General features: G+C 49.9%; 2 protein-coding genes across 4 annotated transcripts in view; both read left to right on the forward strand.

The window, feature by feature from the left end:
* Positions 1 to 20,069: 20,069 nt before the first annotated feature.
* mecp2 (methyl CpG binding protein 2) lies at positions 20,070 to 77,722 on the forward strand. Its single transcript, XM_060822451.1, has 3 exons — positions 20,070 to 20,147; positions 71,767 to 72,105; positions 74,804 to 77,722. The coding sequence occupies exons 1-3, from the start codon at positions 20,116 to 20,118 to the stop codon at positions 75,870 to 75,872; spliced, it is 1,440 nt and encodes a 479-aa protein (XP_060678434.1). The 5' UTR covers positions 20,070 to 20,115; the 3' UTR covers positions 75,873 to 77,722.
* A 56,452-nt stretch (positions 77,723 to 134,174) lies between these two features.
* irak1 (interleukin-1 receptor-associated kinase 1) overlaps positions 134,175 to 144,179 on the forward strand; it is a 42,428-nt gene continuing 32,423 nt past the window's right edge. For 2 of the 3 annotated variants that reach the window (XM_060822444.1, XM_060822446.1), the window contains exon 1: positions 134,175 to 134,384. In XM_060822444.1, the coding sequence (XP_060678427.1) occupies positions 134,273 to 134,384 (112 nt within the window). In that variant the 5' untranslated portion in view covers positions 134,175 to 134,272. The remainder of the gene's footprint in view (positions 134,385 to 144,179) is intronic. The other variant, XM_060822445.1, reaches the window with a different exon arrangement.

Genomic DNA, 144,179 nt, shown 5'->3' on the forward strand with positions numbered 1-144,179 from the left:
CTAATGTTGGAGCAAATTATTGCAGATGCTGGAATCTGTACTGAAAACAAAAAGCGCTGTAGATCACAGCATGTCAGGCAGCATCCATGGGGAGAGAGCAAGCTAATGTTTTGTGTCTAGATGACTCTTCATTAGAGCTGAAGTGAAATGTGAAGGGGACAGTATCTATGCGATAGTTAGTGGCAGGTGGGGGGGGGTGTAGAGTGCTGGGGGAGAAAGGATGTTGATAATTCAGATTAAGCAATTGGAATGTAAGAATGGCAGACTCTGTGTAACTGCTAGACTGGAAAGGACAGACAGTCCCATTGGGTGGGGAAGGGGAGAGAAGGTGACAGAGAATGTAAAAAGTAAAGTTAAAAGAAAGGAAAAGAATGGGAGTTGGTTCACAATTTGAAGGTGAATATTAGATCCAGGAGATTGTAAAGTGCCTAGTCTGAAAATGAGATAGTGTTCCTCCAGTCTGTGCTGTGATTCAATGGAGTGCTGCAGAATGCTGAGGACAGACAAGTCACGAGAAGGTCAGGGTTATGCTTGTGCACAATCCGGAGGTGTCCTGCAAAGCAGTCGCCCAGTCTGCGTTTAGTTTCTCCAATATAGCCCAGGTCACATTGGGTGCAGTGAGTACAATACCCAAGGTCGGAGGATGTACAGATGAAATGCTGCTTCACCTGGAAAGACTGTTTAGGCCCTTGAATGGTGAGCAGGGAGGAGGTGAAGGGGCAGTGATGCACCTTCTATGGTTACATGGGAAGGTACCATGGGAAGGAGGGGTGGTGTTGGTGATCAATAAATGGACTTGGGTGACCCAGAGGGAGTGCCTTGTACAGTTCTAATGAGATTTCCCTACTATGCCATTCCCCCTTGCAAAGAGATCCATATTCCCATTTCAATGAGATCACCTTTCATTCTTCTAAAGTCCCAACCATTCCTCAGAAGATAAACTCCTTCAGCCCTGGAATCAGCCAGGTGAACCTTTTCTGAACTTCCTCTAATTCTCCCATCCTGTGAGCTCTGGAAAAGATCCGGGTCTGAAACTTCTTAAACTTGGCTGGATTATCCTGGATATCTAGAACTGTAAAATTCAGCTTCTGCCTCTGGTCTGTCGCTTGTTTTCACTCCGTGGGCTCTAGGACCTAGAAATACTTTGAACCTGGACCTTCTTGAGATTTGCCTTTCAAATCCCATGCTGGTTCACAGGACTACTCTGGTTGACTTAGCTTCAATCTCTGGCCTGGGCTCCACTGTCATATTTCGATCAGTTCACAGCCTTTCTGTCTCTCTACTACGTTAACTGAGAGACTTCAGTTTTCTGCTGAGACCCAACATTATACTAGTGATTCATCTTCTGTCTGTGTTCTCCTGCAGAGACTAACTTGCAAATCATAATGGCTTTTGAGTCTCATGGTGACTTCCAGCTTTATCATTGACTAGCTACCCTGCTGCTGGACACTACTTGGTCCTTCACTTCTTCCATCAGTGTGCCTTCTGGGACCACTCTAACCCCAAATAGCTGCTGGAGTTCACTGCACACCTGTCTCCAAATCCATTGATGTTCCTTGATGACTCTGCCTGGCCTAAACCACCATTCTTCCACCACGGGACAGTTGGACAACCCACCCAATCCCTATTGTCTTCACACCATTTATTGAGGAATGTGTCCTGTTGTAAATTGCTCTTGCCTTCAACATCTGACAGGAGCAAGTCCTCACCACCAGATGGTAGCAGAATGAGACTTTTTAAAAAAATAAGCATGGCATTTTTATATTGCAACGTTGGACACGACAATAACAGATGGTCGCAGTAAATCTACAGATGTAGAAGTGGATTGTTATATTGCATTTTGGCTTCATTATAACTCATTAATTCATTAACAGATTAATATCAGAAAACTTGGTTATGTTGAGTCATTTTCCCTTGTGTGGGAATCTAGAATGAGGGGGCACAGTTTTGGGACAAGGAGTCTTCCAACAAATATGAGAGGGCCATTTGACCCATTGAACCTAGGCCAGCCTATGAACAATGTATGGCTCTCCAGTTGTTTACAGCTTGTGATGGCATATAGAAAGCTCACTTGAATCTTTGCTTAGTCTGGAGATAAACGAATCATCGGACGATACGGCACAGAATGGGGACCTTTCAGCATATCACGCCTCTACAATGCAGCGCTCCCTCAGTATTGACCCTCCAATAGTGCAGAACTCCTTTACCACAGCCCTCCAATAGTACTGTGCTCCTTCAGTACTGACCCTTTGCTGCACAGTGTAGCACTCCCTCAGTACTGATCCTCCCAGAGTGCTGCATCCCTTTGGTATTGACCCTCCACTGTACAATGCGTACAGTCTGCTGTTCCCTTAGTAACTGGGCCAGAAAATAAACTTAGACCTGAGCCAAAGAATCGGAAAGGCTTCAACATTCATGTAAGCAGATATGATAGGGGTGTTTAAGGGGCTGTTAGATAAGCACATAAATGTACTAGGAGAAAGTGAGGACTGCAGATGCTGGAAATCAGAGCTGAAAATGTGTTGCTGGAAAAGCGCAGCCATTCCTGAAGAAGGGCTCATGCCCGAAACGTTGATTCTCCTGCTTCTTGGATGCTGCCTGACCTGCTGCGCTTTTCCAGCAACACATTTTAAACACATGAATATGCAAGGAATGAAGGGAATAGGGACCAAGGGCAAGCAGAAGACATTACTTGAATTTGGTGTCACGTTCAGCTTAACACCATGGGCCAAAGAGTCAGCTCCTGTGCTGTACTGTTCCACTTAAAACAGTATTACAGAAATACAATATTAAAAAGACCGACAAATAAATTAATTGAATAATTGTTGTGACATGTACTGAGATACAGTGAAAAGTGTTGTTTATGCGCTTCACGGGCAGATCGTACTGTACAAAGTTCATCAGAATACAATGTTACAGCTGCAGAGAAGGTGCAGTGAGAGATAGGAAAGGATTAACATTCAAGAGGTCCATTCAAAGTCCAATAACTTGTTCTTGAATCTATTCGTATGTGCATTCAAACTTTTATATCTTCTGCCTGACAAAAGAGGATGGAAGAGAGTATAACCAGGGTGGGAGGGGTCATTGAATATGTTGGTTATTTTGTCGAGGCACTGGGAAGTATAGGTGGAGTCAATGGATGGGAGGCTGGTTTGCGTGATGGACTGGGCTGTGTTCACAACTCTGTGTAGTTTTTGGAGATCTTGGGAAGAATATTTGCTATACCACGCTGTGATGCATCGGGATAGGATGTTTCTATGGTACATCTATAAAAATTGGTAAGAATCCTTGTGGACACACTGAATTTCTTTAGCCTCTTAGGAGGTAGAGATGTTAAAAACTGAAAGAACTGTGGATGCTGTAAATCAGAAATAAAAACAGAAGTTGTTGAAAAAGCTCAGCAGGTTTGGCAGCATTTGTCAAGAAAAATCACAGTTAAGATTTCAGGTCCGGTGATCCTTTGTCAGATGTTGTTGAGCTTTCTTGACCACCACGTTGATGTGGTGATTGTTGGTGATTATCGTTCCCAGGAACTTGATGCTCTTGACCATCTCCACCTCAGTACTACTGTTGCAGACATGGGCATGCCCTCTGCATCCTGAAGTCAATGGCCAGCTCCTTCATTTTACTGACATTGACAGAGAGATTGTTATCTTAACACTATGCCACTAAGCACTCAATCTCTTTCCTCTATTCTGCCCATTCATTGTTTGAGATCAGACCTACAATGGCGGTCATCACCAAATTTGTAAATGGAGTTGAGGCAGAATTTGGCCACAGAATTGTGGGGGTCTCAGGAATATAGTAAGGGGCTGAGTACATAGCCTTGTGGGGTTCGGGTATTGAGGAATATGGTGGAGGAGGTGTTGTCACTGTCTTTTACTGATTGTGGTCTCTGGGTCAGGAAGTCAAGAATCCAGTTACAAAGGGGGGAGCCAAGACCTATGTCTCAGAGTTTGGAGATGAGTTTGTTTGGTATTAGGACGTTGAAGGTGGAACTATAGTCAATAAATCGGAGCTTGACGTAGGTATCATCGAACATAACAGCGCAGTACAGGTTCTTCAGCCCTCCATGATACGCCAACCTGTGAAACCAATCTGAAGCCCATCTAATCTACACTATTCCATTATCATTCATATGTTTACCCAATGACCATTTAAATGCCTTTAATGTTGGCAAATCTACGACTGCTGCAGGTAGGGTGTTCCATGCCCTTACTACTCTCTGAATAAAGAACCTATCTCTGACATTTGTCCTTTATCTATCACCCCTCAATTATAAAGCTATGTCCCTTGTGTTAGCCATCACCATCCGAGAAAAAAGGCTCTCACTGTCCACCCTATCTAATCCTCTGATCATCTTGTATGTCTCTATTAAGTCACCTCTCAGCCTTCTTCTCCTAACAAAAACAGCCTCAAGTCCATCAGCCTTTCTTCATACTAGGCAACATCCTGGTAAATCTCCTCTACACCTTTTCCAATGCTTCCACATCCTTCCTATAATGCGGCGACCAGAACTGTATACAATACTCCAAGTATGGCCACACCAGAGTTTTGTACAGCTGCAACATGACCTCATTGGTCTGAAACTCAATCCCTCTACCAATAAAAGCTAACACACCATACACCTTCTTAATAACCCTATCGACCTGGGTGGCAACTTTCAGGGATCTATGTACGTGGACACTGTGATCTCTCTCTGCACATCCACACTACCAAAAATCTAACCAATAGCCCAGTACTCTGTATTCCTGTTACTCCTTCCAAAGTAAATCACGTCACACTTTTCAGCATTAAACTCCATTTGCCACCTCTCAGCCCAGCTCTGTAGCTTATCTATGTCCCTCTGCAACATTCTTCCGCAATGTTCACAACTCCACCGACCTTAATATCATTCGCAAATGTTCTAACCCATCCTTCTAAGCCCTCATCCAGGTCATTCATAAAAATGACAAACAGCAGTGGCTCGAAAATAGATACTTGCGGAACACCTCTAGTTACTGAACTCCAGGATGAACATTTCCCATCAGCCACAACCCTCTGTCTTCTTACAACTAGCCAATTTCTGATCCAAACCGTTAAATCACCCTTAACCCCATACCTCTGTATTTTCTGCAATAGCCTACAGTGGGGAACCTTATTCAAACACTTACTGAAATGTTGCAAGGATGAGTGTTGGGCCAGGGAGATGGCATCTGCTTGGATCTGTTGCGCCAATAGACTTATTGCAAAGGATCAAGGTGATTTGGTAGGCTGGAATTGATAAGAGCCATGACTAAGTTCTCAAAGCATTTCATAATTATAGAGATCAGAGCCACCTGCATTGGTCATTGAGGCACACTGTATGATTTTTCTTTGGCACTGAGATGGTGTGCACTTCTTGAAGCATATGGGGACTTCAGAACATAGTAAGGAGAGGTTAAAGATATCTGCAAATACACCTGGTCCCACATAGGATCTGAGCACATAGCCGGGGACTCCATCTGGGCCAGTCGTTTTCCATGGGTTCACACTCAAGAAGGCCAATCTAATGTCTACAGATATGACTGTGGATCCAGATGCATCCAAAGCTGTTAGGATAGGTGACATCGTTTCACCACCCTTCTGTTCAAAGCAAGTGTAGAATGCATTGAACTCATTGGGTAGGGATGTACTTTGCCTGCCATTCTATTCTATTTCACTTTGTAGTTGGCCATGTTGTATAAGCCTTGCCACAAATTGCAGATGTCCATGTGGTTGGTCTGGGTCTCAGGCTTAGTTTGATATTGCCTTTGGCATCCATGATGGCTGTATCTGGAATTCCTGTATCGGTAGGGTTGCCAAACTGATATGCCTCAGACCTGGACTTCAATAGGGCATAGATCTCTTGGTTCATCCATGGTTTCTGGTTGGGGAACATTAGGATTAACTTCATTGACATGCAGTCTTCGACACACTTACTAATGAAATCTGTGCCAATGATGGAATACTCATTTAGGCTGGCTGCTAAATTCTTGAAAATAGCCCACTTCCACCAACTCTAAGCAAGCCTGTAGAAACCCTTCCATTGCCTCAGACCAATACTGCACTACTTTCTGTACTAGGTGTTCACACTTCAATTTCTGCTTGTAAGCTGGGAGGATGAGCACAACGTTGCAAAAGGAAATACTCAATATTTTGCTGGTGCAAAGAACAGTGCAGTGGAACAATGAGGCCTCGCAGATGTCTGGTCATCACCAAGGATTGCAAAACTATAAATTAATGCTTGAAGATGCGCAGATGTAATATATGGTTTCAGAATAGTGCAAGTACTGGTGGTAACGCACGCAAAGAGGACTACATAGTACAGCATTCAACACCATTGGAAAACATTTAACAAGATACCTCCATTGGAGGAATTCCGGGGGAAACTAGCTAATCTAGAAAAGACAAAACTGTCTATTGGATCAATGGATAACCTGTTGACTTTATGCTTTGTACAGAAGCAGTTGTAAGTTTTTTTATAAAATCAGTTCCAGAATGAAGGGTACAAGTTACAGCTTTCAGAGATATAACAACATGTACATGTGAAATGATTGTCAGAAACATATGTGAAGAATGGTTATGATATATTCTTATTATTTTACGTGTATTCTAAAATGGGGATAAATTGATTTTATATTGTGTTCTGTAAATCTCTGGTGTTTTAATTTTGTAAATGTCATAAAGTCTAGGGTATTTGCTGACTTGAGTTCTACTCTGAGAAAGAGAGAGAGACAGAGAGAGAAAATTAGTAAGAAGAAAACTCCAGAGGCAGAAAGCTGTGGAGGTTTCAGAGACAAAGACATGCCACAAAGCTGTTGAAGACATGAATTTAGGGAACTAGCGGAGGTGGGTACAATTACATATTTAAAAGGCATCTGGATGGGTACATGAATAGGAAGGGTCTAGAAGGATATGGGCCAAGTGCTGGCAAATGGGACTAGGTCAGATTGGGATGTCTGGTCGGATGGAAGAGTTGGACCAAAAGGTCTGTTTCCATGCTGTATGATTCCAACACTATGAGGAGTGAATTTACAGCTGCGTCAACTGAGCTTGGAGATTGAGCTGACTCTTCATTGGTCTTTGACTGACTTTAAGGTGATTGATATGGTAAAAGAGATTTATTTTACCTTCTGATATTTGTGATGTGATCATTCCAATAGCTGTAGTTTTGCATGATATAGTAATTTTCTTGTGCGTAATAAACTTGAATGTTCTTTCATTAAAAATACATTGGCAGCCCTTTGTGAATAAATTCACTGACTGACCTCCACAGCAAACAAAATAAAAATAAAACTTATGGTTTATCAAACCAGGTACCAATCTGGGATCATAATAATAGAAATATGAAAATCTACGGCACAACACAACAGGTATAAGAGTTGAAAATGTGTACATTGCTTGCAATCAATCAACTTTTCTTTTGTGCTTGCATGCATGTGTCAATTTCAACTTCATCAGAAGACTTGGAGGGGTTGAGCAACTTTCCAGAGAACAACTGGACCAGAACCAAATAGTTGTCCAAACACTGGTCCAGGAACAAATTATTATTAAATCAACTGGTAACCAGTAGAAGATTTCATTGGGTTTCCCAGACTCATGGACTTCCTACAACCCAAACAGATTAAACAATCCATTGACATCATTTACACTGGCATCAAACTGCTGTTTGACATTGTCAACATAGAGGACATCATGGTCATCACAGATCTATTCTCTTGAACATAACAGTCAATACAAGTGACAGCGATGTTGATGAAAGAACAGTGATCTCTAGTGACATGACTGAAAATATGAAAACTTTTAATCCACCAGCCAAACATCTATAAGAGGTACGTGACGATGTCCAGCCTGATCAACACAAGACAACTGAGCTACATCTAATTTCATGAGAGTCAGAGCAATGTCTACAAATGCAGACTTGGTCAAAAAGAAGAAACTACCAGGTCTAATCATCCAAGTCACTGCAAATAAAAAGCTACCTTTTCCAATTAGAAAATGATCACATGATCCAGAAATCCAGGATAATGCAAAGAACAACATTCAGGAGATTATGGATGCTGTAGATAAAGATGACCATCAACAGCATCTACAAAGAACAATGTCCTTAAAATCACAGAATTGTTACAATACAGAAAGAGACAGTTTGGTCCATCCCCTTCAAATGAACATCAATATCTAATGTCAATCTCCTGCCTTTCATCACACCCTTCCACACTATTTCTATCCAAATGTTCACCTCTATGAAGGCTATCTGAGAGATAAAAGGTCCTCCAGCAGAGAAATGGTCACAGGTCAGAACCAAAGTCAACAGTCATCAAGCAAGAGATCTACCATTCTTTTATATCTGAGACAGTGTTCAGAGAAAAGAGTGAAAAACCTAGAACAATTGAAGGTAGAGAGACTTGGGAGCAGATGAGATAGTGTTGATGTAACAAAGTTATTTACATGAGTTCGCTATTTTAAAGGAAGTTTTTTTTTAAACTGTATTTTTGATTATGGACTGAAATGGGAAAAGGGACTATTTTAAAAACCAAGGACTGTGGAAAGAATTGCTGCACTTTTAAAAAATAGATTACTTGATACTTATTGCAAGCGCTGTTTATACAAGCAGAGGGGAGAGGTTACTACAGACAAGCTGGATGCAGGGGTGGGTATGAAGGGAGATGCGCCCGGCAACAAGCAGCTGATTGACATAAACAATTGATCATCATTCCACTGACCAAAGACCTCTTGCCTGCCACCAACCATGCAGTTGGCTCCCGGGTAAATGGGCAGCTTATGGAGATGAATGTTTGGTTAGCTGTCATCAGACCATTGAACAGGAAGGAGCTGTCCTATTGTCTGCATTAGAAACACCTCAAATCTGAAAAAAGCCAGTCTATCTCTTCCCATCAGTTCTGTAAATTCTGGCTCTTAATCAATAGGTCAGACACTTTATGAGTGTGAACCAGTCACCCTGTGGTAGTTGTACAAGCAAGTGAAAGTATTTGGAGAAGTTTGAGTTTGATTTATTGTTGTCACGTACCGAGATACACGTGAAAAGTGAAGATATGCATGCTCCACAGGCAGATGGGACCATACAAAGCGCATCAGGGTGGTAGAACAGAGTGCAGAATATGGTGTTATAGTGTCTAAGAAGATACAGAGAGAAAGAGAGAGAGAGAGAGAGAGAGAGATCAGAATTAACATTTGGGAGATACATTCAAAGGTCTTGTAAATGCAGGGAAAAAGCTGTTCTTGAATCTGTTTGGACATGTATTCAAATTTCTACATCCTCTCTGTCTTCTGCATGATGTAAGAGGTTGGAAGTCAGTATAACCGGAGTGGGAATGGTCTTTGATTATGTTGGTTGCTTTCCTGAAGCAGCAGGAAGTACAGATGGAGTCGATGGATGGAACACTGGTTTGCACAACGTTGCAACAAGGGGTAATCCCTTCTGCTTAATTTAAAACCAGCAACACGGAAAAGATTTATCCTGTGTAGTAATTTATAAAAATTCAAGTGGCCAAGGACTATTTAAAGTAAAATTAAAAACTTTACTTCTTAAAGTATAACATAGAATAATTAACTATCCAGTATTTACAGTTTCTTTCCCTAACCTATCTTCTACTTTTCCTTCTATAATACTTGTCCAACAAAACTCCCAGTTAAGATTTACAAAACAACACTCCTTATCTCAAAACCAGGCAGCTGTAGTTTCTTGTCTTCGGTTCTTCTTGTGTCTTCTTTTCACCTTTTTAGGAATTTCTGCATTACAGGTTATTGATCGAAAAGATACTTTTAAGAGAGCTGTTTTTTCAAGCAGTGTGGTGCATGCTAAGAATGGCAGTTTTCCTCTCAATCATTCAATTCCTTCCCCCCTCCACCGGTCTTATACCCCAGAGCATCAGATTGTGTCATTGGCTTTTAAGATTCTCGATATACTCAATTCAAATCTTTTAAAACACATAACTCTAACATACAGAAAACTTTTATTAAAGTTCACCTTACCTTTTTCCCATATACCTGTATATGCATAACATTATATAAAGACAAATCTCATTTAAACTTCATCCGGTAAATCTGTGATAACGCATATGCGATTACATTCTTCCGACCTGCAACATGTATGATTTTTAAATTAACATAAGGCTCCAACGAAATAGTCTCATATTTTTATCTTTGAAACGTCCTAAGAATGTAATCGGATTGTGGTCATTGTACACAACCATCTCCGACACATTGTTCGTGACATACGCATTAAAATGCAGTAAGGCCAGTACCGAACTCAATAGTTCCTTTTTGATTATGGAGTATTTCCTTTCGTGGATGTTGATCTTCTTTGAAAAGTAACCAACTGGCAGTTATCCTCTCAATTGTTCAATTTTCCCCAGTCATTTACCACAGATCATCGGATTGTATCATTGGCTTTTAAGATTGTCTATATACTCAATTCAAACTTGATTGTAAATTAGTGTTCTTCGAGGTATAATTTAAACTGATTGGCCAAATTCAAATTTGTTTTTGCTCCAGGCAACAAGCTAATTGAATTGTTTGACCAAGTGTTACCTTGTTACCTTCTTGAGAAGACTTGGTGCAGTGTCTGGTAGTTCTGCTGTTTTTAACTCTCTTAAAGGTACACCCACATCTTCATAACAACGATGGACCGGTAGATGCCTTACCATGCTGTGATGCATCCAGATAGGATGCTTTCTAAGGTGCATCCATAAAAATTAGTAAGACTCCTTGTGGACATACCAAATTTACTTAGCCTCCTGAGGAAAGTCAAAAGGCCAATCTCAGCAAACCCGGTGTGCAGAGACCATTGAACTGCCATCATTATCCTTCCTTCCACTTCTTTTTTGTCTCTACATGTAGAATGAGGAGCCTTGTTTATCTATGGTGAGAATATATTTATTTGCAATTGTGATTCTTGTTAAGTACAGAAATCTGGTCTGTGCTTTCTGTTAACTTGGATCTTTAACTTTTGTAGCAACTCTGGGAATAGAAGGGCTTGCTTTCCAGCGCATTACTCCAGGAGGTGACAAAACCATGGTGTTACATAAGGTAATGGCTCCATTACACTGGTTTTATGACTCTACCCATAGTGTCACACACTGTGTGAGTGGAGTTAAGGAGTTCTTGTCTAACTTTCAGAGAGAGATGTATGGTACTAGTTCTCTAAGAAATAGTAATTTATACCTGACTCAATGTAGTTAAAATTGCATTTATCATGCGATAAACTTTCCTATTATCTAAGATCAGTACTTCTTCTATAGATTCTCTATAGTGGTCTAGCCTTTACCACTAATCATTAGATAGGTCCAAGACAAATCAAAGACAATGCAGGATTGGTGGCAGTATACTATGTCAAACAACTTTTACCCAATATCACGTAGAAACGGCAAATATCACAAGGTGGCAGGAGTGGTCATCAGGAAAATACCACACTTTGCAACACCAATTTTCTTTCTCAATACGCAGTGAAATAACTCCAGGAAGGCTTGTATCAGTCAACAAGTCACCCTTTATTTACACATGCACAGTTCATGGCCTCTGATGAGCTTGCTCAGAGCCTGTCCCTAGAATGAGGAGACTCTCTGAATCTCTTGTTTATACCTGAGAGGGCATCCTGATTGGTCCAGATTAACAGCCCCAAACAGGTATCTCAAGCTCAATGAGATCCATATGGCCTGCATTCCAATCACTCTATGCCTTCTATTCTAAGTCCAAGCATGTCAGCCTGTTTTTTTTCTTGTAGCTTCTCCTGGGACGTTTTCTCCCCAGGTCTGATTCTTTCGACTCTTCCTTGGACACGGGCAGCTTGTATTGGACCGTACCCAGTCCCTTGCACCTGGAGCATCTCAGGAGAGATTCATCCTCTACTTCAGGCATTAACAATATTGAGGCCACATCCATCTCAAACTCTGAAGTTTCTTTGACATTAGATGGAAGGGCAGAACAACGGTTTCTGACAGTCTTTCTGGCTGTTCTGAGGGGCCGGGTATGTTTTGCTCTTGCACTGTTTGCAAGGTACCAGCTTTCATGTGATCCACATATTTGTTCAGGACCATCCCATGTACCCAGTCATTGTATGTCATGGGACCTGACCTTGTGTTGACCTCGACTCGAACCCATGCAAGGCCAATTCCATGGTTCGACACCAAACTTCATCACCTGAAGTAAACAATCTCTCGCTTAGAGGAGGATGTGGCTGGTGTTGGTGTTCCTGCTGCTGTTTAATCCATTCCCCCAGGTCCAGGAGTATCGGGTTTGCCTGGTACGGAGTCTTCTCCCCATCAACAATTTTGCTGAAGCTATCCTTACAGCTTCATGGAAGTTGATCCTATAATTGAACAGGAACCGGGACAGTTTGGGATCAAGTGAAGCTGTAGACTATTTCTTTAAGCCTGCCTTCAAAGTTTGGACTGCTCTTTCTGCTAGACCATTGAACAATAGATGGTATGGAGCTGGCCGAGCATATTGAGTACCATTCACTTTAGGAAATAATCAAAATCTCTGCTGGCAAATGACATTCTATTCTCCGTGACCAATCGTTTGGGAAGTCTGTGTATTGTGAATGATGCTCGCAGCTTTTCAAACATCAATGTGAGTTTGTTGAAAAATCTCTGTGTGCACTTTGAACAGGCATCCACAATGAGGACGAACGTTGAGCCCATGAAAGGACTGGCTTAGTCGAGTGTAACTGAGTTCCGGATTTCTTGATTGGCCCAGGTTCCTGATGAAGGGCTTATGCCCGAAATGTCGATTCGCCTGCTCCTTGGATGGTGCCCGACCTGTTGTGCTTTTCTAGCACCACACTTTTTGACTCTGATCTCCAGTATTTGCAGTTCTCACTTTCACCTTTTCACCTCAGGTTAACATCCCCAATCACGGACCTCATTCTCAGTGAGATCCACCTGGCCCTTGTTTACAATCACTACAATAGTTTCTTTACATCATCTAGTCTCTGGTTGCACACAGGGAAAGGCCTGCACAGTATTTTGTAGGCTGTTACATGGCGACGCAACCCCGAGTTTGAAAAGAACATTGTAATCACCCCCTGTGCTCACTGATTTACACATGTTCCTGGTCCAGCAACACCTCCATTTTTAAATTCTGATCCTTACGTTCAAATGTCACAATGGGCTCCTTACATTTCACTTCCTACCACTTCCCTCACCACCACTTTCCCAAGACCATGCTCCCTCTCACACTCTCCTTTTCATATGACCCTGCTACTCTCCCATGACCAACCCCTGCTCCCATCGTCCTCTCCATAGGTCAAACCCATCTTCCAAAATTGTTTCTGCTCCTCTCTCAAGAGCACCCACTTCCTCTCCAATCACCTCCCCTGGCTCCTCTGCTCTTCCAAGACCCTGCACCCCTTTCTCTTCTATGTCCCTGCCCCTCTGCTCTCTGTTACCACATCATTCTGCTAGACCAAGCCCCCATCCCCTCTCAAAACTCTGCCCTCTCAGCCAAAACCCTGTCCCCTCTCCCAAGTCCTATCCCCTCTCCTACGACTGCCCCCGAGCAACCATCACCGTGACCACGTTTCCTTCTGCTCTCCCAGAGCCACAACCTTCTAATTTCCCAAGACAACATCACTCCACAATGTCCACACACCCCCCAACCCCCACACCTCTAGACCTGGTTACCCAGCCAAGATCCCACACCCTCTGATCCCACAATAAGACTCAGAGTCATAGAGATGTACAGCACGGAAACAGACCCTTCGGTTGAACTTGGTTTGAAGGCCGAGGTGGGGCAATTCTTGATGAGTGAGCAAACAAATCGTCCTTTGGGAAAGAGTCATTCAGATGTACAGCACGGAAACAGACCCTTCGGTCCAAATCGTCCATGGTGACCAGATATCCCAACCCAATCTAGTCCCACCTGCCAGCATCTGGTCCATATCCCTCCAAACCCTTCCTATTCATATACCCATCCAAAGGCCTTTTAAATATTGCAATTGTACTAGCCTCCACCACTTCCTCTGGCAGCTCATTCCATACATGTGTGAAAATGTTGCCCCTTAGGTCTCTTTTATATCTTTCCCCTCACACCCTAAACCTATGCCCCTCTAGTTCTGGACTCTCCCACTCCAGCACCAATCCTTGTGGCACTCCACTGGTCACAGGCCTCCAGTCTGAAAAACCCTCTGTCTTCTACTTTGAGCCAGTTCTGTATCCAAATGGCCAATTCTCCCAGTATTCCATGAGATCTAATCTTGCTCATCAGTCTCCCGTGGGGAATCTTGTCAAACACTTTATTGAAGTCCATATAGATCACATCTACCGCTCTGTCCTCATCAAGCCTCTTGTTACTTCTTCAAAAAACTCAATCAAGTTTGTGAGACCTGATTTCCCATGCGCAAAGCCATGTTGACTATCCCTAATCAGTCCTTTCCTTTCCAAATACATGTACATCCTGTCTCTCAGAATTCCCTCCAATAAAATGCCCACCACCAATGTCAGGCTCACTGATCTATAATTCCCTGGCTTGTCCTTACCACCTCTCTTAAACAGTGGCACCATGTTAGCCAACCTCCAGTCTTCCGGCACTTCACCTGTAATTATTGATGATACAAATATCTCAGTAAGAGGCCCAGCAATCACTTCTCTAGCTTCTCACAGAGTTCTAGGGTACACCTGATCAGGTCCTGGGGATTTATTCACTCGTATGTGTTTCAAGACATCCAGCACTTGTTCCTCTGTAATATGAACATTCCCTCACACAGTGTCCACGTTCCCTCACACTGGAAGCCCACCTCTTTCCCAGGGCCCATGGCCCCTTGCACTGGGAACACGCACACCCTCACCATAGGTGGACACACCTCACCTCATTCAGGAACAGTGCCTCCTCATCCTTAGACCCCCACCCTCTGGACCGTCCCCCCAGAGCCCAAATCCCCAACCCCCTCACACTGGGACACCACCCCTCACACTGGGACTACACACTCTTTCTGTGGGTGCACGCTCCTTGCTCAGGAACCAGTTCCCCCCCCTCCCCCCCTGTCTGGTAGAGGGGACCTCACTTCCACACATTGCGACCCACCCCACCCCCAACCACCACTCCCACACCCCCATCACCCCCGCCACCACCCACCCACACACCCACCACCACCGCCACCACCCACCCACCCACCACACCCCCATCACACCCCCCCCCCCCCCACCCATCACGCCCCCATCACACCCCCCAACCACCCACCCACCACCCATCACCCCCCCATCACCCCCCAACCACCCACCACCCACCCACCACCCCCCCACCACCCACCCACAACCCCCCCACCACCCCCCACCCACAACCCCCCACCACCCCCCACCCACAACCCCCCACCCCCCCCACCCACAACCCCCCCACCACCCCCCACCCCCCCCACCCACAACCCCCCCACCCCCCCCACCCACAACCCCCCCACCACCCACATCACCCCCCCACCACCCACCACAACCTCCCCACCACCCACCCACAACCTCCCCACCACCCACCCACAACCCCCCCACCACCCACCCACAACCCCATCACACCCCCCACCACCCACCCACAACCCCCCATCACACCCCCCACCACCCACCCACAACCCCCCATCACACCCCCCACCACCCACCCACAACCCCCCCACCACCCACCCACAACCCCCCCACCACCCACCCACAACCTCCCCACCACCCACCCACAACCCCCCCACCACCCACCCACAACCTCCCCACCACCCACCCACAACCCCCCCACCACCCACCCACAACCCCCCCATCACACCCCCCAACACCCACCCACAACCCACCCACAACCCCCCCATCACACCCCCCACCACCCACCCACAACCCCCATCACACCCCCCACCACCCACCCACAACCCCCCTCACACCCCCCACCACCCACCCACAACCCACCCACAACCCCCCCATCACACCCCCCACCACCCACCCACAACCCCCCCATCACACCCCCCACCACCCACAACCCCCCCATCACACCCCCCACCACCCACCCACAACCCCCCATCACACCCCCCACCACCCACCCACAACCCACCCACCACACCCCCCACCACCCACCCACAACCCCCCCATCACACCCCCCAACACCCACCCACAACCCACCCACAACCCCCCCATCACACCCCCCAACACCCACCCACAACCCACCCACAACCCCCCCATCACACCCCCCAACACCCACCCACAACCCACCCACAACCCCCCCATCACACCCCCCAACACCCACCCACAACCCACCCACAACCCCCCCATCACACCCCCCACCACCCACCCACAACCCCCCCATCACACCCCCCACCACCCACCCACAACCCCCCCTCACACCCCCCACCACCCACCCACAACCCCCCCTCACACCCCCCACCACCCACCCACAACCCCCCCTCACACCCCCCACCACCCACCCACAACCCCCCCTCACACCCCCCACCACCCACCCACAACCCCCCCATCACACCCCCCACCACCCACAACCCCCCCATCACACCCCCCACCACCCACACACAACCCCCCATCACACCCCCCACCACCCACCCACAACCCACCCACCACACCCCCCACCACCCACCCACAACCCACCCACAACCCCCCCATCACACCCCCCAACACCCACCCACAACCCACCCACAACCCCCCCATCACACCCCCCAACACCCACCCACAACCCACCCACAACCCCCCCATCACACCCCCCACCACCCACCCACAACCCCCCCATCACACCCCCCACCACCCACCCACAACCCCCCATCACACCCCCCACCACCCACCCACAACCCCCCCTCACACCCCCCACCACCCACCCACAACCCCCCCTCACACCCCCCACCACCCACCCACAACCCCCCGTCACACCCCCCACCACCCACCCACAACCCCCCCATCACACCCCCCACCACCCACAACCCCCCCATCACACCCCCCACCACCCACAACCCCCCCATCACACCCCCCACCACCCACCCACAACCCCCCATCACACCCCCCACAACCTCCCCATCACACCCCCCACCACACCCCCCACCACCCCCCACCCCCCACCCACAACCCCCCCATCACACCCCCCACCACCCACAACCCCCCATCACACCCCCCACCACCCACCCACAACCCCCCCATCACACCCCCCACCACCCCCCCATCACACCCCCCACCACCCACCCACAACCCCCCCACCACCCCCCATCACCCCCCCACCACCCCCCCACCACCCACAACCCCCCCACCACCCACCCACAACCCCTCCACCACCCACCCACAACCCCCCCATCACACCCCCCATCACACCCCCCACCACACCCCCACCACCCACCCACAACCCCCCCATCACACCCCCCACCACCCACAACCCCCCCATCACACCCCCCACCACCCACCCACAACCCCCCCATCACACCCCCCACCACCCACCCACAACCCACCACCCACCCACAACCCACAACCCACCCACCACACCCCCCACCACCCACCCACAACCCACCCACCACACCCCCCACCACCCACCCACAACCCACCCACAACCCCCCCATCACACCCCCCCACAACCCACCCACAACCCCCCATCACACCCCCCACCACCCACCCACAACCCCCCCATCACACCCCCCACCACCCCATCACACCCCCCACCACCCACCCACAACCCCCCTCACACCCCCCACCACCCACCCACAACCCCCCCATCACACCCCCCACCACCCACAACCCCCCCATCACACCCCCCACCACCCACCCACAACCCCCCATCACACCCCCCACCACCACCCACAACCCCCCCATCACACCCCCCACCACCCACCCACAACCCCCCCACCACACCCCCCACCACCCACCCACCACACCCCCCACCACCCACCCACCACACCCCCCACCACCCACCCACAACCCACCCACAACCCCCCATCACACCCCCCAACACCCACCCACAACCCACCCACAACCCCCCCATCACACCCCCCACCACCCACCCACACCCCCCCATCACACCCCCCACCACCCCCCCATCACCCACCCACACCCCCCCATCACACCCCCCACCACCCCCCCATCACACCCCCCACCACCCACCCACAACCCCCCCACCACCCACCCACAACCCCCCATCACCCACCCACAACCCCCCATCACCCACCCACAACCCCCATCACACCCCCCACCACCCACCCACCACCCCCCATCACCCCCCCACCACCCCCCCACAACCCCTCCACCACCCACCCACAACCCCCCCATCACACCCCCCACAACCCCCCATCACACCCCCCACCACCCCCCCATCACACCCCCACCACCCACCCACAACCCACCCATCACACCCCCCACCACCCACAACCCCCCATCACACCCCCCACCACCCATCCACAACCCCCCCATCACACCCCCCACCACCCACCCACCACACCCCCCACCACCCACCCACAACCCACCCACCACACCCCCCCCCACCCACCCACAACCCACCCACCACACCCCCCACCACCCACCCACAACCCACCCACAACCCCCCCATCACACCCCCCAACACCCACCCACAACCCACCCACAACCCCCCCATCACACCCCCCACCACCCACCCACAACCCCCACCACCCACCCACAACCCCCCCATCACACCCCCCACCACCCACCCACAACCCCCCATCACACCCCCCACCACCCCATCACACCCCCCACCACCCACCCACAACCCCCCCCTCACACCCCCCACCACCCACCCACAACCCCCCCATCACACCCCCCACCACCCACAACCTCCCCATCACACCCCCCACCACCCACCCACAACCCCCCATCACACCCCCCACCACCCACCCACAACCCACCCACCACACCCCCCACCACCCACCCACAACCCACCCACAACCCCCCCATCACACCCCCCAACACCCACCCACAACCCACCCACAACCCCCCCATCACACCCCCCACCACCCACCCACAACCCCCCATCACACCCCCCACCACCCACCCACAACCCCCCCATCACACCCCCCACCACCCACCCACAACCCCCCATCACACCCCCCACCACCCACCCACAACCCACCACCCACCCACAACCCCCCCATCACACCCCCCACCACCCACAACCCCCCCATCACACCCCCCACCACCCACCCACAACCCCCATCACACCCCCCACCCACAACCCACCCACCACACCCCCCACAACCCACCCACAACCCCCCCATCACACCCCCCAACACCCACCCACAACCCACCCATCACACCCCCCACCACCCACCCACAACCCCCCATCACACCCCCCACAACCCCCCCATCACACCCCCCACCACTCCCCCATCACACCCCCCACCACACCCCCACCACCCACCCACAACCCCCCCATCACACCCCCCACCACCCACAACCCCCCCATCACACCCCCCACCACCCACCCACAACCCCCCCATCACCCCCCCACAACCCCCCATCACCCCCCCACCACCCCCCCATCACATCCCCCATCACCCCCCCATCACATCCCCCATCACCCCCCCATCACATCCCCCACCACCCCCCCATCACATCCCCCACCACCCCCCCACCACCCACCCACAACCCCCCCATCACCCCCCCACCACCGACCCACGACCCCCCCATCACCACCCACCCCCCCATCACACCCCCCACCACTCACCCACGACCCCCCATCACACCCCCCACCACTCACCCACGACCCCCCATCACACCACCCACAATCCCCCATCACACCCTCCACCACCCACCCACAACCCTCCAATCAGCCCCACCACCACCCACAATCCTCCAATCACCCACATCACCCCCCCCCAGCCATCACCACTGCCACACTAGGACCACGCCCCTTCACTGGGACCCACACCCTCCATCTTGGACCCAACCCCTCGCACTGGGACACGCCCCCACCACCCCGCTCGCGCCCAGTGACAGCTCCCCGCCCTCGCCCAGAAACCCCGCCTCCTTTCCCTCCCTCCCTCCCTCTCTCTCTCTCTCTCTCCACCCCCTTTTTCTCATTCCACCACACCCCCCCCAGCCCCCCCCCCCTCCAAAAAAAAACCCTCACCCCGCAGCCTCGCGAGATCTCGGCCGGTCGGGGCCGCCCGCCCTGCCGGTGTGACGCGCTGGAAATAATTTGAAAATGGCCGCCGCGCCGAGCGGAGGAGAGAGGCTGTGAGTACTCAAGAGGGGGAGGCGGCGGCGGCGGCGGAGGAGGAGCGGGCTTGGGGAGTAGGGCTGGCTGGGATTAGGGAGGCCGGGCCGGAACCGGGTCCCGCAGATCGATTCCACACACCCCCCCCCCCTCCCCTCACTTCGGGGCAGAGCGGGTTGGGGGGAAAACATATGCCGGCGAATGAACGGAGGGAGGGCGGGCTGGGTGAGAAGTTAAGAGAGAGGGCGGAGGTAGGCCCGGCCTCTTTCTCGAGCTGTGGCGGTCCGGATAATAAGCGGAATGCTTCCCCCCACATAGACACACAAAACCTCTCGGGTCTAGTGACAATAAACGTTATTTTTCTTTTAAAAAAAATAAAATAAAATCCAAGAGTTCAAAGACATGAGGGAGAGAGAGAGGATGGAAACCGGGTGAGGCCTACCTCCACAGGGCGGGGTGGACGGACGGTCGGAGGTCGACGCTCGGCTCCTGGGCGCTGAGAGCCCGCGGGGCCGTTGGAGAGGGCGCGAGCGCGGGCTAACGGCCGGGCCCGCGCGAGCGCGGAGTCATGGCAACCTCCTGCATGAGCCCCCCTCCCCCCGAGCATCACCGGGGCGACGCCATGGCAACCAGCCGCACGAGCGGGGTAGCTGGGAGAGGGGGGGGGGGGGGAGGCAACCTCCCGTCCAGCCCCCCCTCAACTGTCAATCAAATCTCCCCCCCCCCCAACACAGCACCCACATCTCCCTCTCTCTCTTCTCCCCAACACCCAAAAAAAAAGACCCCCCCCCCCCCCATTCCATGGAGCAGGGAGAGGTAATGTTCAGGTGGGTGGGATGTGTGAGAGAGTTGAGGGGTGGCGGTGCTGGGTTCAGAAATGCTCATCCCATTGAATCACAATCTTCCCACAACCTCTTACCCCTCAATGCTTCATCACGCCTTGCCCCTCGTTCCCCCGGTTTGCCACCTTCCTGGTGCCAGGGTCTGCCCATTTCCCCGCTCCGACATTCCCTCTGATGTTGCCCCGTTTTCCCTCTGTTCCCCACTTTCCCTCCGACGTTCCCCTCTGACGTTCTCCCCGCCTTTCCCCTGCGACGTTCTCCCCGCGTTTCCCCTGCGACGTTCTCCACATCTCCCCTTCGACATTCTCCCCGCGTTTCCCCTGCGACGTTCTCCCCGCGTTTCCCCTGCGACGTACTCCCCAAGTCTCCCCTTGGACGTTCTCCCCGCGTTTCCCCTGCGTCGTACTCCCCGAGTCACCCCTCGGACGTTCTCCCCATATTTCCCTTCCGACGTACTCTCCACATCTCCCCTCGGACGTTCTCCCCGAGTCTCCCCTCGGACGTTCTCCCCGAGTCTCCCCTCGGACGTTCTCCCCGAGTCTCCCCTCGGACGTTCTCCCCGAGTCTCCCCTCGGACGTTCTCCCCGAGTCTCCCCTCGGACGTTCTCCCCGAGTCTCCCCTCGGACGTTCTCCCCGAGTCTCCCCTCGGACGTTCTCCCCGAGTCTCCCCTCGGACGTTCTCCCCGAGTCTCCCCTCGGACGTTCTCCCCGAGTCTCCCCTCGGACGTTCTCCCCGTGTTTCCCCTCGGACGTTCTCCCCGCGTTTCCCCTCCGATGTACTCCCCGATTCTCCCCGAGTCTCCACTCGGACGTTCTCCCCGCGTTTCCCCTGCGACGTTCTCCCCGCATTTCCCCTGCGACGTTCTCCCCGAGTCTCCCCTGCGACGTTCTCCCCGCGTTTCCCCTGCGACGTTCTCCCCGCCTTTCCCCTGCGACGTTCTCCCCGCCTTTCCCCTGCGACGTTCTCCCCGCCTTTCCCCTCGGACGTTCTCCCCGCCTTTCCCCTCGGACGTTCTCCCCGCCTTTCCCCTGCGACGTTCTCCCCGCCTTTCCCCTCGGACGTTCTCCCCGCCTTTCCCCTCGGACGTTCTCCCCGCCTTTCCCCTGCGACGTTCTCCCCGCCTTTCCCCTGCGACGTTCTCCCCGCCTTTCCCCTGCGACGTTCTCCCCGCCTTTCCCCTGCGACGTTCTCCCCGCCTTTCCCCTGCGACGTTCTCCCCGCCTTTCCCCTGCGACGTTCTCCCCGCCTTTCCCCTGCGACGTTCTCCCCGCCTTTCCCCTCGGACGTTCTCCCCGCCTTTCCCCTCGGACGTTCTCCCCGCCTTTCCCCTGCGACGTTCTCCCCGCCTTTCCCCTCGGACGTTCTCCCCGCCTTTCCCCTGCGACGTTCTCCCGGCCTTTCCCCTCGGACGTTCTCCCCGCCTTTCCCCTGCGACGTTCTCCCCGCCTTTCCCCTCGGACGTTCTCCCCGCCTTTCCCCTGCGACGTTCTCCCGGCCTTTCCCCTCGGACGTTCTCCCCGCCTTTCCCCTGCGGCGTTCTCCCCGCCTTTCCCCTGCGACGTTCTCCCCGCGTTTCCCCTGCGACGTTCTCCCCGCCTTTCCCCTCGGACGTTCTCCCCGCCTTTCCCCTGCGACGTTCTCCCGGCCTTTCCCCTCGGACGTTCTCCCGGCCTTTCCCCTGCGACGTTCTCCCCGCCTTTCCCCTCGGACGTTCTCCCTGCATTTCCCCAGCGACGTTCTCCCCGCCTTTCCCCTGCGACGTTCTCCCCAAGTCTCCCCTCGGACGTTCTCCCCGCCTTTCCCCTCGGACGTTCTCCCCGCCTTTCCCCTGCGACGTTCTCCCGGCCTTTCCCCTCGGACGTTCTCCCCGCCTTTCCCCTCGGACGTTCTCCCCGCGTTTCCCCTGCGACGTTCTCCCCGCCTTTCCCCTGCGACGTTCTCCCCGCCTTTCCCCTCGGACGTTCTCCCCGCCTTTCCCCTCGGACGTTCTCCCCGCCTTTCCCCTGCGACGTTCTCCCCGCCTTTCCCCTCGGACGTTCTCCCCGCCTTTCCCCTCGGACGTTCTCCCCGCCTTTCCCCTGCGACGTTCTCCCGGCCTTTCCCCTCGGACGTTCTCCCCGCCTTTCCCCTGCGACATTCATCCCGCCTTTCCCCTCGGACGTTCTCCCCGCCTTTCCCCTGCGACGTTCTCCCGGCCTTTCCCCTCGGACGTTCTCCCCGCCTTTCCCCTGCGGCGTTCTCCCCGCGTTTCCCCTGCGACGTTCTCCCCGCGTTTCCCCTGCGACGTTCTCCCCGCGTTTCCCCTGCGACGTTCTCCCCGCCTTTCCCCTCGGACGTTCTCCCCGCCTTTCCCCTGCGACGTTCTCCCGGCCTTTCCCCTCGGACGTTCTCCCGGCCTTTCCCCTGCGACGTTCTCCCCGCCTTTCCCCTCGGACGTTCTCCCTGCATTTCCCCAGCGACGTTCTCCCCGCCTTTCCCCTGCGACGTTCTCCCCAAGTCTCCCCTCGGACGTTCTCCCCGCCTTTCCCCTCGGACGTTCTCCCCGCCTTTCCCCTCGGACGTTCTCCCCGCCTTTCCCCTGCGACGTTCTCCCGGCCTTTCCCCTCGGACGTTCTCCCCGCCTTTCCCCTCGGACGTTCTCCCCGCGTTTCCCCTGCGACGTTCTCCCCGCCTTTCCCCTCGGACGTTCTCCCCGCCTTTCCCCTCGGACGTTCTCCCCGCCTTTCCCCTGCGACGTTCTCCCCGCCTTTCCCCTGCGACGTTCTCCCCGCCTTTCCCCTGCGACGTTCTCCCCGCCTTTCCCCTGCGACGTTCTCCCCGCCTTTCCCCTGCGACGTTCTCCCCGCCTTTCCCCTGCGACGTTCTCCCCGCCTTTCCCCTGCGACGTTCTCCCCGCCTTTCCCCTGCGACGTTCTCCCCGCCTTTCCCCTGCGACGTTCTCCCCGCCTTTCCCCTGCGACGTTCTCCCCGCCTTTCCCCTCGGACGTTCTCCCCGCCTTTCCCCTCGACGTTCTCCCCGCCTTTCCCCTCGGACGTTCTCCCCGCCTTTCCCCATGGACGTTCTCCCCGCCTTTCCCCATGGACGTTCTCCCCGCCTTTCCCCTCGGACGTTCTCCCCGCCTTTCCCCTCGGACGTTCTCCCCGCCTTTCCCCTCGGACGTTCTCCCCGCCTTTCCCCTCGGACGTTCTCCCCGCCTTTCCCCTCGGACGTTCTCCCGGCCTTTCCCCTGCGACGTTCTCCCCGCCTTTCCCCTCGGACGTTCTCCCCGCCTTTCCCCTCGGACGTTCTCCCCGCCTTTCCCCTCCGACGATCTCCCCGCGTCTGCCCTCCGACGATCTCCCCGCGTCTGCCCTCTGACATACCCCTTCTGACGTACTCCCGATTTTCCGCGTCTCTAAAACCCTCCGCGTCTCCCATCCTGCATCTGTCCTCTGGGATTCTCTCCGTGTCTCCCCTCGGCATTCTTCCCCCGTATCCTCTCCGATATTCTCCCTGTGTCCCCCCGTGTTCCTCACTGATGTTCTTCTTCTCGCCTGGTGTTCGCCCGTTTCCTCTCTATTCCCCCCTTTTCCCCATTCTCCCTCTTCCCCATCTGACGTTTCCCAGTTTGTCATCAGCTGTCCTCACCCCCCCCCTCCAATTTCTCCTCTGCCTTTCCCCCTCTGCCATTCCCCCTCTTTCCCCTCCAACTGCGCCCAGCAGTATCCCCCCTCTTCTCTACCTGGGACATTCCCACTCTTTGCCCCACTTTCCCCCAACTCCATCCTCACCTCTCCACTTCTCTTGTGCCCCTCCTTTCCACCAAGTGCGCCTGATTCCTGAGAGCGAAGATTATTTTAGTCCCATTTATAACTCCACTTTTTTGTTTGGTAATTCTTGTGACTGCATCATTCTACACGTTGTACATGTTAATTATTTTATTTGTGCAATTGCATGAATCCTCCCCTTGTGATCTGTATGTGTGTGTGTGTATCATTTCGCATATTGCATGTGTTGATTAATTTATGCATCATTTTATGAATTGCTTTGCAATTTTTGTATGTACCATTTTGCACGTGTATACGTATAATTGCATAAATCTGTCATTGTGATTTTTGATTTGCATTTTGCACTTTTTATATATATTTCCTGAATCTGCTTCTACCAGTTCCTGTGTATATTTTGCATATTGTGTGTTTTGTTTTATGGAGCATTTTATGAATGCTTTTGCAATACCTGCATAAATGTCACTTTGCACCTCATACATATTACAGTATTTTATAGTTTTGCAGGAATCTGCCTCCTATGAGGCATTTTTCATGTATGTCTTTGTATATGTGGTTTCATATTTTCTAACCTTTCCTGGTTCCTAAATATATTTTGTTACATTGTGTTAATTATTTTAAGCGGGTCATGTTTGCTTTTCTTGTGTGTATAAATCATTTTGCGCAAATGCATTAACTTTATACATATTTCGTATTTCTTCTCGCAATTCATGTACATGCATATATCATTTTGGACATTATATGCATTATTTTGTATGTATGTTGCATGAATTCTCTTGCCATTCAGTTGCACGATTTGCTCTCACAAATCTTTTATCGTTTGTCATGATTCCTCTTCTCTCTGCAATCATATATAAATGTCATGTTGCATACTTTCTCCTCGGTTCTTGTGTATCAGAATGCCTGATCCCTTTACACTACTTCTAGTTAGTATTTATTGTTGATTTCTGGGGGGAATGTGTGATATTTCAGTCACCTGAGGCTGTGTTGAGTTGTCGGTTTCTGTCTTTTTTTTTGTTCGCATGGAAGTGTGCGGGATGTTCAACCGTTCGTCATGACTGAGGTTAAATCCAAGCTGCTAGCAGTTGCCTTGTGCATCGCAGGCCCAGCTATGGAGTGGCAGGCTCTGTTTTAGTTATATTGCGAGGCTACTGGTGACCAAATAGCATAGGTTTTAGGGTGTTTGGGAAGGATGCAGGGAGTGGGGAAAAAGAGGAGAGGAAGCTTCAGGGTGTGTTGTTGCATTCCCTTCTGCAGTAAGTTATGATCTGGAACCCGTGATCTGAAAGGCCGGTGGAAGCATATCTAATAGGAACTTTGAAAAGGGGAAAACCAATAAACATTCAATCGAAAAGGAAAGGTGTGGCAGACTGGTCTAAGATTTTGCTAATTAAATAGCACTTTCAAAGTGTTAGCACAGACACCAGGGCCTAATGGCCTCCTCTCGTGCTATATAACTAAATTATTTATTTTTGTATATGTGGTTGTGTATTTTGATGTATCATGTTAACTTGGTTTTTTTTAAATTTTCGCATAATGGTATTTCGTATCAAAGTTATATTGTGATTATGCTGGTCGTACTTTTTGACATGTCCGTCTGTGTCTTGACATTGCACAAGGTAGTTTATATAACTTTAATAAAGATCTTCAGGTTGTGTTTATTTGAATTTCTTCCGTTACTGCTTCCTGCCTCTTCCCCTTCCCATTCACTGTACAATTAGAATTTTTGACAAGTAAAATCTCATCTTTGTTTTAGTTTCTCTGTACGTTGTACTGTTATGGAAATTCAGTGTCTTTCTAACCTGGTTGGAAGACGAAAAGGTGGCTTGGTGCTGAGAAGCAACTTTATTTTATTTTAGAAAATAAAAACATGAGAACGTGACGGGCTTTACTTTTGAAACCTAGCTGTGGTTAATCAGAAAAAGTACAATATTTTTTGTTTCAAAGCGCGGTTGGATTAGTAAAGCAGCCTCAATTGTATTTAGATATTCCTTGTTGTGTTCTTTGCACAGGAATGTCACAAAGTTCTGAGCCACATCAGGGGATGTTAGAAGCAGACAGAGATGGGGGTTTTGAGGAGGTAAAGCAGTGAAATTTAGAATAGGAATTCCAGGTCAAAGGGACCTGAGGCACCTAGAGGCACCACTGCCAATGCTGAACTCAGACAACAGTGCAAGGTTTATAATTAAGGCACAGCTCGACCAAGAGTTGGTGCAGGATACGAGCATGGGATCGATGGGTGAACAGAACTTGGTGCGTTTGGACGTGGGCCGCTGAGTGATGGATGACGGCCAGATTGTGGAGGGTAGAATGTGGGAAGCCAGCCTTGGGAGGGGAGACTATGACCCATGGGCACATCCTTCGAATTGGAGGGGATGAGTTTAGAATGTAAATGAGGAGACATTTCTTCAGCCAGAGTGTGATGGGTTTGTGGAATTCATTGCCACTGATTACAGGGAGGCCGGGGCGTTAAATGTCTTCAAGGCAGAGATTGAGAAATTCTTGATCTTCCAAGGCATTAAGGGCTACGGGGAGAGTGCGGGTAAGTGGAGTTGAAATGTCCATTAGCCATGATCTTATGGTAACAAAGGCATTTTGGCAGCTTTCACAGTCAGACAATCTCAGCTGGAAATTGGTGGCCTTAGGGAGTGCTTGAAATGAATGAGTCACAATAAACTGTTCAAGAGCCACATTTTCACAGTGCTTTTCATGCTGAAAATGGTTGGCCTAGCTGTCTGCTAAAGGAGATATGGAGGAATGACAACCTCTGACCATGCCGGTTTGGCACTGAAGAAGAGGAATATACGTATGACCCTGTTATCGTGCTCAAATATACTATCCATTGCTGAAGGTTTGTGGAGGGTAGAATGTGGAAAACCAGTCTAGAGAGTGTTGAGTCCAGAGGCCGTTAGGCGGGGAGACTAGGAGATGAACATACTACCAATTATGTAAAGACTGTTGGTAAAAGAGCATAACTAATTTAGCAAACCCACCTCTATCTTTATTCTTTGTCCGATTTTGTGAGCATGAACTAGCTATATTCCCATCGGTGGTTCATAACTGAACTTGTTCCTGTTCTTGGAAAAACACAGCTGATCAGGCAGTATCCGAGGAGCAGGAGAGTCAACGTTTCGAACATAACCTTATTCCTGATGAAGAGCTTATGCTCGAAATGTTGACTCCCCTGCTCTTCGGATACTGCCTGACTGGCTGTGCTTTTCCAGAGCCACACTTTTTAACTCTGATCTCCAGCATCTGCAGTCCTTGCTTTCTCCTTATTCCTGTTCTTGTCAACTATCCAAAAATATAGGCTTGCATTATTTGGAGATATCCAGTCACTAACCTGATATCTCAGCACCAAAATGCGTACTCCTTATTCATATGTCCCTCTTCCATCTGCAGTAAAATAACTGCTTCGAGCACAAGGGTATTCTGCATTTGGCTTCAATGAATATTGGAAAGAATTTGAGACATTTTGGTCGCATGGATTCTCACTCTTGAGTGCTATGTTTTCCTTGCAGGAAACTGTGTCTGTCTGTGTGTGTGTGTGTGTCTGTGTGTGTGTGTGTGTGTCTGTGTGTGTGTGTGTACCTGTTTGAAGAGGGGTGGAGGCTATGACCCAGTCTGCTTGCCATACTCAAATTCATCTTTCCATTTGAGTCCGGTGGGCTCTTAAATTCTGTTGTTAAGTGAGAAGTTGCCACCTTGGAAGGGGAGTTCGGTCAGCAGATTTTTGAAAAGATCAGAATCTGGCTTCCTTTGAAGTAATTGTTAATTTTTTTTAGTTTTATTTTATTGATGTGGGGACGTAAAGCCTTGGCTTTAGTGTACACGAGTCTCTCCCGCTGTGGTCAGAAATCTGGGCTCTCTGGTGTCTAGCAAAGTTGAATTTTCAGTTTTCATTGCTAATTTGAGAAAGAGTGTCTGAGTACTTTCTTAGTGGAATTTACTGGGGAATATTTCCGCCGTTTTAATTCTCCCCATACTGTTCTGCATGTGTTATCTCTTAATGATTGGCTTTTTCCAGTGTGAAGTATTGTGTTCGAATACCTTGGATGTGTGTGGAAGGAAAAGATGAATGTTTTTCACTTCTGAAGTGTGTAAAGCCTTTTGTTTTGTTTCTCCCCACTCCCATTCAGACCTGAATGTCTTGGCCTCTTGCTGTGGGATACCCTTGTTTTCGCTTTGGCCTCTTCTTGAGCTGTGCAATTCTCTGTGCAATGAACTTTAATGGTGCTGTTAATCATTGTCAGGGCAAAGAGGTGGCTAACAGTCAGGGTGGGGTTTTCATGATTAGGTGGGAAGCAGAGGCTTCCATGCTGAAGGATTTGTGATTTGGCTGCATTATAGTACGCATTTTAATCAACTTGTAACTAATTAGTCGCAGGCTTTGTAATACGGCATTTGTGCATGCGGGTTTCAGAAAGAGTCGCTGAGCACATCTTGAGCCTGTCTAGAGTTTTCAGTGTCCCCAACTCTCATCACTGTGATGCTAAAGCTAATTCTAGTGTCCAAAGTGCTAATTTGGTTTTGGCTTGTTGTTCATGGACTGTGTGGATTCACAGGATAGCTTTGTCTTGCTGGTGAATCCCTGAGCCCCATTCTGTTCTGAAAGTAGCTTGGCTGAACGACTCAGTTACTGTGTGACTTGATAGCTTCAGCATCCACATGAATGAATTGGACATTGAAGATTTTGTTTTGGTGAGGCAGTTGGTAAAATTTACCATTGATTGGAATATCAGCTGACTCAGGGTCACCCTTTATTAAGGAAGGAGGACATTACATTTTGAGTCCCCTGCTTCTGATTAGTCAATGGATATGGTCAAGGATCACAAACATGAGGTCTCAATTTGAAATCTTTCTGTAGTCCAGTAAACCAGACATCAGAGCAGTGCTTGGGCAGAATCTTAGAATGTAGCAAACCGTGAAACAAACTCTGTTAGGCTACCGAGCCTTCAGGAAAGGAGGTGTGCAATAAATTTTTGAGGCGTATTTGAATCAGCGGAATTTAGTGTGTGGAGTTTGTGTAAGCTGTCCTTGCAGTCTTGCCCAGAACTTGGTGCATTGTGGTTCTAGTGATGCGTTTCAATTTGACTTTTGTTTATAAGTATTGATGATTTTTCAAATTAATCCTAAGAGGTGCAGCCACCTGCAGTATAACTATGGTTTGCAATGAAGTGGCTCTGGGCTATATTCTGAGCCAAGTGCGATGTTGCAATTGGGGCAGAGAGGTGAGTGACATTCAGAATCTTGTTAAGTTCCTTGATAAGCAGGAAGCACCTTTGCACCCTGAACATATCCAGGTTTTCATGATAAAATGTAGGTGTGAAGCAGGCCTGAAGAATGACTGAAGAATTTACTCAAAAATCACACCACACCAGGTTATAGTCCACCAGGTTTATTTGGCAGTACTAGCTTTCAGACAACTGCTGCTGTTTCAGGTAGCTGTGGAGCAGGATCTTAAACCACAGAAATTATAGCAAAAGATCGCAGTGTCATGCAACTGAAAAACGTTTCAGTTCATATGGTTTCAGTTACATGACACTCAGATCTTTTGCTATAAATTCTGTCTCTTATGATCCTGTTCCGAAATGTTCAGAAAGCTAGTGCTTCCAAAGAAACCTATTGTACTGTAATCTGGTGTTCTGCGATTTTTAACTTTGTCCACCTCAGCCCAACACTGGCACCTCCACATCATGAAGAACTTGTAGTTTCATTGTACATAAATGCCCACTTTTGATTCCCTCATTCTTTTTTCAGTAGTTTTGTTAATTTGTGTCGAACGCTCATTGTGGAAGCATTTCGCTGTAGCCACCCAACAAAAAGCCCATAAGCATGGCATGCAGATGGGTGCTGATGAATACCCACATCCTGCCAGTTTGTACTATGGCTCAGTGAATCTTTGGCATGCTGTGCCCTTGCATGGTCTGTCATCACCTATTTCTTAAATGCTCCTTATTTGTGGTTCTACATGCATTAAAGGTCTATAACTTGAAGCAATATTTGCTCTGCCTTCATTTGTGTTCGGTCATGCACCATTATCTGACTACAAAAGCTAGCCCTTTGTAGACCATTGTTTTTTGATACGAGAAAGCCGTCCTGGCTAACTTTTTAAAAAAAAATCTGGCAGACTATACTGCTGTGAAAAATTCCTGTTTGGTCACACCCTTCACTTAATTATGCTCTGCATCTTGTGCATGGTACACGGTCCATGCCAACCTGCTGTGTTCCTGCTGCTGCTGCCTGGGTGAACATCATTGGTAGAGGTATGCTGTTTTCCCATGCCTGTTTTCTAGAATACTGACTTGATATTTGGCCATTATTTTCTGAGTCAGATTCAGCCTTCCCAGTGTGTATACTGCTGCATTCTTTGCAGCAAGCTGTCAGGCAGCGATTAGGAACTCAAGAATGATACTTTTGACTCTTGCCCAAGTGCTGTTCGGGTGAATTTTTTTTTAACCACCATTTGAGTTTTAAAAATAAGATTGTTTGAGGGCTTCGCTGACGACATTGGCATTTTTTGCTGTGGGAAGGTAATGGTAGAATGAACTGTTTTTCTTAGCAGTTAAGAATCAGTCCTCATTAGCTTGCATCGGAAATCTAGGCTAAGGGCAGCAGATTTCCTTTTTGGAAGGGGTCAGGGTGTTGGGTATTTGACAAACTGACAATGTTGCAATCACTTTTTGCTGATTTTTAATTTCCAAGATTTATTTAAAAAATGAATTCACATGGTTTAGGTTGAATTTGCATTCTCTGAATTGTTAGTTTGGACCCTGGATTGTTCACTATTGCTGCCAATATACGGAAAACTAATTCCACAAAGGTTCAGAGCCTATTGATGAAATGCAGCTCCATTCAGTGCCTTTTATTTACAAAGCTTGCCTTTAGTCCTCCTTGACTCAGCAATTTAATTTTGGCACTTGCTAGGCTGGCATTTGTTTTCCATCCCTAATTGCCCATTGAAAAGGCAGTAGTGAGTCGTTGCCATGAAAATGCAGTCTGTGTACTATAGGGGCAGCCATCGTGCTGGCCAGCCCAACGGGTTGTGTGAAGAGCCAGGCATTCAAACTGGCACCACTCAATGTTGCCTTGTGAAGGTTTTTATTCTCTGAAGGTGAAACCTGAGCTCCGTTTTCTTTCTGTAACCCAGGTGCTAGTTGAAGGGGCCTGCCACATCTGAGGCCCTCTAAATTAACACCAAACAGGTGTGGACCTAGTGTCATTTCAAATGTGATATTAATAAACCAGTAATGTACAGCAGGCTGGTCGCCAAGCACAGATGTAATGAGATTTCAGAAAGCATATGAGACAACTTTGACCCTCCATTCCTTAGCTTTGTCAATATTTTGGGGAATATTAAAATATTTCTGCACAGTAAACTATCTGAAATCTATGCAACTAGACCATGAGGTTTGCTCATTGGAAGCTTGTGCGTTTCTGAGATGAGATATTCAGTGATAGCGGGGAAATGTGATGTTTACCTCAAAGCGGTTTGTGACGTTTCAGCCGTTGTACAGAGAAATAATTTGACTAAATACTGAAAAGTCTGGTCAGTATCACATCACCCAACACAGAACAAGTGTTATGAATTTACCCAGTGATCTCTAAAGGGTCGAGATTGCTCAGTGTGATACTGAGTAATGTTGAAAGAGAGTCCCAGGTACAGCTTCCTCTGGCAGGGCAGGAATAAAGTAATTGCAGTCAGTCTCAGCAACTCCAAGTTATGGGTGGAGGAACATTTACTATCATTTCCGCTCATGCTTGCTATCTGGTGACCTTTACTCAAAGATACATGTGCGTAGGCACAACTGTCATAAGCTGTGATTCCTTTTATGGTCAAGGCCACTTGTCACAGATTAAATAATTTTTTGTGGCTTTGGGAGAGGCTAGGAGGGAAAATAACAAGTCTACTCCCAACTTCAACTTTAGAATACCCTTCCTCAAACTTTCAGCTTTAAGAATCTACTTAAAACCCACCTCTTTGACCAAACTTTTCTTTTAACCCTACCCTGGCATCTCAATTGACTTCAGGATTTTTAAAAAAAAAGTATCACCCCTTCAGTTCTAATTTAATATAAAAGTTATTGCAAGCGCACATTTTGCTGGAGAGCAGTTAGTTGTAAAGGTGCCGAGCACCTTCCTGTCCCCACCTAAGTAACTGTTTTTGTTTGTGAATCAGAACAGGAGTGTCAGCACCTTGTTCGATTCCCATAAGGCTTTTGCAGCTTGGTCAGGCAGAGATGGTCCTTGCTTATGCACAATGCCAACTCCGGATGCTGGGAAGCAATCAGCGGTAAGACTACTTACTTCTCCCTTCCCTAATCTGAAACGGTATGAGCAACATGACAGACTTGATACCACTACTATCTACAATGAGATGTTTTCATACAGGGTCTGTATGACTCACTCATTGAACCATCGTGGGAGCCCCTGGCAAATTATTTATAAAGTGAAAATATTTCAGCTTTCAGTAACTAAATCTGTAGCAATGTTTACTTTTTTTTCTTTGATGTTACGGAAATTTGCCCGAGGTGTTCCTCACCAGAGGCTGGCCCCTTACAGATGATGTTTGAAGATTTTAAAAATAAATTCCAAGTAGCTATTTCCACACGTATTGCAAAAACCGTGAATTGATAATGTGGGAAGAACAAGGAAGTTTCCCTGCAAGATAGCAGTTAGGTTGTTCTGCTATAATGCATGTTTTGTGAATGCAAATCCACTGTAACATGATTGACGAATTGGGGACACTGTTTCTGAAGTGAAAACTTTTAAAATGTGTGTTGGCTGTGATGCGATTACACGGCCAACACTTTAAGCACTGTTTCTAAAGTGCGATTTTCTACAATGCGTGATTCCACAAGAATGCAACCATCACATTATGGAAGAACTACCTGTGTTCATAAATTCCCATAAAATTTCTCCTACCCTCCATCACCTTCAAATGGGCAGCTAAAATTAGAGTTGGGGTGGGTCTGAATTTGAACTTTGTCTTGACTATACAGGTCGTTCTGCTATAAAATTCGTTTCATTAATGCAAATTTACTGTAACACAGTTGACAAATTGGGGGCACTATTTGTGAAGCATGCATTGGTTATAATAGGAGTCCAGCCCCATTAGTTTAAATGGTGCTGTTGTTACATGCTTTCCTTATAACATGAGATTGCATAAGAAAGGAACTACCGCATTTTGGCAGAACTGACTGTACCATGCTGCGGAACACGTGTTCAGTGTGTAGATTATGTGATTGTGAAGGATTGAAAGAGTCTTGTCTGTTTTTCAGGATGGAAATGGTCATGGGGAATCCTTTGTAGAAAACAAAAGATGAGTGTTAACTTTAGGATGAGCTGCAGGACAGTTTTACAGTTTCCAGTGCATATGTTAGAGGTTTGCATTTATTTGTTAACCACTTGCTTTAATTTGGTTTGAATGTAAACAAAAAGTTACTTGATTCTCTTGAAATTTGTATGCTTGTCCTCTCTGTGGAGGTCCTTGTCACTCCATTCCGGATTTGCATGAACTGAATTTTAGCTGATTGACAAGAGTAATTTGAACCTTTTGAATACTTTGTAGTGAAGAATGAAAAGTGATGGAATAGAGATGTGTGCAAATCTAAGAGTGCTCAAAAAGGGTGAGATGGCAAAAGGCTGTTTCCACAGACTAGAACAAGGTGGCCGATGTCCAGTTATAACAAGTCAGTGATTTAGGACCTAGAGGAAAAATATTTTCACTATGGGTGGTAAATGTGTGGATTCTCTATCTCCAGAAGTCTATTATCAAGCAGGTTCAAATCTGAGTTTCGGAAATGGAGGGATATGGAGATCAGGTAGAAAAGTGACATTCACATAAAAGATCAGAATACAAACTTATTGAACAGGTGAGAAAATCGTAGAGGGATCAAATAATCTAGTCCTGTTACGAGAGCCAGAGTAATGGCTGATTTCTGCCCTGATGATGATGTTAGGTTTACTTATATTCTGTCTACTGTTCTGCAGAAGCTGGACTTTACATGTTCTGGGTGTATCAGTCTGATTGTGACAATTGGAATGTGTAATTTCAACAGTTAAAATCAGAAAGAGAAACTGTACTGCATCCTACACCATGAACTACCATCTTCAGTGTCACCTGGAGACCAGACTCTCTCCACGGAGAAGGGGAGGTGGAAGGAAAAAACATTGCTCAGCAAGAATTGTATTGCTGGAATCTCTGAATGATTTGCTTTGTGAATGGTACTTTGTGATCCAGTATCAGAAGAAAATAAGAAGGAAAAGCAGAAATGTTTGGAAAAGCTCAGCAGGTCTGGCAGCATCTGTGCAGAGAAATCAACTGAGGAAGGGTCACCGGCCCCAAAACTTTAACTCTGATTTCACTTTGCAGATGCTGCCAAATCTCCTGAGCTTTGCCAACAATTTCTGTTTTTGCTTCTGATTTACAATATCTGATTCACAATACCCATAGTTCTTTTGGTTTTGATTCAGAAGAAAATAAGGTTGATTCCCTATCTACTGTTTCTTAAAATATATGCATAAGTTTAACTGGGGATATAAAGCTATTTTTAGTGGAAAAATAACCATAAATTTATTCTAAACAGAAATAGAAAGTGCTGGAGAAACCAGCAGGCCTGGCAGCATCTGTGGAGAGAGAAGCAGAAGTTAATGTTTGAGTCCTCTTCAAAATGTAGTCTGTTCTAATTGAGTAGCATGTCTCTTTTGTTTTTTTTTCAAATTTTTATACACAGTGGTAAAGAGCTCATTATAACTTGTATATGAAACTAAAATCGTCGCAAGCAGACCTCAAAACTAAAATCCCCAGTCTGCTCCAGAAGCGTACATTTCCGTAGCTTTCTGTGGGACAAGTATGACTGACTGGTTAGGTGGAGTCGAGATTAAAATTCTAGTGAAGTGAAAGAAATAGTCAGTGCAGGCAAAGAGCAGGTCGGCTACTGCAAGGAAAAGGTCGGTTATCATTCCAGATGGTTCCCCCATAAGTGTCCTATTCACAATGTTTGTCTTCCTCTTTAAGCTGCTAACTATATGCGGCCAGTATTTTTGTTTCATTTTATAACTGATGTCATATCCTACTGTGCTCTTTAGAATGTGTACTTGCTGTAAAATGAGCTGTAATTTTTTTTCCTCTTCCACCCCAAGCATCTGCCTCGCATGTTTAAAAATCTCTGCATCAGATGAATAAGTGCGACTCCCACAGTTGCAAGTCATAAGCAGCTGAGGACCAGTGCAGTCTGCACACAGGATTTTGAGCCTGAATTTTCAAACACTTTGACGGCAGCCTTGAGGTTTTCTGCATCTCTGTGGTGCCTCATTGCGTTTTGTCACAGATTTTGAGGTTCAGAATACACCTGAGCTATTTTGAAGTGCACTGACTTGGGCAAGCATATTCAGCAGCCATTTTAAAGCAGCAAGTTTCCACAAACAAGTGAAATGAATGACTGATTCCTTTGTTTTACTGGCACAGATTATTTGAGAGGGAATTGCTGGCCAGGGCACAGCCAACTTGGTGCCTGTCAGAAAGTATTGTCACAACGTATTTATTAAAAATCTACCTGAGCAGGCAAATACCGTTTTGAATGAATATCTACCTGAGCATGTTCTGGAGTATCTGCCCACATGTTATGTTCCTAATGTGGGGCTTCAGTTCATGGCTTCTGGCTTTGCGACGACCCACAATAGCTTCCCACCACAGATTTGCCAGTTGCAAGCTACACACAAGAGAGCAGTGATATTCCCCTCTGGTAGAAACTGATTTAGCTTTGTAAGTGTCGTGCCTCAGTGATCATGGACAGTGAAAGCGCACTCAGTCCCTCTTACTTTGTACTTTTGTGTGGTAATGCAACTAGATACTGTGATTAGCTAATGTCCCCGTTTTTCATTGTTTGGGTAACTATCTCTAGTGCTCCGCTAAGTCTGTAGAAAGAAAGCTGAAGGCTGATTCTTCCTGGCACGTTGCCTCGTGGTGGTAGCCTTCCAGCACCTCACCCAGTGACTTTACGCATCTTAATTAGGGTTAGTGTGAAGTCACTGATCATTGAAATATTTAACTCCACTCTTTCTTGTTCCAATTCCACGTGCTTGAACCTTCCAGTAGGGGTGCTCACAGCATACCTTTGCTTTCCCCAGTCGTAGCTGAGGTCAGTCAACTAGCTACAGAAATAAAAAGCTGAAAAAACTCAGAGAAAACAGTTAACATTTTGAGTCCAATATGTCTCTTGTTCAGAAGTGAAAGCTGATGTCTTTTATGCTTTTGGTAGAGGGCAAGAAGGAGCAAGTGAAATAGATGCTGAGGCTGTCCAGGGTGCTAGCCGTTGTTGAAGAGAAGTATAGATAATGAGTAGGTGTTAATGGTAGTGTTCATAGCAGAAGGTAGATCACCTCTGCCTAGAGCAAGCAAGATATTCGAGGATGTGTAATCAGAATGGAGACTGTGATTTTTTTTTAAAATTGCTGAACTCAGTGTTGAGTCCTAAAGGCTGTAAAGTGCCTAAGCATGAAATTAGATATTGTTCTTCCAAGTTGTGTTGGGCTTCACTGAAATACAGCAACAGACCTCGGACAGAAGCGTTAGCATGTCAGCAAGAATGTGTATGGAAATTGTAAGTGACAGGAAGGTCCTGGTAGTTCTTACCAACAGAGCGGAAATGTTCCTCTTAGCAGTCATCCAAGCTTCATTTAGTCTCACTGATGTAGTGGAGACTGCATTGTGAGCAGAGAAATGTAGAATTCTAGATTGAAAGAAGTACAAACATTTGAACAAGGGACAAAAGCACACCACGCAGCCCTTTTGAGGCTGCTCCGGCATTCAATATAAGCATGACCATCTGATTTTAACCTCAACTCTACGTTCCTGCATGTCCCTGACGTTCTTTCATCAAGAAAGAATCTACCTACCTCTGCCTTAAGCCAGGTACCAATTTCTGTTGGGTGGAATGTGTTTGTGCCTTGGACAGTGAGAAGGTAACAAAGACAAGTGTTACACCTTCTACATGGGAAAGTGTCATAGAGGATTGTAATGGATGAGGAAGTATTAGGTGTGATGGAGGAGTTGGCCAAGTTGTCATGGCGGGAATAGTCATTGTGGAGTGCTGACAAGGAAAGGAAAGATGTGCTTCTTTGTGGTATCCTGCTGAAGATTGCAGAAATGGTGGAGGATGAGTCTTTGACTGATGGGGTGGAAAGTGACGATAATGGGAGAAAGGATGGGATGGAGAGAAAAGAATGGGGGCAGAAGTACAGGAGATGGGTCAGACATGGCTGAGTGCCCTGTATAACTTGGAGAGTCCTTGGTTGAGAAATGAGGATATGTCAGAAGCACCCATGTAGGTCGGTGCCGTCATTGGAACAGATGCGACAAGAGATGGAGATATAGGGAGAATGCTAGTATTCTCACAGAAAGCAGGGTGTGAGGCAATGCAGTTATGGTAACTGCAGGGGTTAGTGCGTTTGTAATGGATATTGGTGGGTAGCCTACTGCCAGAAATGGAAACTGAGGACATAAGGAAGGGGAGGGTAAAGTCTGATGTGGACCAGGTGAAAGTTGAGACAAGGATCGAAGTCAGAATCAAAATGTTGGCATTTTTCCAATTCTGGATGAGAGCAGGAAGTAACTGCGATTACATCGTTGAAGTACTGGGGAGGGAACCCAAGTAGGACTGGAACAAAGAATGTTCCACATACTCAGTAAATACATAACTGGGACCTGTGGGTGAACTAGAGCTACCACTTTCACTTAGAGAAAATGAGATGAGTTTTAAAAAAATTGTTCAAGGTGAGAACAAGAGAAGCCAGGTGAAAGTGGGTAATGTTGGATGGAGACTCCTTTCAGTGAAGAAGCAGAAAGCTCTCAGTCTATCCTATTTGAGGAATGGACATATCAGAATTGCATGTCCATGATGAACAGACTGGGGCCCGGGAAATGAAAATTGTGAAACTGACATAGAGCATTAGAAGGATCACAAAATTTAGTCAGAAGAGATTGAAAGGAGGGAGCACAAAATAAAGTCAAGATAAGAAAGAATATGTTCAGATGGGCAGGAACATGCTGAAATGATGGCTCTTTAAAGGATGTACACATCTGCTTTGGCTTACGAGCATTCAGCTATTCTCATTCTGTATTCCAGCACTTGAGGATTCTATACCACTTCAATTCGAAGTACTTGTTAAATGTTGTGATGGTTCCCTTCCAGCCAGAGAATATCGGGTACTCCCCTCCCTCTAGGTGAAATAATGCTATCTTAAATCTCTCTACCCTACATTGTGCCTCCTGCTTATTGATCCAGCTACCAAATGGAAACGCTGCTTCCTAATTATGACCCTCAATTTTGTAGACTTGAGTCAGGTCCTCCCTCTGCCCGTCTGTTCTAAGGAAAATACCCCAGCCTATTTAGTCTCTCTCCACAGCTGACTTGTGCATTCCATCATAACCTTCATGTTTTTTATTTCTGTGCTTTGACTGTTAAAGGCAAGTATTTCATCTACCTTTGTTATCCACTTTATCCACTTGTCCTGTTGGCTCCAAAGATCTATGGGCATGCACACCAAGGTCCCTCTGATCTTCTCTTTTTCTTAGGGTCCATTTCTTGTGTACTTTCTTTCCTCATTAGTCCTCCAGAAATGCATTACCTCAGTTTTCAGGATTAAGATTAGACTAGATTCTCTACAGTGTGGAAACAGGCCCTTCGGCTCAACAAGTCCACACCGGCCCACCGAAGACTGGCCCTCCGAAGAGTAACCCACCTAACACCATGGGCAATTTAGCATGGCCAATTCACCTGACCCGCACATCTTTGGACTGTGGGAGGAAACCGGAGCACCCAGAGGAATCCCACACAGACACTGGGCGAATGTGCAAACTCCACACCGACAGTTGCCCGAGGCCAGAATGGAACCTGGGACCCTGGTGCTGTGAGGCAGCAGTGCTAAACGCTGAGCCACCATGCTGCCCCGTGATGAAGGGCTGATGCCCGAAATGTCAATTCTCCTGCTCCATTTGAAAGTGTTCTGCCCATCTGACTGAGCTTGTCGATATCGTCCTATGTCCGAGTTAAGTTCTTTTCTCGGAAGAGATGAAGTCATTGGACTTGAAACATTATTCTGTGTTCTTCCTACAGATTCGGCCTGATCTGCTGAGTTTCTCCAGAAATTTCTGTCTTTGTTTCAAGATCTCTAGCATCTGTAGTTTATTGTTTTATTTTAACTGCCTTTCTGCCCATCTGACCAACCCGATCTACATTGTCTTGTAGTCTATCACGTTCCTCCTTCGTACTTAGACAACTGCAAATTTTCGTGTCATTGAAAATATGCTGATCATACCTCCTACATTCACATCTAAATTATTGGCGTACTACAAACAGCAAGGGACTCTGCACCAGCATTCCCTCTAAAGATTTCAGTTGAGTGGAACTCTGAGGTCTGTGTGTGGCAGCAAATTCCAAAACTGGATGGCAATGATTTGCGTCAGCAAGCTGTTCACCATGCATGGACCTTTGTTGCAGCTGTGCGCGTGTGCATACACAGCAGCTCACCTTAGAGGAAATAGGCAAGCAGGCAGTTAGAAGAGCACAGCAAGCTGTGCAGCATCAGGAAGTGGAGAAGTCAACATTTTGGGTATAACCCGGAGTGCTGCCCTGCACCAAATCCCACCACTGGCCTCCGGTGACAAAAACAATCACTGGCCATCACCCTCTGCCTCCTGCAACTAAGCCAATTTTAGATACAGTTTGCAAAATTATCCTGGATCACATGGACTTTATTGAACCATCCCCCAAGTGAGGCTTGCATTCCACTGCACTACCCTCATCCAAACATCTAGTCAGGTTTGATTGAAATTTTGAAGGGGCTGTCAGACATGATCAATGCTGACCATCCTTGATTAATTCCTGCCTTACCAAGTGGAGATTAATTCTGTCCCTCAGAATTTCTCATAAATGCAGCCCCTGGGTTGCCAACAGGTTCTGTTCTTGAGTCCGTTCACAAATTGATTTGTGCACGAGTTGGAGTATGATGCAGGACAATATAAAATACTCAGGCGTGCATGCAGAGGTATTTGTATGTCGGATCTTTAAAATCACATCCATATCTGGGATTGCTTTTGTAACTCCAAGTGTCGCTAAACCAGATGTTTGTAAATCGGAGTCACCCTGTTGTCTGAGTCACTGGCCTGTAGTTCCCTAGTTTATCCCTACCACCCTTCTTGAATAATAGCACCATGTCACCTTTACTGTGTCCAGAGAGGATTTGAAAATTAATGTCTCCAACAGCAGCCCGGGATGCATCTCATCTGGGCATAGGGACTTGTGCAATTTTTAAGCCTACTAAAACTGATGATATTTTCTCTCCCTCAATTGTAATTTGTTTATATCACAGTTATCTTCCCTAATTTCTATACCTATATCATTTTTCTCTTTAATGAATACAGATATAATATATTAAGTATAAAATACAGCCCTGATGGTAGATTTTGGGAAGAGGTAGAATCAGGTTCTGCAAGGTTGAGTTGGGAAGCTGTAGATCTCCAGAGTAGATGAGGTTAATGATGATCCTAGAATTGACAGTTTGATGTTCAGTGGTGGGTCCTGCTCATGGTGCAGTAGGAAATGCAGGAGTGTTTGTGCTCAGCCTTTGTGAGGTCGAGTTTGGCGCTGGAGAGAAAGCCTTTCTCAGCATCTCAGATGCTCCCTGACAGCAAGCTGCTGAAAGGTGCAGATGAGGTTTAGTTCCTGATACCTGATCTTAGTCAGGATATAGCAAATAAATGCTGCAAATCTGAAAACAGAACAAAGGGAAGCTGGAAAAACTCAGTGTTGACAGAGGGAATCGAGTTAGGTTGATGACCTTTCATTGGGACTCCAAATGTAAGCTTTCTTAAGCTGGGAAGCAAGTTTTTAACTTCTAATTCCTTTCTGGTCACTCCAGTCAGAAACGTGAATGCATGGATAGATTTCCAGTGGGGATACATTTGTGCTGGGCTGTACTATGTGGTGACAAAGCTCCATGATGTACGCTATCTGAACTCAGAAGGGCAAGTTGCAACAGAAACCTCTCCAAAAGAGCTAAACAAATAGTCACTATTTTTGGGAGTAGAATTGGATGAGACTTGAAATGAACTGGACCTCCCCCTCAATCTTTGTAAACTAATGATGTGGAGGTGCCGTTGTTGGACTGGGGTGGACAAGGGTAAAAATCACACAACACCAGGTAAGGTGCAGCGCTCCGAAAGCTAATGCTTCCAAATAAACCTGTTGGACTGTAACCTGGTGGTGTCTGATTTTTACTTTACTAAATCAAAGAGTGGCAAAGCTTGGAATTTACTGCAGTTTCATTTTTGCATCTGTTTCCTGTGTGTTTGCATGTACTTTTGAAATGTGTAAATATTGATGTATTTTGTGCTAATGACATTTTGTTTTGTTATTGGTTGGTGTTGTTACCAAGACTGTCATTGCCACTGAGCTAATTAACATTGACAATACTTGTCAATCCAGGGCTGTTTCAGGAGTGGCGCCGTTTAAAGTTAGTTCTCAGTTTTTAAAGAGCAAGTCAGGGGAGTGAATTCCATGAAATGATTGCAGTGTCTGGCAAGATTCCCTCATCAACATCAGCTTTTATCGCCCCCATTTTCTGTTTACACCATGAATATTCAGAAGCATTCCTTCCAACTCTTCCAAACGTTGGCCATCTTCAATAAATCACGTCATCACTGGTGAGCATTCCCTATTCTGTTTTTGCTTAGTTCCTCCCCTTCCTGATATGCCAGGTTAAGTTTCAGGCCAGTGACCCAGTATGTGCCTTGTCGGAACCTCTTGCTCTCCTGACGCTCTCCTCTCCACTACAATTACCACCACGCACCCCACTCCCAAAAGACATTTGGCTATTCCTCTCTGTGTAGTACTGAGTGTTTGTGCTGCCAATTGCTATGTTTCTTTAAGGAACTGGTCCTTTTAAATATCAACATGCTCTCATGATTTTAGAAAGATGGTACCAACTGTGCAGTACTGCTCAATAGGTTACCGTTTATCGGTTTTAAAATGTAAAAAATCCAAGGGTTGTGGATCACTATTTGAAAATGTGTGCGCTAAGAGGTCCGTGTTGGAATTTACTTTTTTGGTGGAGGGTGGGTGGGGCGGTAATGATGAATGGGTGATGATTAAATTAGATGATTAGATTCCCTACAATGTGAAAGCAGGCCCAACCAGTCCACAGCGACCCTCCGAAGAGTAACCCACCCAGACCCACTTCCCTCTAACTAATGCACCTAACACTATGGGCAATTTAGCATGGCCAATTCACCTGGCCTGCACATCTTTCGACTGTGGGAGGAAACCGGAGCACCCGGAGGAAACCCATGCAGACACTGGGAGAGCGTGCAAACTCCACACAGACAATCGCTCAGTGCTGGAGTCGAACCCGGGTCCCTGGTGCTGTGAGGCACAGCGCTAACCACTGTGCCATCGTGAATTGCAGACCTTGTGATCTATGAAATCCTACACCAGCCAGGTTATGATGATCAGTACACATTGGCAATTTAATCGAAATGAAGTAAATATTTCTAAGTTACAAGAACTCACTGGGTGAAGGGTGCAGGTAGATGGAGTTGCTGATTTAAGTTAACCAAGCTTTGACAGCATGAAAGAGTTCAATTAATGTTCCACACTTGAAGGAAAGGACTCCCTTCCCCCGGGGTTAATGACTCGACTGCTGCGAACACTGCTGTTTGTTTCCTCACACCATTGGACTCAGCAACTTGCCTCAGCCATTTTACTTTGATAATGTCACAAGTGCTTACTGTGTCAAAGCAAATACCAAACTGGCAATGTGGAGGGATGAGGAAAATCTTTGGAAGCTAATGATCCTTAGTAATTGCTTTATCTTCCTTTTTATTTGTGAGACACATCTAAAGGGGTCCTGTTAGTGAAGCTGACATGTTAATCGAAGCATCGTTGTCATGGTTTGCTTGTAACCACACTCGTGTCTATTCTGAAGCTCGGTTCGTGCATCACCATGCACCTATGATGTAATGTGGTACCAAGGTTCGTTTTGTGATTCCATGCTATCTCTGAATGCTGGCTTTTATCCTGTTAATTCCTGTGGCAGTTTGACAGGTGCTGTTCTTCCTCTTTGGGAGGAAATGACGGCCACTGTTCACTTTCATAGCACTTTTGTGGATTTAACAAGCTGCACTGTCTGGGATGCCTGATCAAGTTCTGCTGTCTCTTTGGAGGTTGGTTTCTTTACCTTTGGTTCACCTTAACCCCTACCACCAGTGCACAAGCAATTTCAGTTCCTTTTTGGAGCTCACCTGTAGAGTGTTGGATGCACTCCCTTTACAACAGACCCACAATTGGTTGCAGATTTGAGGAGGGGTTGCAGAGTCAAGGAGTAATGGCACTGTCCTGCTCTATAGTGCTTGGAACCCAAGTCCCTGTTTTGCTCAGGTCTGTTTTTGGACAGTCAGTGTTGTCGTGCACGGTGAGGGCATTGCAACCGATCCTCATTGGATCCCCATTTCCAACAGTTACACTGGGTAGAAGCAGAAAGAACTGTGTACACTGAACAACAGAAACAAAACAGAAGGGCTCAGCAGATCTGGCAGCATCTGTGGAGAGAAATCAGAGTTAATGTTTTTCAGTGACCCTTTCTCAACTGGATGGCACCAGTTGTGTGAATTGACACTGGATAGTGCAAGAACACTGGTTGCATCGTGACTTACTTAACTCTGTGTGGCACTGAGCCCACGTGTAGTTGTTGCTCTGGATGCAAATGCTTTTTTGTGTATCTTTTTCAATTTACACATTTTGCCTCCCAATTATTCCACATGTCTGGAAATGTTTCCTGCCTTACGTTTGGTCTTCCTGCTCACATGCTAGACATGAAAAGCTCTTGGTAAGTGTCTGACGCACGTCTTGGGATACACACATTTTACTCATTCGATCTCTCTCCTCTCTCTTGCTCTCTCTGTCTTGCTGTCTCCCTCTTATTCTCTTGCTCGCTTGCTGTCACTTTCTCTCGTGCTCTCTCTCCCTCTTATTCTCTCACTCACTCGTTGTCTCTCTTGTTCGCACTCTCTTGCTGTCTCTCTCTCTTGGCCTTTTGGTCTTGAGGTTATGGTGTCCATTGAATTGGAATTTAGTCGATGGGGGCAAACCTTCAGTTATGTCCATGCATTGGCCAGAGATCCTGGTTCACGAACAAAGCCTGTCTAACAAACCCCATCACTGGTAGAATTCTTTCTGCTGTCTTGGGAGTATGGGTATTTTAACTGCACAAGCATAAGGAAGCTTAGTGCCTGCTGTGGGTGGTTTTGCTGGTGAAACTGGGTTGTGGCGGAGGGGTGGGGAACACGCCAGGCGTGTCTAGAGTCCTGGCAGATTTGACAGAGGGCTTTCCCTCAGACTTGGTGTGAAGGCTTTCTACTCCAGGCGATTTCCCCATATGTCAGATGCATGAGCAAGCTCAGCAAAGCCTTTTGGTATTAATAAGTAAACGAGCTTCTAGCTCTCACATTTATGTCAGAGCAGTGACGGTAAATTGCTGGTGTTCATTCTATCTATTTTGTGATACAGCTGACTGGTACCTGGAGCTTTCCACCTTATTTAAATCCTTCACCATGTGCTCCACAGGATAAGACAAATAAAAAGCCAGAGAGGGAACTGCTCCAAAATTCTGGTCAACTAATGCTTTTTTTAATTTTCATTTTGATATCTGTTTATTTTGGGAAATTATTCCACAGATCCCAGGAATTTTGTGGTCTTTTGATCCATGCCTGATAATATGTTATTAGAGCAGTTTAATTAAACTGGTGAACTTTGAACTGTTGCATTCCTTTGTGTGTATTAACACCCACAGTGCCATTAGTTAGGGAGTCCCAGGATTTTGACCCAACAGCATTGAAGGAGCTGCCAATAAAATTTCAAGTTAAAAATCACACAACACCAGGTTATAGTCCAACAGGTTTAATTGGAAGCGCACTAGCTTTCAGAACGACGCTCTTTCATCAGGTGGTAGTAGAGGGCTCAATCCTAACACACAGAATTTATAGCAAAAACTTACAGTGTGATGTAACTGAAATTATACATTGAAAAATTGATTGTCTGTTAAACCCTATAGGGACCCATAGGGAGGGCCTCAACCGGGACCTTGGGTTCATGTCACACTACAGGTGACCACCATTGCACTATACAAACACAGATACTCCTACACACACACACACACACACGCGCGCACACACATATGGACACACAGACACCCACACACACTCTTACCGACATGCACATTCCCACACTCGCACTTGCACCCCCTCACAGACGTAATACACTCTGCACTCACTATACACACACACACACACACACACACACACACACACGTACTTTTCTCACGCTCACAACCCCCACCCCAGACAGACACAGACACACACACACACACACACACACACACACACATAGACAGACAAAGACCCACATGCACCCATATATTTTGTGGGGTGAATTTGTACTTGCAGGGGTTACATTGTACTTTGCTCAAAAACTGCATGCATTCATGTCGAACTGAGTTCAAAAACTGCGTGAATTTATGTAAAACTTCGTTATCTCACTTTTTAGATTAGAATCAATCTAAACATCATGGCATAGACAGAGAACACAGGGGGCTAACACCTTCATCATATTGTCTAGCTATCACCATTGTTAACAGCTAACCCAAGAATGCAACTTTTTAAAAAAAAGTTTTGTGATTTACACATGAAAGAAGTGAAACTATCATGGTATTCTAACAGATGAAAGGTTTAACAATCAATTTTTCAATGTATAATTTCAGTTACATCACACTAAGTTTTTGCTGTAAATTCTGTGTGTTAGGATTGAGCCCTCCACTACCACCTGATGAAGGAGCGACGGTCCGAAAGCTAGTGTGCTTCCAATTAAACCTGTTGGACTATAACCTGATGTTGTGTGATTTTTAACTTTGTACACCCCAGTCCAACACCGGCATCTCCAAATCATGAATAAAATTCCAAATCATGAATAAAATTCCAAGTCAGGATGGAAGGAAACTTGCAAATGCTGGAGTTCCCGTGTGTCTATTGCTCTTGCCCTTCCAGGTGGAACAGGCTGTAAGTATGGGAGGTACATGCAGTGCCTCTCATAGACAGGACACACTGCAGCTGCTGTCAGTGGCAGAGTCGCAGGTCTGGAAAGTGCTGTCTAAGGTGCGCTGAGAATCGCTGCAGATAGTTATCAATGTTGCCCCTGAGCACAGGTAGTGAAGCAGCTGAAGGTGTACCCATCAAACAAGGCCATTTTGTCCTGGATGATGTTGAACTTGTTGAGTATTGTTGGAGTGCAGCTCCAACAATAGGAAGATGGAGAGTATTCCATCACTCCCTGACTTCTGCTTTCAATGGTGGACTGACTTTTGAGAGATAGGAGGAAAGTTATTTGTTGTAGAATTCCCCAATTTCTGACCTGCTCTTGTAGCCACAATCCTTAAATGGCTGGCCCAATTTAGTTTATGGTCACTGGTAACCTCCAGAATATTGTTAGAGGATTCAACAACAGTAATGCCATTGAGTTCCTGGGGAGATGGCTGCATTTTCTCTCTCATTGGAAATGATCACTTGTGTAGCATAAATATTACTTGTCACTTCTCAGCCCAAGCCTGAGTGTTGTTCAGCTTCTGCTGCATGAGGGATAGGCCTATTCCAGTAGCTCAGCATTTGATCTAAAATCTGATTCCTGTTAATGTCATTACCTTGAGCGAGAGCAATACGGTGTATGTTTTTATTTACAAATATCATCTAATAACATGTGGCTTCTGATTTGAAATGCTGAGCACAGATTTATTTTTATTCTGTGGTGACATGTCAAGGAGGCAGGCGAGTACTATAAGGCTGTTGTTGTTGCAGTGGTAAGTTTATTGTGGAGGCAGAGAGCTTGGCGTGCACTTCATGGAGGTGTGTAAGACAGGGCACAAAGGTCTTTTGCTGTGTATCCAGTTTCGACTGGATGATGGAGCAGAGGAGCTTGTGTCTGGCATAGAAACAGAACATCAGTTGAAAGGTTCTCTCCGTTGAATATGCATTTGGCCAGCAGAAACAACCAGAAGTAAATAAGTCATTGATATTCATTTGCTGTGATTTTCTTTCCCCCCCCTCCTAAATTTGAGGCCTGAAGGGATTTATGTGTGAATTGTGTTGTGTGTTCCAGCCTTGTTATCTACTCCGCATATGATCAGACCAAACTCATTCAGACTGCAGCTTCTCAGTCAGCAGTTAATAGCCTCCAGACACGTGATAGGCTAGAGACTTACGCAACTGGGTTTGAGTGGAGAGAAAAGCAATCTTTCTGACCTTTCTAGTTGTTTTGCGGAAGCTTTCCAGCTGCAGTTTTCAGTGGCCAGGCCTCTGCCATTCACAGATTAACTGATAAGAATCCTGTTTGAATTATAGGCGGCTGACTTGCTCTCTTGCTGGTTCATAGGTTAGAGGCCTATGTGCGACTGCATGGTGTAGTGTGTCCACTAACAACACCAGCTTCTACTGACTGTGTACGCTCTCAATGTGATACTTCAACCAGAGCGTGAGAAGTGAATCCATAGTGCAGCTTGCAGTTGGAACATGAGAGTTGCACAATGGGCTCTAAATTCAAACAGGTGCACGACAGATGTTAGGAGCCTATTGTGAAAATCTTTGAACCGAGTGGTCAGGACGCAGCAGCAAGGTCTGTTAACCTGTTTCTATCTCAAAAATGTTTGAATTGTGGCAGAAGGTGGACTACCAGAGGAGAGGGGTAAAGGGGTAGGGTGTTGAGAAGTGCCTTGGCAATGTGGTCCCGATTTGCTGCAGACAAGATGGGCTCTATTAGGGCATCCACACACTGTGTGTGTGTGTGTGTGTGTGTGTGTGTGTGTGTGTGTGTGTGTGTGTGGCTTCTACCCCTATAAAGTAGAACCTCGATTATCTGAACAGGACGGGCGGTGAGTATTCTGTTCTGATAATTGTTCAGCTAATCAATCTGATCATAAACAAGTGATAGTTTGAATGCCGGTTATTTGAACATTACTCGGCTATCTGGCAATGCACACCATAATGCCGATTAACCATAACTGATCTATCATAAACAAGTGGTATTTTGAATACCGGCTATCGAACATTTCTCAGTTATCCAGCAATGCACACCATAATGCCCTTTCACTGATAACTATGCTGAGTTGTCTAATGCCATTTTTACAGGACTTTGAGGTCTTGCTCAGATAATCCAAAATTCAAATAATTGATGTTCAGATGATCAAAGTTGTGCTGTACATTGTCAGGCGTGGTCCCCAAAACAATGTTTCTAATCTTTCCTGTGAGCTGTACCCCAGTCAAGAAGGAAGAAATAACCTGGTACTTGGATAGCTCCTAATAATGGATTGTTTATTCTCATTGTTGGTTTGGAGCTGAGAATTATGTAATAATGAGGGCCTACAGAGAACCTGCAGTGAGGGCATATTCTTAAAACCCCGTGTGACACAGTGTGCACATATGTGTGTACTCCAGCCATCAGAGTTGGACTATGGCTCATCTTTTATGAAGATTACATTAAGCACACATTAAAGGAATGGCCATTCACTGAACCCGTTTCAGTATTTTTGTTCTTGTGAGCCATGTCCCATCCTGTCATTTCTAATTCTATCACCAGAAGCCTCTACTCTCTCCTTCCTTATGGTTCTCCAGCATCAATGCTGTTCACTTCCTGTGATCCCTGTGGCAGTGACTTTTCCACACTCCCCCTACACTCTGAGTAAGGAATTCTTTCTTGCATCCCCTGTTTGTTTTGAGACCATGAGAAATAGGGACAGGAGTAGGCCATTCAGTCCCTTGAGCCTGCTCCACCATTCATTAGGATTTTGGCTGAACTGACATTGCTCGTGTCCACTTTTCCACATTTTTCCCAGAACTCTCGATCCCCCTACTGTTCAAGAACCTATCTCAGCCTTAAATATACACAAGGATTCTGCTCACAACTGTCTGAGGCTAGAAGTTCCAAAGACACCTTGGATGGATCTTTGGGTTGGCATGGACCAGTTTGCGCCTTTGTGCTGTGGGAGTCTATGACACTCAACCCTCCAAGACAAAAAAGTTCTTGGTGACTCTTTTGTGCTGTAGATCTCATCTTGTCGAAACTTGTTTCTCTGTCTGTTTCATCTTTAAATTTCTGCAAGGTTTAAATAGATTGTGGGTGGATTATCCTGTGACCTTCTCTTAAAAAGCAAAAAGATGCACCGTATTCATCCAGGTGGCTATAATCTTGCATTGCTGGTCTAATCCTCCTACATCTGATTTGATTCCTCTTAAGTGTCACTATGACGAGAACTATCCTGCTTTTCAATTCTAAATGCTTTGTGTCTGTTTTCTTTCAGGAGACTTGGCAAACTGTGGTGCTACTTTTCAGGGTTTTGTATACCCAGATTCCTGGGTTCCTCTATTCCACGTAGACTGTTCTTTACGCAATCTTCCATTCTCTAATTTCCCCTCACAAGCCTAAGTAATATTTTGAGCAGCCCACAGATGTCTCCTCATCGCCCTGGGATCTCCCTGACCCACAGCCAGTATATCAGCCCATTGTGTTGCGAAGCGGCTGTTGGTTTGCCGGTGTGTTGAGAATCACTCCCCTTCGTGTCTCTTTCCCCCCTCCCCCCAAAGAAATGCGCACACAGGCACACACACACAAGTTTGTTTTCTGCTTCCCTGGCCTTTTCCCCAACCGAGCTTGCTGGAAACCCTCTGCCAGCCTGCCAGTGATGATGCCAGCTGGCCTTTTGACAAAGCAGAGGTGGAAGAGGAGATCCCCACTGCAGGGAGAGAATTGAACTGCGCCATCAGAATAATCAAAGCCGCACTGCTCTCTCCCAGTGACGTGCATTCAGTGACAGTTTCCCAGATGGCGTGTGTCTAAACACACGCGTTGACATGAGCTGCAGTGCTGTGATATTACTCTTCTCGTGCTGCAGTAATAAACCCATTTTTATTTAGTGAATGTGGCATGACATGACACGGCTGTGTATCAAATTAGATTAACTCTCAAACAAAAGCCCATGCCTTGATTGGCGCAAAACACTCAGTTTACTCATTCAGCTCTTTGCTCCTCCTCCTCCTCCTCCTCTTCCACTACTAATGTGTTGGCTCGTAATTTTAAGTTATGGTTGATTGCAAAATAAGGAGTAAAAACACCTTGTAGAATGTTTAAAAACAAATCTTTGGGCTAATCTTGCGTGTTTTTAGGGGAATACTTATTTGGTCTCACTTTCTGGTATTCCCTTTGGGTATGATCCACGTTTCACATTGAAGTAATCTAACTGGTCTTGTGATCAGCGTTTTAATACGCTGTTTTAGTTCATCTTGGTCAGGAAGAAGGGTAACACAAAAGATTAGATTAGATTACTTACAGTGTGGAAACAGGCCCTTCGGCCCAACAAGTCCACACTGCCCCGCTGAAGCGCAACCCACCCATACCCCTACATTTACCCCTTCACCTAACACTACGGGCAATTTAGCATGGCTAAATTCACCTGACCCGCACATCTATGGACTGTGGGAGGAAACCGGAGCACCCGGAGGAAACCCACGCAGACACGGGGAGAATGTGCAAACTCCACACAGTCAGTCGCCTGAGTCAGGAATTGAACCCGGGTCTCAGACGCTGTGAGGCAGCAGTGCTAACCACTGTGCCACCATGCCGCCCTATGAAGATTGAACCTTCATAGGCTAGCAATGGAAATGCAAGGATCGTAAGTTGGTCAGTGCTGTGGCTGGCACAATCTTCCCCACAGACAATAATAGATCTGTTTTTTCCAAATGACAATGTTGATAGCTTTCATAGTTTCTTTCCTCTCTCTTTGCCTCCAACACAGCCCAGCTTTGTCAAATTCAGTTTGCTGGCGTCACACTGACATAGCTGCATTCATTCTTTGTAGCATCGGTGGTTTGCATGGTACACATGTCCTTGTGTTACGGTGGAAAGAGTTTTCCCAAAATTGGTCTTCAAAAAGTTCTGCTGAAGCTGGAGAGCCGCGTTACATTGGGGAGTGAGAAAGGTGAGGGACATAGGCATGAGGGAGGGCTATTCAGCTCCTCGAGACTTCTCTGTCAGTCTTTTAAATCAAGGCTGATCAGTTTCCTGAACACCACTTTCTCTGCCCGATCTCCCCAAAACAGCATGGGCACAGACCTTTCGGTCCAACTCGTCCATGCTGACCAGGTTTTCCAAACTAAACTCGACCAATATGCCTGCATTTGGCCCATATTGCTCTAAATCTTTCCTATCCAAATGTCTTGTAACTGTACCTGCATCCACCATTTCCTCTGGTAGATTATTCCACATACGGACCACCCTCTGTGCCCCTCAGGCCCCTTTTAAATCTTTCTCCTCTCACTTTAAAATCATGTCCCCTAGTTTTGAACTCCCCCACCATAAGGAAAAGACCTTTGCTGTTTAGCTTTCTATGCCCTCGTGACTGTTAAAAACCTCTGTAAGGTCATTTCTCGACCTCTTATACTCCAGTGAAACAAGTCCCAGCCTGTCCTTACACCTCAAACCCTTCCATCCCAGCATCATTTTGGTAAATCTTTTCTAAGCACTCTGTAATTTTATATAACATGCTTCCTCCCACAGGGCAACCAGAAATGCGTAGAGTACTCCAAAAGTAGCCTCACTAACGTTCTGTCCAACCTCAGCATGATATTCCAACTCCTATACTGAATGGTCTGAGCAATGAAGGCAAGCATGCTAAACATTTGCTTAACCACCCTACCTCTAATGCAGCTCTCTGTGTTCTACAATACTCCCCAGGGCTCTGCCATTAACTGTGTAAGTCTTTGTTGTTTGTTTTACTAAAATATAATACTTTGCATTTATCTAAATTAAACTCCATTTGCCACTGCTCAGCCCATTGGCCCAATTGATCAAGATTCCTTTGTGATCTTAGATAACCTTCTTCACTGTCGACTATATCACCAATAAACTTACGAACTGTGCCTCCTAAATTCTTATAACTTCTGGAAATGATGAACACAAGTGGACCCAGCACCAATTCCTGTGGAACACCACTAGTTACAGAATTCCAGTCTGAGAAGCAATCTTCCACCAACACCACCACCTTGTCTCCTACTGTCAAGCCAATCTTGTATCCAGTTGACAAGTTCTCCCTGAATCCCATGTGATCTAATGTTCCTAATTAGTCTACCATGCGGAGCCTCGTCAAACACTTTATTAATGTCCATGCAGATAATGTCTACAGCTCTGCTCTCATTAATCTTTTTGGTTAAGTTCTCAAAAAAGCTCAATTAAGTTTGTGAGAAACTATTTCCCATGCACACAGCCATGCTGACTATCCATAGTCACTCCTTGCCTCTTCAAAAGCATATAGATCCTGTTTGTTGGAGTCCCCTCCAACCACATACCCAGCACTGATGTCAGACTCACAGGTCTAAAGTTCCCAGGCTTCTCCTGACAACCATTTTTAAAATAAAGGCACAACATTAACCACCCTCCAACCTTCCGGCATCTCACTCGTGGCTGTAGCTGATACAAATAACTCTGTTGGGGGCCCTGCAATTTCTTGAGATTACATTCCCTACAGTGTGGAAACAGGCCCTTTGGCCCAACCAGTCCACACTGACCCTCCGAAGAGTAACCCACCCAAGACCTAATTCCCTCTGACTAATGTACCTATCGCTATGGGCAATTTAGCATGGCCAATACACCTGACTTGCACATCTTTGGACTGTGGGAGGAAACCCACGCAGACACTGGGAGAATGTGCAAACTCCACACAGACAGTTTCCCAAGGCTGCTAACCACTGAGCCACCGTACTGCCCATGGCTTAACTTCCCGCAATATCCTGGGGTGCACTTGATCAAGAGATTTATCCATCTTTTTGTTTCTTAAGGCTTTCAACACTTCCTTTTCTGTAATGTGGACTGTTTTCAAGACATCAGTATTCATTTCCCTGAGCTCTCTAGCCTACATTTCTTTCTCCACGCTAAAAACTAACGTGAAATATTCATTTAGTATCTCTCCCATCTCCTGTGGTTCCACATATTGATGACTTTGTTGATCTTTAAGAGGCCCTATTTTCTTCCATAGTTTCTTTTTTGCTCCTCATGTATTTGTAAAATCTTTCTGGCTTTTCCTTAATCTTATCTGCCAAAATTTTCTGATGTCTCATTTTTGCCTTCCTGATTTCCCTCTTAAGAGTGCCCCTACACCCCAATACTCTTCTTGAGATTCACTTGATCTCATGAGTTTCCCAAAATTATTGCTTTCTGGCATGAACCTGCTCAATGATTGTTCTTCCACAGCCCTCGAGGGTGGGAATTCTAAAGATTCATCACACTCTGAGTGAAGAAATTCCTGCTTATTTTAGTCCTAAATGCTTCAATCACCAGTGCCTGTCACCCCTTGGTTCTAAACTCAGCAGCTAGGAGAGACATCCCTTTCTTCTGCGGATGGTGTCCTTGAAACTGAAACCACTGAAATCTGATTAACACATTACCCCTCCCATAGAAAGTTTCTAAGTTAATGTTAAATTTTCCAAGTTTACACCCAGGTCTAAAGCAGCTATACATCAATCGAAAAATGTCAGGCACTTCAGTGAACCTGTGATGGTGTTTCTGTGAAAACATTATTTTTCAGATTTACTCAAGACATCAAGTGCACGGCATGCTCAGCGTTTGAAATGAAGAAACTACCAGGCCTTTAAAAAGGTCTCTGGTATATATAAGCAATAGCTGTGAATTTAAATGCTCCTGGTGGATGTGTTTTCTGTACCCAGGGTGGGTTTGAACGTGGATGGCACCCAAACCTGGCTGACTCATGGCCTTCCCATTCAGCCCCTGAGCTCCCCCTTCCCCTGTAATATTGGAGGCAGGCTTCAAAACTGGCTGCCTGCCCACCCGCCATATTAATAAGACACTGGGAAGGTCAGTTCAGATAGACGTGAATGTGCCATAAGTTGCTTGGTGTGGACAGGTGCGCTAGGTTTTAATGCTGAATTGAATCACGGAAGAAAGGATGAGGTACCTCAATCCAGGGGTGTCCTGCAATGTGTCTGATACTGTCCCTTCTCAACGGCACCTTCTGTCTAAGAGAAGCCAGCACCTACCCTTGCTTACTGCCTCTCTCGGGTCTAAAATCCATTCCCACTAGAATCTCCTCGTAATTAGCATGCAAGTCCCTCACTTTAACCAGTCTATTTTTTTAGTAGCTCCTTATTCCCACAAGGTAGGCTTGCAAGGAGCAAGTCCAGCCTGTGTTTTTCCTGAGAGCTGGTGAGGTTCAATCAATGGTTGTCATTTCTTTTTCCTCCTCCTCCTCTCCCCAGCCCACCCTGTCAAATGTAGCCCAATGCCTCCGTTTCAAACGTTTAATTTCCATGTATAAAGTATGATTTTACAGGAGGAACATGACATCAGTTCGTTGCTATTCTCAAGGTCCGATTGCTTATCAATGATTAGATTAGATTACTTACAGTGTGGAAACAGGCCCTTCGGCCCAACAAGCCCACACCGACCCGCCGAAGCGCAACCCACCCATACCTCTACATTTACCCCTTCACCTAACACTACGGGCAATTTAGCATGGCCAATTCACCTGACCCGCACATCTTTGGACTGTGGGAGGAAACCCATGCAGACACGGGGAGAATGTGCAAACTCCACACAGTCAGCTGCCTGAGGTGGGAATTGAACCCGGGTCTCTGGCGCTGTGAGGCAGCAGCGCTAACTACTTATGCTGATTAAGATTGGTTTTAAGGTACCTTTCTTTGTGCACTTCCCGGGAAAGTTTAGTAACTCCTCTCTGGTGGGGAGGCAGTAGTTTCCTGGTAGTCTGTTTCTTGTCTTTAGGATAGATGAGTAAAAAGAGCAGAAAAGATGATTACCAGTTACAGATAGTCCTTTTAAGAACTGCGCTGTCAGCTTATAGTTAATTATCTAGGTAATTGTTTTGGATAATTCTGTGATTTGTCTGTCCCTTTGGTGATTTGTGAGTGTGGTGGAATGTTCATTAATCTTTTTTTGAATACCTTGAGGCAATTAGACCTGCTATCTTATACCACCCTCCTCTTGATTATAATGGCTTGCTCTGATTATAAGGAAGACTCTGTGACACTGTCTTTACCTCCACCTACTTGCAATCTCTAATAGACCATGATTCACGCAAAATATTGTCCACTATCCACTTTGCACCAGGTCATGTTCAGGCCTTACCTCTACTTCCCCCACTTTGTTTGCCAACCCACATTGGCTTTCAATTGATCAGTGTGCCAAAATTCTCATCCTTGTTTTCAAATCCCTCTGTGCTCTCACCCTCTGTAACCACCTCCAGCCCATGAAACCCTCCCAAACTCTAATCTGCTCTGTCCCTTCACCACTCCCTATATTGTACTCTCCTCGTACTTTCCAAGGTTTCTGTGTTGAACTAATTCCAGTCTCTCCTACATCCCCCAATTTTTGTTGCTCCACCATTGGCTGCTGGGCCTTAATCTTTGGAATTCTCCCGATCAGCCTAACGATCTCTCTTACTCACCGCCTCCCTCGCCATCTGCCCCCGTGGCACTCCTTTACAGCACTCTGATCAACCTTTTGGCCACTGTGCCCAAAATCCTGGTGTAGTTGTGAGTCAGGTTTTATTTGATAGTTGTTGCCATGAAGCAATTCAGGACACGTTGCCATGTTGAAGGGAGTGGGACAAATGCAATTGTTTTGCTTATGTAATGACTTTTCAAGTCGATGCCATCTGGAGAACCTTCGAGCACAGTAAATTGTTTTGAAATGCAGTTAACGCTTGGCCAGGTGAACATGACAGCCATTATGTGCACTGTCATATCCACCATCAACAATGAATTGAGCAGCCAACTAGCTTGCTTTTGCAGAGTTGGTCAGTTCATCTTGCAACAGCGTCAAGCGTGCTTTTGAATCTCTTTGAGGAGCTTACCCAGCTCATAGGCCCTCTCTTGACTATATCCCATCCAGAGCTGATACCTGTCTTGCTACCACACTCTCTATCAGTTCTTTAAAATGTAGCTCAGATGTTGCAGTTGCAGCACTGGATGTGGGTGGGGGCGGAATTGTGAAACAACTTGATCAATTTACGTTTAAAATGAGCATTTGTGTCTCATTATTTAGATTGCATGCGTACCGTGGTGTATAAACAGATTACATGATGAGCCCTGGGATGTGACTTGTATCGCGTTTGTGACAGATTTGTTGCTCCTCAGTTAACAGAGTCGAACTGTTACGTCCTTGTGAGGTAGTTAGTTGCATCACCTTGAAATGATGATCGTCGCGAATGTTGGTGTGGGTCCCTTCCTGCACGAATTGCCAGCTCCTCAAAGCCAACATTTCAACTTCTTTCATCTATCTTTTCCCTGCAGACCACAGCCTTCACCCAGTCACCAGTACAGCCAAGAATATTCCATGAGAACAGCCTGATTCTGCCTGCTGTCTTGCAGTTCTGCACTGGTGTGCAGTAGTCACTCACTTCATTAGAAGTAGTGGCCAGAATCCAATATATTTCTGCTTGTGATTTTTTTTCTTTTGGTGGCGTTTTCAGTTCTCGACATGGAACAAATGGAACACATGGAACAAAAATGCAGTCATTGGTACTGCACTTTGAACCTTTCAATTGAATCTCTTTCTTATGTTCACTGGTGGACATTGTGCGTTAATATTTATTTTTCCAGCTTGCAGACATTCCATTTCCTAGCTAGTTATATCTCACCTTAGTACTCTAACCATTCCCTGATTCTGTGAACCTGATCCCTCTTGGCTGGTGATAGGCAGAGAGCCTCTGACTAAACTCTGGCAACACCACAGCAAACATATATTAGGAAGATTTAAACAATCCTTAGATAAGCACATGGATGATGACAGGATTGTGTAGGGGAACAAGCTGAGAATAGTTCACAGGTCGGTGCAACATCGAGGGCCGAAGGGCCTGTTCTGCACTGTATTGTTCTATGGAGCTTCCAAAGCTTTGACTCTTATGCTATGCTCAATCTCATTCAAACCTCTGCTGCTTACGTCCTATCTTGCACGAGGTCCTGTGCACCTCTCATCCCAGTGCTCACAGGCCTATGTGGACTCCTGCTCTGGCAATATTTTAACGTAAAAATTATTGTCCCTGTTTCCAAATGACTTCAGTGCCTAGCAACCTTCCCTCTCATCTCCCCTCCATTTAAAAAAAAGTCTCTAGCCTGGCAATCTTCCCACATTTGTGTCTTCCCATCCCTGTTCTCCAGTTCTGCCATCTTGCACACAGCTGATTTAAGTCATGCAAATGGATCCTTTTTCTTAAATACAGTGCCCACTGAAGTGAGAGATGTCAGTGCCAAGCTATACAGCAACTGAAGTGTATTGATATGGTGAGCCTTTAACTGAGCGTGTGAAGGAGTGATACACCAATGCAAGGATAATTCAGTCTGCTTAACGATCATGCCATTGTGGAAGAGGAATAGTTGCATGGTATAGCAATTGCAGAAACATGGCTCAGGGTTAGGACTGGCAGCCTAATGTTCCAGGATACAAATACTATAGGAAGGATAAAAAAGCGGGCAAAAGTGGAGGGGGAGTGGTGTTTTTGATAAGGGATAGTTTTACTGCTGTACTTAGGGGGAATGTTCCTAGGGAACATCCAGGGAACTTGTTTGGAAGGAGCTGACAAATAAGAAAGGGATGATCACCTTATTAGGATTGTATTATAGACTTGGTAATAGTCAGCGGGAAACTAGGAAACAAATTTGTAAGGAGATTTCAGTTATCTGTAAGAATATGGAAGGGGATTTTAACTTTCCAAACACAGACTGGGACTGCCATAGTGTTAAGGGTTTAGATGGATGGGAATTAAGTGCATACAAGAAAATCTTCTGATTCAGTATGTGGATGTACCTACTAGAGAAGGTGCAAAGCTTGATGGGTCAGCGACCATAATTCTATTAGTTTTAACATTGTGATAGAAAAGGATAGACTGGATCTAAAAGTTGAAGTTCTAAATTGGAGGAAAGCTCATTTTGATGGTATTAGGCACGAACTCTCAAAAGCTGAGTGGGGGCAGATGTTCACAGGTAAAGGCACGATGGAAAACGGGAAGCCTTCAAAAATCAGACACAGTGTATCCCCATTAGGGTGAAAGGAAAGGCTAGTAGGTATAGGGAATGCTGGATGATGACAGAAATGTAGGCTTTGGTTAAGAAAAAGGAGGAAGCATAAGTCAGGTACAGACAGGAGAGATCGAGTATAAAGGCAGGAGGAGTATACTTAAGAGGGAAATCAGGAGGGCCAAAAGGGGACATGAGATAGCTTTGGCAAATACGGTTAAGGAGAATCCAAACTGTTTTTATAAATATGATAAGAATAAAACGGTAACTAGGAGTGAATAAGTCCCCTCAATGATCAGCAAGGCAGCCTATGTGTGAAGCCACAGGAGATGGGGGACATACTAAACAAGAATTTTGCATCCGTATTTACTGTGGAGAAGGACATGGAAGATATAGAATGTGGCAAAATACATGGTAACGTCTTGAAAAATGTCCATATTACAGTGGGGATGGTGTTGGATGTCTTGGAACGCATAAAAGTGGAGGCTGGTACAGTTACAGCATTTAAAAGGCATTTGGATGGGTATGTGATTAGGAAGGGTTTGGAGGGATATGGGCCATGTGCTGGCAAATGGGACTAGATTAGGTTCGGATATCTGGTCGGCATGGAAGAGTTAGAACGAAGTGTTTGTTTCCATGCTGTACGTCTCTATGACTCTTCTTGACTTCAGCCATGATCCTACACAGCAAATTGTCTGACCACAGGGCAGTGCAAGTATGCAGATGTGCACCTGTAACCTTCAAGTTACACATCCTCTCCGCATGACCGCATCTTGCTTTAAAAAGTTCTTTCCTCTGACACACACTATAGTATGCTCCCTTTTTTGGCTCTAAATTGCCATTTACTTCTCAAAATTTTCCATTTGCAAAAATGTTACTTGATGTTTGTTTTTAAGAATGAAACAACCGTGGATTTCACTCGCGCATCTTGCCTGGAGTGATACCTGAAGAATGTAGAGGAGAGTGCTATTTATAGTGCAGAGGATAGAAAAATAAGAGTTCCAATCTTGTGCTGTTGCCAGAGACAGCAGAGAAACACTGCTGCAGTGCTCCAGCGAGAGAGACAGACAGTGATGACTTTTTCAGCAGGGAGTTTCAGACGGCTCAGTACACAACACAAAAGTACTCACTAACACATAAGCAAGAGGCTACAGTAGGCCATTCAGCCACCCACCCACGGCCCATCCGATCTTAACCTAAAATCCTCATTCTTGTCTACCCCTGATTGCGTTCCCCGCCTCATTAAACAAGAATCCATCCAGTCTACCTCCACCGCCTTCTTAGAAAGAGATTTCAAAAGATTCATGGTAGTCTGAGAGAAAATCTGTTTTAAGTGGGCAACCTGATTTTTAAATAGTGACCCCCCCAGGTCTAGTTTCTTCCACAAGAGGGAATCTTTCCACATCGATCCTGTCAGGACCCCTCAGGATAAATGTATTAATACAGCAGCAATTTTGTTATGGGTTTTGAATGGTTTGGGTGGTGGAAGGGTTCATGTAGAAGAACAGATAGCTGGGAGTGAATTGCTTGGGTCTGATCTTGGAGAATTGCTACTTTTGTGTATGTAGCACTTTTAAATATTTCACAAACGTCCCAAGGAGCTTGATGTGAGTGTTCCAGAACAAAATTTGACAATCTCTAAGGCTTGAAGGGCAAGTTCAGTCAAAGATGTCAGTTTTGAAGACACGAGAGGGAGAGAGAGCTGTAGAAGATTAGCAAGGGAATTCCAGAGTGTCTGGTCCAGGCATTTGAACACTGCCAGTGCACCATATATCTGTATTAGGTCAGAAGTCGCACTACACCAGGTTTATTATCAAGACTTTACCTGATGAAGGAGCAACACTCTGAAAGCTTGTGATTTTAAATAAACCTGTTAGACTATAACCTGGTGTCAGTCCAACAGCGGCACCGCCATATCATGTATATCTATATAGCACAGTGCTCTCAGGCTGTGTTGTTACAATGCCATCCCAAGCACCCACCCCCATCTTTATTTTTGCCCGAAGCTGGTCTTTATTCAGACAGTCTGGTTTTGACTATCTGAAAAGCCATATTTCACTTCAAGTGGTTGTAAGCATATAAGGAAAATAATAAAGATTTTTGAAAAAACTTGCAATCTAGGTCTTCCGCCCCAAGTCTTGGAATGTTCGAAGCCTCCTTTGGTGTCTTTGCTTTAACTGTGTGTACACATTAACAGTAGTTTTTTTAAACAAGGGAATTCTTTACATGCTCACAGTGCATTTCATAGCTTTCTACTGATGTGAACCCTCTCACTCTCACAGGCATTTTCGGGAAGAATGGTTAGGGAGAAGCAACTTCTCCAACTTGTTTCTAAAACATTAATGGTTTTAAACTACTAGCTGTTCTCAGGCAGCATCCTTATACCAACAGAGTTTTGTTCCAATGAGTTGTGCAATTACCTTCGATGGAATACCTGAGGGGATTTAAGTAAAGCATGTCAGCAGTTAATGCCATTTGTCCAGCTTTTCAGGTTTATTGCTTGGAGGTGGGATTTCTACTCCGTCCTCCTCACCAGGAGAGTATGTTTGAAGTTTTAAAAGCACTGTGTATGTCTAAGATAGAGGATTTGGTATCTTGCCCCGCACACATTTTGTGAACATGTATCCTCTTCTTCAGCAATGGCTTGACAGTTTCTGGAGTCATCTGATTGTTTTAATTGTGTTTGGAGTAGAAACCAGTGTCAGCCATGTTTTATCCACAGTATCCTGTCTCAAGCCCCTCTTACTCGGGAGTCAGCGATCAATTCAAACGAAGTAGGATTAAATTTTGCCTAAATGAGGGCATGCTTTACAATTTAGTGTTTGTGATTATTGTTAGTGTTTTTATGTGAACTTGGGAAATTTACAAAAGAATCATTTGGGGCCACCTATTATCTTCAACTTATCAGGCCAGATAAAGAGAGTTTGGTGTTGTCACTGCTACTGCTATTAAACCAGTTTTGTTGGTGTGCTTCCTGACTCTATAGTCAGACTGCGTGTTCCCCTGTACTCAAAGCTGATACTTGTCACCCTGGTATTTTGTTTCTCCCCTGTCTCAAAACCCTCAAAACTGGGGGTCTATTTTTGATGCAGAAAAATCCAATTGATGTGGCTTCTTCACATCCTCCTCCTCCTCCACCTCCAAAAAAAAAAGCAGTCTTGGAGACATTAGTGAAAAACAGACATTTTCTTCAAATGTTCTTTCAAAGAAATTAGGGTGTCACTGGCTAGGTCAGCATTTATTGCCCATCTTCATTTGCTCTATTTGCATTTTACTCTCTCTCTGCTCCCAGATCGTAGATAGTAGGCCCATTTGCAGAGTACTGTTTCCTCTGTGCTTCCTCCACCAGCAATGCCTTAAGTCCAAACTCTCAGCATTCCTGCTTACTATTGTCCATTGCAGTGACTGCAGGATTTCACCTCTGGTCATGTTTTGCGTTGTGGATCCAGATTCTCAAGAAGTTGTTAAAATTAATAAGAATGGGCATTATAGGGGAGAAAGCAGCTAAAAGGGGCAGTGTGTAGTCCAACAGCCCTCTTAATACTTTCAAGCATAGAATATTTCTTTGCTGCAACACTGACTAAATCATGTTAGTTTAACTTTACTGCATCTATTTAGGGAGCACACGATATTTTTCAGGCACTTCTTGGACATTGTTTTAAATTGAAAGCGCAGTGGCTTATGCTGGCAAACTGGGCAGCCATTTCGTGCAAGGCCGTGCTGATTGGTCCATACAATTGTGATTTATCGAGAAGGGAGTTTTGGCCAAGAGCCGGACTCTTTATTTTCCCAAAGCTAAAGGCATGGCCTCTATTGAGCATCCTGTCTGGCATTGGGGCACACCCTCTGTTATATAGCGGAGTGCTGGCCTCGATTATGGCCTCGAGCTCTGGGCGTGGAACTTGAACCAAGTCCACAACCTTTTGACCCAGAGTGCAGCAGGCGTTTCAAAGAAATATAAGTTATCCATCTGAAATCTACAAATAACTGATAATTAAAATCCGGCATCTATCCATACTTGCTTTAGGTTGCTGCCGTTCTTTCTGTCACCTGTTTCATGGGAATAACCTGGAGTTAAGCTGTTAGTCTGGCGTTGACAGGAGGACGTTGTTGTACAAATCTTAACCGGGTAGTTAGATTGTAGAGCTGTGGACATAACAACCCCCGATGGAAATATGGGAAATAGAACAAAATGTATGCTTTCCATCGTTGCACTTTTCCAGCTCGACTTAACCTGACCTTTAACCGTACAATCATAAACCTACAATGTTCGGCCCATTGAGTTTACACTACCCTACAAAGAGCATCGCACTCAGATACACACCCCTGCCCTATCCCTGCAATTATCATGGTTAATGCACCAGCCTATACATCCCTGGGCACTACAGGGCAACTTAGCACGGCCAATCCACTGAACCTGCACATCCCTGGACACTATGGGAGGAAACTGAACCATTCAGAGAAAACCCGTGCAGGCGCTGGGAGAATGTGCAAATTCCACACAGACAATCACCTCAGGCTGGAATTGAACCAATGCTAACCACTAAGCCACCATGCCGCATATTTAATCTGTTGCTCACAGTTGGGTGTCAGTCAATTTTGAAACATTTGCATTGGTTTTGTTGTCTGCCTTTTCAATTGGAGGTCACGTGCGGAGAGTGAGGGTGCAGGAAAAAGTGGGCCTGCTTTATTGGCAGATTATCCACCATCTCAAATGATCAGGCTGCAGCGTCCCATCTGCGAGAGCCGTTGCACATCCTTAGCAGATCTCTTGGCAGTGTCTGCTTTACTTATGCCCTTCACCGCCTGGTAGGGTAAGGACACAGTGGCTCAGTGGTTAGCACTCTTGCCTCTGCACCAGAGACCTGGATTGGATTCCAGTCTCGGGTGACTGTCTGTCTGTGTAGAGTTTGCACATTCTCCCTGTGTCTGTGTGGATTTCCTCTGGTTTCCTCCCACAGTCCAAAGATGCGCAGGTTAGGTGAATTGTCCAAGCTAAATTGCCATTAGTGTTTAGGGATGTGTAGGTGGGGTGCGTAAGTCAGGGGTAAATGTAGAGTGTTAGGATAGGAGAATGGGTCTGGCTGGGTTACTGTTCAGAGGGCCAGTGTGAACTTCTTGGGCCAAAGGGCCTGTTTCCACACAGTAGGGATTCGATATTCTACAGATACATGGGAACACCACTGCCTGCAAGGTTCCCTCTGAGCCACACACTGTCTTGATTTGAAACTGCATGTCGCTGTTTCTTTACTGTCATTGGTTAAAATTGTTCCCTAACAGCACTGTAGCATACCGACGGCAGATGGGAGTGCAGAAAGCAGCTCACCACCAATATCTTGAGGGCATTTAGGGATAGGTGACAGATGCTAACCGTATATCTATGTTCCATTAATTAATATTTTGTAAACCCACCTTGTGGCTCTTCATTGGGTGTATTCGCATTTGGATGTACTGAGATCCTGAAAAGCTCAGGAGAGGCATAGGGCTTTATGTATGGTTTCTGACCTGCTTAGTTGAAAGTATGAAACTGCACTGTGCTGAGCAGAAAAGTCCGTGAATTGATTCTGGTTTTCACTGAGTTCACTGATCTCCGACAAGAAACAATGGGTGTAGAAACCCCACCATCAGCACAACAGTACAAGGAAGGGATTTATTGCTATGGTCCCTAATTGTCAGCCAGTGCCTGATGTTGTACAGTGTGCATGTGTAGGCTGGCTTCCACTTCTTGTGGTGTCTCTAGGTTGAAGCTTAGTCTCTATCTTGTTGCATGGAGCATGACTCACTCCAGTGAGATTCCTCCCATTGGAATTTTGACAGGAAAGGGGGAAATTGGAATGAGTAGAGGTGATGGAAAAGCAAGATTATTGATTGGGTGGAATCTTTTTTGTCTTGGTGGTCAGTATTGGGTAGGCTCATGTGACTCATTTAATTTCCGTTGTAAAACTGCATTTCCTCTACAGCGCCTGCCCCCTTAATAAAAAGCACAGTCAGCGTCTTTACTGAACGATTTGATTTCTTCACTTGGAGTAATTTGCCCCAGTTCTGTTGTTTGTGGGTGAGGAGGGGAACAGAACCAGTTTCCACGTGGCAGCTCCTTCCAGAAGCAGTAGGAAGCCAGTCAGCCCCCCCCCGCTAATCAATACGGTCACACCTTAGCTGATCACTTTTCTGCCTGTTCCCCATTAACATCTGACCTGTTACCAAGATATGACTAGTGTGACTCCAGGATAAGGAATACCCCTCTCGGATTTCTGAATTAGAAGGCAGAATGAGGTGTAGCCTCTTAGGCAAATGAGCAGTACAGCAAGAGCAATATTAATCTTCGTGGCAGGACTGAATGGTGTCTGAATCATTCAGCAGCTGCACTGACCAAACAGTGTTTTTGTTCCCATTCAGTCTGTGACCTATTGAAAGGGAGCTGCTGTTTGAATGTGTGCCTAATCCTGAAAGGACTGGATTTCCAGTCACTGTTCTTTAGATCAATACCTGCAGATAAAGTAGCATATTTGAGAAAAGTTCAACTCATTGAGAGGTACTTTATGGTGTCAAATGGGATACAATAACTGAAGGAGTCCTTTTGTTGCATTTGTCTTTTTGTTCTTCCTGCTCCTATGTGGGTGTGCTTTGAGGTCTGCTTGAATTCAGAGCCCCAATATACAAGAGGATCACAAGTGTGATTGTGTTTTGTCTCTGTATTTAAAAGGAAAGAACGAGGGTCCTAGAGTCATAGAGTTGTACATAGAGAAACCGACCCTTTAGTCCAACTCGTCCATGCTGAGCAGATCTCCGAAACTAAACTAGTCCCATTTGTCAGCACTTGGCTCATATTCCTCTAAACCCTTCCTATTCATATGCCCATCTATTTAACCTATCCATGCCCCTCATGACCTTATCAACCTCTATAAGGTCACCTCTCTGCCTCCACCCCAGGAGAAGACCTTGCCAATTTATCCTATCCATGCCCCTCATGATTTTATAAACCTCTATAAGGTCACCCCTCAGCCTCCGACGCTCCAGGGAAAACAGCCCCAGCCTGTTCAGCCTCTCCCTATAGCTCAAATCCTCCAACCCTGGCAACATCATTGTAAATTTTTTTTGAACCTTTTCAAGTTTCACAACATCCTTCCAATAGGAAGGAGACCAGAATTACACACAATATTCCAAAAGTGGCCTAACTAATGTCCTGTACAGCCACAACATGAGCTCTCAACTCAATGCTCTGACCAATAAAGGAAAGCATACCAAATGCCGCCTTCACTATCCTATCTACCCGCGACTCTACTTCAAGGAACATGAACCTGCACTCCAAGGTCTTTTTGTTCAGCAACACTCCCCAAATCCTTACCTTGAAGCGTATAAGTCCTGCCATGATTTGCTTTTCTAAAATGCAGCACCTCGCATTTATCTGAATTAAACTCCATCTGCCACACCTCAGCCCACTGGCCCATCTGATCAAGAACTTGTAATCTGAGATAACGTTCTTTGATGTCCACTACACCTCCAATTTTGGTGTCATCTGCAAACTTACTAACTAGACCTCCTACGTTCATATCCAAACCATTTATATAAATGATGAAAAGCAGTAGACCCAGCACCAATCCTTGTGGCAGACCACTGTTCTCAGGTCTCCAGTCTGACAAACAATCCTCTGCTACTACCCTCTGTCTTCTACCTTCGAGCCAGTTGTGTATCCAAATGGCTAGTTCTCCCTGTATTCCATGAGATCTAACCTTGCTAACCAGTCTCCCATGAGGAATTTTGTTGAATGCCTTACTGAAGTCCATATAGATCACATCTACATAGATCACGGCCACTGCTCTGCCCTCATCAATCCTCTTTATTATTTCTTCAAAAAACTCAATCTTTCATGAGACATGATTTCCCATGGACAAAGCCATGCTCACTATCCCTGATCAGTCCTTGCCTTTCCAAATACATGTAAATCCTGTCCCTCAGGATTCCCTCCAACAACTTGCCCACCACCGATGACAGACTCACTGGTCAATACTTCCCTGGCTTTTCCTTACCATCTTTCTTAAATAATGACACCACGGTTGCCAAACTCCAACCTTCTGGCACCTCACCTGTGACTGTCGATAATACAAATATCTCAGCTTGGGGCCCAGCAATCACTTCCATAGTTTCCCACAGAGTTCAAGGGTACACCTAGGGCTTTATCGGCTTTCACGTGTTTCAAGACATCCAGCATCACCACATCTGTAATATGGACATTGTTCAAGATGTTATCATCTATTTTGCCACATTCTATATCTTGCATGTCTTTGTCCACAGTAAACACTGATGCAAAATTCTCAATTAGCATCCCCCCTATGTCCTGCAGCACCACACATTGGCTGCATTGCTGACCTTTGAGGGGCCGTACTTTCTCCCTAGTTATCATTTTGTCCTTAATACACTTTTAAAAACTATTTGGATTCTTCTTAACTATTTGCCAAAACTATCTCACGTCCCTTTTTTTTGTCCTCCTGATTTCCTTCTTAAGTATACTCCTCCTGCCTTTATACTCTTTTAAGAATTAACCCGATCTCTTTTGTCTGTACCTGACTTATGCTTCCTTCTTTTCTTTAACAAGACCTAAATTTCTGTAGTCATCCAGCATTCCCTGTACCTACCAGCCTTTCCTTTCACCCTAACAGGGACATTCTGTCTCTGGACTCTCATTTTCCATCCGTCCCTTTACCTGCGAACATCTGCCCCCAATCAGCTTTTGAGAGTTTGTGCCTAATATCACAAAACTAGCTTTGGTCCAATTTAGAACGTCAGCTTTTAGATCTGGCCTGTCCTTTTCCATCTCTATTTTAATAATAATAAAATAATGGTCACTGACCCCAAAGTGCTTCCCCACTGACACCTCACTCACTTGCCCTGCCTTATTTCCCAAGAGTAGATTAAGTTTTACACTTTTTGTTAGGTACATCCACATACTAAATCAAAAATTTTTCTTGTGCACACTTAACAAATTCCTCTCCATCTAAACCCTTAACACGATGGCAGTCCCAGTCTATGTTTGGAACATTAAAGTCCCCTACCATAATCACTCTATTATTAGACTCATAGAGATGTACAGCATAGAAACAGACCCTTTGGTCCAACTCGTCCATGCCGACCAGCTATCCCAACAATATCTAGTCCCACCTGCCAGCACCCGGCCCATATACCTCCAAAGCCTTCCTATTCATATACCCATCCAAATGCCTTTAAATGTTGCAATTGTACCAGCCTCCTCCACTTCTTCTGGCAGCCCAAATATTCTATTTGTTCCAAGTTTAGATTAGCTTAGAAACCCTACAGTGTGAAAACAGGCCATTTGGCCCAAACTTGTCCACACCAGCAGTCCTAAAGAGTAACCCACCTAGATCCATTCCCCTAATCTGTATTTACACCTGACTAATGCACCTTATACTATGGGCAATTTAAGCATGGCCAATTCACCTCATCTGCACACCTTTGGACCAGGAGGAAACCCACGCAAACATGGGGAGAATGTGCAAACTCCAAACAGGCAGACTCGAGGCGGGAATCAGACCGGGGTCACTGTCGCTGTGAGGTAGCAGTGCTAACCACTGAGCCACCATGCTGCCCCAATTCCAAGTTTGCAGGCACTATTTTAGAGATAACTGAAATCTCCTTCCGAATTTGTTTCTCAATTTCCCGCTGACTATTAAGGGTTCTGTAATACGGTCCCATTAAGGTGATCATCCCTTTCTTATTTCTCAGTTCCACCCAAATAACTTCCCTGGATCTATTCCTAGGAGCAGCAGTAATGCTATCCCTTACCAAAAATGCCACTGCCTCTCTTGCCCTCCTTTCTAGGGGAAAGTGAGGACTTCAGATGCTGGAGATCAGAGCTGAAAATGTGTTGCTGGAAAAGCGCAGCAGGTCAGGCAGCATCCAAGGAACAGGAAATTCGACGTTTCCAGTCTGAAGAAGGGCTCATGCCCAAAACATCGATTCTCCTGCTCCTTAGATGCTGCCTGACCTGCTGCGCTTTTCCAGCAACACATTTTCAGCTCTGCCCTCCTTTCCTGGAATGTTAAGCTGCCAGTCCTGTCCATCCCTGAGCCATGTTTCTGTAATTGCTGTGAGGGCCACCTGTGCCCTGAGTTCAGTACAAGAGGCCTGATGGGGAAGGCAGATGAAGTAAATGCAGTTTAATTTATTAGTCCAACCTTACTCTCTGATTTGTTCCTATCTGCCCTGACTGTTTGACCCACTCCTTTTCCCAACTGTACCAGTCTGGGAATGATCTCTTTCCTCACTATTTCCCTAGGTCACCCCCACCACCCCTTACTTGTTTAAATCCTCCACCCCCGAGCAACTCTAGCAAATTTCCCTGCCAATATATTAGTCCCTTTTCAATTCAGGTGCAATCTGTCCTTGTACAGGTCACTTCTACCACAGAAGAGATTCCAATGATCCAAAAATGTGAACCCTTCTCTCCTGCACCAGTTTGTCAGCCACACATTCATCTGCTCGATCCTCCTATTCCTACCCTCACTAGTTCATAGCACCGGGAGTAATCTAGATATTACTACTCTCGAGGGCGTCCTTTTTAAATTCCTGCTTAACTCTTTATATTCTCCCTTAAGAATCTCATCCTTTTCCCTTCCTATTTTGTTGGTTCCAATGTGTTACAATGGCCTCCTGCTGGTCCATCTCCCCTTTGAGAGCATTCTGCACCCTCTTTGAGAGATCCTTGATCCTGTCGCAAAGGGAGCAACACACCATTCTGAGTTTTCATTGCTGGCAGCAGGAACGTCTGTCTGTGCCTCTGCCTAGAGATCCCCTATCACAATGAATTGCTTGGAACCTGATATGCCCCTCATTACTTTACAGCCAGTCACTGTACTAGAGACTTGGTGGTTCATGCTATTTTCCCCAAGAATCTGTCATCCCCTACATTTTCCAAAATGCAGCATACTTGTTTGAAATGGGGATAGCCACAGAAGACTCCTGTACTACCTGCCTACCCCTCCTACCTTTCCTAGAGTTAACCCATCTACCTGACTATATTTGCGACCTTTCTCCCTTCCTATAACTGCCATCCATCACACCCCCTAACTCTTGTAAGTTCTTCATTGCCTCTCACTGCCGCTCCAACCGATCCATGCTATCTGATAGGGTTCGCTACCAAAGACACTTCCTTCCGATATAATTATCAGTAACATGGAAACTCTCCCTAACCTCCCACATCCGACAGGAAGAGCATATCACTCTCCTAAAAGTTATGTTTGCTCCATTTGGATTAATCCCGAGTTCTCAGTCCTACCACTGATGTCTTAACATCCACCATTTTGCATTTTTAATTTCCCTGTGCAGTGCACACTGCAACAGGACTTGCCTGCCATGCTGAGTATTTCTGACATTTTCTATTTTCTGAGACTTCCAGCACTTTGCAGCTTTTAAAAATAATGTTATGGTCTGCTGAGTTGCTTTCTTTTGTCAACTACATTGCGGTTGATCTGGGTGTTAAATTCTTTTTCCTGAGGTTCTTACACACTTGATGCAACTGCAACACACCAACTTTTGTGAATGAGCAATCAAAATTATTAAGCACAGTACAATACAAGCTTTGGAGAAACCTTCAACACCCCTTGCAGGGCTTACGGGGTCATGGCAAAAGCTCTCTGAACAAAAGAAACTGTCCTTCCTTTATACGAAATCTTTACTTCACGTTAGTAATGCCCACAAGACACCCCCCCCCCCCAGTCACTCCCTCACAGTCATATGCCACTCGATTACAATGCAGTGACCACCTCACCTCCAGAGGCAATGTAATGCAAATCATCCCTTAATGGTCAAATCTGTTGCAAATTGTTTTTTGTAACTATAGGGGAGTAGTCAAATTCCAACTGTCATGTTCTTATTGATTTCTGGATAAAAATATAAATCATCCTTGAATGGCAAGGAAATGGCCATGTAAACCTCCCACATTCCACCTATAAGACAAAGACACACCACCCTACCCCTGGGGCATTCAATTTCTTGCAGGTCAGCAGAGCAAATTAACTCTTTAATATCACATGTGGTCCAGATTGGATAAGAGTGGCAGATTTCCTGTCCCTAAAGGACATTATTGAACCCGAGGAGTTTTACAGTAACAATCAAAGTCTCAGGGTCACCGTCACTAAACCCAGTTTTGATTCCAGATTCATCAGTTGAATCTAAATTCCACCAGCTTCTGCAGTGAGGTTTGAATTTGTATCCCTTGAGTGTTGGCCTTGTTTTTTTTGAGTTCAGTATGGAATTGTAGCCGTTGCTGGCTGCTGGGCCAACATTTATTTCCTTTCCCTAGTTACCCTTGAGTTGGTGTGTGGCGAGCTGCCCACTGCAGTCCATAGGTGGACCCACAACGCAGCTGGGGAGGGAGTTCCGGGATTTTGGCTCCGTGACATTGAAGGACTGCTCATTTGTTTCCAAATCAGGAAGGTGAGTGGCTTGGAGGCAACTGTGCAATCAGTGGTGTTCCTTCATTTCTGCTGCCTCTGACTTAATAGATGGACAAAGTCAAAAATCTGAAGTGGCCCTGAGTTTGGAAGTAGCTGTCTAAGGATTGTTAGTGAATTTCTACAGTGTATCCTGTAGTTAGTATGTACTGTGCTACTGAACGCCAATGGTGGAGGGAGTGGATGCATGATGTGGTGTCGGCTGTGTTTGCTGGATTGGGATGAAGGGTGCCTTGGGTAAGTTACTATGTTTGTCATACAGGTGTGAGCTGAATTGAGCTGCCTACATTGTCTCTGGTGTTTTGTCCTGTTAACGGGGAAATTCTAAAGGATCATTTAAATAACAGCTGCTCTTATTTTCTGTGAGCTGTAGCATATATTTTTGTGCTTCAAAAACTTAAGTTACTTTCCTTTCTTGAAAATTGCAGCGAAGAGAAATCAGAGGACCACGAGCAGGCTGGGCAAAGGGAGAAGCTGCTGAAAGTGAAGAAACATAAGAAAAAAGAGGAGCGAGATGACGAGAAACATCGAGAAGCCCAGCCTACGGAAGCTCTGGTCCCGGAGCCAGCTGACGGGAACAAAGTTGAAACAGCGGAACAAGAGGGAGCTGTTGCGGCCACCCCTTCCACTCCGAAGCCAAGGCGTTCTCTGATCAGAGACCGAGGCCCACTATATGATGACCCCACACTTCCTGAGGGCTGGACACGGAAGCTAAAGCAGAGGAAGTCCGGCCGATCAGCGGGAAAGTACGACGTGTACATTATCAAGTAGGTCGCTGTGAAAATTGTATATTTCAGCCATTTCAGATGTGTTCATTGGAATGTCCTTTCTCGACTCAGCATTTCTCACTGTGGGATTTTTTTTTTGCAAATCACGTCTGCTAAAAGTCTCATCCGTGCTTTTGTTACCAGCACATTTGAATATTCCTCTATTCTCTTAAGCCAAGTTCCCAAATTATGCTGGCTCTAAATTCGAACCAATCCCAACTCGCACCAAATCCTGTGCTCACTGATCTCCATTAGCTCCAAGTCCAGCAACATCTGAGTTTTTGCTGTTCTCATCTTGGTTTTCAAATCCATCCATAGCCACAGTCCCTCCGCATCTATGTAATCTCCTCCAATCCATATACCCTCCCTATCTCCATCACCAGCTGTAGTCCCTATTCACCTCTTTTTCTCTTGTACCTAGTCGAGCCCCTACATTTCTCCCCATCTCTGTAACCTCCTCCAGCCCCTACACCCATTTCCATTTCTGTGACCCCTTCCAGTCCCTACATCCCTCCCCATCTCTGGTCTGTACACCCCTCTTATCAGTTACCTTGTCCAGTTCTTTAGAACCCTCCTTATATCTGTAATATCGTCTCAATTTGTGTAATCGTTTAGAGCCCTCGAATTCTGTGTTCCTCCAATTTCTGCCTGTCATGTTTTCCATGTTCCCAGCACTCACCATTGATGGTCATGTCTCCAACCTCCTGGGACCCCGCACCCCAGAATTTCCTCCCTTTACTATTTCATCTGCCCTCCCATTCTGTAGACGTTCCTTCGTACCTCTTTATTGAAGCATTTAGTCACTGTTGGAATACCTTTGTGGTTTGGTGTAAGATCATGTTTGGTAGTGCTGCTGTCATGCGTTTGGGCAGTTTACCAATGAAATCCATGTGCTTGTTTGACCTCACATTCCTGACTCAAAATACAGTTCATGTCCCTATGCACATCAAAGTGCGGGGGACATCACAGCTAATTCTTCCTTGACCAGGAGTGAGACTACCCGAATGACTGTCTCTTCTTTTAACTGGAGGCACTGACCCTTGCTGTTGAGATTCATCAGAGCAAGGATAGAATCTGGTCTCTTCTTGATCAACACATTTCCTAAACTCTCTGCGAAATCATCCAAAGTATTGTTTAACTGGGAGGTATGTGGAAGCACTTTGTAAGATTGGTATTTATCTGGTTCATCAGCTGCACCTTTTTATATAAAGTGAAACAAACAAAAAACGCTGGCCTTTATTTGTTGAGGGATAAAGTTGGAAAGTTCTGAAAAACACTTTTTTAAAATCAATTTACAAGAAAATCAATCTAAGGTGAAAACCAACATCAAAACTTGAAGAGAAGAGAGTGCCGATCGGTTGGCAATATCTTTCTGTTTGAATTGGTATTCTTACAAATATTGCTGTTAAGTGCAAGAAGCTTTGCCACAATATGTTGTCTTTTCAAAAGTACTTCAGTTCTGCACTGACAAACCAATTGAAAAGTAGCCAAGTTGTGTAAAACCTGTTTGGAACTCTGGCTGGTCCACACTTAGAACATTTACTTGAAGCTCTATTATAGAAAGGATATTGAGGAATTGGGGAGATTGCAGAGAAGTGGTGGGGGGAGAGAGGACGTGACCAGAAAGGTAGGCATTTATATCTCAGGGAAGGACGCACCTGCTGGCTTTCTTCAAGGTGGTGGTGGTGGAGAAAAGAAGGCTGAAGGGTGACCTAATCGAGGCTTATACAATGTGGGATCGGTTTCGATGGTGTGGAGACAGACAGAGTGTTCCCTCCAGTGGGCAAGAGGCTGTCAAAATCAGAGACTGTCCAAGAAATCCAATAGGGAAATTGAACAAAAGCCCTTTTACCCAAACTATAGTATGTGTGTGGAATGTGATTCCCCCAGGGAATGGCTGAAGTAAACAGAGTAGGGAAAGTGACGCAGTACAATCAGAAATGCTAGCGGGTTATGTTGGTTGCTTTGAATTACTGGGCTGTTTGGCCTGTATCCTATGCCATCATTTAATTCGGTCCTCTCAGTTAAAATGAAAATGAAAGGAGAATGAAAACCGGAAATGCTAAAATTGTAAATTGCTGCAGAAGTCGTTAACATTTCACAGAAAATGACTGGGAGCCCATTTGATACGTTTGATCACATACTCTTCCTCACCCACCCCACCCCACCCCCCTACGCATGTTCTTCCCTTGCCCTTGTTTCCCCCACCCACCACTGCCATCCCTCCAGTTAGTCTCTCTCTTTCCTCCGGCCTGCACTCGGTTTCTCCTCCCCCTGCCTGCTTGACCTCTCAAGCACCCCTGCATGATTCTGCCCCCACTGCTGTCTGCCTAGCCTCTCGGTCCTACTGTTGTACCCCATAGAGGTCTCCTTGAAGTGGGTAGTGACAGGAATATAGCCGTTGATCTTCAGTTGTACTGCACGGCCAAAAGCGTTAGCTGGTACCACCCCTGGCTGTAGGTCACTCGAGAATGTCTCTGAGTAGGAAGAGTTGAGCACTTCATGTTGACCAAGCAGTTAGGAGGTGTGTAAGGGTGGTCCCTGTCAGGTTAATGAACTGTCTGAAAGGCAAAGCTTGTATCTGTTGCTAGGAATAGGGCTCAGGTGTGGTGTAACACTTCACTGCTTCCAAGTGCTTTTGCTGGGCATATATGTCAGATCCCCATTTTATCGATGCCTTTTGTTTTCTGTTCTTCAGCCCACAGGGAAAGGCATTCCGTTCCAAAGTGGAGCTCCTGGCACACTTCGAGAAGGTCGGAGATACCACACTCGACCCCAGCGACTTTGACTTCACAGTCACAGGGCGAGGGAGCCCCTCAAGAAGAGAGAAGAAACCGCCTAAAAAGCCAAAGAGCCCCAAGTCGACCGGTACGGGAAGAGGCCGGGGCAGGCCCAAAGGGAGCGGCAAAGACAAGAGGGTTCAGAAAGGCGGCCCGTCGAAGAGGTTGTCGGATAAAAGCGCGGCAAAGCTCCTGGTTAAAATGCCTTTCTCAGCTCCCCTGTTGCAGAAGGCTGAAGGAGCCACGTCTTCCACGGAACAACTTCCGAAGGTGCGGAAAGGCGGGCCTGGCAGGAAGAGGAAGTCTGAGATCGAGCCCCAGGCTGTCCCAAAGAAGAGGGGCCGAAAGCCTGGCGGGGGCTTTGTGGCGCCAGCCATGAAGAAGAAAATCATCAAGGAGTCTTCCATCAAGCCTGAAGAAGTGACTGTTTTGCCAATCAAAAAGAGGAACCTGGGGGAGGAGAGCTCCCCCCTGAAAAAGAGAAAAAGTACCCGCATCTTTGAGGAGGACACCAGCGTGCCAGTGGTGGGGAGCTCAGTGGTGAAGGAAAGCATCCAGCCTGAACAGTCAGTGACGGATGGTGGAGAGAAGAGTGGGAAAGGACAGAAAAGCATTAAAAGTGTGATTCACAAGGCAAGAGAGGGGAGCCCGAAAGGCAGGAGTATCAAGAAGGAGCCCCCTCACTCTGCTGACCCCAAGGATTCGGAGCCAATGGAGGTGACTGCTCAAGAGGCGGAGAGCTCCAAGGACAGGAGGAGCCCCTCAGAACCCAAAGACTTGAGCGCAAGAGCGTGCATGGAGGAGAAGCCTCCACGGAGCAGACCCGAGGCTGACCTGCTTCCAAAGGAGCCCTCAAAGACTGAGCTCGCAGAGAAGGGCAAACTGAGAGGCGAGGGTGATCAGCGGGCTGTCATCTCCACTGTGCCGAGGCCGAGTAGAGAGGAGGCGGCAGATACCCGAGCGACTGTCTCGGAGAGAGTTAGCTGACTTTGATAGGAAGAAGGAAAAAAACATGAACGAGGCAGCTGTTGTGTCTTTTCCTCCTTTGTGAGTAGGGCTCTAACGAAGGCTTTCCAGAGCAGTGATGCTGAACCTCGAAGCTTATATGGGGCAAGATTTAATTTCTAATTTCTTCCTTGAAGTGTTTGCATCTGTTAGGTGGTCAAATGTCAAGTCTGTCTTTGTATTTTGTTTGACTCTCAGAACGAAAGTGAGCGAGAGATTTCCCCCCACCTTTCCCCCTATCCACCGGCCCCTCCTCCACTTCAACCTTCCTCCTTTTCCTCCTTTCCCACACCCTCCACTGTTCCCAGTCTAGGGACAATAAACAACAAAAGCTCACCATGCCTGTGCTACAGTGCCACCATAGGGCCCACGTTCAGTCAGTAGGGTGTCAGAGATCCCCACTCCAACCCCTCCAAGTTTCTGAGGCCATTTTAGAGCTTGCCAGCCAGATTCCAGCCGTGTCTAATGTTGGGCCCAAACCTACAGAGTTCTGCATCTTATTTTGGGAGGAGGGTGGGGTCTCTGATGCTGGGGGAGGGTGCAAGTTGGTGCGCTGAAGATTTCATGCCCTATGAAATGTCTTGTCGCTAGCATTGTTCAGTGTCACCGCAGGTGGTCGCTAAGCAACATGACAGACTCCTGGAGGGCAGGAGGCCAGTCAATGCACCCAGCTTCAAATTGTACCCACCTGCTGGCCCATTTAAGGACATGTTTAGTCTGTTTGTGTAGTGTTCGTGGCCCATAGGGTGAATGACCTCCATCTCCTCCCTCTCTCTCTCTCTCTTTCAGTGTTTCTTTCTCTCTCTGTCTCTGTCTGTCTCTCTCTCTCTCTGTCTCTCTTTCTCTCTCTCTCTATCTCTCCATCTCTCTGTCTGTCTGTCTCTTCCCCCCGCCCCCCCCCCGAGCCAACCTTATTCATTCAGCCTCAGCCAGGGAGACCCTGAAGATCTTGGGCGTAAGGAGTCACCCTCGGCCATGCCAGAAAAGGGCTTTTTGCCTCATTGTAACAAAGTGAGGGCACCAGCCTTGTCAGCTTGGACGACATGGATGAGCCGTGCCCTAGGGCAATCTGAACCCCTGTCAGTTTGTCCACAAAAGGCAGCCTCTGCTCCACTGTCCCAAGTAAACCCAACTGTCTGTGCGTGCACCAGCTTAACCTGCAATGTCAGTCAGGGTGCGCGCCATGTCCCTGGGTTGTTGAAGCAAAGTGTACAGTACGGTGAGACACACCAGCCTGGACTGGGGGAATGCTGATGCCACAACCACACCGGTGCCCTTTTCCAACACACAGCCAAAGTTGCTGCCTATCATTGCTGAACCGGGCTGGGAAGTTGGGAGGAAGAAACCCTATAAATCCTAAATACACTTAGTTTCCTTGCGGGAAGTGGGGGCGGGTCTCTTACTGTGAAGAGTTTATTCTCTCTCAATGGGCTAGGATATGTTCTGTGCTTATTAAAGGCCCCTGACTTTCATCAGGGATTTTGGGGAATGGCTGGGCTTTCCCAAGGGGGACAATGATGCAGCAGGCTTCCAAAAGCTAGGCACTCACTTTCTCATTTCCAAACAGCCCACATGCTGCAGGTTTTGCCACACCCCACAAACAATGTGCAACGTTGTCCTTAGAACCCAGCAGCACTTGAAACCGAACTGGAATCCTCTTTGTTTACTGTCTGCACCCCCACCGGGTTCATTTCAAAAGAAAGTGTGGGCACTCTAGGAGTGAAAGCACCGTTCAACTCTGGTTTTAGAAACCTGAACTTGCTGTACTTCTGTTCCAGTTACAACAAAAAAAGTTGATTCCTCTGGTTTGTATGTAGTGGGATTGAAGGGGGGGAGGGGGTCTGTAGGCAGACATCTTTAGGAGGAGACAGTATCCAAAAAATGACCAACTTTTTTAATGTTATATATCCTCACAAATACATATAGGACAGTAGGGTTAGCAGAGTATTGTCCCTGAGGTTGTGTTCTGTTTGTTTTTGCATTAGGCTGTTGGTTTGATACTGTGTGTCCGAGCGAGAGCAAGGCCCGTGCTTCCGCTGTACTACGTGAAGGGTTGCAAACACTTTGAAACACTTGCTGCATCCTGGCGTTGGTGCAACTGTTCCGGGTTTCCATATCCCACCTTCCCCGCCAGCTGTCTGCTAGCATTGAATCTTATCCTTCCTGCTTGCACTGTCAACTAGAGAATTTTACAGTACTGTAAGCTGTCCTTTATATCGTGATATTATTTATATCTTAAGATTTTTGATTGTGTTATTTTCTTAAAAAAAGAGACAAACTATGATTGGATCAGTGTACCCGAAACATGCCAGTGGCCTACGCTTCCAGACATGACTCGTCTTTACAAAATGGCTCTCGCTGGCTAAAGAAAGCAAGTGATGCCTGGCTATGCCCCCTACCCTTGTTCTCTTAGGGATACATCTGGGCTGTTGAAGGAGGGTGAGGGAGTCAGGCTGGCAAGATGGATGCCAGCTTGCCAGTCTCAGATCGCCAGCTTCGCCATCCCTGGCTTCACTGTGAAAAGTCTGACATTTTCTTAAAATAAAATTTAACAGTATTTTGTTCCCTTTCTGGGTTTTTCGTCTCCTTTCTCTGTCTCTGTCTGTCTGTCTGTCTGTCTCTCTCTTTCTCTCTGTCTCCCTCCCACCCCCACCCTCACTTCCCACAAGCCCACCCCTCTCTTTCACCCCCCCAATACCCCCCTGACCCCTGTTCCCCACTCCCACTTTCTCCCCCCTCTCTCTGCCCCCTCATGTTCCTGCTTCCCCTTCTACCCCCTCTCTCTGCCCCTCTGTAAGTCCCCCCACTCTCTGTTCCCTCCCATCTCTCTCCCTTCTTCTCCCCCCACTCTCCCCGTCTGTGTCTCCCTCTCTCTCCCCTCCCTTCCCCGCCCACTTTCTATCACCCTCCACCCCTCTCCCCCACTTTCTATCACCCTCCACCCCTCCCCCCCCTCTATCTCCTTCCCCATTCTTCTCTCTCCCCCCCCCCCCCCATCCTTCCTCCATCTCCCTGCCCCTCTCCATACCCCTGACTCTCTTTCTCTTTGCCCCTTGCCCTTTTGTCTCCATTGGGTGATAGCGGAGAGTTAGGATGTGATGTCCCACTAGAGACTAGTGACTGCTGCTTGGAAGTATCTGCCCAGAGTAGAAGGGGTTGACCAGGATGCAGCGAAAGGAGATGCTAGAGTGAAGAGAGCAGCCTGTGACATGTGCCTGATACTTAGAAAAAATGATACCCACAAGATGATGCATGTTCGCCTTTAGTAGCGAAGGTCCTATCTATCCCATGCTGTCTCCTTGCTGGACCACAGCAGTCCTGCACTGCACTGCACTTCTTTGTAAGAGTCACAGGTGTTATTGAAGGAGCCCAGTATACAGAGCAGTGACCAAGTCAGATGTTTTAATGTATTACTCCAGGGGCTTTTCTCACCCTTTTCCTCCTCTCTAATCCATGTCCCATTTACCCCCGCTGTAGTACGTCACAGTGGAACTGCAGAATGTGTATCTAAGCCCCCTTGCAACCTCCAACCAAATTAATGGCAGAGCATGGTTAAGAAGTAGACGTGACAAGAGGTGGTCACTCAGTGCAGACAGCTGCACAGTGTCAGAGACGATAATGTGGGGCTCAGCTGACTGAGTTTTGGATTAATATTGTTGCTGGTAGTGACCGTGCTGTGGATTTGAACCCTGTATAACAACAGGGAAGTGTGTTTTAGGTGCAGTGGCTCCCTGAGACTGGTGGTGCAGCTGATGTCCCCTCTGGTCTGGAGGCACCGGCCTGTATTTTACAGTGTGTTATGCCATACATCAAATTTCGAGGCAGGGCTGCACTGAACTGTGAAAACTACATCACAGTAGCTGCCAGCGAGGTCAGAATTTGCACCCTCCCCTTCCCCATGCCAGTTCTTCAGGGAAAAGTGTGCAAGGACAGCGATAACCCCATAAAATCAAAATGGTCCCTTTCACAGGGCAGCATTCAAAGCCCACCGTTTTGATCTTTTAAATTGCACTGATTGTTATGTGGGCTGTAGCAATCCCATGATGTGAATGATCAGCTCATTGTGGGGTTTTTTTTTGGTGTAGTGATGATGTTTGAGTTGTGGAATGTGGTTCTATGCCAATGCGGAGCTCTTCCAACTCGTGGCTGTTGGATCTTTAACAGTGACCCTGACCGAGCAGGCTGGGCCTTGATATAATCTGTGACCTTAGTTCTCTTTTCCCTCCCCCCAGCCCTTCCATCCAAGGTACAATTGAGCACTTTTATTTTAGCTTCCTTTTAGCACCTTTATAATGCACTAAATTGTACCAAAAGGCACATTAACATCTGTTGTAAATGTGAGCATGCATATCACAATGTTACTGATCCATTATCTATTCAGTGGGCCTCAGTAATGAAACCGACATCCCCCCCGCCCCCCCCCCCACCCCAACACTCATCTTCCAGCTGAGAAAACCCCCTCCAGGAAGTGGGTGAACTTGGGTTTCCGTCTGGGTGCTGTTTTCTGCTGAGCTCAGACAAAGCAGTGCTTCAGTTCTGCCCTTGTGGCAAGGGACAGGAGGCTTTGCTTCTGCATAAAAATCCACACAGCCTTGGCCGAGCACTCTTGTGGACACTTGCACGATGTTTGCTTTTGTTTCTCGATTATCTTGCCATCCACCTCTGACCACAATACCCTCCAAAAACTTTCAAGCAGGGCGTTGACTCTTTATGTGCGATTTCCTCCGTGCCCATACTGCGTTCTGGCACCAGTGAACGACAGAAGTGAAAATAGACTGACGCCAAACTTTCAAGAAACTAATAGTTGGACACTGAACAAAAACCTGCAAGGAAATTTCCACACGATGTTATAGCCAGGAGTTGCAATAGGCTTTGTTTCCTGCTGCCCTTGCGTAAGGGAGGGTGGAATCCAGGAACAACTGGACTCTGGCTTTGATCATTTCCTTCAGCTTACCACAACTTATCGAGTCATTTAACTGCAGCCCACGGCCTGGTATGAAGTCCCTCGACTAATGTTTGACAGCATTCGCTAGTGAGAGTGCTGGGTTGATGAGAACACTCTGAGAGGATCTAATATTTTAAGAAACAGGAAGTATAGAAATCCCTGACGTCTTTAGAACAGTGATGGGTTGTTATTCCTTATTGTTCTATGTGTTTGCTGAAATGTCTAGGCCAATCTGTGGTTCCTTCCTCGCGGTAGACAGTTCAAATTTTCAAAGACACACGGGAGACTGAAACAATGTTGGTGGTTGACCTTGGTGAATTTAGGCGGACACAAAATCTATGCATTTAAATCCTTATAAGATGAAAATTTCCTTGTGTGTTCTTGTTCAGTATCCAACTGTTAGTTTCTTGCAGCTTTTTGTAAGATTGACATCGGTCTATTCTCACTTCTGTTGTTCACTGGTGACAGAATGCAGTTGGTGGTGGGCGGGGGGGAAATCGCCATCAAGTCAAAGGCCTGTTTGTGAGTTTCCTGCAGACTGCTCCCACTGTCACCTGCACCCTAATGTCACCCAGCACCAGGTTTCTTATACCAGCAGTAACCTGCATCTAAATGCCACCCAGCTCATAATTGTTGTCTTCCCCATTGCCGCTGCTGACACCATCAGATTGTCACCGTACCCAGTCAAGGGCAGAGACAGCCACTTGGAAGTTTGGGGCAGCTGCGTTTGTGTTGAACCCAGGTGGTCTGAGGCAGGCTTTGGGCCTGGGTGTGTTTTGAGCAGATGCCGAAACTGAGATTACAGATCTGTTGTTCGTCCAGGGCCTGGCCCTCGTGAGGTTTTCCAAGTGTTGGAGGAGAGAGAAGCAGATGCTGAGCAGGCCGCAGTGACTATCTCCCCTTGTTGTAACTGTCTGACAGGTCCAAGAATCCCGTTGCTGTAATTTTTCTGTTGTGCCACAGCCAGACAGTGCTTTTGAGACAGGCTTTCCATCTGCCAGTAGTTTTGTTTTACTGGGACCTTGAGAGGTGGCTGGTGGAGCCCTGTCATAACGTTAGACCAAATCTGAGAGGCGGTGTTTGTGGGAGCTGGGTTTGTTGTTGCAATACCCTGCCTGGCCAGCTGTGTCACTGTCTCTCAGTCTGTGTCTCAGTCTCTCTCTCTCTCTCTCTATCACACACACACACACACAATCTCTCTCTCTGTCTCTCTCTCACACACACACACACACACACAAAATCTCTCTCTCTCTCACACACACATACACACACACACACACAATCTCTCTCTCTGTCTCTCTCACACACACACACACACACACAATCTCTCTCTCTCACACACACACACACACACACACACACAATCTCTCTCTCTCACTCACACACACACACACACACACACACACAATCTCTCTCTGTCAGTCTTTCTCTCTCACACACACACAATCTCTCTTTCAGTCTCTCTCTCTGTCTCACACACACACACACACAAGCACAGTGCTGCATTTAGAAGCCAAGGCAGTCACACTGTCTCGGATTATCAGCTCAGCTGGTCCATCCTGTGTGTTATGCTAAGACTATGAAATGCTGAGCTTTAACTGTACGGGCCCCAACTGTCACCTCAACCCATCCTTTCTTTGGGGGGGGGGGATTTAACTTTTCTCTGCATCCCTGTACAGTATGTGACCAAGCCTAGAGTCTCTGCAGTGAAAAGGCAAGCATTTTTTTTTCCCAATTAGTCTAATGGCAGAGTTAGGGGCTGGGGGTACTGATGGAGCATCAGTCAAATTAAACTCTGTGATTGTCAGTAGTTTGAATCACGGAAGAGCACTTTCTTCCCTTCTCACGCCCTCCCCCCCCCCCCCCCCCCCCCCCCCCACCATTCCCCATCCCTCCCTTTGAAGCAAGTACACAGGCAGTGAACCCACCATTGCATGCTCCTTGCTAGGTACTGTCTTGGAATGGTTTGCATCCTTGTTGATATTTGTCACATTTCTTTGAGTGTTTAACGTGCAGTTCACTGAAATAGCAGAGGCGCTGTGTGTGTCGGTGAGGTGATGTTAGTGAGAAGTTTGACAGAAGGATATGTCATACAGAACCTGCACTGGCCCGTCTGCCTGCTCTGCCCTGACCTGGCAGCGAGGGGACCTATTGACTTGTTAACACTGTACAGACTCACTGATTAAGAACGACGTCCCTCTCCATTGTGGAGAACTTGAGCCGATACCAGCTGTTAATCCTAATTGTGAAGAGGTATCTGTACACCCATCAACAAAGACCACGGGGGAAGGGGGTGAATGAGCACTTAATTCCACCACCTCTGGGACGGGAGGTGTCATTGTGAACCTGCAGCTTGGAGTGGACTGGCGTTAACCCTCACATTCCCAGCCAGGTGGAGCTGTGGGATACTCCCGAGGGGTTTGGTGGGTGGGGTGGGGAGAAGCTGTATGTCAGACTAGTTAGACCCAAAAATTGTAAATCGCAAAATTTGACAGCAAGGCACTGACTGTGGCCACTGCAGGTGGGTTCACAGATATCTCTCTGGTACCGGCTTTGGGACTGTGTAGTCCAGCGGCCCAGAATGTTCTGGCATTATTGAACAGATACTGCAGGCAAATCCTTCCTTCCTGCCCCAAATAAATCCTCGGCCAGTCTTCCATTGCTGGAGAGTTTTGTTCGTGTGTGCCCATTAGCTATCCTTCCCCCTGTTGGAGATTGCTCAAAGTCTGCCATACTGGGCAAGCTGTCCTTAGCAGTGACAACAAAGTTTACTGTGTTAAGGGAAAGCTTGGAGTGATTGGATCATGGTGTGACCATCACACTGAGACTATCGGTTCGTGTCCTGAGTCCCTCGGCCTCCCTCTGTGTGATGTGCATGCACAGGCCTGTGTGTGTGTGTGTGTGTGTGTGTGTGTGTGTGTGTGTGTGTGTGTGTGTGTGTGTGTGTGTGTGTCCATTAGAAAGTTATAGCCGTGTTCACACAATGTGGAATGAATGAAAAATTATTATTCTTGTTTCCCTGTCCCGGTATTGTGCCAGTTTTGGGAGGTCCCCTCCAACAACAACTTGTATTTTTATGTAGCATCTTCAGTGTAGTCAAACCATCGCAGCATGCATGCAAAAAATCCCCACTTCCATTTTCAATTCCAGCATTCTCACAAGCGCACTGAAAAGAACCGATTGCTTTAATGCGGAGTAGGTAAAGGCGTCAGATGGTGCAGGTGGCAATTTTGGCCGGGTTACACTCCGAGGCTTTGGGTGAGGGGGGAGAGGCAGGTTTCATCCCAGAGACCTGATATCTCCCCTTTCTTCTGAATCCCTTTCAGCCCTCATCCCTGACAGCAGCAGCGGATGAAGCTCACTCCCGGCCCTTTGAAACTGCCAGCTCTCAATCTGCCCTGGGCGGAATGTTGAGGTTGGGTTGTTCGCTGCCAAGTGCCACTCCAGTCGCTGAGAGTTAGCAGCGTGTATGCCTCCACCCTCGCCACCTTTCTCTCCTCTGTCCTTTCACCAAGCTGCGGCCCTGTTCTGTTTCTGCTTGCCTCCAGAAGGAAAGCCTTTCACTGCCTGGCAGTGCCTCTTGTTAATAGCCCTTCCCAACAGTTGGCTGAGCATCTGCAAAGTATCCAAATGACCGAAGCAGTGTGGCAAGGATCTGCCAGAAAGCATTTTCTAGTCTGCACTCCCAACACGTTTGTTCTTGTGTGTATTGTCAGTGACTAGATTCTTCCTGTAAACGAATAGCCAGTAACACCTAGGTTTAACCCCGTGGGTCTTTTATTCTGTAGAATAACGCTTTTGTTTTTGCACGGAAATAGAGAGAACAAGTTTATATTTTTTTTAAAAAAAAGCATTTAAAAAAATCATAATTGTAAAACTGTTCTGCTTGTGACTCCTCCGAAATGTTTCAGTAAACAGAAATATAAATTATATTCTATATAATTGTTGCTTTTACATTGTTCACCCTTAACCATCACCCTAGGTAAACTCCGTCGATGTGCTGGTGGTTTCTCTTTTTGTTTTAGTTAAGATGAAGTTACTTTAAACAAAGAAAAGAGTACGTAAATTCAAGTCAGCGTTCCAGTGCTCCTGTGCTGACACTTGCCCGGTGGGAAGTCGAGAGTTGAGAGTTTAACCCCCCCCCCCCGGGCCTGGCCCACAGACCACAATGGGCGCAGAGCTTGGAGGGTGGCTGTCGCCAGAAAGTGGGAAGGGAAGAAACGGGTGGGGTGGGGTGGGGGAGACTAATTTAGTGGCGGTTAGGGAGACGGGCTGAGAAGGGGAGCTGCATGTCGGGAGGTGGGGTGGGGAGGGGGTTGGGGGGGGGGGGGGGGTCGGGTGCAAATGTGGCTGCCCCACACTTTGGCGATGTGTTTCCGCAAAACTCAGTGACCGCGGCCAATTCTTAGCCGTTAATGTGTGTGTGTGTGTGTGCTGATTTGATTTTTAATTATTTTAAATAGATAATCCGTTTGTCCGGTAAGGATTGACCGGTTGGGGGACCACCTGGTTTATATTTTTTACATTTTAGTAATATATAGAATATATAAAGCTTCCTATAGAATATAAACATATAGTTTCCTATAGAATATACATGTATAGTTACTTAATAGATTCTGGCTCAGTGCTTCCTTTTTCTCTTGTACTGTCTTGATTACTGTGACTATCAACGCCGGGCCTGTCGCTAGTCTGTTGGCTCGGGTATTCCTGAAAGCTCTTGCTGGTTTAATGACACTAGTGTGCTGGAGCATTGGTCGTGCTAACTGTGTGGAGTTCCTGTTTACTCAGCAGGCTGGAGGGGGGACTGCTCTCAGTCATGGCGGAGTCCCTGTCCGATCGGTGAGGTAAAAGAGAAAGCTTTGATGCTGACTGTGTAACCATGTTGACATTCCTGCTCAGCCCGGGGCAGGGGGTCTTCTCGTCCGTGATTCTGTTGTTTTCTGTTTGTTGCCGGGGTAGTGGGTGGGTGGGTGTAGGGGAGTGAAGCCCAATCACTGTGTGACAGTATTGGAGTTCTTGTTTGTTCAGCAGGGCAAGGATAGCTCACTGTGTAACTGTGTGTTGGAGTGGGGTGGGGCGGGGGGGGTGGGGTGGGAGCGGGAGGGAGATTCTGTTTTATTCAGCAGTGTAAAAAGAAAATCGACTTGCTCACTGTGCTGTGTAATGGTATGGAGTTGTTGTTTATTCAGCAAGGTAAGGCTCACTCACTGTGTAACTGTACCGGGTTGGGGGTGGGAGGGGGCAGGCTAAGGGTTCAAACTACTGTGCAGACTGTTCGGTCTTCTCTCATTTGCCTTCCGAGTGATTCTTGATTGTGGTTCTCAGCACATTTGAACTGATGTGGTCTCCCGTCACTGTCAAAACGCAAATAAAAACTTCCGAGTCCTTCAATTTTAATCATTTGTAAGAGTTTTACTTTGGCAGTTAAATGAAGTTGCATCTTTCTTTCTCTAAGTTTCCTTGACCGTAGGCTTCCAGCCCCCGAAGTCAAAGACCCAGCACATGGAAGCGTGTGGTGCCTTTAAACTCCAGGGCAGATCAAGATGCTGGCACCCTGTTTAACCCTCCTCTCCTGGTGACTGACAGTGACAGGGGAAGGGCTGCTGCCTCTGGTGGAGGCCAGACAGCTGACCGAGGGTCTGAGACAAAGCTACTTCAACTGGGGCTGGCTGGAGGGGGAGCAGTCATTAATGAGAGTGGGGGATGAGCCGGCCTGGAAATGGTGGAATCACTGATTTCTGTCTGTCCTGTCTGCGCCGGTTTGCTCCTTCTGTGCTGGCCCTGAGGGAAAGTAGATGCCCTAGATGGCCCACTGCCCACCCACATGTACCCACCCCTGTGTTAGTATGTGTGCGAGCCCCAGAGTCAGCATACTACCTGCTACTGTGGCTCCAAATGGCCTTAGCTGGTTACCTCCCTCCTAGCTCTTAGTTGGAACAGCGGAGGCTGCGTGCCCCTTTCCTGAGTCAGGAATGATCCCAAGTTGCAACCAACCACTTGCCATTCCTCACCCACTTCACGACTTCCTCTCCTGCTCGTCCATCCTACCTTTTGAATAGATGGTTGCTGACCCGTGTCACTCTGAAAGACTCTGTCCAGTTTGGTGCTGGTATTTATTTGGTGGTGGGGGGGGGGATTGAAGCAGGAGACAGATACTCGGGAGTGCTCAGTGTTAGAATGTGTCATCACAGTTAATTTCTGTGTGAAGCCTAAAAGACTATTGCGGCCACATTCACTTTGGGTTTGGTTGGTGAAGAGAGGTTGACCTTTTTGTTGGTCACTGGGTAAGAGACAGGGTAACCAACACTGACCTGAAGGGGTGCCATGTAAATTGGGCTTGTGGTGGATTCCGTCAGCTGTTAAACCATCTGAAGGGTGCTTGCTGTGTCGTTGCGGTATCTGAAAAGCATCTGCCTCGTGAGGCACTTAAAATTCGTCGCTGCTAGAAAATTAAAACATCTGTCCATAGCTTTTCGGACACACGGGTGAGTGGTGGCTCAGGAAAGGCTGTTCCCCTTTGACTTGATTTGATGCCACAACCACAGGAAGTGCTGATTCCACAGTCACTGCAGGATGTACCCCCTTCCAGCAAGCCTTGGCTGTTGGCCCTTGAACGCCTGCTGAAAGTCACTGCTGCTAATATCACCAGGGACCTGATCCACCTCTTTGCCCCTCCTGCCAGGATGCCTTGTTACTCATTTGAAATGTTTAGTGGAAAGTCCCCCCCGTGTTATGCGTGTCTGCATGTGTCACTTCCGTCTGGTGGATAACAGAGCCGCGTGCTGACATGCACCTCAGCCCTGGTTCTCTCCTGGATGTGAACATCATTGCCGAGGCAAGTGTTTGGCGCAGTTCCTGATTGGCCCTTGAACCGAGGCTTGCTGTTGCTTTTCAAAGGGCAGTTAGATTTCAGCCAGCTCGCCGTGAGGTCCAGACCGAACAAGGGCAGGAGGTTTCCTTCCCTAAAAGGATGCTCAATCGCCATTACAGAGACTGACTACCATTTCAGGTCTGTTTATTGATTTCCAATAGCACCAGATGCCAAGGTGGGATTCGAACCAGTGTCTCCAGGGCATCGGCCTGGAGTCCCATGACTTTACCGTTATGCCACTGTGCTCTGTACCTTGGTCATTGATGAGGAGGCAGGCAAAGGTACAGCTTTGTTTGCTAAAACGTTAGCACTAAGTTGGGTCCTTCTACCACCCACAACCATCTGTTATAAATGTCAAATCATCAATGGGAGGATTGTGCTGTTCCAGCTTTTCTCTCTCTCTCTCTCTCTCTCTCTCTCTCTCTTGCTCGCTCTCTCGCTCTTCTCTCTCTTCTCTCTCTTTCTCTCTCTCTTTCTCTCTCTCTTTCTTTCTCTCGCTCTCTCTCTCGCGCTCTCTCTCTCTCTTCTCTTCTCTCTCTCACACACACTCAAAATGCATGTGAACTAGATGTACATTTGCCTCTCCACAAGTACCCCTTTGGCAAGAGCAGACACAGCACTGTAGACCCAGTAGTGGAACAGTCTTGTGCTGTGTGGTGTTCAGTGCCAGTTGCCAAGCCTAATTGGGAACTTCTGGGCTAGTTCCCACACCTCCCATAAACCTTTCCTTACTTTGGAACTGTTCCATCCTCTACCCATATTGAATCATTGCACTCTATGCTCAGTCTGTATAGCAAGTGGTCTACATCTATGAATGGATTGCTGAGCTTCATGTCATTGCACATGTGTGCTTTTGTTGGGCTCTGAGTGGGGGGTGTGTTGTTATGTGGCTGTATTTGTGTGGGGGGGGGCTGCATTTGTGCATGCTGGGACATGGGAGTCTGCATTTGTGTGTGGCAGTCTGTGTTTGTGTGTGGGGACTGCATTTTATGTGGGGGAGGCATTAGGGGTTGTTTATGTGGAGGATCTATGGTTGTGCATGGTGGGGTGTGGGGGGGCTGTGTTTGTGCAGGGGGGTTCTGGATTTCTGCGTGAGACCATGGGGGGCTGTGTTTGTGCAAAGGCAGGCTGCATTTGTGTATGGTGAAGTGTGGGGAGCTGCATTTGTGTATGGGGTTCTGCGTTTGTACAAGGGGGCTATGTTTGTGAGTGGGGCTGGTTGTGAGTGTGTGGAGTTGCATTTGTGGGGGGGGGGGAAGTTGGGCTAAGTTTGCATGTGTGTTGCTGTGTGGCTGTGTTTTCAGAGAGATGAAGTTGTGTTTATGCATGGGGACCTGCACTTGTGGATGGGAGGTGTGGAGCGCTGCATTAGTGAGTGGTGGAATGTGGAGGTCTGCATTTGGGTGGGGGGATTGGGGCTGCGTTTGCATGTATCTTAGTGTCAGGATGTGTGCAGGGACATGAGGCTGCATTTGTGCATGGGAGGTTTGGAGAACTGCAATTGTGCATGGGGGCTGTGTTTGTGCATGAACTGTGGGGAGGCTGTGTTTGTGGATGGGCTGCATTTCTGTGTTTCAGTGCATTGGCTGTATTTGCAGGGATGTAGGACTGTTAGTGCATGGGGAGTGTGGGGCTGCAGGTGGGGGCATTTGTGTGTTTGGGAGTTGGTCTGAGTTTGTTCAGGAGTGGGGCAGTGCTGTGTCTATGTCTGCACATGCTATTTGTTTGTGCGTGCTCAGGCTATGTGTATACCTGCAAGCTTTGTGCATGGGCCCTATATGTGTCGGTGCACTGTGGTGTGGGTGTGTGTGTGCACAATGAGTGAAAACGTTCGCTATGTGTTTTTCTCTGTATGGATACGTGCTGTGTGTGTCAGTGTCTGCAGGGGCATGTGCCACGTGTGGATATGTGAGTCAGTGTCTGCACAGATACGTGCTGGGGTGTGTGTGTGTGTGTGTGTTGTGTCTGCACGGATACGTGCTGGGTGTGTGTGTGTGTTGTGTCTGCACGGATACGTGCTGGGTGTGTGTGTGTGTTGTGTCTGCACGGATACGTGCTGGGTGTGTGTGTGTGTTGTGTCTGCACGGATACGTGCTGGGTGTGTGTGTGTGTTGTGTCTGCACGGATACGTGCTGGGTGTGTGTGTGTGTTGTGTCTGCACGGATACGTGCTGGGTGTGTGTGTGTGTTGTGTCTGCACGGATACGTGCTGGGTGTGTGTGTGTGTTGTGTCTGCACGGATACGTGCTGGGTGTGTGTGTGTGTTGTGTCTGCACGGATACGTGCTGGGTGTGTGTGCGTGTTGTGTCTGCACGGATACGTGCTGGGTGTGTGTGTGTGTCTGCACGGATACGTGCTGGGTGTGTGTGTGTGTCTGCACGGATACGTGCTGGGTGTGTGTGTGTGTCTGCACGGATACGTGCTGGGTGTGTGTGCGTGTTGTGTCTGCACGGATACGTGCTGGGTGTGTGTGCGTGTTGTGTCTGCACGGATACGTGCTGGGTGTGTGTGCGTGTTGTGTCTGCACGGATACGTGCTGGGTGTGTGTGTGTGTCAGTGTCTGCACGGATATGTGCTGGGTGTGTGTGTGTGTGTGTGTGTGTGTCAGTGTCTGCACGGATATGTGCTGGGTGTGTGTGTGTCAGTGCCTGCACGGATACGTGCTGGGTGTGTGTGTGTGTGTGTCAGTGCCTGCACGGATACATGCTGGGTGTGTGTGTGTGTGTGTCAGTGTCTGCACGGATACGTGCTGGGTGTGTGTGTGTGTGTGTCAGTGTCTGCACGGATACGTGCTGGGTGTGTGTGTGTGTGTGTCAGTGTCTGCACGGATACGTGCTGGGTGTGTGTGTGTGTGTCAGTGTCTGCACAGATACGTGCTGGGTATGTGTCAGTGTCTGCACGGATACGTGCTAGGTGTGTGTCAGTGTCTGCACAGATACGTGCTGGGTGTGTGTGTGTCTGCAAGGGTACGTGCTGGGTGTGTGTCAGTGTCTGCACGGGTACGTGCTGGATGTGTGTGTGTGTCTGCACGGGTACGTGCTGGGTGTGTGTGTGTCTGCACGGGTACGTGCTGGGGGTGTGTGTGTGTGTCTGCACGGGTACGTGCTGGGGGTGTGTGTGTGTGTCTGCACGGGTACGTGCTGGGGGTGTGTGTGTGTCTGCACGGGTACGTGCTGGGGGTGTGTGTGTGTCTGCACGGGTACGTGCTGGGGGTGTGTGTGTGTCTGCACGGGTACGTGCTGGGGGTGTGTGTGTGTCTGCACGGGTACGTGCTGGGTGTGTGTGTGTCTGCACGGGTACGTGCTGAGTGTGTATGTGTGTCTGCACGGGTACGTGCTGGGTGTGTGTGTGTGTGTCTGCACGGGTACGTGCTGGGTGTGTGTGTGTGTCTGCACGGGTACGTGCTGGGTGTGTGTGTGTGTCTGCACGGATACGTGCTGGGTGTGTGTGTCAGTGTCTGCACGGGTAAGTGCTGCGCTGGGGTGTGCGTCAGTGTCTGCACGTATACATGCTGGGGGGGGTGTGTGTCTGCACGGGTAAGTGCTGGGTGTGTGTGTGTGTGTCTGCATGGGTACGTGCTGGGTGTGTGTGTGTGTGTGTGTGTGTGTGTGTGTCTGCATGGGTACGTGCTGGGTGTGTGGGTGTCTGTGTCTGCACGGGTACGTGCTGGGGGTGTGTGTCAGTGTCTGCACCGGTACGTGCTCTGTGTGTGTGTGTCTGCACAGATACATGCTGGGTGTGTGTGTGTCAGTGTCTGCACAGATACGTGCTGGGTATGTGTCAGTGTCTGCACGGGTACGTGCTGGGGGTGTGTGTCAGTGTCTGCACCGGTACGTGCTGTGTGTGTGTGTGTGTGTGTGTGTGTGTGTGTGTGTGTGTCTGCACAGATACATGCTGGGTGTGTGTGTGTCAGTGTCTGCACAGATACGTGCTGGGTGTGTGTCAGTGTCTGCACAGATACGTGCTAGGTGTGTGTGTGTCTGCACGGGTACGTGCTGGGTGTGTGTCAGTGTCTGCACGGGTACGTGCTGGGGGTGTGTGTGTGTGTCTGCACGGGTACGTGCTGGGGGTGTGTGTGTGTGTCTGCACGGGTACGTGCTGGGGGTGTGTGTGTGTGTCTGCACGGGTACGTGCTGGGGGTGTGTGTGTGTGTCTGCACGGGTACGTGCTGGGGGTGTGTGTGTGTGTCTGCACGGGTACGTGCTGGGGATGTGTGTGTCAGTGTCTGCACGAATACGTGCTGTGTGTGTGTGTGTGTCTGCACGGGTACGTGCTGGGGGTGTGTGTGTGTGTGTGTCTGCACGGGTACGTGCTGGGTGTGTGTGTGTGTGTCTGCGCGGGTACGTGCTGGGTGTGTGTGTCAGTGTCTGCACGGATACGTGCTAGGTGTGTGTCAGTGTCTGCACAGATACGTGCTGGGTGTGTGTCAGTGTCTGCACAGATACGTGCTAGGTGTGTGTGTGTCTGCACGGGTACGTGCTGGGTGTGTGTCAGTGTCTGCACGGGTACGTGCTGGATGTGTGTGTGTGTCTGCACGGGTACGTGCTGGGGGTGTGTGTGTGTCTGCACGGGTACGTGCTGGGTGTGTGTGTGTCTGCACGGGTACGTGCTGAGTGTGTATGTGTGTCTGCACGGGTACGTGCTGGGTGTGTGTGTGTGTGTCTGCACGGGTACGTGCTGGGTGTGTGTGTGTGTCTGCACGGGTACGTGCTGGGTGTGTGTGTGTGTCTGCACGGATACGTGCTGGGTGTGTGTGTCAGTGTCTGCACGGGTAAGTGCTGCGCTGGGGTGTGCGTCAGTGTCTGCACGTATACATGCTGGGGGGGGTGTGTGTCTGCACGGGTAAGTGCTGGGTGTGTGTGTGTGTGTCTGCATGGGTACGTGCTGGGTGTGTGTGTGTGTGTGTGTGTGTGTCTGCATGGGTACGTGCTGGGTGTGTGGGTGTCTGTGTCTGCACGGGTACGTGCTGGGGGTGTGTGTCAGTGTCTGCACCGGTACGTGCTCTGTGTGTGTGTGTCTGCACAGATACATGCTGGGTGTGTGTGTGTCAGTGTCTGCACAGATACGTGCTGGGTATGTGTCAGTGTCTGCACGGGTACGTGCTGGGGGTGTGTGTCAGTGTCTGCACCGGTACGTGCTGTGTGTGTGTGTGTGTGTGTGTGTGTGTGTGTGTGTGTGTGTGTCTGCACAGATACATGCTGGGTGTGTGTGTGTCAGTGTCTGCACAGATACGTGCTGGGTGTGTGTCAGTGTCTGCACAGATACGTGCTAGGTGTGTGTGTGTCTGCACGGGTACGTGCTGGGTGTGTGTCAGTGTCTGCACGGGTACGTGCTGGGGGTGTGTGTGTGTGTCTGCACGGGTACGTGCTGGGGGTGTGTGTGTGTGTCTGCACGGGTACGTGCTGGGGGTGTGTGTGTGTGTCTGCACGGGTACGTGCTGGGGGGGTGTGTGTGTGTCTGCACGGGTACGTGCTGGGGGTGTGTGTGTGTGTCTGCACGGGTACGTGCTGGGGATGTGTGTGTCAGTGTCTGCACGAATACGTGCTGTGTGTGTGTGTGTGTCTGCACGGGTACGTGCTGGGGGTGTGTGTGTGTGTGTGTCTGCACGGGTACGTGCTGGGTGTGTGTGTGTGTGTCTGCGCGGGTACGTGCTGGGTGTGTGTGTCAGTGTCTGCACGGATACGTGCTAGGTGTGTGTCAGTGTCTGCACAGATACGTGCTGGGTGTGTGTCAGTGTCTGCACAGATACGTGCTAGGTGTGTGTGTGTCTGCACGGGTACGTGCTGGGTGTGTGTCAGTGTCTGCACGGGTACGTGCTGGATGTGTGTGTGTGTCTGTACGGGTACGTGCTGGGTGTGTGTGTGTGTCTGCACGGGTACGTGCTGGGTGTGTGTGTGTGTCTGCACAGATACGTGCTGGGTGTGTGTGTGTGTGTCTGCACGGATACGTGCTGGGTGTGTGTGTGTGTGTCTGCACGGATACGTGCTGGGTGTGTGTGTGTGTGTCTGCACAGATACGTGCTGGGTGTGTGTGTGTGTGTCTGCACGGGTACGTGCTGGGAGTGTGTGTGTCTGCACGGGTACGTGCTGGGTGTGTGTGTGTGTGTCTGCACGGGTACGTGCTGGGTGTGTGTGTGTGTGTCTGCACGGGTACGTGCTGGGTGTGTGTGTGTCTGCACGGTTACGTGCTGGGTGTGTGTGTGTGTCTGCACGGATACGTGCTGGGTGTGTGTGTGTGTCTGCATGGATACGTGCTGGGTGTGTGTGTGTGTGTCTGCATGGGTACGTGCTGGGTGTGTGTGGGTGTGTGTGTGTGTCTGCATGGGTACGTGCTGGGTGTGTGGGTGTCTGTGTCTGCACGGGTACGTGCTGGGGGTGTGTGTCAGTGTCTGCACCGGTACGTGCTCTGTGTGTGTGTGTGTGTCTGCACAGATACATGCTGGGTGTGTGTGTGTCAGTGTCTGCACAGATACGTGCTGGGTATGTGTCAGTGTCTGCACGGGTACGTGCTGGGGGTGTGTGTCAGTGTCTGCACAGATACATGCTGGGTATGTGTCAGTGTCTGCACGGATACGTGCTGGGTGTGTGTCAGTGTCTGCACAGATACATGCTGGGTATGTGTCAGTGTCTGCACAGATACATGCTGGGTGTGTGTCAGTGTCTGCACAATTACGTGCTGGGGATGTGTGTGTCAGTGTCTGCACGAATACGTGCTGTGTATGTGTGTGTGTGTGTCTGCACGGGTACGTGCTGGGGGTGTGTGTGTGTGTGTGTCTGCACGGGTACGTGCTGGGGTGTGTGTGTGTGTCTGCGCGGGTACGTGCTGGGTGTGTGTGTGTGTGTGTGTGTGTCTGCACGGGTACGTGCTGGGTGTGTGTGTGTGTGTCTGCACGGGTACGTGCTGGGTGTGTGTGTGTGTGTCTGCACGGGTACGTGCTGGGTGCGTGTGTGTGTGTCTGCACGGGTACGTGCTGGGGGTGTGTGTGTGTGTCTGCACGGGTACGTGCTGGGTGTGTGTGTGTGTGTCTGCGCGGGTACGTGCTGGATGTGTGTATGTGTGTCTGCACAGATACGTGCTGGATGTGTGTATGTGTGTCTGCACAGATACGTGCTGGATGTGTGTGTGTGTGTCTGTCTGCACAGATACGTGCTGGATGTGTGTGTGTGTGTGTGTGTCTGCACGGATACGTGCTGGGTGTGTGTGTGTGTGTGTGTCTGCACGGATACATGCTGGGTGTGTGTGTGTGTGTCTGCACGGATATGTGCTGGGTGTGTGTGTGTGTGTGTGTGTCTGCATGGGTATGTGCTGGGTGTGTGTCAGTGTCTGCATGGGTACGTGCTGGGTGTGTGTGTGTCTGCATGGGTACGTGCTGGGTGTGTGTGTGTCAGTGTCTGCACGGGTACGTGCTGGGGGTGTGTGTCAGTGTCTGCACCGGTACGTGCTGGGGGTGTGTGTGTGTGTCTGCACAGATACATGCTGGGGGTGTGTGTGTCAGTGTCTGCACGGATACGTGCTGGGGGTGTGTCCGTGTCTGCACGGGTACGTGCTGGGTGTGTGTGTGTCTGCACGGGTACGTGCTGGGTGCGTGTGTGTGTGTCTGCACGGGTACGTGCTGGGGGTGTGTGTGTGTGTCTGCACGGGTACGTGCTGGGTGTGTGTGTGTGTGTCTGCGCGGGTACGTGCTGGATGTGTGTATGTGTGTCTGCACAGATACGTGCTGGATGTGTGTATGTGTGTCTGCACAGATACGTGCTGGATGTGTGTGTGTGTGTCTGTCTGCACAGATACGTGCTGGATGTGTGTGTGTGTGTGTGTGTCTGCACGGATACGTGCTGGGTGTGTGTGTGTGTGTGTCTGCACGGATACATGCTGGGTGTGTGTGTGTGTGTCTGCACGGATATGTGCTGGGTGTGTGTGTGTGTGTGTGTCTGCATGGGTATGTGCTGGGTGTGTGTCAGTGTCTGCATGGGTACGTGCTGGGTGTGTGTGTGTCTGCATGGGTACGTGCTGGGTGTGTGTGTGTCAGTGTCTGCACGGGTACGTGCTGGGGGTGTGTGTCAGTGTCTGCACCGGTACGTGCTGGGGGTGTGTGTGTGTGTCTGCACAGATACATGCTGGGGGTGTGTGTGTCAGTGTCTGCACGGATACATGCTGGGGGTGTGTCCGTGTCTGCACGGGTACGTGCTGGGTGTGTGTGTGTCTGCACGGGTACGTGCTGGGTGTGTGTGTGTCTGCACGGGTACGTGCTGGGTGTGTGTGTGTGTGTCAGTGTCTGCACAGATACGTGTTGGGTGTGTGTGTCAGTGTCTGCACAGATACGTGTTGGGTGTGTGTGTCAGTGTCTGCACAGATACGTGTTGGGTGTGTGTGTCAGTGTCTGCACAGATACGTGCTGGGTGTGTGTCAGTGTCTTCACGGATACGTGCTAGGTGTGTGTGTGTGTGTCTGCACGGGTACGTGCTGGGGGTGTGTGTGTGTGTCTGCACGGGTACGTGCTGGGTGTGTGTCAGTGTCTGCACGGATACGTGCTGGGGATGTGTGTGTGTGTCTGCACGGGTACGTGCTGGGTGTGTGTCAGTGTCTGCACGGGTAAGTGCTGCGCTGGGGTGTGCGTCTGTGTCTGCACGGATACATGCTGGGGGGGTGTGTGTGTCTGCACGGGTAAGTGCTGGGTGTGTGTGTGAGTCTGCACGGATACATGCTGGGTGTGTGTGTCTGCACGGATACGTGCTGGGGGTGTGTGTGTGTCAGTGTCTGCACGGATACGTGCTGGGGGTGTGTGTGTCAGTGTCTGTACGGATACGTGCTGGATGTGTGTGTCTCTGCACAGATACGTGCTGGGTGTGTGTGTGTGTGTCAGTGTCTGCATGGATACGTGCTGGGTGTGTGTGTGTGTCAGTGTCAGCACAGATATGTGTTGGGGGTGTGTGTCAGTGTCTGCACAGATACGTGCTGGGTGTGTGTCAGTGTCTGCACGGGTACGTGCTGGATGTGTGTGTGTGTCTGCACGGGTACGTGCTGGGGGTGTGTGTGTGTCTGCACGGGTACGTGCTGTGGGTGTGTGTGTGTCTGCACGGGTACTTGCTGGGTGTGTGTGTGTGTGTCTGCACGGGTACTTGCTGGGTGTGTGTGTGTGTCTGCACGGGTACGTGCTGGGGGTGTGTGTGTGTCTGCACGGGTTTGTGCTGGGTGTGTGTGTGTGTCTGCACGGGTACTTGCTGGGTGTGTGTGTGTGTGTCTGCACGGGTACTTGCTGGGTGTGTGTGTGTGTCTGCACGGGTACGTGCTGGGTGTGTGTGTGTGTGTGTCTGCACGGGTACGTGCTGGGTGTGTGTGTGTGTGTGTGTGTGTGTGTGTCTGCACGGGTACGTGCTGGGTGTGTGTGTGTGTGTGTCTGCACGGGTACGTGCTGGGTGTGTGTGTGTGTGTGTCTGCACGGGTACGTGCTGGGTGTGTGTGTGTGTGTGTCTGCACGGGTACGTGCTGGGTGTGTGTGTGTCAGTGTCTGCACGGTTAAGTGCTGCGCTGGGGTGTGCATCAGTGTCTGCACGTATACATGTTGGGGGGGTGTGTGTGTCTGCACGGGTAAGTGCTGGGTGTGTGTGTGTGTGTGTCTGCACGGATACGTGCTGGGTGTGTGTGTGTGTCTCTGCACGGCTACGTGCTGGGTGTGTGTGTGTGTGTGTGTGTGTGTCTGCATGGGTACGTGCTGGGTGTGTGTGTGTCTGCATGGGTACGTGCTGGGTGTGTGTGTGTCAGTGTCTGCACGGGTACGTGCTGGGGGTGTGTGTCAGTGTCTGCACCGGTACGTGCTGTGTGTGTGTGTCTGCACAGATACATGCTGGGGGTGTGTGTGTCAGTGTCTGCACGGATACGTGCTGGGTGTGTGTGTCAGTGTCTGCACGGATACGTGCTGGGTGTGTGTCAGTGTGTGCACGGATACGTGCTGGGTGTGTGTCAGTGTCTGCACGGATACGTGCTGGGTGTGTGTCAATGTCTGCACAATTACGTGCTGGGTGTGTGTCAGTGTCTGCACGAATACGTGCTAGGTGTGTGTGTGTGTGTGTCTGCACGGGTCCGTGCTGGGGGTGTGTGTGTGTGTGTGTCTGCACGGGTACGTGCTGGGTGCATGTGTGTGTGTGTCTGCACGGGTACGTGCTGGATGTGTGTGTGTGAGAGACTGCACAGATACGTGCTGGGTGTGTGTCAGTGTCTGCACAGATACGTGCTGGGTGTGTGTCAGTGTCTGCACAGATACGTGCTGGGTGTGTGTCAGTGTCTGCACAGATACGTGCTGGGTGTGTGTCAGTGTCTGCACGGATACGTGCTGGGTGTGTGTGTGTCAGTGTCTGCACGGATCCGTGCTGGGGGTGTGTGTGTGTCAGTGTCTGCACGGATACGTGCTGGGTGTGTGTGGGTGTCTGTGTGTGTGTGTGTGTGTCAGTGTCTGCACGGATACGTGCTGGATGTGTGTGTCTCTGCACAGATACGTGCTGGGTGTGTGTGTGTGTCTGCACGGGTACGTGCTGGGGGTGTGTGTGTCTGCACGGGTACGTGCTGGGGGTGTGTGTGTCTGCACGGGTACGTGCTGGGGGTGTGTGTGTCTGCACGGGTACGTGCTGGGGGTGTGTGTGTCTGCACGGGTACGTGCTGGGGGTGTGTGTGTCTGCACGGGTACGTGCTGGGGGTGTGTGTGTCTGCACGGGTACGTGCTGGGGGTGTGTGTGTGTCTGCACGGGTACGTGCTGGGTGTGTGTGTGTGTCTGCACAGATACATGCTGGGTGTGTGTGTGTGTCTGCACGGATACATGCTGGGTGTGTGTGTGTGTCTGCACGGATACATGCTGGGTGTGTGTGTGTGTCTGCACGGATACGTGCTGGGTGTGTGTCAGTGTCTGCACGGATACGTGCTAGATGTGTGTGTCTCTGCACGGATACGTGCTGGGGGTGTGTGTGTGTGTGTCTGCACGGGTACGTGCTGGGTGCATGTGTGTGTGTGTCTGCACGGGTACGTGCTGGGTGTGTGTGTGTCTGCACGGATACGTGCTAGATGTGTGTGTCTCTGCACAGATACGTGCTGGGTGTGTGTGTGTGTCTGCACGGATACGTGCTGGATGTGTGTATGTGTGTCTGCACAGATACGTGCTGGATGTGTGTATGTGTGTCTGCACAGATACGTGCTGGATGTGTGTATGTGTGTCTGCACAGATACGTGCTGGATGTGTGTGTGTGTGTCTGTCTGCACAGATACGTGCTGGATGTGTGTGTGTGTGTGTGTGTCTGCACGGATACGTGCTGGGTGTGTGTGTGTGTGTCTGCACGGATACATGCTGGGTGTGTGTGTGTGTGTCTGCACGGATATGTGCTGGGTGTGTGTGTGTGTGTGTGTCTGCATGGGTACGTGCTGGGTGTGTGTCAGTGTCTGCACTGGTACGTGCTGGGTGTGTGTCAGTGTCTGCATGGGTACGTGCTGGGTGTGTGTGTGTCTGCATGGGTACGTGCTGGGTGTGTGTGTGTGTGTCTGCATGGGTACGTGCTGGGTGTGTGTGTGTCAGTGTCTGCACGGGTACGTGCTGGGGGTGTGTGTCAGTGTCTGCACCGGTACGTGCTGGGGGTGTGTGTGTGTGTCTGCACAGATACATGCTGGGGGTGTGTGTGTCAGTGTCTGCACGGATACGTGCTGGGTGTGTGTGTGTCTGCATGGGTACGTGCTGGGTGTGTGTGTGTCAGTGTCTGCACGGGTACGTGCTGGGGGTGTGTGTGTGTGTCTGCACAGATACATGCTGGGGGTGTGTGTGTCAGTGTCTGCACGGATACGTGCTGGGGGTGTGTCCGTGTCTGCACGGATACGTGCTGGGTGTGTGTGTGTCTGCACGGGTACGTGCTGGGTGTGTGTGTGTGTGTCAGTGTCTGCACAGATACGTGTTGGGTGTGTGTGTCAGTGTCTGCACGGATACGTGTTGGGTGTGTGTGTCAGTGTCTGCACAGATACGTGTTGGGTGTGTGTGTCAGTGTCTGCACGGGTACGTGCTGGGTGTGTGTCAGTGTCTTCACGGATACGTGCTAGGTGTGTGTGTGTGTGTCTGCACGGGTACGTGCTGGGGGTGTGTGTGTGTGTCTGCACGGGTACGTGCTGGGTGTGTGTCAGTGTCTGCACGGATACGTGCTGGGGATGTGTGTGTGTGTCTGCACGGGTACGTGCTGGGTGTGTGTCAGTGTCTGCACGGGTAAGTGCTGCGCTGGGGTGTGCGTCTGTGTCTGCACGGATACATGTTGGGGGGGTGTGTGTGTCTGCACGGGTAAGTGCTGGGTGTGTGTGTGAGTCTGCACGGATACGTGCTGGGGGTGTGTGTGTCAGTGTCTGTACGGATACGTCCTGGGGGTGTGTGTGTGTGTGTCTGCACGGGTACGTGCTGGATGTGTGTGTCTCTGCACAGATACGTGCTGGGTGTGTGTGTGTGTGTCAGTGTCTGCATGGATACGTGCTGGGTGTGTGTGTGTGTCAGTGTCAGCACAGATATGTGTTGGGGGTGTGTGTCAGTGTCTGCACAGATACGTGCTGGGTGTGTGTCAGTGTCTGCATGGGTACGTGCTGGATGTGTGTGTGTGTCTGCACGGGTACGTGCTGGGGGTGTGTGTGTGTCTGCACGGGTACGTGCTGTGGGTGTGTGTGTGTCTGCACGGGTACTTGCTGGGTGTGTGTGTGTGTGTCTGCACGGGTACTTGCTGGGTGTGTGTGTGTGTCTGCACGGGTACGTGCTGGGGGTGTGTGTGTGTCTGCACGGGTTTGTGCTGGGTGTGTGTGTGTGTCTGCACGGGTACTTGCTGGGTGTGTGTGTGTGTGTCTGCACGGGTACTTGCTGGGTGTGTGTGTGTGTCTGCACGGGTACGTGCTGGGTGTGTGTGTGTGTGTGTCTGCACGGGTACGTGCTGGGTGTGTGTGTGTGTGTGTGTGTCTGCACGGGTACGTGCTGGGTGTGTGTGTGTGTGTGTCTGCACGGGTACGTGCTGGGTGTGTGTGTGTGTGTGTCTGCACGGGTACGTGCTGGGTGTGTGTGTGTGTGTGTCTGCACGGGTACGTGCTGGGTGTGTGTGTGTCAGTGTCTGCACGGTTAAGTGCTGCGCTGGGGTGTGCATCAGTGTCTGCACGTATACATGTTGGGGGGGTGTGTGTGTCTGCACGGGTAAGTGCTGGGTGTGTGTGTGTGTGTGTCTGCACGGATACGTGCTGGGTGTGTGTGTGTGTCTCTGCACGGCTACGTGCTGGGTGTGTGTGTGTGTGTCTGCACGGATACGTGCTGGGTGTGTGTGTGTGTGTGTGTGTGTGTCTGCATGGGTACGTGCTGGGTGTGTGTGTGTCTGCATGGGTACGTGCTGGGTGTGTGTGTGTCTGTGTCTGCATGGGTACGTGCTGGGTGTGTGTGTGTCAGTGTCTGCACGGGTACGTGCTGGGGGTGTGTGTCAGTGTCTGCACCGGTACGTGCTGTGTGTGTGTGTCTGCACAGATACATGCTGGGGGTGTGTGTGTCAGTGTCTGCACGGATACGTGCTGGGTGTGTGTGTCAGTGTCTGCACGGATACGTGCTGGGTGTGTGTCAGTGTGTGCACGGATACGTGCTGGGTGTGTGTCAGTGTCTGCACGGATACGTGCTGGGTGTGTGTCAATGTCTGCACAATTACGTGCTGGGTGTGTGTCAGTGTCTGCACGAATACGTGCTAGGTGTGTGTGTGTGTGTGTGTCTGCACGGGTCCGTGCTGGGGGTGTGTGTGTGTGTGTGTCTGCACGGGTACGTGCTGGGTGCATGTGTGTGTGTGTCTGCACGGGTACGTGCTGGATGTGTGTGTGTGAGAGACTGCACGGATACGTGCTGGGTGTGTGTGTCAGTGTCTGCACAGATACGTGCTGGGTGTGTGTCAGTGTCTGCACAGATACGTGCTGGGTGTGTGTCAGTGTCTGCACAGATACGTGCTGGGTGTGTGTCAGTGTCTGCACAGATACGTGCTGGGTGTGTGTCAGTGTCTGCACGGATACGTGCTGGGTGTGTGTGTGTCAGTGTCTGCACGGATACGTGCTGGGGGTGTGTGTGTGTCAGTGTCTGCACGGATACGTGCTGGGTGTGTGTGGGTGTCTGTGTGTGTGTGTGTGTGTCAGTGTCTGCACGGATACGTGCTGGATGTGTGTGTCTCTGCACAGATACGTGCTGGGTGTGTGTGTGTGTCTGCACGGGTACGTGCTGGGGGTGTGTGTGTCTGCACGGGTACGTGCTGGGGGTGTGTGTGTCTGCACGGGTACGTGCTGGGGGTGTGTGTGTCTGCACGGGTACGTGCTGGGGGTGTGTGTGTCTGCACGGGTACGTGCTGGGGGTGTGTGTGTCTGCACGGGTACGTGCTGGGGGTATGTGTGTGTCTGCACGGGTACGTGCTGGGTGTGTGTGTGTGTCTGCACAGATACATGCTGGGTGTGTGTGTGTGTCTGCACGGATACATGCTGGGTGTGTGTGTGTGTCTGCACGGATACATGCTGGGTGTGTGTGTGTGTCTGCACGGATACATGCTGGGTGTGTGTGTGTGTCTGCACGGATACGTGCTGGGTGTGTGTCAGTGTCTGCACGGATACGTGCTAGATGTGTGTGTCTCTGCACGGATACGTGCTGGGGGTGTGTGTGTGTGTGTCTGCACGGGTACGTGCTGGGTGCATGTGTGTGTGTGTCTGCACGGGTACGTGCTGGGTGTGTGTGTGTCTGCACGGATACGTGCTAGATGTGTGTGTCTCTGCACAGATACGTGCTGGGTGTGTGTGTGTGTCTGCACGGATACGTGCTGGGTGTGTGTGTGTGTCTGCACGGATACGTGCTGGGTGTGTGTGTGTGTCTGCACAGGTACGTGCTGGGTGTGTGTGTGTGTCTGCACAGGTACGTGCTGGGTGTGTGTGTGTGTCTGCACGGATACGTGCTGGGTGTGTGTGTGTGTCTGCACGGATACGTGCTGGGTGTGTGTGTGTGTCTGCACGGATACGTGCTGGGTGTGTGTGTGTGTCTGCACGGATACGTGCTGGGTGTGTGTGTGTCTGCACGGATACGTGCTGGGTGTGTGTGTGTGTCTGCACAGGTACGTGCTGGGTGTGTGTGTGTGTCTGCACGGATACGTGCTGGGGGTGTGTGTGTGTCTGCACGGGTACTTGCTGGGTGTGTGTGTGTGTGTCTGCACGGGTACGTGCTGGGGGTGTGTGTGTGTCTGCACGGGTACGTGCTGGGGGTGTGTGTGTGTCTGCACGGGTACGTGCTGGGGGTGTGTGTGTGTCTGCACGGGTACGTGCTGGGGGTGTGTGTGTGTCTGCACGGGTTCGTGCTGGGTGTGTGTGTGTGTCTGCACGGGTTCGTGCTGGGGGTGTGTGTGTGTCTGCACGGGTAATTGCTGGGTGTGTGTGTGTGTCTGCACAGATACGTGCTGGATGTGTGTGTGTGTGATACTGCACGGATACGTGCTGGGTGTGTGTGTGTGTCTGCACGGATACGTGCTGGGGGTGTGTGTGTGTCAGTGTTTGCATGGATATGTGCTGGGTGTGTGTGTGTGTGTCAGTGTCTGCACGGATACGTGTTGGATGTGTGTGTGTGATACTGCACGGATACGTGCTGGATGTGTGTGTGTGTGTCTCTGCACGGGTATGTGCTGGGGGTGTGTGTGTGTGTCTCTGCACAGGTACGTGCTGGGGGTGTGTGTGTGTGTGTCTGCACGGGTACGTGCTGGGGGTGTGTGTCAGTGTCTGCACAATTACGTGCTGGGTGTGTGTCAGTGTCTGCACGGATACGTGCTGGGGGTGTGTGTGTGTGTCTCTGCACGGGTATGTGCTGGGGGTGTGTGTGTGTGTGTCTGCACAGGTACGTGCTGGGGGTGTGTGTGTGTGTGTCTGCACGGGTACGTGCTGGGGGTGTGTGTCAGTGTCTGCACGGATATGTGCTGGGTCTGTGTGTCAGTGTCTGCACAGGTAAGTGCTGCGCGGGGTTGTGCGTCAGTGTCTGCACGGATACATGCTGGGGTGTGTGTGTGTCTGCACGGATATGTGCTGGGTGTGTGCGTGTGTCTGCATGGATACGTGCTGGGTGTGTGTGTGTGTCAGTGTCTGCACGTATATGTGCTGGGTGTGTGTGTGTGTGTGTGTCTGCACGGATACGTGCTGGGTGTGTGTGTGTGTGTCTGCACGTGTATGTGCTGGGGCTGTGTGTGTGTGTGTGTCAGTGACTGCACAGATACGTGCTGGGTGTGTGTCAGTGACTGCACAGATACGTGCTGGGTGTGTGTCAGTGACTGCACAGATACGTGCTGGGTGTGTGTCAGTGACTGCACAGATACGTGCTGGGTGTGTGTCAGTGACTGCACAGATACGTGCTGGGTGTGTGTCAGTGACTGCACAGATACGTGCTGGGTGTGTGTCAGTGACTGCACAGATACGTGCTGGGGATGTGTGTGTCAGTGTCTGCACGGATACGTGCTGGGTGTGTGTGTGTCTGCACGGGTACGTGCTGGGTGTGTGTGTGTGTGTGTGTCTGCACGGGTACGTGCTGGGTGCGTGTGCCTGTGTCAGTGCCTGCACAGATACGTGCTGGATGTGTGTGTGTCTGCACGGATACGTGCTGGGGGTGTGTGTGTGTGTGTCTGCACGGGTACGTGCTGGGTGTGCGTGTGTGTCTGCACGGGTACGTGCTGGGTGTGCGTGTGTGTCTGCACGGGTACGTGCTGGGTGTGCGTGTGTCTGCACGGGTACGTGCTGGGTGTGCGTGTGTGTCTGCACGGGTACGTGCTGGGTGTGCGTGTGTGTCTGCACGGGTACGTGCTGGGTGAGTGTGTGTGTCGGCACGGATACGTGCTGGGTGTGTGTGTGAGACTGCACGGATACGTGCTGGGTGTGTGTCAGTGTCTGCACGGATACGTGCTGGGTGTGTGTCAGTGTCTGCACGGGTAAGTGCTGCGCTGGGGTGTGCGTCAGTGTCTGCACGGATACATGCTGGGGGTGTGTGTGTCTGCACGGGTAAGTGCTGGGTGTGTGTGTGTGTGTGTGTGTGTCTGCGTCTGCATGGGTACGTGCTGGGTGTGTGTGTGTCTGCATGGGTACGTGCTGGGTGTGTGTGTGTCTGCATGGGTACGTGCTGGGTGTGTGTGTGTCTGCATGGGTACGTGCTGGGTGTGTGTGTGTCTGCATGGGTACGTGCTGGGTGTGTGTGTGTCTGCATGGGTACGTGCTGGGTGTGTGTGTCTGCATGGGTACGTGCTGGGTGTGTGTGTGTCTGCATGGGTACGTGCTGGGTGTGTGTGTGTGTCTGCACGGGTACGTGCTGGGTGTGTGTGTGTGTGTCTGCATGGGTACGTGCTGGGTGTGTGTGTGTGTCTGCATGGGTACGTGCTGGGTGTGTGTGTGTGTCTGCATGGGTACGTGCTGGGTGTGTGTGTGTGTCTGCATGGGTACGTGCTGGGTGTGTGTGTGTCTGCATGGGTACGTGCTGGGTGTGTATGTCAGTGTCTGCACAGGTACGTGCTGGGGGTGTGTGTGAGACTGCACAGATACGTGCTGGGTGTGTGTGTGTGTCTGCACCGGTACGTGCTGGGTCTGTGTGTGTCTGCATGGGTACGTGCTGGGTGTGTGTGTGTGTCTGCATGGGTACGTGCTGGGTGTGTGTGTGTGTGTCTGCATGGGTACGTGCTGGGTGTGTGTGTGTGTCTGCATGGGTACGTGCTGGGTGTGTGTGTGTGTCTGCATGGGTACGTGCTGGGTGTGTGTGTGTCTGCATGGGTACGTGCTGGGTGTGTGTGTGTCTGCATGGGTACGTGCTGGGGGTGTGTGTGTCTGCATGGGTACGTGCTGGGGGTGTGTGTCAGTGTCTGCACGGGTACGTGCTGGGTGTGTATGTCAGTGTCTGCACAGGTACGTGCTGGGGGTGTGTGTGAGACTGCACAGGTACGTGCTGGGGGTGTGTGTGTGTCTGCACCGGTACGTGCTGGGTCTGTGTGTCAGTGTCTGCACGGGTACGTGCGTCAGTGTCTGCACGGATACATGCTGGGGGGTGTGTGTGTCTGCACGGGTAAGTGCTGGGTGTGTGTGTGTGTGTCTGCATGGGTACGTGCTGGGTGTGTGTGTGTGTCAGTGTCTGCACGGATATGTGCTGGGTGTGTGCGTGTGTCTGCATGGATACGTGTTGGGTGTGTGTGTGTGTGTCTGCACGAGTATGTGCTGGGGGTGTGTGTGTGTGTGTCTGCACGTGTATGTGCTGGGTGTGTGTGTGTGTGTGTCTGCACGGATACGTGCTGGGGGTGTGTGTGTGTGTGTGTGTCAGTGTTTGCACCGAGACGTGCTGGGTGTGTGTGTGTCTGCAAGTGTATGTGCTGGGTGTGTGTGTGTCTGCATGGGTACATGCTGGCTGTGTGTGTGTCTGCACAGATACGTGCTGTGTGTGTGTGTGTCAGTGACTGCTCGGGTACGTGCTGCGTGTGTGTGTGTGTGTCAGCGTCTGCACGGATACGTGCTGGGTGTGTGTGTGTGTGTGTGTGTCTGCACGGGTACGTGCTGGGTGTGTGTGTGTGTCTGCACGGTTACGTGCTGGGTGTGCGTGTGTCTGCACGGGTACGTGCTGGGTGTGCGTGTGTCTGCACGGGTACGTGCTGGGTGTGCGTGTGTCTGCACGGGTTCGTGCTGGGTGTGTGTGTGTCTGCACGGATACGTGCTGGGTGTGTGTGTGTGTGTGTGTGTCTGCACGGTTACATGCTGGGTGTGTGTGTGTCTGCACGGGTACGTGCTGGATGTGTGTGTCTGCACGGTACGTGCTGGGTGTGTGAGTGTCTGCACGGGTACGTGCTGTGTGTGTGTGTGTGTGTGTGTGTGTCAGTGTCTGCACGGATACGTGCTGGGTGTGTGTGTGTGTGTGTGTCTGCACGGATACGTGCTGGGTGTGTGCGTGTGTCTGCACGGATACGTGCTGGGTGTGTGTGTGTGTCTGCACGGATACGTGCTGGGTGTGTGTGTGTGTCTGCACGGATACGTGCTGGGTGTGTGTGTGTGTCTGCACGGATACGTGCTGGGTGTGTGTGTGTGTCTGCACGGATACGTGCTGGGTGTGTGTGTGTGTCTGCACGGATACGTGCTGGGTGTGTGTGTGTGTCTGCACGGATACGTGCTGGGTGTGTGTGTGTGTCTGCACGGATACGTGCTGGGTGTGTGTGTGTGTCTGCACGGATACGTGCTGGGTGTGTGTCAGTGTCTGCACGGATACGTGCTGGGTGTGTGTGTGTGTCTGCACGGATACGTGCTGGGTGTGTGTGTGTGTCTACACGGATACGTGCTGGGTGTGTGTCAGTGTCTGCATGGGTACGTGTTGGGTTTGTGTGTGTGTCAGTGTCTGCACGGGTACGTGCTGCGCGGGGGTGTGCGTCAGTGTCTGCATGGATACTTGCTGGGGCGGTGTGTGAGTCTGCACGGGTAAGTGCTGGATGTGTGGGTGTGTGTGAGAGTCTGCACGGATACGTGCTGGGTGTGTGTGTGTCTGCACTGGTACGTGCTGGGTGTGTGTCAGTGTCTGCACGGGTACGTGCTGGGTGTGTGTCAGTGTCTGCACCGGTACGTGCTGGGTGTGTGTGTATGTCTGCACGTATACGTGCTGGGTGTGTGTGTATGTCTGCACGTATACGTGCTGGGTGTGTGTGTATGTCTGCACGGATACGTGCTGGGTGTGTGTGTATGTCTGCACGGATACGTGCTGGGTGTGTGTGTATGTCTGCACGGATACGTGCTGGGTGTGTGTGTATGTCTGCACGGATACGTGCTGGGTGTGTGTGTGTGTGTGTCTGCACGGGTACGTGCTGGGTGTGTGTGTGTGTGTGTCTGCACGGATACGTGCTGGGCGTGTGTGTATGTCTGCACGGATACGTGCTGGGCGTGTGTGTATGTCTGCACGGGTACGTGCTGGGTGTGTGTGTGTCTGCACGGATACGTGCTGGGTGTGTGTGTATGTCTGCACGGATACGTGCTGGGTGTGTGTGTATGTCTGCACGGGTACGTGCTGGGTGTGTGCATGTCTGCATGGGTACGTGCTGGGTGTGTGCGTGTCTGCACGGGTACGTGCTGAGTGTGTGCGTGAGTGCACGGGTACGTGCTGGGTGTGTGCGTGTCTGCTCGGGTACGTGCTGGGTGTGTGTGTGTGTGTCTGCACGGGTACGTGCTGGGTGTGTGTGTGTCTGCATGGGTACGTGCTGGGTGTGTGTGTGAGTGTCTGCACGGATACGTGCTGGGTGTGTGTCAGTGTCTGCACGGATACGTGCTGGGTGTGTGTGTGTGTCTGCACGGATACGTGCTGGGTGTGTGTGTGTGTCTACACGGATACGTGCTGGGTGTGTGTCAGTGTCTGCATGGGTACGTGTTGGGTTTGTGTGTGTGTCAGTGTCTGCACGGGTACGTGCTGCGCGGGGGTGTGCGTCAGTGTCTGCATGGATACTTGCTGGGGCGGTGTGTGAGTCTGCACGGGTAAGTGCTGGATGTGTGGGTGTGTGTGAGAGTCTGCACGGATACGTGCTGGGTGTGTGTGTGTCTGCACTGGTACGTGCTGGGTGTGTGTCAGTGTCTGCACGGGTACGTGCTGGGTGTGTGTCAGTGTCTGCACCGGTACGTGCTGGGTGTGTGTGTATGTCTGCACGTATACGTGCTGGGTGTGTGTGTATGTCTGCACGTATACGTGCTGGGTGTGTGTGTATGTCTGCACGGATACGTGCTGGGTGTGTGTGTATGTCTGCACGGATACGTGCTGGGTGTGTGTGTATGTCTGCACGGATACGTGCTGGGTGTGTGTGTATGTCTGCACGGATACGTGCTGGGTGTGTGTGTGTGTGTGTCTGCACGGGTACGTGCTGGGTGTGTGTGTGTCTGCACGGATACGTGCTGGGCGTGTGTGTATGTCTGCACGGATACGTGCTGGGCGTGTGTGTATGTCTGCACGGGTACGTGCTGGGTGTGTGTGTGTCTGCACGGATACGTGCTGGGTGTGTGTGTATGTCTGCACGGATACGTGCTGGGTGTGTGTGTATGTCTGCACGGGTACGTGCTGGGTGTGTGCATGTCTGCATGGGTACGTGCTGGGTGTGTGCGTGTCTGCACGGGTACGTGCTGAGTGTGTGCGTGAGTGCACGGGTACGTGCTGGGTGTGTGCGTGTCTGCTCGGGTACGTGCTGGGTGTGTGTGTGTGTGTCTGCACGGGTACGTGCTGGGTGTGTGTGTGTCTGCATGGGTACGTGCTGGGTGTGTGTGTGAGTGTCTGCACGGGTACGTGCTGGGTGTGTGTCAGTGTCTGCACGGGTACGTGCTGCGCGGGGGTTGTGCGTCAGTGTGCATGGATACATGCTGAGGCGGTGTGTGTGTCTGCACGGGTACGTGCTGGGTGTGTGTGTGTCTGCACGGGTACGTGCTGGGTGTGTGTGTCTGCACGGGTACAAGCTGGGTGTGTGTGTGTCAGTGTCTGCACAGGTACGTGCTGCGCGGGGGGTGTGCGTCATTGTGCATGGATACATGCTGAGGCGGTGTGTGTCTGCACGGGTACGTGCTGGTTGTTTGTGTGTCTGCACGGGTACGTGCTGGGTGTGTGTGTGTCTGCACGGGTACGTGCTGGGTGTGTGTGTGTCTGCACAGGTACGTGCTGGGTGTGTGTGTGTCTGCACGCATACGTGCTGGGTGTGTGTGTTTCTGCACGGGTACGTACTGGGTGTGTGTGTTTCTGCACGGGTACGTGCTGGGTGTGTGTGTGTTTGTCTGCACGGGTACGTGCTAGGTGTGTGTGTGTGTCTGCACGGGTACGTGCTGGGTGTGTGTGTGTGTGTCTGCACGGGTACGTGCTGGGTGTGTGTGTGTCTGCACGGGTACGTGCTGGGTGTGTGTGTGTCTGCACGGGTACGTGCTGGGTGTGTGTGTGTGTCTGCACGGGTACGTGCTGGGTGTGTGTGTGTGTCTGCACGGGTACGTGCTGAGTGTGTGTGTGTGTCTGCACGGGTACGTGCTGAGTGTGTGTGTGTGTGTCTGCACGGGTACGTGCTGAGTGTGTGTGTGTGTGTCTGCACGGGTACGTGCTGGGTGTGTGTGTGTGTGTCTGCACGGGTACGTGCTGGGTGTGTGTGTCTGTGTCTGTACGGGTACGTGCTGCGCGGGGGGTGTGCGTCTGTGTCTGTACGGGTACGTGCTGCGCGGGGGGTGTGCGTCAGTGTCTGCACAGGTACGTGCTGCGCGGGGGATGTGCGTCAGTGTGCATGGATACATGCTGAGGCGGTGTGTGTGTCTGCACGGGTACGTGCTGGGTGTGTGTGTGTCTGCACGGGTACGTGCTGGGTGTGTGTGTGTCTGCACGGGTACGTGCTGGGTGTGTGTGTGTCTGCACGGGTACGTGCTGGGTGTGTGTGTGTCTGCACGGGTACGTGCTGGGTGTGTGTGTCTGCACGGGTACGTGCTGGGTGTGTGTGTGTGTCTGCACGGGTACGTGCTGGGTGTGTGTGTGTCTGCACGGGTACGTGCTGGGTGTGTGTGTGTGTGTGTGTCTGTACGGGTACGTGCTGAGTGTGTGGGTGTGTGTCTGCACGGGTACGTGCTGCGTGTGTGGGTGTGTGTCTGTGTCTGTACGGGTACGTGCTGGGTGTGTGTGTTTGTCTGCACGGGTGCGTGCTGGGTGTGTGTGTGTCTGCACGGGTACGTGCTGGGTGTGTGTGTGTGTCAGTGTCTGCACAGATACGTGTTGGGTGTGTGTGTCAGTGTCTGCACAGATACGTTCTGGGTGTGTGTGTGTCTGCACGGGTACGTGCTGGATGTGTGTATCTCTGCACGGATACGTGCTGGGTGTGTGTGTGCGTGTGTGTCTTTACGGGTACGTGCTGGGTGTGTGTGTGTGTGTCTGCGTCTGTATGGGTACGTGCTGGGTGTATGTGTGTGTGTGTCTGCACGGGTACGTGCTGAGTGTGTGTGTGTGTGTCTGCACGGGTACGTGCTGAGTGTGTGTGTGTGTGTCTGCACGGGTACGTGCTGGGTGTGCGTGTGTGTCTGCACGGGTACGTGTGGGGGTGTGTGTGTGTGTCTGCACAGGTACGTGCTCGGTGTGTATGTGTGTGTGAGTGTCTGCACGGATATGTGCTGGGTGTGTGTGTGTGTCAGTGTCTGCACAGATACGTGTTGTGTGTGTGTGTCAGTGTCTGCACAGATACATGTGTGTGCGTGTCAGTGTCTGCACAGATACGTGTTGTGTGTGCGTGTCAGTGTCTGCACAGATACGTGTTGGGTGTGCGTGTCAGTGTCTGCACAGATACATGCTGGGTGTGCATGTCAGTGTCTGCACAGATACGTGCTGGGTGTGTGTCAGTGTCTGCACAGATACGTGCTGGGTGTGTGTCAGTGTCTGCACAGATACGTGCTGGGTGTGTGTCAGTGTCTGCACAGGTACGTGCTGCGCGGGGGGTGTGCGTCAGTGTGCATGGATACATGCTGAGGCGGTGTGTGTGTCTGCACGGGTACGTGCTGGGTGTGTGTGTGTCTGCATGGGTACGTGCTGGGTGTGTGTGTCTGCACGGGTGCAAGCTGGGTGTGTGTGTGTCAGTGTCTTCACAGGTACGTGCTGCGCGGGGGGTGTGCGTCATTGTGCATGGATACATGCTGAGGCGGTGTGTGTCTGCACGGGCACGTGCTGGTTGTTTGTGTGTCTGCACGGGTACGTGCTGGGTGTGTGTGTGTCTGCACGGGTACGTGCTGGATGTGTGTGTGTCTGCACGGGTACGTGCTGGGTGTGTGTGTGTCTGCACGGGTACGTGCTGGGTGTGTGTGTGTCTGCACGCATACATGCTGGGTGTGTGTGTTTCTGCACGGGTACGTGCTGTGTGTGTGTGTGTGTCTGCACGGGTACGTGCTGGGTGTGTGTGTGTGTGTGTCTGCACGGGTACGTGCTGTGTGTGTGGGTGTGTGTGTGTGTCTGCACGGGTACGTGCTGCGTGTGTGTGTGTGTGTCTGCACGGGTACGTGCTGCGTGTGTGGGTGTGTGTCTGCACGGGTACGTGCTGAGTGTGTGTGTGTGTGTCTGCACGGGTACGTGCTGAGTGTGTGGGTGTGTGTCTGTGTCTGTACGGGTACGTGCTGGGTGTGTGTGTGTGTCTGTACGGGTACGTCCTGGGGGTGTGTGTCTGCACGGGTACGTGGCTGGGTGTGTGTGTGTCTGCACGGGTACGTGCTGGGTGTGTGTGTGTCTGCACGGGTACGTGCTGGGTGTGTGTGTGTCTGCACGGGTACGTGCTGGGTGTGTGTGTGTCTGCACGGGTACGTGCTGGGTGTGTGTGTGTCTGCACGGGTACGTGCTGGGTGTGTGTGTGTCTGCACGGGTACGTGCTGGGTGTGTGTGTGTGTGTCAGTGTCTGCACAGATACGTGTTGGGTGTGTGTGTCAGTGTCTGCACAGATACGTTCTGGGTGTGTGTGTGTGTGTCTGCACGGGTACGTGCTGTGGGTGTGTGTGTGTGTGTCTGCACGGATACGTGCTGGATGTGTGTCTCTCTGCACGGATACGTGCTGGGTGTGTGTGTGTGTGTGTCTGCATGGGTACGTGCTGGGTGTGCGTGTGTGTCTGCACGGGTACGTGCTGGGTGTGCGTGTGTGTCTGCACGGGTACGTGCTGGGTGTGTGCGTGTGTGTCTGCACGGGTACGTGCTGGGTGTGCGTGTGTGTCTGCACGGGTACGCGTGGGTGTGTGTGTGTGTCTGCACGGGTACGTGCTGGGTGTGTGTGTGTTTGTGTGTGTGTCAGTGTCTGCACGGGTACGTGTGGGTGTGTGTGTGTGTCTGCACGGGTACGTGCTGGGTGTGTGTGTCAGTGTCTGCACAGATACGTGCTGGGTGTGTGTGTCAGTGTCTGCACAGATACGTGTTGGGTGTGTGTGTCAGTGTCTGCACAGATACGTGTTGGGTGTGTGTGTCAGTGTCTGCACAGATACGTGTTGGGTGTGTGTGTCAGTGTCTGCACAGATACGTGTTGGGTGTGTGTGTCAGTGTCTGCACAGATACGTGTTGGGTGTGTGTGTCAGTGTCTGCACAGATACGTGTTGGGTGTGTGTGTCAGTGTCTGCACAGATACGTGCTGGGTGTGTGTCAGTGTCTTCACGGATACGTGCTAGGTGTGTGTGTGTGTGTCTGCACGGGTACGTGCTGGGGGTGTGTGTGTGTGTGTCTGCACGGGTACGTGCTGGGTGTATGTGTGTGTGTGTCTGCACGGGTACGTGCTGGGGGTGTGTGTGTGTGTGTGTCTGCACGGGTACGTGCTAGGTGTGTGTGTGTCAGTGTCTGCACAGGTACGTGCTGCGCGGGGGGTGTGCGTCAGTGTGCATGGATACATGCTGAGGCGGTGTGTGTGTGTCTGCACGGGTACGTGCTGGGTGTGTGTGTGTCTGCACGGGTACGTGCTGGGTGTGTGTGTGTCTGCACGGGTACGTGCTGGGTGTGTGTGTGTCTGTTCGGGTACGTGCTGGGTGTGTGTGTGTGTGTCAGTGTCTGCACAGATACGTGTTGGGTGTGTGTGTCAGTGTCTGCACAGATACGTTCTGGGTGTGTGTGTGTGTGTCTGCACGGGTACGTGCTGTGGGTGTGTGTGTGTGTGTCTGCACGGATACGTGCTGGATGTGTGTGTCTCTGCACGGATACGTGCTGGGTGTGTGTGTGTGTGTGTGTGTGTGTCTGCACGGGTACGTGCTGGGTGTGTGTGTGTGTGTGTGTGTGTCAGTGTCTGCACGGGTACGTGTGGGTGTGTGTGTGTGTCTGCACGGGTACATGCTGGGTGTGTGTGTGTCTGCACGGGCACGTGCTGGGTGTGTGTGTGTGTGTGTCTGCAATGGTACGTGCTGGGTGTGTGTCAGTGTCTGCACTGGTACGTGCTGGGTGTGTGTCAGTGTCTGCACTGGTACGTGCTGGGTGTGTGTCAGTGTCTGCACTGGTACGTGCTGGGTGTGTGTGTGTGTCTGCACGGGTACATGCTGGGTGTGTGTGTGTGTCTGCACGGGTACATGCTGGGTGTGTGTGTGTGTGTGTCTGCACGGGTACATGCTAGGTGTGTGTGTGTGTGTCTGCACGGGTACGTGATGGGTGTGTGTGTGTCTGCACGGGTACGTGCTGGGTGTGTGTGTGTCTGCACGGGTACGTGCTGGGTGGGTGTGTGTCTGCACGGGTACGTGCTGGGTGGGTGTGTGTCTGCACGGGTACGTGCTGGGTGGGTGTGTGTCTGCACGGGTACGTGCTGGGTGGGTGTGTGTCTGCACGGGTACGTGCTGGGTGGGTGTGTGTCTGCACGGGTACGTGCTGGGTGTGTGTGTGTCTGCACGGGTACGTGCTGGGTGTGTGTGTGTCTGCACGGGTACGTGCTGGGTGTGTGTGTCTGCACGGGTACAAGCTGGGTGAGTGTGTGTGTGTGTCTGCACGGGTACGTGCTGGGTGTGTGTGTGTGTGTGTGTCTGCACGGGTACGTGCTGGGTGTGTGTGTGTGTCTGCACGGGTACGTGCTGAGTGTGTGTGTGTGTCTGCGCGGGTACGTGCTGGGGGTGTGTGTGTGTCTGCACGGGTACGTGCTGAGAGTATGTGTGTGTGTCTGCACGGGTAAGTGCTGAGAGTGTGTGTGTGTGTCTGCACGGGTACGTGCTGAGAGTGTGAGTGTGTGTCTGCACGGGTACGTGCTGGGGGGGTGTGTGTGTCTGCACGGATACGTGCTGTGTGTGTGTGTGTGTGTGTGTGTGTGTCTGCACGGGTACGTGCTGTGTGTGTGTGTCTGCACGGGTACGTGCTGAGTGTGTGTGTGTCTGCACGGGTACGTGCTGGGGGTGTGCGTGTGTCTGCATGGATACGTGCTGTGTGTGTGTGTGTGTGTGTGTCTGCACGGGTACGTGCTGTGTGTACGTGTCTGCACGGGTACGTGCTGTGTGTGCGTGTCTGCACGGGTACGTGCTGGGTGTGTGCGTGTCTGCACGGGTACGTGCTTGGTGTGTGTGTGTGTGTCTGCACGGGTACGTGCTGGGTGTGTGTGTGTGTGTGTCTGCACGGGTACGTGCTGGGTGTGTGTGTGTGTGTCTGCACGGGTACGTGCTGGGTGTGTGTGTGTGTCTGCACGGGTACGTGCTGAGTGTGTGTGTGTGTGTCTGCGCGGGTACGTGCTGGGGGTGTGTGTGTGTCTGCACGGGTACGTGCTGTGGGTGTGGGTGTGTGTCTGCACGGGTACGTGCTGTGGGTGTGTGTGTGTGTCTGCACGGGTACGTGCTGAGAGTGTGTGTGTGTGTCTGTACGGGTACGTGCTGAGAGTGTGTGTGTGTGTCTGCACGGGTACGTGCTGAGAGTGTGTGTGTGTGTCTGCACGGGTACGTGCTGAGAGTGTGTGTGTGTCTGCACGGGTACGTGCTGAGTGTGTGTGTGTCTGCACGGGTACGTGCTGGGGGTGTGTGTGTGTCTGCACGGGTACGTGCTGTGTTTGTGGGAGTGTGTGTGTCTGCACGGGTACGTGCTGCGTGTGTGTGTCTGCACGGGTACGTGCTGAGTGTGTGTGTGTGTGTCTGCACGGGTACGTGCTGCGTGTGTGTGTGTGTCTGCACGGGTACGTGCTGCGTGTGTGTGTGTGTCTGCACGGGTACGTGCTGCGTGTGTGTGTGTGTCTGCACGGATACGTGCTGCGTGTGTGTGTGTGTCTGCACGGGTACGTGCTGTGTGTGCGTGTCTGCACGGGTACGTGCTGGGTGTGTGCGTGTCTGCACGGGTACGTGCTGGGTGTGTGCGTGTCTGCACGGGTACGTGCTGGGTGTGTGCGTGTGTCAGTGTCTGCACGGGTACGTGCTGCGCGGGGGGTGTGCGTCAGTGTCTGCATGGATACATGCTGGGGCGGTGTGTGCGTCTGCACGGGTACATGCTGGGTGTGTGTGTGTCTGCACGGGCACGTGCTGGGTGTGTGTGTCTGCAATGGTACGTGCTGGGTGTGTGTCAGTGTCTGCACTGGTACGTGCTGGGTGTGTGTCAGTGTCTGCACTGGTACGTGCTGGGTGTGTGTGTGTGTCTGCACGGGTACATGCTGGGTGTGTATGTGTGTCTGCACGGGTACATGCTGGGTGTGTGTGTGTGTGTCTGCACGGGTACATGCTGGGTGTGTGTGTGTGTGTCTGCACGGGTACATGCTGGGTGTGTGTGTGTGTGTCTGCACGGGTACGTGCTGAGTGTGTGTGTGTCTGTGTCTGCACGGGTACGTGCTGGGTGTGTGTGCGTGTGTCTGCACGGGTATGTGCTGTGTATGTGTGTGTGTGTCAGTGTTTGCACGGATACGTGCTGGGGGTGTGTGAGTGTGTGTGTGTCTGCACAGATAGGTGCTGTGTGTGTTTGTCTGCACAGGTACGTGCTGGGTGTGTGTGTGTGTGTCTGCACGGGTACGTGCTGGGTGTGTGTGTCTGTGTCTGTACGGGTACGTGCTGCGCGGGGGGTGTGCGTCAGTGTCTGCACAGGTACGTGCTGCGCGGGGGATGTGCGTCAGTGTGCATGGATACATGCTGAGGCGGTGTGTGTGTCTGCACGGGTACGTGCTGGGTGTGTGTGTGTCTGCACGGGTACGTGCTGGGTGTGTGTGTGTCTGCACGGGTACGTGCTGGGTGTGTGTGTGTCTGCACGGGTACGTGCTGGGTGTGTGTGTGTCTGCACGGGTACGTGCTGGGTGTGTGTGTGTCTGCACGGGTACGTGCTGGGTGTGTGTGTGTCTGCACGGGTACGTGCTGGGTGTGTGTGTCTGCACGGGTACGTGCTGGGTGTGTGTGTGTGTCTGCACGGGTACGTGCTGGGTGTGTGTGTGTCTGCACGGGTACGTGCTGGGTGTGTGTGTGTGTGTGTGTCTGTACGGGTACGTGCTGAGTGTGTGGGTGTGTGTCTGCACGGGTACGTGCTGCGTGTGTGGGTGTGTGTCTGTGTCTGTACGGGTACGTGCTGGGTGTGTGTGTTTGTCTGCACGGGTGCGTGCTGGGTGTGTGTGTGTCTGCACGGGTACGTGCTGGGTGTGTGTGTGTGTCAGTGTCTGCACAGATACGTGTTGGGTGTGTGTGTCAGTGTCTGCACAGATACGTTCTGGGTGTGTGTGTGTCTGCACGGGTACGTGCTGGATGTGTGTATCTCTGCACGGATACGTGCTGGGTGTGTGTGTGCGTGTGTGTCTTTACGGGTACGTGCTGGGTGTGTGTGTGTGTGTCTGCGTCTGTATGGGTACGTGCTGGGTGTATGTGTGTGTGTGTCTGCACGGGTACGTGCTGAGTGTGTGTGTGTGTGTCTGCACGGGTACGTGCTGGGTGTGCGTGTGTGTCTGCACGGGTACGTGTGGGGGTGTGTGTGTGTGTCTGCACAGGTACGTGCTCGGTGTGTATGTGTGTGTGAGTGTCTGCACGGATATGTGCTGGATGTGTGTGTGTGTGTGTGTCAGTGTCTGCACAGATACGTGTTGTGTGTGTGTGTCAGTGTCTGCACAGATACATGTGTGTGCGTGTCAGTGTCTGCACAGATACATGTGTGTGCGTGTCAGTGTCTGCACAGATACGTGTTGTGTGTGCGTGTCAGTGTCTGCACAGATACGTGTTGGGTGTGCGTGTCAGTGTCTGCACAGATACATGCTGGGTGTGCGTGTCAGTGTCTGCACAGATACGTGCTGGGTGTGTGTCAGTGTCTGCACAGATACGTGCTGGGTGTGTGTCAGTGTCTGCACAGATACGTGCTGGGTGTGTGTCAGTGTCTGCACAGGTACGTGCTGCGCGGGGGGTGTGCGTCAGTGTGCATGGATACATGCTGAGGCGGTGTGTGTGTCTGCACGGGTACGTGCTGGGTGTGTGTGTGTCTGCATGGGTACGTGCTGGGTGTGTGTGTGTCTGTTCGGGTACGTGCTGGGTGTGTGTGTGTGTGTCTGCACGGGTACGTGCTGTGTGTGCGTGTCTGCACGGGTACGTGCTGGGTGTGTGCGTGTCTGCACGGGTACGTGCTGGGTGTGTGCGTGTCTGCACGGGTACGTGCTGGGTGTGTGCGTGTGTCAGTGTCTGCACGGGTACGTGCTGCGCGGGGGGTGTGCGTCAGTGTCTGCATGGATACATGCTGGGGCGGTGTGTGCGTCTGCACGGGTACATGCTGGGTGTGTGTGTGTCTGCACGGGCACGTGCTGGGTGTGTGTGTCTGCAATGGTACGTGCTGGGTGTGTGTCAGTGTCTGCACTGGTACGTGCTGGGTGTGTGTCAGTGTCTGCACTGGTACGTGCTGGGTGTGTGTGTGTGTCTGCACGGGTACATGCTGGGTGTGTATGTGTGTCTGCACGGGTACATGCTGGGTGTGTGTGTGTGTGTCTGCACGGGTACATGCTGGGTGTGTGTGTGTGTGTCTGCACGGGTACGTGCTGAGTGTGTGTGTGTCTGTGTCTGTACGGGTACGTGCTGGGTGTGTGTGTGTGTGTCTGCACGGGTACGTGCTGGGTGTGTGTGCGTGTGTCTGCACGGGTATGTGCTGTGTATGTGTGTGTGTGTCAGTGTTTGCACGGATACGTGCTGGGGGTGTGTGAGTGTGTGTGTGTCTGCACAGATAGGTGCTGTGTGTGTTTGTCTGCACAGGTACGTGCTGGGTGTGTGTGTGTCTGCACGGATACGTGCTGGGTGTGTGTATGTGTGTGTGTCTGCACAGATACGTGCTGGGTGTGTGTGTATATCTGTCTGTCTGCACGGGTACGTGCTGGGTGTGTGTGTGTGTGTCTGCACGGGTACGTGCTGGGTGTGTGTGTGTGTGTCTGCATGGGTACGTGCTGGGTGTGTGTGTGTGTCTGCACGGGTACGTGCTGGGGGTGTGTGTGTGTGTCAGTGTCTGCACGGCTAAGTGCTGGGTGTGTGTGTGAGAGTCTCCCCGGATACGTGCTGGGTGTGTGTGTGTCTCCACGGGTACGTGCTGGGTGTGTGTGTGTCTGCACGGGTACGTGCTGGGTGTGTGTGTGTCTGCACGGGTACGTGCTGGGTGTGTGTGTGTCTCCACGGGTACGTGCTGGGTGTGTGTGTGTCTCCACGGGTACGTGCTGGGTGTGTGTGTGTCTGCACGGGTGCGTGCTGGGTGTGTGTGTGTCTGCACGGGTACGTGCTGGCTGTGTGTGTGTCTGCACGGATACGTGCTGGGTGTGTGTGTGAGTTAGTGTCTGTACAGATACGTGCTGTGTGGGGGTGTGCGTCAGTGTCTGCAAAGGATACCTGCCGCATTGGGGTATGCATCCGTGTTTGCACGGGTACATGCTGTGTGCGTGTGAGAATATGAGTGTCTGCATGAGTGCGTGCGTGCGTGTATGTGTGTCTGCACGGGTACATGCCGCGCATGCATGTCAGTGCATGGGTGCGTGTGTGTGTATCAATGTCTGCTCAGGTAATGCTGTGTGTGTATGTGTGTGTGTCAGTGTCTGCTCAGGTATGTGCTGCGTGTGTGCGCATGTCAGTGTCTGCTTGGGTACGTGCTCTGTGTGTGTATGTGTGAGAGTCCGTATCTGCACAGTTATGTGTCGTGCGTGTGTTAGTGTGGAGTTGCATTTGTGAGTTAGGGCTGCATTTGCATATGTTTCTACATGACGGTGTTTGCAGGGACATGAGGTTGTGTTTGTGCATTGGGGCCTGCATTTGGGGATGGGAGGTGTGGAGCCCTGCATTTGTTAGTAGTGGAATGTTGGGGGGGGGGCTGCATTTGGATGGGGGCTGCGTTTGAATGTGTTTTAGTGTTGGGATGTATTTGCAGGGACATGAGGCTGCATTTGTGCATGGGTGGTTGGTGCTGCATTTGTGCATGAGAGGTATGGAGGGCTGCATTTGTGAATGATGGACTGTGGAGGGCTGTGTTTGTGGGGGCATGGAGCTGCATTTGATGCATGGTTGTGTTTGCAGGGATGTGGGACTGTTTGTGTATGGGGATTGCAGGGTTGATGTGGGGGCATGAGCATGTGTGCGCGCATGCTGTGGGTGTGTACACGTGCTGGGTGTCTTTCTGCACACTGCTGACGCACATACCAATGTGTGAAAGATTTTTGTATTTTTCTCTGTGTGGTACATGCATGTGTGTCAGTGTCTGCACAGGTATGTACTGTGTGTCAGTGTCTGCACAGGTACGTGCCGTGTGTGTGTGTGTGTCAGTGTCTGCACAGGTACGTGCCGTGTGTGTGTGTGTCAGTGTCTGCACAGGTACGTGCCGTGTGTGTGTGTGTCAGTGTCTGCACAGGTACGTGCCGTGTGTGTGTGTGTCAGTGTCTGCACAGGTACGTGCTGTGTGTGTGTGTGTGTCAGTGCCTGCACAGGTATGTACTGTGTGTCAGTGCCTGCACAGGTACGTGCCGTGTGTCAGTGTCTGCACAGGTACGTGCCGTGTGTGTGTGTGTGTCAGTGTCTGCACAGGTACGTGCCGTGTGTGTGTGTGTCAGTGTCTGCACAGGTACGTGCCGTGTGTGTGTGTGTCAGTGTCTGCACAGGTACGTGCCGTGTGTGTGTGTGTCAGTGTCTGCACAGGTACGTGCTGTGTGTGTGTGTGTGTCAGTGCCTGCACAGGTATGTACTGTGTGTCAGTGCCTGCACAGGTACGTGCCGTGTGTCAGTGCCTGCACAGGTACGTGCCGTGTGTCAGTGCCTGCACAGGTACGTGCCGTGTGTCAGTGCCTGCACAGGTACGTGCCGTGTGTCAGTGCCTGCACAGGTACGTGCCGTGTGTCAGTGCCTGCACAGGTACGTGCCGTGTGTCAGTGCCTGCACAGGTACGTGCCGTGTGTGTGTGTGTGTCAGTGTCTGCACAGGTACGTGCCGTGTGTGTGTGTGTGTGTCAGTGTCTGCACAGGTACGTGCCGTGTGTGTGTGTGTGTCAGTGTCTGCACAGGTATGTGCTGTGTGTCAGTGTCTGCACAGGTATGTGCTGTGTGTCAGTGTCTGCACAGGTATGTGCTGTGTGTCAGTGTCTGCACAGGTATGTGCTGTGTGTCAGTGCCTGCACAGGTATGTGCTGTGTGTCAGTGCCTGCACAGGTATGTGCCGTGTGTGTGTGTGTGTGTCAGTGTCTGCACAGGTATGTGCCGTGTGTGTGTGTGTCAGTGTCTGCACAGGTATGTGCCGTGTGTGTGTGTGTGTCAGTGTCTGCACAGGTACGTGCCGCATGTGTGTGTGTGTCAGTGTCTGCACAGGTATGTGCTGTGTGTGTGTGTGTCAGTGTCTGCACAGGTATGTGCCGTGTGTGTGTGTGTCAGTGTCTGCACAGGTACGTGCCGTGTGTGTGTGTGTCAGTGTCTGCACAGGTACGTGCCATGTGTGTGTGTCAGTGTCTGCACAGGTATGTTATGTGCTGTGTGTGTGTATGTGTGTGTGTCAGTGTCTGCACAGATACGTGCCGTGTGTGTGTGTCAGTGTCTGCACAGGTACGTGCCGTGTGTGTGTGTGTGTCAGTGTCTGCACAGGTACGTGCCGTGTGTGTGTGTCAGTGTCTGCACAGGTACGTGCCGTGTGTGTGTGTCAGTGTCTGCACAGGTACGTGCCGTGTGTGTGTGTGTGTGTGTGTGTGTCAGTGTCTGCACAGGTACGCGTGCGTGTCAGTGTCTGCACAGGTACGCGTGCGTGTCAGTGTCTGCACAGGTACGCGTGCGTGTCAGTGTCTGCACAGGTACGCGTGCGTGTCAGTGTCTGCACAGGTACGCGTGCGTGTCAGTGTCTGCACAGGTACGCGTGCGTGTCAGTGTCTGCACAGGTACGCGTGCGTGTCAGTGTCTGCACAGGTACGTGTCAGTGTCTGCACAGGTACGTGCCGCGTGTGCGTGGTGTGTGTGTGTGTCTGCACAGGTACGTGTGCGTGTCAGTGTCTGCACAGGTACGTGCCGTGTGTGTGTGGTGTGTGTGTGTGTGTCTGCACAGGTACGTGTGCGTGTGTGCGTCTGCACAGGTACGTGCCGCGTGTGCATGTCAGTGTCTGCACAGGTACGTGCTGTGTGTGTGTGTGTCAGTGTCTGCACAGGTACGTGCTGTGTGTGTGTGTGTCAGTGTCTACACAGGTATGTGCCGTGTGTGTGTGTGTGTGTGTGTGTCAGTGTCTGCACAGGTATGTTATGTGCTGTGTGTGTGTATGAGTGTGTGTCAGTGTCTGCACAGATACGTGCCATGTGTGTCAGTGTCTGCACAGGTATGTTATGTGCTGTGTGTGTGTATGAGTGTGTGTCAGTGTCTGCACAGATACGTGCCGTGTGTGTCAGTGTCTGCACAGGTATGTGCCGTGTGTGTGTGTCAGTGTCTGCACAGGTACGTGCCATATGTGTGTGTGTGTGTCAGTGTCTGCACAGGTACGTGCCGTTTGTGTATGTGCGCGCGCGTGTCAGTGTCTGCACAGGTACGCGTGTGTGTCAGTGTCTGCACAGGTACGCGTGCGTGTGCGCGTCTGCACAGGTACGCGTGCGTGTGCGCGTCTGCACAGGTACGCGTGCGTGTGCGCGTCTGCACAGGTACGCGTGCGTGTGCGCGTCTGCACAGGTACGTGTCAGTGTCTGCACAGGTACGTGCCGCGTGTGCGTGGTGTGTGTGTGTGTGTTTGCACAGGTACGTGTGCGTGTCAGTGTCTGCACAGGTACGTGCCGCGTGTGCGTGGTGTGTGTGTGTGTCTGCACAGGTACGTCTGCGTGTCAGTGTCTGCACAGGTACGTGGCACGTGTGTGTGTCAGTGTCTGCACAGGTACGTGCCGTGTGTGTGTGGTGCGTGGTGTGTCTGCACAGGTACGTGTGCGTGTCAGTGTCTGCACAGGTGCGTGCCGTGTGTGCGTGTCAGTGTCTGCACAGGTACGTGCCGCGTGTGCGTGTCAGTGTCTGCACAGGTACGCGCTGTGTGTGTGTGTGTGTGTCTGCATGGGTACGTGCAGCGTGTGAAAGTTTGAGAAATGCCCTGATCTGTGGAGGCACAAGATCAGGAACCCTGTGAGCTATCTTCTTTTCTGTTAAGGAACGGACTGGAGAGAATTCCGGCATCCCCTCTTTGGGAGGTGATTTGAAAGGTGCCAGCCACTCTGGGATGGTTATACCTTCCACCTGCACGGCAGCGCACAAAGGAACGTCCGCGAGAGGGTATTTTGTAGGAAAACCCACCGAAACTCCCCTCTAAATGAGGGTAGCCTTGATGTTGGATGCTCCAAATGCTGGCTGTTCACACCCAGGGATGCAAGCTGCAATCCTGTGCCATTTCTGATCTGCTGACCTTACCCTTTGAGGTGATAAACATCCCATCCTGACTGACCTATGACCAGTGTAACTACAATTGAACATTGTTTCCTCCTGGCCAAGACAGTAACGATAGCTCCCCACCCCCCAACAACCTGCACGCGGTGGTGGTTATTCACTAGCAGTGGGCTGTTACTATTTGCCCGAAAGTATGGGCCATGGGAGGGGTGAGCTGCCGCCTTGAGCCACTGCAGTCCACGTGCCACAGCTTGACCGACAATGGCCCTGAGGGAGGGAAGGACCTCCGTGATTCTGACCCAGCGTCAGTAAAGGAATGGCGATATATTTCCAGGTCAGGACGGTGAGTGGCTCAGGGGGAGCTTGCAAGGCGTGGTGTTTCCATGTATCTGCTGCCCTTGTCCGTCTGGATGGAAGTGGTTATGGGTTTGGAAGGTGCTACCTGAGGATCTTTGGTGAATATCTGCAGTGCATCTTGTTGACGGTACACCCTGCTGTTACTGAGCGTCGGTACTGGAGGGAGTGGGATGTGCTGCCAACCATCCGAGCTGCTTTGTCCTGGACAGTGTCAAGCTTTGTGTGTTACAGGAGCTGTGCCTTTCCAGGGCTAGTGTTCCAGTGCTCCCTCTTGTTCCTTGGTGTAGACTCCCTCTCATTCATCTCCCCAGATGCATTCTATCTTTCTCCTGTCCTTTTGTGTGCATTCACTCCCCCTGTTCTTGGTGTTTGGCCTGTGTTGGCACTCTGCCCTTGCCCTCTTTAGATAACCCTTTCCCCACTCATTGAAAGCCACCCCACCCTTCGGTTCATTACTTTATTACCCCCCCACCACCACCTTCCCCACGCTGTTCCTGACCCTCTGGTTTCCAAGTGGCGTTGGCCACCCCATCCTTGTCCGCAGCCATACCCAGCAGCAGCTGAGTCCCCTTGGTCTCTGTCTGCCCTTAACAGGAAAACAACCATCTTCCCTTAAGTCATGTGGTCTGGAAGCTGATGGCGGATGGTGGACATTGAACCTGCTTCCCATGCACCAGGGGGGGTCCTCCCATCTCCTCGTATACCGGTGTATCCAGTAAAACTCCTGATGAAGGGCTTTTGCCTGAAACGGTCATGCCCCCTGCTCCCTGGATGCTGCCAGACCTGCTGTGTGCTTTTCCAGCACCACACTCTCGACGCTGATCTCCAGCGTCTGCAGCCCCTCCCTTTCACCTGAAGTTCCCCTCGGCCCAGGAAAAGTGCTGACGGCACCCCCTCCCAACACTGTCACGGTATCCGGACCTTCTGGATTCAGGAGGACACACAGCGACAGCCCACACACACACACACACACACACACGTCACGGTGCTCCCAGTGTACCACTTCCACTCCTCTTCCAGGGAGCTTTCTTCTTTGAAACAAACGCAAAGTCCACGTGAACCCCGCCAGACCTAATGCGTGAGGACTGTTATTTAACTCTAACCCGCTCCCCCACCACCAACCCTTCACCTTTTCCATTTCCTTTTCGAGCTGAAAATGTGTTGCTGGTTAAATTCCTTGAAGAAACTCATTTCCTTTTCGAGTCAAGCTTGTCCCTTGACTCTACGGTGTTTTCCCCAAAACTGCGTGTAAATTTTCTTTTCCTTTTGCTTGTTTCAAATACTTAGGACAAAATAGTCTGCTTTTCTTTAAATTCTAGACCGGTAAAGGGGAAGGGTTTTTTTTTTAAATAAAGGAGAAGAATCTTTTATTTTGAGTATAGTTTAAGGTTATTCTATTTTCGGAAGGGTTAGCGTGACAAAGGCTTGGACTTATTTAAGACAGAATCAGTAAACTTAAGGGGGGATAAAAAAAGAGGTTCTATTTTCTAAACGAAGTACCGGGTTCTTTGTATTAACTGAAGAACAATGGAAAAGCACTGAGCGAGCAGAAAATGGTTTGTTTTAAAACAAAAAGGACATTTGTATCATTTCAGTTACAGACTTGTTTGAAAGTGTATCCGTATACATAACATGAAATCCTTGAGGCGTGTTTATTAATAAAAAGCAAAGCAATTTTGGGCTGCTGTTGTTCCTTTTGTGTGGAGGTGTTGGACAAAGTTTATATATATAAAAAAAAATCTGTCCGCACCTGTTGGACTCTTAACCTGGTGCTGTGTGATTTTTATTTTTAAAAGGAAAATCTTTGTTCCTTTCGGAAGGGCTTCCCTGTTTTCCTTCACAGTCACTGGGAAGTTTGCCACCATCCACCCCAGTCAGGAGAACCGGACAGTTTGCAGAGAGCCCGGTCCACCACTTCCTTGGCGAGGGAATTCCACAACACTCTTGGGAAAGCAATGGTCACCCCCTCCCCTCCCCAAATCTCCGTCTCAGAATCTCAAACTGTCTCCCCCCCCCCCCCCCCCCCCCTTTCCCAGCTTCATCCCTGATGATGAAGGGCTTTTGCCCAAAGCGTCGATTTTCCTGCTCCTCAGATGCTGCCTGACCTGCACCAGCACTGCTCCAATCTGGACTCTTCCCCTCGATTGAGGGACTATCTGGGGTCAGCCTTTAACCCACATTAAGATATCCGAGACAGAAGCGTCCTTCCAATACCCCCACCCCCGTACTCATCCTTTCCAGCCGCCTCAGGGCTGCCTGTGCTTCTTCCCCTAAGTTGTCCAACAGTTTTTCCCCAGGCCTGACCGGAAAAACTCTGCAGAAGTGCACACAGTTGAACCTCAACGAGGAGAAAGTGAGGACTGCAGATGCTGGAGATAAGAGCCGAAAATGTGTTGCTGGAAAAGCACAGCAGGTCAGGCAGCATCCAAGGAGCAGGAGAATGGTAGAGGGTTGGCCCTGCTAATCAAAGCACTGACCACAGGGTAGTCTGGTGTCAGCTCAGATTTCAGGTCCTGATTTCTCGGTCCTTTGTTGATCTCCCACAGAGTAAGATGTTCGTCTGTTCTCAGCTCTGCTGGATTTCTGCTGAAGCTTTGACCTCTGCCTTTTACACCTTCCAGAGCAATAAAACATTCTCAATCGAGACCCAACCCACGATCTCCCAGCCTGTCAACCATCCAGACACAGCGTAGGCTCATGCCCGAAACGTCGACTCTCCTGCTCCTTGGATGCTGCCTGACCTGCTGCGCCTTTCCAGCAACACATTTTCAGCAAAGTTAAAAATCACACAACACCAGGTTATAGTCCAACAGGTTTAATTGGAAGCTCTAGCTGATGAAGGGGCAGCGCTCAGAAAGCTAGTGCTTCTGATTAAACCTGCTGGACAATAACCTGGTGTTGTGTGATTTATAACTTTGTACACACACCCCAGTCCAACACCGGCGTCCCCCAGATCATGTGTGGAAGTGGGTACTGCAGATTAGAGTGGTGCTGGAAAAGCACAACAGACCAGGCAGTATCTGAGGAGCAGGAAAACCGGCGTTTCGGGCAAAAGCCCTTCATCAGAAATGGACTGTGGCGATCCTTGAACAACTCGGGTCTTCGGAATCCTCCTCTTTAAGAGGCAACGGGAGGAGAGGTAGGTGGAAGCAAAGTTGCGCACGGAAACGCGGTGGAATCATCAGCCGTGGTCTTATCCAACATCAGAGCAGCCTCCCGGGGCCTGTGCCTCTGAATTTACAAAAGTCCTGACTTGGAAGGGCAAGATCAATCAGGAAAAGTATTCTTTTTTAAAAAAAAACGCATACCAGCGTTTGGGGATTAACAACATGCCTGTTGTTAATCCCCAAAACACCATGGAACAGGCTTTCCTCCCAAACTGTGGGTCATGAGATGCGGGTGCTAACAGCATCCCCACTTAGGGAATGTGCACTGGAAATCATGGTTTGGAGATGCCAGGTACTAAGTTAAAAATCACCGCTCCTTCATCACAACCCACCTGATGGAGCATCGCTCCGAAAGCTAGTGTGCTTCTAATTAAACCTGTTGGACTATAATCTGGTGTTGTGTGATTTTTCACTTTGTACACCCCAGTCCAACACCGGCATCTCCAAATCAAGCCAAAACACCAGCGCTTATGTGGGTGGGAAGTTCTGGACCCCAGTCCAAATCACAGGCATCGATGAGTTGTTTGAGTGTCTTTTGATTCTTTGCTGAGGACACGTGGTGCTGGGTGTGACGTTTCCGTACACTGGTGGCACAGATAGGAAGGGAAAGTAGCAACTGGGAGATGTTCTGAGAGGGGAGTGATCTAGGTGCTTTCTCTTCGCAGGCTGGAGACTTCACACGGAAGGCTGTAACCACCTACCCAATAACTAGCTGGCCAGTGCTCATTGCCCATCCCTAGTTACCCTTCAGAAGGTGGTGATGACCTGCTGTAGTCCATCTGCTGTGGGTTGGCCCATACTGCCCTTAGGGCAGAAATTCCAACATTTTGACCCTGCGGCAGTGAAGGAACAGTCATATATTTCCAAGTCAGGATGGTGAGTGGCTTGGGGTGGAACTTGTGAGCGATGGTGTTGCCATGTACCTGCTGCCCTTGTCCTTCCAGGTGGAAGTGGTCGTGGGTTTGGAAGGTGCTGCCTGAGGATCTTTGGCGAATTTCTGCAGTGCATCTTGTAGATGGTATACCCCGCTGCTACTGAGCGTCAGCGCTGGAAGGGAATGAATGATCCCGTGTTATTACCACACTTAGCTTTCCTGAACCTATGCAACTGGTCCCGATTGAAAAGTCAGTCAAAACACAGTGTCTGGGCCCTCCTGTAGTGCAGTGGTAGAGTCCTTAACCCTAGACCGGGAGACCCGGGTTCAAGCCCCATCTGCTCCAGAGGTATGTAATAACATCTCTGAACAGACTAACCCCCTCAAAATATTCAGCAGCTAGTCCAGACCCCAAGTGTTTTCTTATTTTAAAGGTAAGTGTAAGATGTTGCTTTCCAGATGTAGTTCCACTTCATACTACCAGATTTAAAGCAGAACACATTCTATTCGTCCACTACAGTTAAAATACAACAGAAGGAAAGAGGAACCGGAATAACAAATCTATAGGAAAGCTGAACAGAATAATAGATACAGTAATTATTACTAATTAACTATATCAATGTAGTAACATCCCACAAACACACCCTCGACAAAAGTCAAATTGCATAGTCTCACATGCAACTCCTGTAGCAAGCAACGAACCCCCAGCTTTTGGCTGAGCCCAAGACAGGGGAAAAAATAGCTTTCACTTCTTCCAGACCCCAACAGCAACTGCTGAAATCAAAACCCCAAATCCCTGGTTCTGAGGGAGCATGACCACACCCATTCAGGTTGCTTCTATCCTTCCAACATTTATAAAGAAACACCCAAGGGTTCATCTTGTAAACTGCTTGACACCTTTCCCACAATCACTCTCTAACAGAAACCTGAACAAAACACACCTCTTCAAGCCACAGTATCATCACAAATATACATCCTCACACACACACCCACTCTCTCACAGACCCACTCTCTGTTTCACACCCACAGTCTCATACCCACCCACTCACACTCATATACACACACCCACCCACAATCTTACAGACCCACATGCTCTCACTCTCACAGATACCCACCCTCTGTCACACTCACATACCCACCCCCTCTGTCACACACCCCACACACAAGCACACTCACTTTTTCACACATTCACACACTCTCACTCATACACTTGCATGCGCACACTCTCACCCAACCATCACCCAATAGTGCAGATGCACCTAGCATTCTTACCCCTCTCCCATTAATGACTGAATGAGGCAACTTGTTTTTCAGAAATGTAATCACGATCACGTTTGCTTGGTTTGAGGCAATGGGTTGAACAGTGTGGTCCTGGAAAAGCACAGCAGGTCAGGCAGCATCCGAGGAGTACGAGACTCTGACCTGACCTGCTGTGCTTTTCCAGCACCACACTTTTCGACACTGGCTCTGCAGCCCTCACTTTCTGTCTTGGTTTGAGGCAATACCGTGTCCCATTTTTAGCCCACAAACCGGGGACTCCTGGCAATGGCAAGGGAGGGGCAGCAGCATAGCATACCCTGAGCAGGGACTCTTGGCATCATCAAAGCAGCAGCAGAGCCAAAGATTCCCAGCTGTGGGGTGAGTGAGGGTTCAGCATGGGAGGTCACAGTGTCGGCACTGAGAGAGTGGCGACTCCAACATTGGTGGATCCGATTCGGGTGATGGAGGAGAGAGAGCTGAGTCATGGCAGAGGCAGTGGAATGGATTCAATTATATCAATTTATTCTTAAACTATTTGAAATGGCGCTAGGTTGTGGTGACAGTTGAAGCTTTCCACTGTATTTTACTGCATTATTCACTGTAAAACGCAAGTGACAAATCATTCAATTAAATCCCAAAAAGTCCAAGGCATCTTTCCAGAGGCACCTTTTAAATGTTTGTGTGTGTGTTTTCCCCCTCCTCTTCATGCTGAGTGATGGAACACTGCTGGATACAACATGCCCATGAAAAAGTGGAGTTTTCAGGCCGCACAGTTTAAAGATTTTTCTCCCAGATTGTTTCTCTGGCCCTCCTCTTCCCGGGAGCTCTTCAGATGCCCTCCCCACTTCACTTGGGCATTGACACGGTGTTAATTCCGGGGGTTTGCCGGGAAGGGGTGAGGTTGGAAGGACAGCACCGCCCTAAGATTTGGAAGTCCCGTTGGAGATGGTTGCAGTATTGTATTTCCATGTGGCAGCGTCCATTCAACCCTCCTTCTTGACGGAGTGATTATCGTACAGGAGGAGGCCATTTGGCCCATCAGTGGCTGTCCGAAGGAGCACTGGGACTCTGGTGCCACTGTCCGGCCTTTTTCCCCATAATATTGCATGTTGTTCCTTTTCAAAACCATCATTCAATGCATTTCCAAAAGCCTCAATTGAACTTGCTTCTGCTGTGCTGCTGGCAGGGGGCAAGGGAGAAAAGTTTTTTTTAAATCCCTACAGCACAAAAGCAGGCGATTCAGTCCATTGTGTCTCCCCATCCCTGTAACCCTGCATTTCCATTGGCGAATCCACCGAACCTGCACACTATGGCACAATTTAGCATAACCAATCAACCATCTCCTACACATCGCTGGGCACCATTGAGCAAATTAGCACGGCCAATCCACTCTAACCTGCACATCCCAGGACACTACGGTAAATTTAGCACGGCCAATCCACCCTAACCTGTACATCCCTGGGCACTACGGGGACAATTTAGCACGGCCAATCCCACCCCAACCTGCACATCCCTGGGCACTACGGGGACAATTTAGCACGGCCAATCCCACCCTAACCCGCACATCCCTGGGCACTACGGGACAATTTAGCACGGCCAATCCCACCCTAACCTGCACATCCCTGGACACTACGGGACAATTTAGCACGGTCAATCCACCCTAACCTGCACATCCCGGGGACTATGGGGACAATTTAGCACGGTCAATCCACCCTAACCTGCACATCCCTGGGCACTACGGGGACAATTTAGCACGGCCAATCCCACCCCAACCTGTACATCCCTGGGCACTATGGGACAATTTAGCACGGCCAATCCACCCTAACCCGCACATCCCTGGACACTACGGGACAATTTAGCACGGCCAATCCCACCCTAACCCGCACATCCCTGGGCACTACGGGACAATTTAGCACGGCCAATCCCACCCTAACCCGCACATCCCTGGGCACTACGGGACAATTTAGCACGGTCAATCCACCCTAACCTGCACATCCCGGGGACTATGGGGACAATTTAGCACGGTCAATCCACCCTAACCTGCACATCCCTGGGCACTACGGGGACAATTTAGCATGGCCAATCCCACCCCAACCCGCGCATCCCTGGGCACTACGGGGACAATTTAGCACGGCCAATCCCACCCTAACCCGCGCATCCCTGAGCACTACGGGGACAATTTAGCACGGCCAATCCACCCTAACCCGCGCATCCCTGGGCACTACGGGGACAATTTAGCACGGCCAACCCACCCTAACCCGCACATCCCTGGGCACTACGGGACAATTTAGCACGGCCAATCCACCCTGACCCGCACATCCCTGGGCACTATGGGGACAATTTAGCACGACCAATCCACCCTGACCTGCACATCCCTGGGCACTATGGGACAATTTAGCACGGCCAATCCACCCTGACCTGTACATCCCTGGGCACTACGGGGACAATTTAGCACGGCCAATCCACCCTGACCTGCACATCCCTGGGCACTACAGGACAATTTAGCACGGCCAATCCCACCCTAACCTGCACAAGATTGGACCACGGGAGGAAAGTGGAGCAAACCCCACACAGACAGTCGCTCCAGGGTGGAATCGCACCCGGGTCCCTGACGCTGTCAGGCAATAGTGCTAACCACTGAGCCACATCTCACCCTCTTTCACAAATCACTGTGCCATCCTGTCTTGGCCGATCTTTCGACGAGCAGGAAAATGTTCTTCCAGATGCGTCACAGTTTCGATCAGATCTCTCTGACGAAAACCGTTCCCAGACGCTCCAACCTCTCCCGGTACTTGCGGTCAGCTGAACAAAATCACACAGCAGCGGGTTGGAGTCCCAACAGGTTTAATTGGAAGCACTAGCTTTCGGAGCGCTGCTCCTTAACAGGTGGTCGTGGAGTATAAGATTGTAAGGCACAGAATTTATAGCAAAAGTTTACAGTGTGGTGTAACTGTGTCTCTCCAAGGCATCCTGAAGACTGGTGCACACAACTGAACACCTTCCTCCAGCTGAGGTCTGACACCTGCGTTAGATTTGCATGCCAGCGTACTCTGTTTGGAACTGCGTGAAAGTTCATGGAGGTTCAGGTACGTTTAAGCTGAGCTCCCCCTGATGGTCTCAACCACTTGTCATCCCAGCTCTTAATAAACGATCAACACATTGAACATACTGGCCAAGCTCTCGCTCCCCAAACAGGGTAACTGTCCATGTCCTGACTCTCACTCTCGGTCTTGCACACAGTATCAGGACACTCCCCACCCCAATGCAGTGCTGTGGAGCCTGCCTTTGTCACAGTCTCTCTTCTTCGGGTGAGAGGTTCAACCGGGGAAGATTATGTTCGTGGGGAGCAGCAAAGAAGTTTTGTTCAGAGACCAGCCTGGTTTATCTCTTCTTTTCCCCCAAGATTGGCAAAATAAAATGCAGGTCCCTGATAAATAAACCTGATGCCCGAAGTATCGATTTTCCTGCTCCCCAGGATGCTGCCTGACCTGCTATGCTTTCCCAGCACTACTCTAATCTAGACTCCGATTTCCAGCATCTGCAGTCCTCACTTTTACCTAAATAAAATTCAGCTGGCCTGATTGTGCCACACGGATCTGTGCTCTGTATTTACACAACCCACTCTTTCAGCACTGACCCTCTGACAGCGTCCACTCCTTCGGCATTGACCCTCTGACAGTGCAGCACTCCCTCAGCACTGACCCTCTGACAGTGCCCGCTCCCTCAGCACTGACCCTCTGACAGCGTCCACTCCTTCGGCATTGACCCTCTGACAGTGCCCACTCCCTCAGCACTGACCCTCCTACAATGCCCACTCCCTCAGCACTGACCTTCTGACAGAGGGTCAGAGCTAAAGGAGTGGGCACTGTCAGAGGGTCAGTGCTGAGGGAGTGGACACTGAGGATAAGTGCTGAGGGAGTGGGCACTGTCGGAGGGTCAGTGCTAGGGAGTGCCGCACTGTCGGAGGGTCAGTGCTGAGGGAGTGGGCACTGTCGGAGGGTCAGTGCTGAGGGAGTGGGCACTGTCGGAGGGTCAGTGCTAGGGAGTGCCGCACTGTCGGAGGGTCAATGCTGAGGGAGTGGGCACTCTCGGAGGGTCAGTGCTGAGGGAGTGGACACTGTAGGAGGATCAGTGCTGAGGGAGTGCCGCACTGTCGGAGGATCAGTGCTGAGGGAGTGGACACTGTAGAAGGATCAGTGCTGAGGGAGTGGGCACTGTCGGAGGATCAGTGCTGAGGGAGTGGGCACTGTCGGAGGATCAGTGCTGAGGGAGTGGACACTGTAGGAGGATCAGTGCTGAGGGAGTGGGCACTGTCGGAGGGTCAGTGCTGAGGGAGTGCCGCACTGTCGGAGGGTCAGTGCTGAGGGAGTGGGCACTGTCGGAGGGTCAGTGCTGAGGGAGTGGGCACTGTCGGAGGGTCAATGCTGAGGGAGTGGGCACTGTCGGAGGGTCAGTGCTGAGGGAGTGGGCACTGTCAGAGGGTCAGTGCTGAGGGAGTGGGCACTGTCAGAGGGTCAGTGCTGAGGGAGTGGGTGCTGTGGGAGGGTCAGTGCTGAGGGAGCGGGTGCTGTCGGAGGGTCAGTGCTGAGGGAGTGCCGCACTGTCAGAGGAGCACTTGACATGTTTTAAGTTTGAAGGCACTGCGGCCTCGCGCTGAGAGTGGGAGTGGACAGGATTGTGGTTAAGTAGCACAGAGAATGGGCCGAAGGGCCTCTTTTGGACTGTAGGATTTTAAGACGTGCTCTGTAATGGGCTTCAAATGTATTTGTGAAGGTTCTCAACCTCCGTAAAATAAACTTGAGGAAAAGTTACAAAACTCTTTGCCCTAGTTTTTTTTTGGAACCAGTCAAAGGTCAAGTTAACGTGAACAGTCTGATTGGTGGCGCCAGCAGCCAATCACAAGTCGCCCGCTTTCCCAATGACCATGCGGTCATAAAGGAGGGCGGGGCGATGGGTTCCACGAGGGATCGCAGCAATCCGACCAATCGGATCGCGAGCTCACCGAGGACGTCATCCGCAAAGGGCGGCCGTCATAGACGCCACTTGAATGGGAAGGGACGGCCAATTGCAAAGCGGGGAATTAAGGAACGTAATATCACCGGCCGACCAATCAAGTCCAGGCTGCAGCCGGAGTGGCAGGAGATCTGGTCAATGGCGTGAGGGGACGCGTGCGTCTTTGACACCACGTGAATGGGAAGGGACGGCCAATTGCAAGGCGGGAATTTAAGGAGCGTGGACTCCCATGGGTGTCTAACATCACTGGCCGACCAATCAACTCCGGGCTGCAGCCGGAGTGGCAGGGGATCTGATCAATGGCGTGAGGGGACGACGCGACCGACCAATTGAATGGCAGAGATGAAGCTGGGGGGTGGGGCTTATGCGACCTCTCGAACCCACCTGGCTGGACCAATCCGTTCGAGGTTCCCCCTCCGCCGCGTGGCTGCGGTTTCGACCAACGGGAGCGAGGGACACGTGGGCCCTTTCGGTTCGGATTGGAAGGTGGTGGTGGGAAGGACCCGATTGGCGGTGCGCTCGTCCAATGGGGAGGTGGCCCGGACGGCGGCGGGGGGCGCGAGGGTGCTGCCGTTGGAGACGCCAGTTGCGTGTCCGGCCGCCGGAGGGTGAGGAGCTCCGTCCGGTTCCCGTAGGGACGGGTCGCGGGGCCTGGTCACGGAAATGTCCGAGTGGAGCTGGGCCGCCGAGTACGCCTACAAGCTCCCCGCCGCCACCATGTGCGAATTCTGCTCGGTGATGGACTCGCTGGGCAGCGGCGACTGGAACCGCTTCGGTGAGGAACCGAGAGAGGGGAGAGGGGGGAGAGGGGGGAGGGGGGGGGGGGTGAAGGATCGCGAATGATCGCGAGATTTGAGGACCCGGCGCGAGAGCGGGCCATTCAGCCCCTCCAGCCCTGCTGGCCAACCCCATTCCAATGGCTCTTGGGCGGAATCAGGCCACTCGCCCTGCCCTCAAGGACGCCGTTTTCTCCCTCAGTGACCCCCCCTCCTTCCCCAAGGGGGCGATTTTCTTTCTGCGCTTTATTTTTAAAGTTGTATTCCTTTAGAATCTAATTCCATGGGGGGTGCTTGGCCAGTGCAACTTCAAGGTGGGCAGGTGTGAGGTTGTCCACCTTTTTTTTGGGGTTGGCCGCAAGGAATTAAGGGCGGCGGGGAGAGTGCGGGTCAATGCCCATCCAGCCGTGATCGAATGGCGGAGTGGACTCGATGGGCCGAATGGCGAAGAACGTGAGGACTGTGGACGCCGGAGATCGGAGCTGAAAATGTGCCGCTGGGGAAAAGCGCGGCAGGTCAGGCGGCATCCAAGGAGCAGGAGAATCGACGTTTCGGGCACGAGCCCTCGGTCAGGAGTGACTCAATGGTGGAGCGGACCCGATGGGCCGAATGGCCTTACTTCCACTCCTATGTCTTATGGTCTGATGGAAAGCGGGAAGCCAGATGGTGGCAGTTTGGAATCGTAGAATCCCTTCAGTGTGGCTGAGGGCCATTCGGCCCAACAAGTCCACGCCAACCCTCTGAAGGTCATCCCACACACAGACCCATTCCATAAGACATGGTAGAAGCTAGATCATTCAGCCCATCGGGTCTGCTCCACCATTGAGTCACGGCTGATTTAAGCTTCTCAACCCCATTCTCTTGCTTTCTTCCTGTAACTCTTGATCCCCTTGATACTCAAGAACCTACTAGCTCAGTGACCTGGCCTCCACAGCCTCCTGTTTACAGGCAAAGCTACAGATGCTGGAATCCAATGTCGACAGGCAGGAGGCTGGCAGAACCCAGACAGCATCAGAAGGTGGAGAAGTTGCCGTTTTGGGTGTTACCTTGAAGACGGTTTACAGCCACAATGTTGACTTCTCCACCTCCTGATGCTGCCTGTGTGTTGTGTTCTTCTGGTCTCCTGTGGCAATGAATTCCATAGATTCACCACTCTCTTGCTGAAGAAGCTGCTCCTTATCTCCATTCTAAAAGGTCTTCCTTTTACTCTGTGGGTGTGCCTTTGGGTCCTAGTCTCTCCTACCAATGGAAACACCTTGCCAAGCACATCCACTCAGATCATTTATTGTATCCGTTGCTCCCGATGCGGTCTCCTCTACATTGGGAAGACTGGGCGCCTCCTAGCAGAGCGCTTTAGGGAACATCTCCGGGACACCCGCACCAATCAACCACACCGCCCCGTGGCCCAACATTTCAACTCCCCCCTCCCACTCTGCCGAGGACATGGAGGTCCTGGGCCTCCTTCACTGCCGCTCCCTCACCGCCAGTCGCCTGGAGGAAGAACGCCTCATCTTCCGCCTCGGAACATTTCAATCCCAGGGCATCAATGTGGCCTTCAACAGCTTCCTCATTTCCCCTTCCCCCACCTCACCCTAGTTCCAAACTTCCAGCTCAGCACTGTCCCCATGACTTGTCCGGACTTGTCCTACCTGCCTAGCTCCTTTTCTACCTATCCACTCCACCCTCTCCTCCCAGACCTGTCACCTTCATCCCCTCCCCCACTCACCTATTGTACTCTATGCTACTTTCTCCCCACCCCCACCCTCCTTTCGCTTATCTCTCCACGCTTCAGGCTCACTGCCTTTATTCCTGATGAAGGGCTTTTGCCCGAAACGTTGATATTGCTGCTCCTCGGATGCTGCCTGAACTGCTGTGCTCTTCCAGCACCACTAATCCAGAATCTGGTTTCCAGCATCTGCAGTCATTATTTTTAACCTCTACACTGACCAAGCCATCCAGTATTGTATGATTCAATTAGGTCACCCCTCATCCTTTTAAACTCCATCGAGTATAGACCCAGAGACCTCCAATGTTCCTCATATGTTAAGCATTTCTTTCCTGGGAGCATTCTCATGAACTTTCTCTGAATGCTATCCTATCCCTGTAACTCTGCATTTCCCATGGCTAATCCACCTAACCTGCACGTCTTTGGACTGTCGGAGGAAACTGGAGCACCTGGTGAAACCCATGCAGACATGGGGAGAGCATGCAGACCTCACACAGACACTAGCCTGAGGCTGGAATTCCTTCACTCAGAGTTGTGAACCTGTGAAATTCTCTCCCATAGGAAGCTGTTGGGCCAAGTCTGTTAGGTATATTCAATAGGGAGCTGGATGTGGCTTTTGCAGCTAAAGGTATCGAGGTATGGGAAGGTGCTGACTGGCCTACTCTTATTTTCTCTGTTCTAATCCACTGAAAGAGGGTTCCAAACATTGTTCCTGAACAGTTTGGGCTCTACTTCTCAGTGTGTAATTTAAGAAGCTTTTCCTAGATACTTTTGTATCGATGTCCCTGCTGTCATTGGCAGCATATAAACTTCTCATGATACTCATATATGTCACAATCTAGGTTATTCTAGTCTAGAATCCTGACTTCTCAAATCTCCAACTATTGGCAAAGCCACTTTTGGAATGCTGAGTTCAGTACCGGCCTCCCGGCAGCAGGGAAGATATTGTGAAACTGTAAAGGGTTCAGAAAAGACTTGCGAGGATGTTGGAGGGTTTGGGCTATGGGGACAGTCTGGGTCTAATTTTCCCCAAAGTGACAGAGGCTCCGAGAGGTTACCTTATAGAGGTTTATGAAATCACAAGGGGCATGGTTAGGGTAAGTGGGCAAGGTGCTTTTCTCCCAGGGTAGGGGAGATCAAAATTTGAAAGCATAGGTGAGAGGGGAAAGATTTAGATTAGATTACTTACAGTGTGGAAACAGGCCCTTTGGCCCAATAAGTCCACACCCACCCGCCGAAGCGCAACCCACCCATACCCCTACATATACTCCTTACCTAACACGACGGGCAATTTAGCATGGCCAATTCACCTGACCCGCACATCTTTGGACTGTGGGAGGAAACCGGAGCACCCGGAGGAAACCCACGCAGACACAGGGAGAACGTGCAAACTCCACACAGTCGGTCGCCTGAGGCGGGAATTGAACCCGGGTCACTGGCGCTGTGAGGCAGCAGTGCTAACCACTGTGCCACCCACGCGGGACCTAATGGGCAAATGTTTCACACAGAGGGTGGTGCGTCTATGGAACGAGCTGCCAGAGGATTCGATGCATGCTGGTACAGTTACAACATTCTCAAGACATCTGGGTGGGTACACGAGTCGGAAGGGTTTAGAAGGATATAGGCCAAATGCTGGTAAATGGGACTAGATTTATTTAGGATATCTGGTTGGTTTGGAATGAAAGGTCTGTTTCCGTGCTATGCAGCTCTATGACTCTAGTGGAAATAGTTCATCTTCATCTCTGGCAGAAATTGCTAGAAAAAACTCAGCAGGTCTGGAGGCCTCTGTGGTAAGAAATCAGAGTTAATGTTTCAGGTCCAGTGACCCTTCCTCAGAATGGATTTGATTTCTCTCCGTAGAGGCTGACAGACATGCTGAGCTTTTCCAGCAGTTTCTGTCTTTATTTCTGGTTTTCAGCATTCAGTGTCCTTTTAGTTCATATCTTTATCTACCCTGTCTTAAATGGTTAATATCTTCCAGACTTTGACCGGATTACTTCATAACCGTCTAAATACTTTGGGGGAAAAAAACAGGGCGATCTCTCCCTGTAACTTAACCCCTGAAGTATTGTTCTTGTAAAGCAGCAATCCTGTACTCTCGCTGCAAGGTCAGTGCATCTTTTCCAAGGTATTGTGGATTTATTGTTGTTATTCCTGGTGCTCTGAGTGGGGTCTAACTAGAATAAAAGAATGAACTGGGTTGGTGCAGATCGAAAACAAAACAGAAAATTGCTGGAGAAGTTAAGCAGGTTTGGGAGCATCTGTGGAGAGAGAGAGAGAGGGTTGATGTTTTGTGTCTGGTAATCCTTTATTCCCCCAGCACCCCCCCCAAAAAAAATCTGGTTTGGCATAGCTGTGGTGTAGCGTCTGCCCCCTTACACTCCAGGTATGTATCCCATTTGGGAAAAAAAAACACAGATTGCTAGGAAAAACTTAGCAGATCTGTGGATCAAAGTCAGTGTTGATGTTTCAAGTCCAGTAACTCCTTTCTCAGTACTGATGGTGACTAGGAAAGCATTTCTTACCCAAAAGATAAGGTGAAGGGAGTGGGTGAGAACTAAATTGATCGGTGGAAACAGAGCCCAAAGACAGAGAAGAGCAGATGGACTGACAAAGGAGTGAATGATGATCGGCCTGGGAGAAATGGGGACTGTTAGTGGCGTTAAAAAAGAATTATGGGTTGTCTGTAATAGCAGGAGAAAGTGAGGACTGCAGATGCTGGAGATCAGAGCTGAAAATGTGTTGCTGGAAAAGCGCAGCAGGTCAGGCAGCATCCAAAGAGCAGGAGAATCGACGTTTTGGGCATGAGCCCTTCTTCAGCCATTCCTGAAGAAGGGCTCATGCCCGAAACGCCGATTCTCCTGCTCTTTGGTGTCTGTAATAGCGGACTATTTGCTAACAAGGCCTGGTGTGTGTGGGGTTGGGGCAGGGACATGGGAGAAGCTCAAGTCCTAAAGATGCTGAACTCTGTGTTGAGTCCCTTTCTGTGTTGAGAAAGTTGTAACGCCCCGAGTGGGAAATGAGGTGCTGTTCTTTGAGTTTGTGCTGAGCTTCCCTGGAGCACTGTAGCAAGTCTGAGACAGGGATGTTGGCCAGGGAATTATCACTTTCTCGCTCTTTGTTGCCAGCAAGCCAGTGAGACAATCCTGCCTAACTTTACTCCCTTCTCTTTCTGGGCTGCTGCCTGAACTGCTGTGCTCTTCCAGCACCACTAATCCAAAACCTGGTTTCCAGCATCTGCAGTCATTGTTTTTACCCTCTGTCTCCACCTAGTCTCTCCTCTTTTCCCCCTCCCTGACCTGTTGTCATCAAATTAATATCACTGTTTCCTGGATGCTGTATTACTGAATTTCTCCAGCAATATTTTGGTTTTGTTTCAGGTTCCCATTATCCGCAGTTCTTTGTTTTTTTCCAGCACCCCATTAGCTACCTTCAGTATTTTCTGGGTTTTTGAAGAGCGATGCATCTCCAGTTTAATTTGAAAGGGGAGAAGGACATTGAAGGAAAGTTTTTGTTTATATTTTCTAGCTCCAGAAACCCTAGCATGCCAATCGATTAACATATATGTGCGCTGTAGTTGGTGTGCACAATAATCTACATAATTCAAATCTTAAATCTATATGCAGCAAATCTATTTGCCCGGTCATTTCTGCATGTTGCTTGGATGTACAAATAATCTTTTTAGGTAAATTAATCTTTATGTCCTATAATTAGATGCAAAGTAGTATTGATTGTGCAATTATCTGTTAAATGACATCATATGGTGCCAACAGGTGTGAAGCAATTATGTATGGAATTACTTTTATATATATATAGTAATTAGGTGTGAAATTACCTTTACATAGTTTGCGTTTTATTGCCAGTGCATTTAATTCATTTTTTAAATAACGTAAAAGGTTTTGACACAGACGGAGGCAGAGAATAGAGGGAGATGGATGATCCGCAGACCAATGGGATTAATTCACAGTAGCACCATGGTCAGCGTCGTGGCCTGTCCCTGTGCTGGACTGTTCGATGTGAAGAATTAACTTGATTACTGTGTGTAGTATTTTACCTGCAAATTAATTTAAATTGTGCAATGAACGTTTGTCCCATGATGTCATAGAATCATAGAGGCACTCAGCACCGAAACAGACCCTTTGGTCCAACTTGCCTGTACCCACCAGATATTCTAAATTAATCTAGTCCCATTTAGTCCATTTCCCTCTAAACCCTTCCTATTCATGTACTCCTCCAGATGCCTTTCGAGTGTAATTGCACCAACCTTCACAATCTCCTCTGGCAGGTTATTCCATACATTCACCACTCTGTGTGGAAATCTTTGTAAATCTTCACCCTCTTGCAGTCATTATGAAAAGTACCTTTAAAATGTTGATATAAACATGGTGTAACGTTTCATGAAAGTGCACGAATTACAAAAGCTGCCTGATCAATGAGATCATAAGAAATAGGAACAGGAGTCGGCTGTTCAGCCCTTTCACCCTGTTCCTCAATTCAATCGGATCACGGCTGATCCAGCATTCCTCCTGTCCACCTTTTCTGCCCTTTCCCTATAACCTTTGATCCATCTACTGATCAAGAATCTATCTGTCTCAGCCTTTACAGGTGGCACGGTGGCTCTGTGGTTCACACTGCTGCCTCACAGCGCTCGGGACCCAGGCTCGATTCCTGCCTCGGGTGACTATCTTATGTAGTGTTTGCACATTCTCCCCGTGTCTGCGTCAGTTTCTTCCCACTGTCCAAAGGTGTGCAGGTCAGGTAAATTGGCCATAGTGTTAGGTGGGTTAGTCAGGGGTAAATATAGTGTAGGAGACTGGGTCTGGGGGGGTTACTCTTCGGAGGGTCGGTGTGGGCTTGTTTCCATGCTGGAGTGAATCTAATCTTAAATACACACAAGGATTCTGCCACCACAGCTCTCGTATTCAAGGCTACGGGGATGGGATGGATAAAAGGCATTAGTGTTTGGGTTAGAGCAGTATGGCCCAAATGCTGGCATATACCGACTGGATGAGTTTAGACTATCTGGTCGACATGGATGAGTTGGAGCTATGACCCTTATGTTCAATCAGCCATAATGTTATTGAAAGGCAGAGCAGGCAGGAAGGGCTGTGAACGGTCTACTGCAGCCCCTGTGCTCCTTTGCCTAAGGGCTTGTCACTGTACGTGTTAGTCGTTTTCCGCACCGTGAGATCTTGCAATGTGTGACCGCGTGGTCTGTGTTTTCACGTTGTTGGACCCGCCAGGGCAGGGTTGCATTGTGTCCCCACCAGGCTCTGGCCTCTTTGCCGCAAGCTGACTCCCATTCCTGTCGTGCCAACTCGTCAAATGGCGACTGAGTGGGGCTCAGTGCCGCCATTGCACCAACTGTAGCTCACCGCAACCATCCCGTGTCGCCGTGGGTGATGGCTATCGTCCATGCCTCATCCCCCTGTGAACTGAGCAGGGGATCAGAGCTAACCGCGTTGCTGCAGGGTCTGGAGTCCAGATATAAACCAGACTGGGTAAAGACGACAGTTTCCTTCCCCAAGGGGGACATGAGTGAACTAGGTGGGCTTCTGTAACAATCGACGATTATTGTCATGGTCACTCATTGAGACAAGCTCTCGACTTCTGATTGATTAATCGATTTTAAATTCCACCAGGGCCTGTGTTCCCCAGATTAGTCTCAGTCTCTGGGTGATGAGTTCAGTGCTACTACAACACAAGCTGCCCCTGCAGCCTGGAAGGAAATGGGTTGTCATGACAGATGCTACTGCCTACAAACATATACTGTCCCACTTCCTCCTCCATTCACGCTGTCTGCCATCTTAAGGGGACGAATCAGATTTAAAATCCAGGTCTGAAGGACTAAGAGACACCCGTCCCCATTCTCTTTTCTGATGACTGGGCTAGCAGTCTGCCAGCTGCAGTCTCGTGTGGTGTAGGGACACCTCACAGTGCCGTGAGGGAGGAGGGAGGGAGTCCCAGAGCTTTGTTTTCACCCAGCGATACTAAGGACAGCAGCTGACATTAGTCCCAGCCAATGGGTGATTGTGTGCGTGCCTGTATGTTGGACTTGAAGGGGAACTTGCAGCTGTTGACATTCCTATATGTCTGCTGCCTCTCATCCTTCCAGGAGGTAGAGGTGTTGGGTTTGGAAGATGCTGTCTGAGGAAACTTGTCGAGTCGCTGCAGTGCGACTTGCTCCCACTGAGTGTCAGTGATGGAGGGACTGAGTGTTGAAGGTGGGAGTTAGCATGTGAATGGGATGGGGGTGGGGCTGGGGGTTGTGGGAATTGCTGCTGTGTCCCTGGATAGTATCGAGCTTCTCAAGTAGTGTTGCAGCTGCACCCATCCAGGCAAGTGGGGTGTATTCCATCACACTCCTGACTTGTACCTTGTCGATGCTGGGATAAGCTCTGGGAGGGGAGTTACTGGCTGCAGGATTCCCAGTCTCTGGCCTGCTCTTGTGGTCAAAGGATTGAGATGGCTGGGTCCAGTTCAGTTTCTGTGATTGGTAACCCCCAGGATGTTGATGGTAGAGAGACGGTTGCGGTGTGACACTTGAATGCTCTGAACGTTTCTTGCCGCTGACCACCCCAAGGTTTTGAATACTTCCATTGTGTTCCTGACAAAAGCTTGATTTAACGCTGAAGGTGTAGTCTGGTTCAGCACACAATACTTGCAGTCACGCCCCACTGAGTAACTGTTGACATCCTAACATTCCACAAATGTTTCTGATTGCCAGACCACTGCATCAGTGCGTCTGTTACTCCGAGAGTGCTCAGTCTCCGGAACTCTCCGCCACAAAAAGCAATTGAGACCAGAATTTTGAATGTCTTCAAAGAAAGAAAGAGCTAGGTATAGTTTTGAAGGCCAGAGGAATCCAAGGGTATGGGGAGAAAGTGAGACCAGAAGACTGAGGTAGTTAATCAGCTGTGTCGAGAGGCTGGTGCTGGGATAGCACAGCAGATCAGGCAGCATCCGAACGCCAGGAGAATCCACATTTCAGGCAGAAGCCCTTCAGCAGCTGCAACCGTTTTGAATGCTAGAGCAGGCTCGTAGGGCCGGTGAGCTTTTTCTATTTCCCCCTCCTCCAGCCCTGAGTCAGATGTAACTCCTTTTGGGAAACGTTCAATGTTTTATCCTCCACTGCTTTCTCTGGCAGAGAGGTTCCCGAAATCAGTCCCCTCTGGCAGAAAGTATATCTCCTCATTCCTGCCCGAAATGGCCCAGACTGTGTAACCCTCTGGGTTTGGACTCTCTGGTCATTGGGAACATCCTTTCCCTAACTTGGTCCTGTTACAATTCAGTTAGCTCTCTGTGAGAACTCTCGCTCCTCCTCATTCTTCTCCACTCCACTGAATAAACGTGTCCCTTCAGGGCTGTCCTTGTCTGGCCTCCATGTGACTCCAGACCCACAGAGATGTAGTGGCTCTTCCCCGTCCTCTGGGCAGTTGGCTCAGACAGCAACACCTGTGAACAAATAAACAAGCCCCGCTTACCAACGCTTTGTAATGAACCTGTCAACCGCCCAGATCCATCTGTAACTCTGAGCTCTGCGATCATAAGTATACAGGCCCCTCAATGCTGTGCTGATGGAAGTAATGTATCACCTACAGTCGTCCTGCTGGCCTGCCCTAGGCCCATAGACCCCCCAAGGCCTCCTCCAAGATTGAGGTTTCCTGCCTGTTCTCCCCTTCCAGGTAGGCAGAAGAGGGTACTGCAGATGCTGGAAATCAGAGCCTAGATTAGAGTGGTGCTGGAAAGGCACAGCAGTGTCCGAGAAGCAGGAAAATCGATGTTCTGGTCAAAAGCCCTTCAACAGGAATGCCAGGTAGGGCATCCCACACCCTTGGCCATCTTCTGGGTGAGAAAGTTATTCTCCAAATCCCCCTGTAGACCCCATCCCTTTGACCTTGCCCATTGTTATTCACCCTCCAGCTAGGAGGGAGCAGTGGCCTCCAGTTCACCCAGTCCACATCCCTCATCACCTTGTACACCTCCATCAGGTCCCTGCTCTCCATCCATGTAAACAAGACACTGCTTTTCTGTACTTCCTGCCATCGTGGGTAAGTTCACATTTTCC

This window comes from Hemiscyllium ocellatum, unplaced genomic scaffold (genome assembly GCF_020745735.1).
Source record: "Hemiscyllium ocellatum isolate sHemOce1 unplaced genomic scaffold, sHemOce1.pat.X.cur. R, whole genome shotgun sequence".
Lineage (NCBI taxonomy): Eukaryota > Metazoa > Chordata > Chondrichthyes > Orectolobiformes > Hemiscylliidae > Hemiscyllium > Hemiscyllium ocellatum.

Excerpts from the sequence above, each read along its gene's own strand:
- mecp2 (XM_060822451.1), top strand. The coding sequence starts at position 20,116 with ATGGCCGCCGCGCCGAGCGGAGGAGAGAGGCT. Across the intron at positions 20,148-71,766 it reads CCGAGCGGAGGAGAGAGGCT|CGAAGAGAAATCAGAGGACC; the intron begins GTGAGTACTCAA and ends TGAAAATTGCAG. Across the intron at positions 72,106-74,803 it reads TACGACGTGTACATTATCAA|CCCACAGGGAAAGGCATTCC; the intron begins GTAGGTCGCTGT and ends TCTGTTCTTCAG.